Genomic DNA, 138,619 nt, shown 5'->3' on the forward strand with positions numbered 1-138,619 from the left:
AGGCTGACCGAGATAAAATGTCCAAAAGAGCCCCCAGCTGTCCCTTGGGGGTGCCCCTCACTCCCTGCACTCTGTGAGTTCCGAAGGCACCAGACTCTATACATCAAAAATATTCTTCCAAAAATTCCAGAAAGGTCTAATAGCAAAACTGGAGCCTGTCTCCTGCTGGCAACTATATAAATAGAGCATTTACACTGTACTTGAAACTGTTTACACAGCATCGACATTGTATTAGGAATTACAAGGAATGTGGAGATGATTGAAAGCCTGCGGGAGCATCCCCTTAAGTTACATGCAAAGACTACAGCATTTCATATAAGGGACTTGAGCAGCCATGGATTTTGGTATCTGCGGGTGCAGGGTTCCCGGGCCCAGTCTCCCGCGGGGTACCGAGGAGACAGGACGGGGCCGTCTCAGGACTTGTGCTGCTCCCCCTGCCTGGGGTGCTGTCTCAAGTACCGCCACCCAGCTCCTGACCTGCCTAGGTCCACAGTCTCTCTGCCAGGCTTCCCTGACCGTGATATCAGAAATCACAGCCTCCCCCAACTCACATGCCATATTCACCTCCAGAGCTATTGGGTTATTGTATTTTTGTTTCTAGAACAACATGTGGCATCCGTCCGTTTTATTTATCTGCTGCATAAATACACAGAAACTGTTAGTAACACCATCGTTTATCTGTGCCACAGCCTCGACCCACTTACTCCTGGCTCCCCAGATACTTACACTTGATCTTAGCCAGAAGGCTGAGAAGCGATTTCTCCAAGCACTTCATGAAATCCAGAACTTCGTGATTTAAAATTAGCATGCAAGGGAGAAAGTCAGCCAGCATGTAGCTGGATGCGGACACGGGCAGTGGTGGTCATTGAAATAAAAGGTTTGCAACACAGTTTCTCTCCATATAATACATTTGTTGATAGCTTCCATGACATTACCACGTTTCATTGCCATTAAGGGACATTCTGAAGTTTACATTTGACCATTTCTGAAGGCAGATCCATCACGTTTTTTGTGTGTTTTTTTTTTTTTAACTTTTATTTTATTTTTAAACTTTACAATATTGTATTAGTTTTGCCAAATATCGAAATGAATCCGCCACAGGTATACCCGCGTTCCCCATCGTGAACCCTCCTCCCTCCTCCCTCCCCTACCCTCCCTCTGGGTCGTCCCAGTGCACCAGCCCCAAGCATCCAGTACCGTGCATTGAACCTGGACTGGCGACTCGTTTCATACATGATATTATACACGTTTCAATGCTATTCTCCCAAATCTCCCCACCCTCTCCCTCTCCCACAGAGTCCATCAGACTGATCTATTCATGGGTGTCTCTCTTGCTGTCTCGTACACAGGGTTTTTCTTACCATCTTTCTAAATTAATCAGTGGCATATCATAGTTTGTTTGGCTTTGCGTAAATGGTGGCCCTAGAAGTAAAGGACCCTCCTGCCAAGGCAGAAGACATAAGAGATGCAGGTTCCATCTCTGGGTCAGGAAGACCCCTGGAGGAAGGCATGGCAACCCACTCCAGTATTCCTGCCTGAAGAATCCTATGGACGGAGGAGTCTGCTCGGCTACAGTCCGTAGGGTTGCAGAGAGTCAAACCTGACTGAAGCAACTGAGTGCACACCCATACATATGTCAGTAAATATATATTTTATATTGGCATGAGGAACAATGCTGTGGGGCTTCACTGATGATCCCATATTTAAGACTCCTCACTTCTATTCCAGGGGGCATTGGTTCAGTCCCTGGTCAGGGATTTATGATCCCACATGGAAAAGTGTGTGGTGAAAAAAAAAAAAAAGAATGCTGTTGTATTGTTGTATCTTACAGCTGATGTCATCTTAGATTTATGAAATTTTTTATTTTTTCATAAGCAGAATCCAGCCTACTAAATACATGTCACAAGTCACTAATGGGATGCTAGCTGCCTTGGGAGGAGCAGGTTATTTATTGGTAATTCAATTAGACAGAGATTGACAAACTGCCTTGCCTCCTGTTTTTTGGTTTCTTTTCCTCCCACCAACAAGCTAAGAATGAGTTTTATGTTTTAGGTTTGTTTTTTTTTTTTTAACTTTTAAAAATACGTTTCACATTTTTACATTTTTTGTAATTTGGGGGGGAAACCAAGGAATATTTTGTGAGGTGTGAGAATTAGAGGATATCTAAATTTCAGGGTCACAAATAAAGTTTTATTGGAACAGAGCCGTGAACCTTTGCCGCTGCCCGAGGCTGTTTCACACTGCTAATGGCAGTGACCCCGTGGCTCTTAATGCCTGGCTACGCTCTAGCCCACTACGCAGAAATTTTACAGGCTCATTGCTGCAGAGACCAAAATGAAGCATTCCAAACCCCATGGCTCATCAGTCCAGTTGACTGAGTGGGGGCAAACACTTCCCACTCTTGAGCCTCAGTGGAGGGTGAAACCGGAGTGTCTATGTCTCCACCTCACAGAGAGATTTCCCTGGAAATACCAGCACCATGTCCTGTGTCCTGTGTCCATGGAAGTCCTACCTGGCTCTCCAAAAGCCTTGTCTCAGTGAGGCTGTATCAGGAGATTCCAAGCCTTTTAAAGCCCATTCTAATCCAATGCATAGTATCCAAACCAGGCTCCACTCAGGTTTCTGAACCACTTTTTCCCCAGAGGATCTTTCAAGTAGAAACCTTTGGACCGAATTGCTAGAGAGAGGAATGAATGTGGGTGGGGTTTCAGGGCCCTGGCCAGGGGCTGTTTTCTCACCACATCAGTGTGGTGAGAGTCCCCACTTGCCTCTCGGGCATCCAGCGGCCCACCACCTCATCTCCAATTTCAATCTGCATCTTTATTTATTTGGGGTTCAGTAGCTTAAGGGCAGGGGAAGGTGGTCCACACAGCGATTCCCACAGACCTCGGGCTGATGTCAGAAACCTAAAAAGGCAGGGGTCCTCTTTCAATGCCAGAAAATTCTCCAGCGGCAAATAAGAAACCCTTGTTGTCTTCCAGGAGCAAGGGGCTGGGGTGGTGGGTGGGGTGGTGGGCAGGGTGAGGGGGACAGGAAGCTAGCCTACTCCCAAGTGATCTGCACTTGAAGACGCAGCACCCCCTGGATTGCCGCTGTCCTCACTGTGGATCTTCCTGCTGAACCCCGGGAGCTTTTCTTAGGCAGGGGCTCATGCTTTCTTAAACCACGTCAGGGCTGTCAGTTCACACCCTGGTCCGCATCCTTCTCTCCTCCTCCCTCGAGCCCCCTCTTCTCTCTCCTTCCCCTTTGCGCCACCTAGGTTATATCTCAAGCTTTCCCTTCCACTGCCTTTACAGCCCTCTGCACACAGATTCTTAGGGGGAGGGAAGGTTTCAGGGAAGAAATATGTGTATTTCCAGTCCTTATAAGGTAACAGAGCCACGGAATTAGAACCCAAATGAAGTTCGCTAATGAACGTGATCTCAAGTGCTTTAACCGGATATAACATCAAAAATACCTTTCTTATCAAATCAACATGTGTTCCTCTTAAATTCACACAATATATGCCCATGACATCTCAATGAAGCAAGAAAAAAGAATAAACACCTGAGCATTAGAAAGAGCTCGTTTTATACTCTTGTAAGATGGTTGGTTGGAGAAGGCAATGGCACCCCACTCCGGTACTCTTGCCTGGAAAATCCCATGGATGGCGGCCGATCCTGGTAGGCTGCAGTCCATGGGGTCGCTGCGAGTCGGACACGACTGAGTGACTTCACTTTCACTTTTCCCTTTCACACATTGAAGAAGGAAATGGCGGCCCCTTCCAGTGTTCTTGCCTGGAGAATCCCAGGGACGGGGGAGCCTGGTGGGCTTCCATCTATAGGGTCGCACAGAGTCGAACACAACTGAAGCGACTTAGCAGCAAGATGGTCGATGGTGAGTGCTGTGCCTAGCTGCTCAGTCCTGTCTGACTCTTTGTGACCCCATGGACTGTAGCCAGCCAGGCTCCTCTAACCATGGAATTCTCCAGGCAAAAGTGCCGGAGTGGGTTGCCATGTCCTTCTCCAAAGTTGGTGAGTATCAAAACCCAAGGCTGGGGACTTCCCTGGGGGTCCAGTGATTGAGAATCTGCCTTCCAACGCAGGCAACGCGGGTTTGATCCGTGGTTCTAAGGAACTAAGATCCCACATGCCAGAGGGCAGTAGAACGGACAAAGGATCCCGCATGCCACAACTAAGACCCGAGGCAGCCAAATAAGTCAATAAAAATTAATACATAAAACAACTCTATGCGGTTTACATCATTCTTCTGGATATATTTGAAAGCATGGCATTAACAGTTTTATTTATTTATGGACATCCCATGAGACTGGCTGCAGGATCTTAGTTTCCTGACCAGGGACTGAACCCAGGACGCCAGAGTGAAAGCATTGAGCACTACCCACGGGTTTGCCCGGGAATTCCTAGTTTTATGTACTTAAAGGGTTTATTTTTATTGTATGCCAAAAACTACATCTTTTGCAGTACCTAGGCTTATGACAAAAAAAAAAAAAAAAAGTCGATGTCAATTTTAAAAGGTTTGCACAAACTTAGGGGATAGGAAGGAAAATTGTGACTCCCTATTTATGCTGCTGGGCTTCCCTGATGGCTCAGACAGTAAAAAAAAAAAAAAAAAAAAATCTGCCTGCAGTACAGGAGACCGGGCTTTGATCCCTGGGTCGGGAAGATCTCCTGGAGAAGAGAAGGGCTGTCCACTCCAGTATTCTTGCCTGGAGAATTCCACGGACAGAGGAGCCTGGGGAGCCAGGATCCTTGGGTTTGCAAAGAGTCGAACACAACTGGATGACTAACACTTTCACTTTCGTGTGCTTCTAAAGATTGCTCAAATCTCAGAATCACCTGGGACCTTGTTAAACATTGAGATTCCAGGGCTGCATATCAGAACTAAGAAACTCAAACTGCCAGAGGAGAGGGGGGCCCGGGAATCTGAAAAGGCAATTTTTGCCCCCCTCCTTGATTCTGAAGTGAAGCGGGTCCCAGGGAGTAAAACCCTCCAATACTGTGGGAAAGTTTGATGTCTGGTGGCGCAGCAGCAAAGAATCCACCTGTTAATGCAGGAGACCCGGGTTCATTCTCTGGGTCGGAAAGATGCCCTGGAGGAAGAAAGGACAAACCACTCCAGTATTCTTGCCTGGGAAATCCCATGGACAGAGGAGCCTGGCAGGCTACAGTCTCCGGGCCCCCAAAAGAGTCAGACACAACTTAGCAACTAAACCACAAGGGTGACGCTGAAAGTCGCTCCACGGTGTCCGACCCTTGTGGACGGCGTGGACTATCCAGTCCGTGGAATCCTACAAGCTAGAGTACTGGAGTGGGTAGCCTTTCCCCTCTCCAGGGGATCTTCCCAACCCAGGGATCAAACTTAGGTCTCCCACATTGCAGGCAGATTCTTTACCAGCTGAGCCACAACGGGAGCCCAAACCACAATAAGCACATGTTTAAAATACCCAAGAATCTACGCCTTCAGGACACCCTGAGGGTCGAGGGAAAGCGATTCATCTTTTTCTCTATGGGACACACTGAGCACCTGCCTTGGGAGGAGCGGGTTATTGGTAATTCAATAAACCCATCAGATGCTGTAGCTCGAGCTGGCAGCCTCATCCTCCCCACCACCCTTCCGAGATTCTAGGACACGTGCAGCCTCTCTCGGGCCTTCGGGATGTTCTTGGTATTGAAGGAAGGTAGGGTATGAGCAAAGCCCAGAGATCGGGATCCAAACTTCTCGGTTTGGGCCACGCTCTCAAATCTCCCGGGCTGTGCTTCTTAAGCCTCAGGGAATCTAAGGAATTGCCTAAGTATCTTGTGCAAAAACACATTCTCGTCCAACGGTTGCACTTAGGGCCTGAGAGTCTGAGTTTCTCACAACTCCAGGTGCTGCCCGGGCTGCTTAAGGTGTCCACATTAAACAGCGAGCCCCAGAGAGCTTTTGCAAAGTACTGATGCTCTGGTTGCTTCTGCCGATCTTACTCCACACCCACAGAATCAGTATCTCCACAGTTGGGACCAGGGAGTCAACGTTATTAAAGGTCTCAGATTTTTCTCAGGAGCAGGTAGGGTGCAAATGTGTAGCCGGGCAAATCACCCTACCATCAACCCTGTTTGGGGCTTCATTGTGTCCTGCAAAATCCATATGTTGAGGGGACTTTCACAATGGTCCAGTGGCTAAGACCCTGCACTCCCAGTGCAGGGGCCTGGGCTGCGGTCCCTGGTCAGGGAACTAGATCCCACGTGCTGCCCGGAAGACCGAAGACCCCACCTGCCACAACTAACACCGGGTGCAGTCAAATAAAGCAATACATGTTTGAAAACTATCTGTAGAAGTCCTAACCCCCAACACTTTGGAATGTTACCGTATTTGGAGATGGTATCGTTAACGAGGTGATGAAGTTCAAACGAGGTCACCAGGGTGAGCCCTAGTCCAATCTGATGGTTGTCTATATAAGAAGAGAGAGGACGACCCCTGGCAAGCCAGGGGTTAGGGCTCAGAGCTTTCACTGCCAAGGACCCAAAGTCAATCCCTGGTCTGCAACTAAGACCCAGAAGCAAAGCACCTCGCCCAGGAAATCAAACAAACAAAGAAACAAAAAAAAAAAAAAAAGAGGAAATTAGGACACTCAAGAAGACGTCAAGCATGATTGGACATGAAGAGACAGGAGGACACGAGAATGCAGCTGTCTGCACATCAAAGAAAGAGACCTGCGGAGGCACCACACTGTCAACACCTTGATCCTACATTTCTGGCCTCCAGAACCGGGAGAAAAACGCTTCCTCTTGTTTAAGTCTGTGCTATTTCTGGTGGCCACCTTAGTACTTTTAACACATTCTTTACATCGGGGTCCCTAGAGAGGGCTCACTTCAAGGACAGGTAGGGGGTATGCAGGTGATGACTCAGCTCCCAGGTGACTCCCACCCATCAACAAATGCCCACCGGCCCAGATTTTCCAGGATGCAGCCTGCTCCTGTGGACCACGTCTTGCAGACCACTGCTGCTAAAGGTCCCCGCCCAACTCTTTCTGGCCCCGATTTCTCTTACTTCTCTCCTAGACTGTGAGGGACAGAACCCCGTGAGAACAGAGCGAGGCCTGTGCTCAAACCACCCTGCATGTGAAGGGGAGTATGTGTTTTATGTGGAAAAAAAAAAAAAAAAGAAGGAAGAGAAACCACTGTTGTCCAGCAGAACACACTGAAGCTTATCAACAGATGTACAGAAAAGCCTTCCCATGTTAGGTTACGAAGAAGCAGAGGACATGAGTTCAACCTCTTCTGCAGGGAAGGTTTCCAGGAAGGAGGACAGCAGCTTTGTGTCGATGGCTTGAGAGCAGATGAATGTACTGGAAGGCGTTTGGGTCTGCAGCCAGGAAAGGAAAATGAGTGGTGGGGGGCGGGAGACCCAAGTTCAATCCCTGGGTCGGGGAGATGTCCTGGAAAAGAGGACGGCTGGCTACCCACTGCAGTATTCTCGCCTGTAGAATGCATTGGGCAGAGAAGCCCGGCTGCCTACGGTCCACGGAGTCCCAAAGTGGCAGATACGGAGGAGCAGTGGGAAAGTGGGAACGGGCTGCTGGCTCCCAGAGGCTCCAGATGGTCTGAGGGTGAATATCCCCCAGGACCCCGGGCCTGACTTTGCACAGTGAACCTGTCTTGGCACCGCCCGGGGGCTGAGATGGAGGCTTGGCATCTGCTGGATCCACCGGGGAAAATGCCGGAGTCCAGGGCCTGGGTGGGGTTAGCAGCGAGGGTCCCGTGGAAGACGGTCCCCTCCAGCGGTGCTCGCTCCTGGACACTTAGTTCGTTGCAGGCCCTGAGGACGCACCTCGTATTATGACGACAGATCGAACAGCCTCCGAAACGAGTGAGGACGTGGATGCCCTGGAAATGAGAACCACACGGAGTGGGCAAACAGGGCCCTGAACTCCTGTAGCCGATCCTTGCCTATCGGAGCGCATCTAGGCCCCACTCACGCTCAGGCCCTTTTATTTAACCACCAACAGGAAGACTCACGAGTTTAAAGGGGAAAATCATGGACACAGATGACAGAGGACCCCAAATGATTCACACTGAACTTCCCTTTATTTCTCTGTTAACAATCCAACACGGGGGTAATGACGCCAACAACCTCCCAAGCCCAAAACCCCGCCTCCAGAGTTCAGATTCACATTTCCAACTTGGTCGGAGCACATCTCTCCAAAGAATACCACCAACCCCTCCCTCCCCGCCCACTCTATATCACCTTTCCTTTTCCCCCATGCACTGAACAACTGTCTGAAACTGTGGTTTGTCTTCCTTCTAGATGCACTGAGGTCTGGGTGGCAGTGTCCCGGTGCCAGGGACAAAGCCTGCAACTCGTGACCTGGGCTAGGCGGGCATGTAGCAGGGGCACAGGATGGGCCAGATGCCGTAGAAGATCTCGTCACCGCAGTGGGGACAGGTGTTGGAGCTGAACCAGACCGTGCTGGCCCGCCCAGACGTGCGCACCAGCTGCCTGAGCCGGGCGTGCAGCTGAGCCAGGAGGCCCGGGTGCAGGGTGCCGCGCACATCCTCATAGCTCTCCAGGGGTGCGGGGTACAGCACCAGACTCAGCTTGCTCAGCCCCACGGTGTGCTGCAGCAGGCTCTCCAGCACGGACATGGAGATGGGGTTGCCGCAGAAGCGGAAGGTGGTGAGCTGGGAGCAGCGGCTCAGGGAGGGCAGGAGGGCGCTGAACTGGGAGTCCACGATGCCGCACTCGTCCAGGTCCAGGTCCTGCAGGGTGGCCGAGGTCCTCTCGATCAGGACCTGCAGGGGCTCCAGGCTGAGGCTGGTCAGGTTGACCCCGCTGAGCCCCAGGTCCTTCAGGAGGCTGACGCTTGGGCACTGCGACAGGTACGTCAGGTCTGACTCCGAAATCAGGCAGTTGCTGATGCACAGGGTCTCCAGAGGGGTCTTCAGGCACCTGGGGGAGACACAGGGCAGTCAGTCCCAGGGGCAGAGGTGGCGGGCCGAAGGACGTGGGGAGGAGAGGCCTGTTTCACCGCAACGCAGGGCATCTCACTGGCTCGGGGCTGGCCTCTCCCCTTCTTGACGGGAAGGCAGGGGCTCTTCCGGGGGGAAGGTCATGCTCACCGGGGTATGACCTCCCCCTGCACAAAATGATGAACTATTTTCCGTGTGGGAAACAAACAGGAAACAAGTGTTATTTGCCTACGTCAGCTTATTAGTATTGGGGTAGCAGGAATTAGGGTGGTTTTACAAGACACGACTAGTTGAATGCAACAGCAGGCTGGATGCAGTGGACGTGGGCTGGGGTTCCACACCATCACTGGCCGAATATCCCCTGGACGGTTCCCAGACCGTCCATCTCCTTTTTTTTCTTCTTTCCTTTTTCTGGTTTCCCGGTGAACATATTTACCGCTAATGCTTGGACTCTGCAGCTGCCACAAAGAGAATCAATGCAACTCATTCATATGGCCACACTAGGCTGCATCCTCTCAGCTTTTATCACTGTGTTCAAGGCAGAGCGACAACCTGATACTGAGGATTTCCTACGTATTCAGAAGTCGGAAAGGAAAATAATGCTTGTCATTTGGACTGGAAGAGAATGGAGCCACTTCAACAATGATGCTCGTGGGACCTTTTCTCTTCTCTGGACTGCTTAGGAGCCACAATTTTCCCCGCCTGATCCCTCCTTGTCATCTCCAGAATCACCCACTTCCCAAAGCTCACCTGGAGCCTAAACCAGCTCAGGACAGAAGCGGCGGGTGCGAGGGAGAGACAGCGCTTCGGACTTCTAACCTCACGCCTGATGGACCGACGTCCTTCTCGCCGACTTCTCTGTCATCGTCTCCGCTAAGACAGCGCTCTCTCGGAAAGAACGCCCAAGGGCGTCACACCTGACCCCGACTATGTGCACGGCCAGCAAGAAGTCCCCTTTGACAACGTCTAACCCAGGCCACGCCTCTGACCCTGACCAGGGAGGTGACCTGACCAGACGCCCGCGGACAGAGCGGCGGCACCCTGAGGACTTCCCAGCGACCCGTGCACCCTGGCAATGTCCCCAGCGGCCACGAAACGAGACAGGCCGGTTCTGGTCTGCGGACCTGGCGCCACGCCTCACCTGAGCACCTGGTGCAGGCGGCCCTCGAGGAAGGAGATGGAGTCCAGGGAGAGCTCCTGCAGGTGGGGCAGGTTCAGGAACTGGGCGGTGAGCTGGCGGACGCAGTGCGCCTCCCGGGCGGGGGCGGTGTGCGGCAACAGGCGCACGCGCGACAGCAGCAGCCGGCGCAGGTTGCCCATCCGGCCCAGGTGCGGCAGGAACCTGCCCAGCGTGGCCAGCTTCCAGGTGCAGTTCACCTCCAGGTCCTGGATGGAGTCCAGCTGCACCAGCTTCAGGATCCTCCTGATGCTCTGCACGGGGACGGTGAAGATTCTCAGCTTCTGGCAGCGCAGGTGCAGCAGGCTCCTCCTCTGCTTGGCCTTCTTCAACAGGTAGCTGAGGGTCTCGTCCAGCGTGTCCTCCTTGAGGCACAGGTCGACCAGCACCTCCACAGGGGCCCGCGCCGGCTTCAGCCCCGCCTGCGCCTCCACCCTGCGCGCCTTCTGCATGGGCTGGGCCGGCTCGGGCTCCAGCAGCGAGCACACGCTGGCCTTGATGCCACACCACAGGGTCCAGAAGTCCTGGTGGGCGTTGCGGCGCAAGTCCAGCACCTGCAGCTTCCACCGCCTGCGGGGCCGAGGGGGACACACTGAGCTGCGCAGGGGCCGACGGGCACCAGGACCCCGCGAGGGCGCTGCACTCCACACGCCACAGATCCTCTGGCTGCCGGGCCCGCCTTGGTCCCCGCTTTAAGGCACACTGCGGGGGGGCGGGGGGGGGAACCACGTGCCTTTTGTCCCCTCAACCAGTCCTCTCCCCCCGAACGCCTGTTCCCAGGTCATCCTCCTGGCCTGGCTGCATCTTGCTCACACCCCCAGGCCCCACCAGTCTGCCAGGTCGACCTTACCTGGGGCGGACCTCCTCAGCAAGCAGGAGGTCCAGGCCGTCGAGTGCAGCCTGGAAGGTCTCCAGATGAGGCTCGTGGTCCTTCATCAGGGCGCCCAGAGGGAGGCAGGCAAAGGGCCAGGCCTGCACCATCGCCTTCACGGCATGGGTGTGCCTCCCGGCAAAGGCCGCCGTAAACAGCGGAGGGAAGAGCTCCACGGGCAGCTCCTCCAGGGCCGCGACGGCCAAGGCCTCGTTCTGCAGCAGGCTCTGGCCGGCCAGCTCCAGGAGTCGGCGGGGGGGCGCCCAGACGCCCATCCTGAAGCACCTACTCCGGAACCAGTCCTGGGGGGATGTCAGAGAGCGAGGGGTGGGGGCGGGTCCTTCTCCGGCCAAGGAACCGGGGAGACCCTGCTGTCCCTCCACCCTCACGGAACCCAAGGCAGGGTCAGACACATCTTCTGGCCACCAAGTCACAGCTCTGGCCCCCGCTGGCACCAGGACGAGCCTCTCTCCCGGCAGCAACAAAGGGACAAGGTGACCTCTTGCCCCATCCCGTATCTACTGGCTGCTGCATTTGATCCCAGCCCTGCTGGCCGGCAGATACCTAGGAGTCTGACAGCTGACCCCACTCTCTTCAGAGAAAGCTTCTGATTATTACCCAAGGGCTGAAAACAGCAATAAGGAGTTTAGCCCAACACGGCCTGTCTCTAAACTCCAGCCAGTAACTCACGCGATGGGTGCTGTCATGTCACTCGATAAAAAGACGTGCCTTTCACTCTGCGTCTCTTCTACAAATCTTACTACCGTTCGGTTCAGTGGAGCAAAGCGCTCACATTCTGAACAAAGCCTGCACTCTTTAAAATATTCTACAGATTTTGGTTTTGGTATTCCACGGACTTAGAGAAGAGTTTCGACCTTTTAAAACAAAAAGAAACCCCCAGAACCCTTTAAGCTAGTAAATTCACAAAACCGTAAATTGGTATGAACTATAATCACTGCTCACACACTCAAGTGTACAACGTCACTCAAAAACTCCTCCGAATGAGACGTCTTGCGTTAAAGCAATTCCAGGAACGTCCCTGGCTGTTCAGTGAGGAGGACTCGGTGCTTTCACGGCAGGGCCACGAGTTCTATCCTTACCAGGGAACTAGGACCCCAGATGCGGTCGGGTGCGGACCCATGCCCTCACGATCACCCCGTCCTACCCCATCCCTCCCGCCACCAAATTCTACTTGGTTAAGAAATGTTCTTGACCGTCTGTAAAAGTGGCGGAAATCAGAGAAGAAACCAGTCTGGGACAAACGTAAAACTGCACGCAGGAGCAAAAGCAAAGTGTGCAACTGCCAAGGTGAATGGAAAGGCAAAGAAAATTCTCTACAGGATCGTGGCCTGTGTCGCCTGTGCCATGAATACCCCGGCAGGTACAGCTGTCAGAACCTGAGGCTCCAGCGTGGAGCAGTGCGCTCAGCCCTGAGACCGTCTTCTCCTTCCAGGGCACGCTTTTGAGATTCTGGCCGAAACGTCCATTCCCGGCTCAAGTGCTATCTTACTACTAGATCTCCGTCCAGCTAAAGGCTGAGTGGGGCGTTTACTTTCTCACTACATACAACTGATGGGATCCTCTGTCTGTTCACAGAAGCAAAATATCAAAGAGGAAAACCAACCTGAAGGTACGTTCGTTGGGGGAGTTTGGGCCACATCAAAATCACCCAAATGTTCACGTTCAGACAGCTTTGTGCGGACGGTGGTGTCGCCCCAGAAGAAAAAGAGACAGAGTAAGACTCCCGAGTGTCACACCGTCGCTTACACATCATATTACGCCACACAGCGACACGTGACACGTGTGCTCGTTCACGGGGGAACAGAGGTGTAATGGAGGGATGGTGGGTCCTCCAGCTTTTGAGGGTCCAGGCTTCCCTGGAACCGGTCAGGTCAAAATGACACCTAGGAGCTGGCCAGGAGAACAGAGGGACCAGACATTTGGAGTGAAACCAAGGGAAGCAGCCAAGTCCCGTGTGTTGCGTTTCCAGGAATTCAGCGACTTCTCTTAGGCTGGGCTTGACAAATTGCCAGCAGAGGGAGTGGCTACAAAGGGACCAGGTGGATCCCTTAAACCCAAGACAAACCCAAGATCCACGCTGCCTCCCTCCCTGGAGGCAAAGACCATTTCCTCCCTGAAGCCAGGAGATTAAATTTAGGAATGTGACGCGTCCCTTTCGGCTGGCCAAACCCGGGACGCGCCTTCTTCTGCCTGAAAGCCACTGAGGGCTTAGGGTCGTGGGCTCTCCTGAAAGGAAATAAAACGTGGGCCAAGGACACAAATTCTGTGTCAGCAAACGGCGGCAAGACGAGGCTCAGGCGTCCCCATGCACATCCCAGCCTGGGCTCTGTCCAGCGACCTGTACCTTCACCACGAACTTCAAAGCCTCCCTCCCAAGAGCAGGGGGGTAACCTGACGTTCCCTCAGTGCCAGTGAACAAGGAATGCAAAGCGCCCTCGAAACCCCCACCCCTCACCCCTCTCCCTCCCTCCTCTAAGGCTCTCACCTACACAGATTCTGATGGGAGCTCAACTCGAAGCCCACAAATACAATTCCCTTTGTCCTCTGCTCTGCATTAAGCACAGGGAGCAACACGGACTTTCTGCCCAGGGGGGTGCAAAGCCTGCATCAGAGGGTCTGGGGTGCAGCCCCTGCTGGGCTCGCGGACGCGCTGGTTCTGCTGCGGTCTCAGAACACAGACGGACGGAACCTCTCCACCCTCGGCCTTGTGATGCCGCAACAGTTCTTCTGTTTGGAGGGCCAGAAGGTGGCCTTCCCTGAAGGACACGCTGCAGTTTGGTAACTTCCTAGAGATGGCACTCACCAAATTCCTACCATCCCCATCAGCAGCCAGAGATGTGTCTGCCCCTTAAATAGAGCTAAAACCCTAAAACAGGGTCAAGCTGCAATGTGCCTAGTGGGCATTTTGCCTTCCAGCAATCACCTGGACCAAGCAGCTGCAGGAGCTCAAGCCTCGCAACCAAGAGAATCATCAAGTCCCTGATTAAGGAGCAGCCGTGACGACCCTGGCACTCTCCCCCACTTCCTCAAATAACCTTCAGAGAGAAGCCGAAGCTCACCCCTGGTTTTCTTTCCAGCCTGGAAAGAGCCCGAGACAGCCAAGGCAGGACGCTGTCACGCTCCACGGAGGAGGAACCGGAAGACCCCCCTGGGCGAAGATGGATGGATGGACGCATCTGCCCCACTGTACATGAGGGAGAGCTGGCCGACTTCACGGGCACTTGGGCAGACAGCCAACAGCAGAGGACTAGGCTTGGGATGTTTCCACGGGAACTCAACATCCAGGAGATCTAAGGACGCAGGAGGGACCACTGTCTTCAAATGATCTAAAAACGGCAAGTATCAGCCAGAAAGTCTCTCCGGGCCAGGCAGGGGACAGGCCTCTGTCCACCTCCAGCTCCACAGAGTCCGTTTGGGCAGGGGACTCACTGGACACAGAAGCACCAGGGGCTCATCGGCATGAAGACGGGATCTCCCTGCCCAGCGTCAGGTCGGCCCAGGACGACTCCCAGGGACCGAGGCGTGAGTCAACCTGGCGGACAGTTCTACCTCACAGGCTGGTGCGGCCTCGGAGCTCGTTTCGGGGTTGGGAAGAGCTCATTCCCTCTCTAGCTGCACAATTCCTTCTGCGACGGCAAACCGTCGGCTCCCCAGGGCCTTCCTCGGGGGTCTTTGGAATGCCTCTGTGCCCAGGTCTCCCCGGTTCCTTGGCCAGAGAAGGACCCGCCCCCACCCCTTGCTCTCTGACATCCCCCCAGGACTGGTTCCGGAGTAGGTGCTTCAGGATGGGCGTCTGGGCGCCCCCCCGCCGACTCCTGGAGCTGGCCGGCCAGAGCCTGCTGCAGAACGAGGCCTTGGCCGTCGCGGCCCTGGAGGAGCTGCCCGTGGAGCTCTTCCCTCCGCTGTTTACGGCGGCCTTTGCCGGGAGGCACACCCATGCCGTGAAGGCGATGGTGCAGGCCTGGCCCTTTGCCTGCCTCCCTCTGGGCGCCCTGATGAAGGACCACGAGCCTCATCTGGAGACCTTCCAGGCTGCACTCGACGGCCTGGACCTCCTGCTTGCTGAGGAGGTCCGCCCCAGGTAAGGTCGACCTGGCAGACTGGTGGGGCCTGGGGGTGTGAGCAAGATGCAGCCAGGCCAGGAGGATGACCTGGGAACAGGCGTTCGGGGGGAGAGGACTGGTTGAGGGGACAAAAGGCACGTGGTTCCCCCCCCGCCCCCCCGCAGTGTGCCTTAAAGCGGGGACCAAGGCGGGCCCGGCAGCCAGAGGATCTGTGGCGTGTGGAGTGCAGCGCCCTCGCGGGGTCCTGGTGCCCGTCGGCCCCTGCGCAGCTCAGTGTGTCCCCCTCGGCCCCGCAGGCGGTGGAAGCTGCAGGTGCTGGACTTGCGCCGCAACGCCCACCAGGACTTCTGGACCCTGTGGTGTGGCTTCAAGGCCAGCGTGTGCTCGCTGCTGGAGCCCGAGCCGGCCCAGCCCATGCAGAAGGCGCGCAGGGTGGAGGCACAGGCGGGGCTGAAGCCGGCGCGGGCCCCTGTGGAGGTGCTGGTCGACCTGTGCCTCAAGGAGGACACGCTGGACGAGACCCTCAGTTACCTGTTGAAGAAGGCCAAGCAGAGGAGGAGCCTGCTGCACCTGCGCTGCCAGAAGCTGAGAATCTTCACCGTCCCCATGCAGAGCATCAGGAGGATCCTGAAGCTGGTGCAGCTGGACTCCATCCAGGACCTGGAGGTGAACTGCACCTGGAAGCTGGCCCACGAGCATCATTGTTGAAGTGGCTCCATTCTCTTCCAGTCCAAATGACAAGCATTATTTTCCTTTCCGACTTCTGAATACGTAGGAAATCCTCAGTATCAGGTTGTCGCTCTGCCTTGAACACAGTGATAAAAGCTGAGAGGATGCAGCCTAGTGTGGCCATATGAATGTGTTGCATTGATTCTCTTTGTGGCAGCTGCAGAGTCCAAGCATTAGCGGTAAATATGTTCACCGGGAAACCAGAAAAAGGAAAGAAGAAAAAAAAGGAGATGGACGGTCTGGGAACCGTCCAGGGGATATTCGGCCAGTGATGGTGTGGAACCCCAGCCCACGTCCACTGCATCCAGCCTGCTGTTGCATTCAACTAGTCGTGTCTTGTAAAACCACCCTAATTCCTGCTACCCCAATACTAATAAGCTGACGTAGGCAAATAACACTTGTTTCCTGTTTGTTTCCCACACGGAAAATAGTTCATCATTTTGTGCAGGGGGAGGTCATACCCCGGTGAGCATGACCTTCCCCCCGGAAGAGCCCCTGCCTTCCCGTCAAGAAGGGGAGAGGCCAGCCCCGAGCCAGTGAGATGCCCTGCGTTGCGGTGAAACAGGCCTCTCCTCCCCACGTCCTTCGGCCCGCCACCTCTGCCCCTGGGACTGACTGCCCTGTGTCTCCCCCAGGTGCCTGAAGACCCCTCTGGAGACCCTGTGCATCAGCAACTGCCTGATTTCGGAGTCAGACCTGACGTACCTGTCGCAGTGCCCAAGCGTCAGCCTCCTGAAGGACCTGGGGCTCAGCGGGGTCAACCTGACCAGCCTCAGCCTGGAGCCCCTGCAGGTCCTGATCGAGAGGACCTCGGCCACCCTGCAGGACCTGGACCTGGACGAGTGCGGCATCGTGGACTCCCAGTTCAGCGCCCTCCTGCCCTCCCTGAGCCGCTGCTCCCAGCTCACCACCTTCCGCTTCTGCGGCAACCCCATCTCCATGTCCGTGCTGGAGAGCCTGCTGCAGCACACCGTGGGGCTGAGCAAGCTGAGTCTGGTGCTGTACCCCGCACCCCTGGAGAGCTATGAGGATGTGCGCGGCACCCTGCACCCGGGCCTCCTGGCTCAGCTGCACGCCCGGCTCAGGCAGCTGGTGCGCACGTCTGGGCGGGCCAGCACGGTCTGGTTCAGCTCCAACACCTGTCCCCACTGCGGTGACGAGATCTTCTACGGCATCTGGCCCATCCTGTGCCCCTGCTACATGCCCGCCTAGCGCAGGTCACGAGTTGCAGGCTTTGTCCCTGGCACCGGGACACTGCCACCCAGACCTCAGTGCATCTAGAAGGAAGACAAACCACAGTTTCAGACAGTTGTTCAGTGCATGGGGGAAAAGGAAAGGTGATATAGAGTGGGCGGGGAGGGAGGGGTTGGTGGTATTCTTTGGAGAGATGTGCTCCGACCAAGTTGGAAATGTGAATCTGAACTCTGGAGGCGGGGTTTTGGGCTTGGGAGGTTGTTGGCGTCATTACCCCTGTGTTGGATTGTTAACAGAGAAATAAAGGGAAGTTCAGTGTGAATCATTTGGGGTCCTCTGTCATCTGTGTCCATGATTTTCCCCTTTAAACTCGTGAGTCTTCCTGTTGGTGGTTAAATAAAAGGGCCTGAGCGTGAGTGGGGCCTAGATGCGCTCCGATAGGCAAGGATCGGCTACAGGAGTTCAGGGCCCTGTTTGCCCACTCCGTGTGGTTCTCATTTCCAGGGCATCCACGTCCTCACTCGTTTCGGAGGCTGTTCGATCTGTCGTCATAATACGAGGTGCGTCCTCAGGGCCTGCAACGAACTAAGTGTCCAGGAGCGAGCACCGCTGGAGGGGACCGTCTTCCACGGGACCCTCGCTGCTAACCCCACCCAGGCCCTGGACTCCGGCATTTTCCCCGGTGGATCCAGCAGATGCCAAGCCTCCATCTCAGCCCCCGGGTGGTGCCAAGACAGGTTCACTGTGCAAAGTCAGGCCCGGGGTCCTGGGGGATATTCACCCTCAGACCATCTGGAGCCTCTGGGAGCCAGCAGCCCGTTCCCACTTTCCCACTGCTCCTCCGTATCTGCCACTTTGGGACTCCGTGGACCGTAGGCAGCCGGGCTTCTCTGCCCAATGCATTCTACAGGCGAGAATACTGCAGTGGGTAGCCAGCCGTCCTCTTTTCCAGGACATCTCCCCGACCCAGGGATTGAACTTGGGTCTCCCGCCCCCCACCACTCATATTCCTTTCCTGGCTGCAGACCCAAAGGCCTTCCAGTACATTCATCTGCTCTCAAGCCATCGACACAGAGCTGCTGTCCTCCTTCCTGGAAACCTTCCCTGCAGAAGAGGTTGAACTCATGTCCTCTGCTTCTTCGTAACCTAACATGGGAAGGCTTTTCTGTACATCTGTTGATAAGCTTCAGTGTGTTCTGCTGGACAACAGTGGTTTCTCTTCCTTCTTTTTTTTTTTTTTTCACATAAAACACATACTCCCCTTCACATGCAGGGTGGTTTGAGCACAGGCCTCGCTCTGTTCTCACGGGGTTCTGTCCCTCACAGTCTAGGAGAGAAGTAAGAGAAATCGGGGCCAGAAAGAGTTGGGCGGGGACCTTTAGCAGCAGTGGTCTGCAAGACGTGGTCCACAGGAGCAGGCTGCATCCTGGAAAATCTGGGCCGGTGGGCATTTGTTGATGGGTGGGAGTCACCTGGGAGCTGAGTCATCACCTGCATACCCCCTACCTGTCCTTAAAGTGAGCCCTCTCTAGGGACCCCGATGTAAAGAATGTGTTAAAAGTACTAAGGTGGCCACCAGAAATAGCACAGACTTAAACAAGAGGAAGCGTTTTTCTCCCGGTTCTGGAGGCCAGAAATGTAGGATCAAGGTGTTGACAGTGTGGTGCCTCCGCAGGTCTCTTTCTTTGATGTGCAGACAGCTGCATTCTCGTGTCCTCCTGTCTCTTCATGTCCAATCATGCTTGACGTCTTCTTGAGTGTCCTAATTTCCTCTTTTGTTTGTTTGTTTGTTTGTTTGTTTGTTTGATTTCCTGGGCGAGGTGCTTTGCTTCTGGGTCTTAGTTGCAGACCAGGGATTGACTTTGGGTCCTTGGCAGTGAAAGCTCTGAGCCCTAACCCCTGGCTTGCCAGGGGTCGTCCTCTCTCTTCTTATATAGACAACCATCAGATTGGACTAGGGCTCACCCTGGTGACCTCGTTTGAACTTCATCACCTCGTTAACGATACCATCTCCAAATACGGTAACATTCCAAAGTGTTGGGGGTTAGGACTTCTACAGATAGTTTTCAAACATGTATTGCTTTATTTGACTGCACCCGGTGTTAGTTGTGGCAGGTGGGGTCTTCGGTCTTCCGGGCAGCACGTGGGATCTAGTTCCCTGACCAGGGACCGCAGCCCAGGCCCCTGCACTGGGAGTGCAGGGTCTTAGCCACTGGACCATTGTGAAAGTCCCCTCAACATATGGATTTTGCAGGACACAATGAAGCCCCAAACAGGGTTGATGGTAGGGTGATTTGCCCGGCTACACATTTGCACCCTACCTGCTCCTGAGAAAAATCTGAGACCTTTAATAACGTTGACTCCCTGGTCCCAGTTGTGGAGATACTGATTCTGTGGGTGTGGAGTAAGATCGGCAGAAGCAACCAGAGCATCAGTACTTTGCAAAAGCTCTCTGGGGCTCGCTGTTTAATGTGGACACCTTAAGCAGCCCGGGCAGCACCTGGAGTTGTGAGAAACTCAGACTCTCAGGCCCTAAGTGCAACCGTTGGACGAGAATGTGTTTTTGCACAAGATACTTAGGCAATTCCTTAGATTCCCTGAGGCTTAAGAAGCACAGCCCGGGAGATTTGAGAGCGTGGCCCAAACCGAGAAGTTTGGATCCCGATCTCTGGGCTTTGCTCATACCCTACCTTCCTTCAATACCAAGAACATCCCGAAGGCCCGAGAGAGGCTGCACGTGTCCTAGAATCTCGGAAGGGTGGTGGGGAGGATGAGGCTCCCAGCTCGAGCTACAGCATCTGATGGGTTTATTGAATTACCAATAACCCGCTCCTCCCAAGGCAGGTGCTCAGTGTGTCCCATAGAGAAAAAAAGAATCGCTTTCCCTCGACCCTCAGGGTGTCCTGAAGGCGTAGATTCTTGGGTATTTTAAACATGTGCTTATTGTGGTTTGGGCTCCCGTTGTGGCTCAGCTGGTAAAGAATCTGCCTGCAATGTGGGAGACCTAAGTTTGATCCCTGGGTTGGGAAGATCCCCTGGAGAGGGGAAAGGCTACCCACTCCAGTACTCTAGCTTGTAGGATTCCACGGACTGGATAGTCCACGCCGTCCACAAGGGTCGGACACCGTGGAGCGACTTTCAGCGTCACCCTTGTGGTTTAGTTGCTAAGTTGTGTCTGACTCTTTTGGGGGCCCGGAGACTGTAGCCTGCCAGGCTCCTCTGTCCATGGGATTTCCCAGGCAAGAATACTGGAGTGGTTTGTCCTTTCTTCCTCCAGGGCATCTTTCCGACCCAGAGAATGAACCCGGGTCTCCTGCATTAACAGGTGGATTCTTTGCTGCTGCGCCACCAGACATCAAACTTTCCCACAGTATTGGAGGGTTTTACTCCCTGGGACCCGCTTCACTTCAGAATCAAGGAGGGGGGCAAACATTGCCTTTTCAGATTCCCGGGCCCCCCCTCCTCTGGCAGTTTGAGTTTCTTAGTTCTGATATGCAGCCCTGGAATCTCAATGTTTAACAAGGTCCCAGGTGATTCTGAGATTTGAGCAATCTTTAGAAGCACACGAAAGTGAAAGTGTTAGTCATCCAGTTGTGTTCGACTCTTTGCAAACCCAAGGATCCTGGCTCCCCAGGCTCCTCTGTCCGTGGAATTCTCCAGGCAAGAATACTGGAGTGGACAGCCCTTCTCTTCTCCAGGAGATCTTCCCGACCCAGGGATCAAAGCCCGGTCTCCTGTACTGCAGGCAGATTTTTTTTTTTTTTTTTTACTGTCTGAGCCATCAGGGAAGCCCAGCAGCATAAATAGGGAGTCACAATTTTCCTTCCTATCCCCTAAGTTTGTGCAAACCTTTTAAAATTGACATCGACTTTTTTTTTTTTTTTGTCATAAGCCTAGGTACTGCAAAGGATGTAGTTTTTGGCATACAATAAAAATAAACCCTTTAAGTACATAAAACTAGGAATTCCCGGGCAAACCCGTGGGTAGTGCTCAATGCTTTCACTCTGGCGTCCTGGGTTCAGTCCCTGGTCAGGAAACTAAGATCCTGCAGCCAGTCTCATGGGATGTCCATAAATAAATAAAACTGTTAATGCCATGCTTTCAAATATATCCAGAAGAATGATGTAAACCGCATAGAGTTGTTTTATGTATTAATTTTTATTGACTTATTTGGCTGCCTCGGGTCTTAGTTGTGGCATGCGGGATCCTTTGTCCGTTCTACTGCCCTCTGGCATGTGGGATCTTAGTTCCTTAGAACCACGGATCAAACCCGCGTTGCCTGCGTTGGAAGGCAGATTCTCAATCACTGGACCCCCAGGGAAGTCCCCAGCCTTGGGTTTTGATACTCACCAACTTTGGAGAAGGACATGGCAACCCACTCCGGCACTTTTGCCTGGAGAATTCCATGGTTAGAGGAGCCTGGCTGGCTACAGTCCATGGGGTCACAAAGAGTCAGACAGGACTGAGCAGCTAGGCACAGCACTCACCATCGACCATCTTGCCGCTAAGTCGCTTCAGTTGTGTTCGACTCTGTGCGACCCTATAGATGGAAGCCCACCAGGCTCCCCCGTCCCTGGGATTCTCCAGGCAAGAACACTGGAAGGGGCCGCCATTTCCTTCTTCAATGTGTGAAAGGGAAAAGTGAAAGTGAAGTCACTCAGTCGTGTCCGACTCGCAGCGACCCCATGGACTGCAGCCTACCAGGATCGGCCGCCATCCATGGGATTTTCCAGGCAAGAGTACCGGAGTGGGGTGCCATTGCCTTCTCCAACCAACCATCTTACAAGAGTATAAAACGAGCTCTTTCTAATGCTCAGGTGTTTATTCTTTTTTCTTGCTTCATTGAGATGTCATGGGCATATATTGTGTGAATTTAAGAGGAACACATGTTGATTTGATAAGAAAGGTATTTTTGATGTTATATCCGGTTAAAGCACTTGAGATCACGTTCATTAGCGAACTTCATTTGGGTTCTAATTCCGTGGCTCTGTTACCTTATAAGGACTGGAAATACACATATTTCTTCCCTGAAACCTTCCCTCCCCCTAAGAATCTGTGTGCAGAGGGCTGTAAAGGCAGTGGAAGGGAAAGCTTGAGATATAACCTAGGTGGCGCAAAGGGGAAGGAGAGAGAAGAGGGGGCTCGAGGGAGGAAGGGAGAAGGATGCGGACCAGGGTGTGAACTGACAGCCCTGACGTGGTTTAAGAAAGCATGAGCCCCTGCCTAAGAAAAGCTCCCGGGGTTCAGCAGGAAGATCCACAGTGAGGACAGCGGCAATCCAGGGGGTGCTGCGTCTTCAAGTGCAGATCACTTGGGAGTAGGCTTGCTTCCTGTCCCCCTCACCCTGCCCACCACCCCACCCACCACCCCAGCCCCTTGCTCCTGGAAGACAACAAGGGTTTCTTATTTGCCGCTGGAGAATTTTCTGGCATTGAAAGAGGACCCCTGCCTTTTTAGGTTCCTGACATCAGCCCGAGGTCTGTGGGAATCGCTGTGTGGACCACCTTCCCCTGCCCTTAAGCTACTGAACCCCAAATAAATAAAGATGCAGATTGAAATTGGAGATGAGGTGGTGGGCCGCTGGATGCCCGAGAGGCAAGTGGGGACTCTCACCACACTGATGTGGTGAGAAAACAGCCCCTGGCCGGGGCCCTGAAACCCCACCCACATTCATTCCTCTCTCTAGCAATTCGGTCCAAAGGTTTCTACTTGAAAGATCCTCTGGGGAAAAAGTGGTTCAGAAACCTGAGTGGAGCCTGGTTTGGATACTATGCATTGGATTAGAATGGGCTTTAAAAGGCTTGGAATCTCCTGATACAGCCTCACTGAGACAAGGCTTTTGGAGAGCCAGGTAGGACTTCCATGGACACAGGACACAGGACATGGTGCTGGTATTTCCAGGGAAATCTCTCTGTGAGGTGGAGACATAGACACTCCGGTTTCACCCTCCACTGAGGCTCAAGAGTGGGAAGTGTTTGCCCCCACTCAGTCAACTGGACTGATGAGCCATGGGGTTTGGAATGCTTCATTTTGGTCTCTGCAGCAATGAGCCTGTAAAATTTCTGCGTAGTGGGCTAGAGCGTAGCCAGGCATTAAGAGCCACGGGGTCACTGCCATTAGCAGTGTGAAACAGCCTCGGGCAGCGGCAAAGGTTCACGGCTCTGTTCCAATAAAACTTTATTTGTGACCCTGAAATTTAGATATCCTCTAATTCTCACACCTCACAAAATATTCCTTGGTTTCCCCCCCAAATTACAAAAAATGTAAAAATGTGAAACGTATTTTTAAAAGTTAAAAAAAAAAACAAACCTAAAACATAAAACTCATTCTTAGCTTGTTGGTGGGAGGAAAAGAAACCAAAAAACAGGAGGCAAGGCAGTTTGTCAATCTCTGTCTAATTGAATTACCAATAAATAACCTGCTCCTCCCAAGGCAGCTAGCATCCCATTAGTGACTTGTGACATGTATTTAGTAGGCTGGATTCTGCTTATGAAAAAATAAAAAATTTCATAAATCTAAGATGACATCAGCTGTAAGATACAACAGCATTCTTTTTTTTTTTTTTTTTTTTCACCACACACTTTTCCATGTGGGATCATAAATCCCTGACCAGGGACTGAACCAATGCCCCCTGGAATAGAAGTGAGGAGTCTTAAATATGGGATCATCAGTGAAGCCCCACAGCATTGTTCCTCATGCCAATATAAAATATATATTTACTGACATATGTATGGGTGTGCACTCAGTTGCTTCAGTCAGGTTGACTCTCTGCAACCCTACGGACTGTAGCGGAGCAGACTCCTCTGTCCATAGGATTCTTCAGGCAGGAATACTGGAGTGGGTTGCCATGCCTTCCTCCAGGGGTCTTCCTGACCCAGAGATGGAACCTGCATCTCTTATGTCTTCTGCCTTGGCAGGAGGGTCCTTTACCTCTAGGGCCACCATTTACGCAAAGCCAAACAAACTATGATATGCCACTGATTAATTTAGAAAGATGGTAACAAAAACCCTGTGTACAAGACAGCAAGAGAGACACCGATGTATAGATCAGTCTGATGGTCTCTGTGGGAGAGGGAGAGGGTGGGGAGATTTGGGAGAATAGCATTGAAACGTGTATAATATCATGTATGAAACGAGTCGCCAGTCCAGGTTCAATGCACGGTACTGGATGCTTGGGGCTGGTGCACTGGGACGACCCAGAGGGAGGGTAGGGGAGGGAGGAGGGAGGAGGGTTCAGGATGGGGAACGCGGGTATACCTCTTCTGCAGGGAAGGTTTCCAGGAAGGAGGACAGCAGCTTTGTGTCGATGGCTTGAGAGCAGATGAATGTACTGGAAGGCGTTTGGGTCTGCAGCCAGGAAAGGAATATGAGTGGTGGGGGGCGGGAGACCCAAGTTCAATCCCTGGGTCGGGGAGATGTCCTGGAAAAGAGGACGGCTGGCTACCCACTGCAGTATTCTCGCCTGTAGAATGCATTGGGCAGAGAAGCCCGGCTGCCTACGGTCCACGGAGTCCCAAAGTGGCAGATACGGAGGAGCAGTGGGAAAGTGGGAACGGGCTGCTGGCTCCCAGAGGCTCCAGATGGTCTGAGGGTGAATATCCCCCAGGACCCCGGGCCTGACTTTGCACAGTGAACCCGTCTTGGCACCGCCCGGGGGCTGAGATGGAGGCTTGGCATCTGCTGGATCCACCGGGGAAAATGCCGGAGTCCAGGGCCTGGGTGGGGTTAGCAGCGAGGGTCCCGTGGGAAGACGGTCCCCTCCAGCGGTGCTCGCTCCTGGACACTTAGTTCGTTGCAGGCCCTGAGGACGCACCTCGTATTATGACGACAGATCGAACAGCCTCCGAAACGAGTGAGGACGTGGATGCCCTGGAAATGAGAACCACACGGAGTGGGCAAACAGGGCCCTGAACTCCTGTAGCCGATCCTTGCCTATCGGAGCGCATCTAGGCCCCACTCACGCTCAGGCCCTTTTATTTAACCACCAACAGGAAGACTCACGAGTTTAAAGGGGAAAATCATGGACACAGATGACAGAGGACCCCAAATGATTCACACTGAACTTCCCTTTATTTCTCTGTTAACAATCCAACACGGGGGTAATGACGCCAACAACCTCCCAAGCCCAAAACCCCGCCTCCAGAGTTCAGATTCACATTTCCAACTTGGTCGGAGCACATCTCTCCAAAGAATACCACCAACCCCTCCCTCCCCGCCCACTCTATATCACCTTTCCTTTTCCCCCATGCACTGAACAACTGTCTGAAACTGTGGTTTGTCTTCCTTCTAGATGCACTGAGGTCTGGGTGGCAGTGTCCCGGTGCCAGGGACAAAGCCTGCAACTCGTGACCTGGGCTAGGCGGGCATGTAGCAGGGGCACAGGATGGGCCAGATGCCGTAGAAGATCTCGTCACCGCAGTGGGGACAGGTGTTGGAGCTGAACCAGACCGTGCTGGCCCGCCCAGACGTGCGCACCAGCTGCCTGAGCCGGGCGTGCAGCTGAGCCAGGAGGCCCGGGTGCAGGGTGCCGCGCACATCCTCATAGCTCTCCAGGGGTGCGGGGTACAGCACCAGACTCAGCTTGCTCAGCCCCACGGTGTGCTGCAGCAGGCTCTCCAGCACGGACATGGAGATGGGGTTGCCGCAGAAGCGGAAGGTGGTGAGCTGGGAGCAGCGGCTCAGGGAGGGCAGGAGGGCGCTGAACTGGGAGTCCACGATGCCGCACTCGTCCAGGTCCAGGTCCTGCAGGGTGGCCGAGGTCCTCTCGATCAGGACCTGCAGGGGCTCCAGGCTGAGGCTGGTCAGGTTGACCCCGCTGAGCCCCAGGTCCTTCAGGAGGCTGACGCTTGGGCACTGCGACAGGTACGTCAGGTCTGACTCCGAAATCAGGCAGTTGCTGATGCACAGGGTCTCCAGAGGGGTCTTCAGGCACCTGGGGGAGACACAGGGCAGTCAGTCCCAGGGGCAGAGGTGGCGGGCCGAAGGACGTGGGGAGGAGAGGCCTGTTTCACCGCAACGCAGGGCATCTCACTGGCTCGGGGCTGGCCTCTCCCCTTCTTGACGGGAAGGCAGGGGCTCTTCCGGGGGGAAGGTCATGCTCACCGGGGTATGACCTCCCCCTGCACAAAATGATGAACTATTTTCCGTGTGGGAAACAAACAGGAAACAAGTGTTATTTGCCTACGTCAGCTTATTAGTATTGGGGTAGCAGGAATTAGGGTGGTTTTACAAGACACGACTAGTTGAATGCAACAGCAGGCTGGATGCAGTGGACGTGGGCTGGGGTTCCACACCATCACTGGCCGAATATCCCCTGGACGGTTCCCAGACCGTCCATCTCCTTTTTTTTCTTCTTTCCTTTTTCTGGTTTCCCGGTGAACATATTTACCGCTAATGCTTGGACTCTGCAGCTGCCACAAAGAGAATCAATGCAACTCATTCATATGGCCACACTAGGCTGCATCCTCTCAGCTTTTATCACTGTGTTCAAGGCAGAGCGACAACCTGATACTGAGGATTTCCTACGTATTCAGAAGTCGGAAAGGAAAATAATGCTTGTCATTTGGACTGGAAGAGAATGGAGCCACTTCAACAATGATGCTCGTGGGACCTTTTCTCTTCTCTGGACTGCTTAGGAGCCACAATTTTCCCCGCCTGATCCCTCCTTGTCATCTCCAGAATCACCCACTTCCCAAAGCTCACCTGGAGCCTAAACCAGCTCAGGACAGAAGCGGCGGGTGCGAGGGAGAGACAGCGCTTCGGACTTCTAACCTCACGCCTGATGGACCGACGTCCTTCTCGCCGACTTCTCTGTCATCGTCTCCGCTAAGACAGCGCTCTCTCGGAAAGAACGCCCAAGGGCGTCACACCTGACCCCGACTATGTGCACGGCCAGCAAGAAGTCCCCTTTGACAACGTCTAACCCAGGCCACGCCTCTGACCCTGACCAGGGAGGTGACCTGACCAGACGCCCGCGGACAGAGCGGCGGCACCCTGAGGACTTCCCAGCGACCCGTGCACCCTGGCAATGTCCCCAGCGGCCACGAAACGAGACAGGCCGGTTCTGGTCTGCGGACCTGGCGCCACGCCTCACCTGAGCACCTGGTGCAGGCGGCCCTCGAGGAAGGAGATGGAGTCCAGGGAGAGCTCCTGCAGGTGGGGCAGGTTCAGGAACTGGGCGGTGAGCTGGCGGACGCAGTGCGCCTCCCGGGCGGGGGCGGTGTGCGGCAACAGGCGCACGCGCGACAGCAGCAGCCGGCGCAGGTTGCCCATCCGGCCCAGGTGCGGCAGGAACCTGCCCAGCGTGGCCAGCTTCCAGGTGCAGTTCACCTCCAGGTCCTGGATGGAGTCCAGCTGCACCAGCTTCAGGATCCCCCTGATGCTCTGCACGGGGACGGTGAAGATTCTCAGCTTCTGGCAGCGCAGGTGCAGCAGGCTCCTCCTCTGCTTGGCCTTCTTCAACAGGTAGCTGAGGGTCTCGTCCAGCGTGTCCTCCTTGAGGCACAGGTCGACCAGCACCTCCACAGGGGCCCGCGCCGGCTTCAGCCCCGCCTGCGCCTCCACCCTGCGCGCCTTCTGCATGGGCTGGGCCGGCTCGGGCTCCAGCAGCGAGCACACGCTGGCCTTGATGCCACACCACAGGGTCCAGAAGTCCTGGTGGGCGTTGCGGCGCAAGTCCAGCACCTGCAGCTTCCACCGCCTGCGGGGCCGAGGGGGACACACTGAGCTGCGCAGGGGCCGACGGGCACCAGGACCCCGCGAGGGCGCTGCACTCCACACGCCACAGATCCTCTGGCTGCCGGGCCCGCCTTGGTCCCCGCTTTAAGGCACACTGCGGGGGGAGGGGGGACCACGTGCCTTTTGTCCCCTCAACCAGTCCTCTCCCCCCGAACGCCTGTTCCCAGGTCATCCTCCTGGCCTGGCTGCATCTTGCTCACACCCCCAGGCCCCACCAGTCTGCCAGGTCGACCTTACCTGGGGCGGACCTCCTCAGCAAGCAGGAGGTCCAGGCCGTCGAGTGCAGCCTGGAAGGTCTCCAGATGAGGCTCGTGGTCCTTCATCAGGGCGCCCAGAGGGAGGCAGGCAAAGGGCCAGGCCTGCACCATCGCCTTCACGGCATGGGTGTGCCTCCCGGCAAAGGCCGCCGTAAACAGCGGAGGGAAGAGCTCCACGGGCAGCTCCTCCAGGGCCGCGACGGCCAAGGCCTCGTTCTGCAGCAGGCTCTGGCCGGCCAGCTCCAGGAATCGGCGGGGGGGCGCCCAGACGCCCATCCTGAAGCACCTACTCCGGAACCAGTCCTGGGGGGATGTCAGAGAGCGAGGGGTGGGGGCGGGTCCTTCTCCGGCCAAGGAACCGGGGAGACCCTGCTGTCCCTCCACCCTCACGGAACCCAAGGCAGGGTCAGACACATCTTCTGGCCACCAAGTCACAGCTCTGGCCCCCGCTGGCACCAGGACGAGCCTCTCTCCCGGCAGCAACAAAGGGACAAGGTGACCTCTTGCCCCATCCCGTATCTACTGGCTGCTGCATTTGATCCCAGCCCTGCTGGCCGGCAGATACCTAGGAGTCTGACAGCTGACCCCACTCTCTTCAGAGAAAGCTTCTGATTATTACCCAAGGGCTGAAAACAGCAATAAGGAGTTTAGCCCAACACGGCCTGTCTCTAAACTCCAGCCAGTAACTCACGCGATGGGTGCTGTCATGTCACTCGATAAAAAGACGTGCCTTTCACTCTGCGTCTCTTCTACAAATCTTACTACCGTTCGGTTCAGTGGAGCAAAGCGCTCACATTCTGAACAAAGCCTGCACTCTTTAAAATATTCTACAGATTTTGGTTTTGGTATTCCACGGACTTAGAGAAGAGTTTCGACCTTTTAAAACAAAAAGAAACCCCCAGAACCCTTTAAGCTAGTAAATTCACAAAACCGTAAATTGGTATGAACTATAATCACTGCTCACACACTCAAGTGTACAACGTCACTCAAAAACTCCTCCGAATGAGACGTCTTGCGTTAAAGCAATTCCAGGAACGTCCCTGGCTGTTCAGTGAGGAGGACTCGGTGCTTTCACGGCAGGGCCACGAGTTCTATCCTTACCAGGGAACTAGGACCCCAGATGCGGTCGGGTGCGGACCCATGCCCTCACGATCACCCCGTCCTACCCCATCCCTCCCGCCACCAAATTCTACTTGGTTAAGAAATGTTCTTGACCGTCTGTAAAAGTGGCGGAAATCAGAGAAGAAACCAGTCTGGGACAAACGTAAAACTGCACGCAGGAGCAAAAGCAAAGTGTGCAACTGCCAAGGTGAATGGAAAGGCAAAGAAAATTCTCTACAGGATCGTGGCCTGTGTCGCCTGTGCCATGAATACCCCGGCAGGTACAGCTGTCAGAACCTGAGGCTCCAGCGTGGAGCAGTGCGCTCAGCCCTGAGACCGTCTTCTCCTTCCAGGGCACGCTTTTGAGATTCTGGCCGAAACGTCCATTCCCGGCTCAAGTGCTATCTTACTACTAGATCTCCGTCCAGCTAAAGGCTGAGTGGGGCGTTTACTTTCTCACTACATACAACTGATGGGATCCTCTGTCTGTTCACAGAAGCAAAATATCAAAGAGGAAAACCAACCTGAAGGTACGTTCGTTGGGGGAGTTTGGGCCACATCAAAATCACCCAAATGTTCACGTTCAGACAGCTTTGTGCGGACGGTGGTGTCGCCCCAGAAGAAAAAGAGACAGAGTAAGACTCCCGAGTGTCACACCGTCGCTTACACATCATATTACGCCACACAGCGACACGTGACACGTGTGCTCGTTCACGGGGGAACAGAGGTGTAATGGAGGGATGGTGGGTCCTCCAGCTTTTGAGGGTCCAGGCTTCCCTGGAACCGGTCAGGTCAAAATGACACCTAGGAGCTGGCCAGGAGAACAGAGGGACCAGACATTTGGAGTGAAACCAAGGGAAGCAGCCAAGTCCCGTGTGTTGCGTTTCCAGGAATTCAGCGACTTCTCTTAGGCTGGGCTTGACAAATTGCCAGCAGAGGGAGTGGCTACAAAGGGACCAGGTGGATCCCTTAAACCCAAGACAAACCCAAGATCCACGCTGCCTCCCTCCCTGGAGGCAAAGACCATTTCCTCCCTGAAGCCAGGAGATTAAATTTAGGAATGTGACGCGTCCCTTTCGGCTGGCCAAACCCGGGACGCGCCTTCTTCTGCCTGAAAGCCACTGAGGGCTTAGGGTCGTGGGCTCTCCTGAAAGGAAATAAAACGTGGGCCAAGGACACAAATTCTGTGTCAGCAAACGGCGGCAAGACGAGGCTCAGGCGTCCCCATGCACATCCCAGCCTGGGCTCTGTCCAGCGACCTGTACCTTCACCACGAACTTCAAAGCCTCCCTCCCAAGAGCAGGGGGGTAACCTGACGTTCCCTCAGTGCCAGTGAACAAGGAATGCAAAGCGCCTTCGAAACCCCCACCCCTCACCCCTCTCCCTCCCTCCTCTAAGGCTCTCACCTACACAGATTCTGATGGGAGCTCAACTCGAAGCCCACAAATACAATTCCCTTTGTCCTCTGCTCTGCATTAAGCACAGGGAGCAACACGGACTTTCTGCCCAGGGGGGTGCAAAGCCTGCATCAGAGGGTCTGGGGTGCAGCCCCTGCTGGGCTCGCGGACGCGCTGGTTCTGCTGCGGTCTCAGAACACAGACGGACGGAACCTCTCCACCCTCGGCCTTGTGATGCCGCAACAGTTCTTCTGTTTGGAGGGCCAGAAGGTGGCCTTCCCTGAAGGACACGCTGCAGTTTGGTAACTTCCTAGAGATGGCACTCACCAAATTCCTACCATCCCCATCAGCAGCCAGAGATGTGTCTGCCCCTTAAATAGAGCTAAAACCCTAAAACAGGGTCAAGCTGCAATGTGCCTAGTGGGCATTTTGCCTTCCAGCAATCACCTGGACCAAGCAGCTGCAGGAGCTCAAGCCTCGCAACCAAGAGAATCATCAAGTCCCTGATTAAGGAGCAGCCGTGACGACCCTGGCACTCTCCCCCACTTCCTCAAATAACCTTCAGAGAGAAGCCGAAGCTCACCCCTGGTTTTCTTTCCAGCCTGGAAAGAGCCCGAGACAGCCAAGGCAGGACGCTGTCACGCTCCACGGAGGAGGAACCGGAAGACCCCCCTGGGCGAAGATGGATGGATGGACGCATCTGCCCCACTGTACATGAGGGAGAGCTGGCCGACTTCACGGGCACTTGGGCAGACAGCCAACAGCAGAGGACTAGGCTTGGGATGTTTCCACGGGAACTCAACATCCAGGAGATCTAAGGACGCAGGAGGGACCACTGTCTTCAAATGATCTAAAAACGGCAAGTATCAGCCAGAAAGTCTCTCCGGGCCAGGCAGGGGACAGGCCTCTGTCCACCTCCAGCTCCACAGAGTCCGTTTGGGCAGGGGACTCACTGGACACAGAAGCACCAGGGGCTCATCGGCATGAAGACGGGATCTCCCTGCCCAGCGTCAGGTCGGCCCAGGACGACTCCCAGGGACCGAGGCGTGAGTCAACCTGGCGGACAGTTCTACCTCACAGGCTGGTGCGGCCTCGGAGCTCGTTTCGGGGTTGGGAAGAGCTCATTCCCTCTCTAGCTGCACAATTCCTTCTGCGACGGCAAACCGTCGGCTCCCCAGGGCCTTCCTCGGGGGTCTTTGGAATGCCTCTGTGCCCAGGTCTCCCCGGTTCCTTGGCCAGAGAAGGACCCGCCCCCACCCCTTGCTCTCTGACATCCCCCCAGGACTGGTTCCGGAGTAGGTGCTTCAGGATGGGCGTCTGGGCGCCCCCCCGCCGACTCCTGGAGCTGGCCGGCCAGAGCCTGCTGCAGAACGAGGCCTTGGCCGTCGCGGCCCTGGAGGAGCTGCCCGTGGAGCTCTTCCCTCCGCTGTTTACGGCGGCCTTTGCCGGGAGGCACACCCATGCCGTGAAGGCGATGGTGCAGGCCTGGCCCTTTGCCTGCCTCCCTCTGGGCGCCCTGATGAAGGACCACGAGCCTCATCTGGAGACCTTCCAGGCTGCACTCGACGGCCTGGACCTCCTGCTTGCTGAGGAGGTCCGCCCCAGGTAAGGTCGACCTGGCAGACTGGTGGGGCCTGGGGGTGTGAGCAAGATGCAGCCAGGCCAGGAGGATGACCTGGGAACAGGCGTTCGGGGGGAGAGGACTGGTTGAGGGGACAAAAGGCACGTGGTTCCCCCCCCCCGCCCCCCCGCAGTGTGCCTTAAAGCGGGGACCAAGGCGGGCCCGGCAGCCAGAGGATCTGTGGCGTGTGGAGTGCAGCGCCCTCGCGGGGTCCTGGTGCCCGTCGGCCCCTGCGCAGCTCAGTGTGTCCCCCTCGGCCCCGCAGGCGGTGGAAGCTGCAGGTGCTGGACTTGCGCCGCAACGCCCACCAGGACTTCTGGACCCTGTGGTGTGGCTTCAAGGCCAGCGTGTGCTCGCTGCTGGAGCCCGAGCCGGCCCAGCCCATGCAGAAGGCGCGCAGGGTGGAGGCACAGGCGGGGCTGAAGCCGGCGCGGGCCCCTGTGGAGGTGCTGGTCGACCTGTGCCTCAAGGAGGACACGCTGGACGAGACCCTCAGTTACCTGTTGAAGAAGGCCAAGCAGAGGAGGAGCCTGCTGCACCTGCGCTGCCAGAAGCTGAGAATCTTCACCATCCCCATGCAGAGCATCAGGAGGATCCTGAAGCTGGTGCAGCTGGACTCCATCCAGGACCTGGAGGTGAACTGCACCTGGAAGCTGGCCCACGAGCATCATTGTTGAAGTGGCTCCATTCTCTTCCAGTCCAAATGACAAGCATTATTTTCCTTTCCGACTTCTGAATACGTAGGAAATCCTCAGTATCAGGTTGTCGCTCTGCCTTGAACACAGTGATAAAAGCTGAGAGGATGCAGCCTAGTGTGGCCATATGAATGTGTTGCATTGATTCTCTTTGTGGCAGCTGCAGAGTCCAAGCATTAGCGGTAAATATGTTCACCGGGAAACCAGAAAAAGGAAAGAAGAAAAAAAAGGAGATGGACGGTCTGGGAACCGTCCAGGGGATATTCGGCCAGTGATGGTGTGGAACCCCAGCCCACGTCCACTGCATCCAGCCTGCTGTTGCATTCAACTAGTCGTGTCTTGTAAAACCACCCTAATTCCTGCTACCCCAATACTAATAAGCTGACGTAGGCAAATAACACTTGTTTCCTGTTTGTTTCCCACACGGAAAATAGTTCATCATTTTGTGCAGGGGGAGGTCATACCCCGGTGAGCATGACCTTCCCCCCGGAAGAGCCCCTGCCTTCCCGTCAAGAAGGGGAGAGGCCAGCCCCGAGCCAGTGAGATGCCCTGCGTTGCGGTGAAACAGGCCTCTCCTCCCCACGTCCTTCGGCCCGCCACCTCTGCCCCTGGGACTGACTGCCCTGTGTCTCCCCCAGGTGCCTGAAGACCCCTCTGGAGACCCTGTGCATCAGCAACTGCCTGATTTCGGAGTCAGACCTGACGTACCTGTCGCAGTGCCCAAGCGTCAGCCTCCTGAAGGACCTGGGGCTCAGCGGGGTCAACCTGACCAGCCTCAGCCTGGAGCCCCTGCAGGTCCTGATCGAGAGGACCTCAGCCACCCTGCAGGACCTGGACCTGGACGAGTGCGGCATCATGGACTCCCAGTTCAGCGCCCTCCTGCCCTCCCTGAGCCGCTGCTCCCAGCTCACCACCTTCCGCTTCTGCGGCAACCCCATCTCCATGTCCGTGCTGGAGAGCCTGCTGCAGCACACCGTGGGGCTGAGCAAGCTGAGTCTGGTGCTGTACCCCGCACCCCTGGAGAGCTATGAGGATGTGCGCGGCACCCTGCACCCGGGCCTCCTGGCTCAGCTGCACGCCCGGCTCAGGCAGCTGGTGCGCACGTCTGGGCGGGCCAGCACGGTCTGGTTCAGCTCCAACACCTGTCCCCACTGCGGTGACGAGATCTTCTACGGCATCTGGCCCATCCTGTGCCCCTGCTACATGCCCGCCTAGCGCAGGTCACGAGTTGCAGGCTTTGTCCCTGGCACCGGGACACTGCCACCCAGACCTCAGTGCATCTAGAAGGAAGACAAACCACAGTTTCAGACAGTTGTTCAGTGCATGGGGGAAAAGGAAAGGTGATATAGAGTGGGCGGGGAGGGAGGGGTTGGTGGTATTCTTTGGAGAGATGTGCTCCGACCAAGTTGGAAATGTGAATCTGAACTCTGGAGGCGGGGTTTTGGGCTTGGGAGGTTGTTGGCGTCATTACCCCCGTGTTGGATTGTTAACAGAGAAATAAAGGGAAGTTCAGTGTGAATCATTTGGGGTCCTCTGTCATCTGTGTCCATGATTTTCCCCTTTAAACTCGTGAGTCTTCCTGTTGGTGGTTAAATAAAAGGGCCTGAGCGTGAGTGGGGCCTAGATGCGCTCCGATAGGCAAGGATCGGCTACAGGAGTTCAGGGCCCTGTTTGCCCACTCCGTGTGGTTCTCATTTCCAGGGCATCCACGTCCTCACTCGTTTCGGAGGCTGTTCGATCTGTCGTCATAATACGAGGTGCGTCCTCAGGGCCTGCAACGAACTAAGTGTCCAGGAGCGAGCACCGCTGGAGGGGACCGTCTTCCATGGGACCCTCGCTGCTAACCCCACCCAGGCCCTGGACTCCGGCATTTTCCCCGGTGGATCCAGCAGATGCCAAGCCTCCATCTCAGCCCCCGGGCGGTGCCAAGACAGGTTCACTGTGCAAAGTCAGGCCCGGGGTCCTGGGGGATATTCACCCTCAGACCATCTGGAGCCTCTGGGAGCCAGCAGCCCGTTCCCACTTTCCCACTGCTCCTCCGTATCTGCCACTTTGGGACTCCGTGGACCGTAGGCAGCCGGGCTTCTCTGCCCAATGCATTCTACAGGCGAGAATACTGCAGTGGGTAGCCAGCCGTCCTCTTTTCCAGGACATCTCCCCGACCCAGGGATTGAACTTGGGTCTCCCGCCCCCCACCACTCATATTCCTTTCCTGGCTGCAGACCCAAACGCCTTCCAGTACATTCATCTGCTCTCAAGCCATCGACACAGAGCTGCTGTCCTCCTTCCTGGAAACCTTCCCTGCAGAAGAGGTTGAACTCATGTCCTCTGCTTCTTCGTAACCTAACATGGGAAGGCTTTTCTGTACATCTGTTGATAAGCTTCAGTGTGTTCTGCTGGACAACAGTGGTTTCTCTTCCTTCTTTTTTTTTTTTTTTCACATAAAACACATACTCCCCTTCACATGCAGGGTGGTTTGAGCACAGGCCTCGCTCTGTTCTCACGGGGTTCTGTCCCTCACAGTCTAGGAGAGAAGTAAGAGAAATCGGGGCCAGAAAGAGTTGGGCGGGGACCTTTAGCAGCAGTGGTCTGCAAGACGTGGTCCACAGGAGCAGGCTGCATCCTGGAAAATCTGGGCCGGTGGGCATTTGTTGATGGGTGGGAGTCACCTGGGAGCTGAGTCATCACCTGCATACCCCCTACCTGTCCTTAAAGTGAGCCCTCTCTAGGGACCCCGATGTAAAGAATGTGTTAAAAGTACTAAGGTGGCCACCAGAAATAGCACAGACTTAAACAAGAGGAAGCGTTTTTCTCCCGGTTCTGGAGGCCAGAAATGTAGGATCAAGGTGTTGACAGTGTGGTGCCTCCGCAGGTCTCTTTCTTTGATGTGCAGACAGCTGCATTCTCGTGTCCTCCTGTCTCTTCATGTCCAATCATGCTTGACGTCTTCTTGAGTGTCCTAATTTCCTCTTTTGTTTGTTTGTTTGTTTGTTTGTTTGTTTGATTTCCTGGGCGAGGTGCTTTGCTTCTGGGTCTTAGTTGCAGACCAGGGATTGACTTTGGGTCCTTGGCAGTGAAAGCTCTGAGCCCTAACCCCTGGCTTGCCAGGGGTCGTCCTCTCTCTTCTTATATAGACAACCATCAGATTGGACTAGGGCTCACCCTGGTGACCTCGTTTGAACTTCATCACCTCGTTAACGATACCATCTCCAAATACGGTAACATTCCAAAGTGTTGGGGGTTAGGACTTCTACAGATAGTTTTCAAACATGTATTGCTTTATTTGACTGCACCCGGTGTTAGTTGTGGCAGGTGGGGTCTTCGGTCTTCCGGGCAGCACGTGGGATCTAGTTCCCTGACCAGGGACCGCAGCCCAGGCCCCTGCACTGGGAGTGCAGGGTCTTAGCCACTGGACCATTGTGAAAGTCCCCTCAACATATGGATTTTGCAGGACACAATGAAGCCCCAAACAGGGTTGATGGTAGGGTGATTTGCCCGGCTACACATTTGCACCCTACCTGCTCCTGAGAAAAATCTGAGACCTTTAATAACGTTGACTCCCTGGTCCCAGTTGTGGAGATACTGATTCTGTGGGTGTGGAGTAAGATCGGCAGAAGCAACCAGAGCATCAGTACTTTGCAAAAGCTCTCTGGGGCTCGCTGTTTAATGTGGACACCTTAAGCAGCCCGGGCAGCACCTGGAGTTGTGAGAAACTCAGACTCTCAGGCCCTAAGTGCAACCGTTGGACGAGAATGTGTTTTTGCACAAGATACTTAGGCAATTCCTTAGATTCCCTGAGGCTTAAGAAGCACAGCCCGGGAGATTTGAGAGCGTGGCCCAAACCGAGAAGTTTGGATCCCGATCTCTGGGCTTTGCTCATACCCTACCTTCCTTCAATACCAAGAACATCCCGAAGGCCCGAGAGAGGCTGCACGTGTCCTAGAATCTCGGAAGGGTGGTGGGGAGGATGAGGCTGCCAGCTCGAGCTACAGCATCTGATGGGTTTATTGAATTACCAATAACCCGCTCCTCCCAAGGCAGGTGCTCAGTGTGTCCCATAGAGAAAAAAATGAATCGCTTTCCCTCGACCCTCAGGGTGTCCTGAAGGCGTAGATTCTTGGGTATTTTAAACATGTGCTTATTGTGGTTTGGGCTCCCGTTGTGGCTCAGCTGGTAAAGAATCTGCCTGCAATGTGGGAGACCTAAGTTTGATCCCTGGGTTGGGAAGATCCCCTGGAGAGGGGAAAGGCTACCCACTCCAGTACTCTAGCTTGTAGGATTCCACAGACTGGATAGTCCACGCCGTCCACAAGGGTCGGACACCGTGGAGCGACTTTCAGCGTCACCCTTGTGGTTTAGTTGCTAAGTTGTGTCTGACTCTTTTGGGAGCCCGGAGACTGTAGCCTGCCAGGCTCCTCTGTCCATGGGATTTCCCAGGCAAGAATACTGGAGTGGTTTGTCCTTTCTTCCTCCAGGGCATCTTTCCGACCCAGAGAATGAACCCGGGTCTCCTGCATTAACAGGTGGATTCTTTGCTGCTGCGCCACCAGACATCAAACTTTCCCACAGTATTGGAGGGTTTTACTCCCTGGGACCCGCTTCACTTCAGAATCAAGGAGGGGGGCAAACATTGCCTTTTCAGATTCCCGGGCCCCCCCTCCTCTGGCAGTTTGAGTTTCTTAGTTCTGATATGCAGCCCTGGAATCTCAATGTTTAACAAGGTCCCAGGTGATTCTGAGATTTGAGCAATCTTTAGAAGCACACGAAAGTGAAAGTGTTAGTCATCCAGTTGTGTTCGACTCTTTGCAAACCCAAGGATCCTGGCTCCCCAGGCTCCTCTGTCCGTGGAATTCTCCAGGCAAGAATACTGGAGTGGACAGCCCTTCTCTTCTCCAGGAGATCTTCCCGACCCAGGGATCAAAGCCCGGTCTCCTGTACTGCAGGCAGATTTTTTTTTTTTTTTTTTTTACTGTCTGAGCCATCAGGGAAGCCCAGCAGCATAAATAGGGAGTCACAATTTTCCTTCCTATCCCCTAAGTTTGTGCAAACCTTTTAAAATTGACATCGACTTTTTTTTTTTTTTTGTCATAAGCCTAGGTACTGCAAAGGATGTAGTTTTTGGCATACAATAAAAATAAACCCTTTAAGTACATAAAACTAGGAATTCCCGGGCAAACCCGTGGGTAGTGCTCAATGCTTTCACTCTGGCGTCCTGGGTTCAGTCCCTGGTCAGGAAACTAAGATCCTGCAGCCAGTCTCATGGGATGTCCATAAATAAATAAAACTGTTAATGCCATGCTTTCAAATATATCCAGAAGAATGATGTAAACCGCATAGAGTTGTTTTATGTATTAATTTTTATTGACTTATTTGGCTGCCTCGGGTCTTAGTTGTGGCATGCGGGATCCTTTGTCCGTTCTACTGCCCTCTGGCATGTGGGATCTTAGTTCCTTAGAACCACGGATCAAACCCGCGTTGCCTGCGTTGGAAGGCAGATTCTCAATCACTGGACCCCCAGGGAAGTCCCCAGCCTTGGGTTTTGATACTCACCAACTTTGGAGAAGGACATGGCAACCCACTCCGGCACTTTTGCCTGGAGAATTCCATGGTTAGAGGAGCCTGGCTGGCTACAGTCCATGGGGTCACAAAGAGTCAGACAGGACTGAGCAGCTAGGCACAGCACTCACCATCGACCATCTTGCTGCTAAGTCGCTTCAGTTGTGTTCGACTCTGTGCGACCCTATAGATGGAAGCCCACCAGGCTCCCCCGTCCCTGGGATTCTCCAGGCAAGAACACTGGAAGGGGCCGCCATTTCCTTCTTCAATGTGTGAAAGGGAAAAGTGAAAGTGAAGTCACTCAGTCGTGTCCGACTCGCAGCGACCCCATGGACTGCAGCCTACCAGGATCGGCCGCCATCCATGGGATTTTCCAGGCAAGAGTACCGGAGTGGGGTGCCATTGCCTTCTCCAACCAACCATCTTACAAGAGTATAAAACGAGCTCTTTCTAATGCTCAGGTGTTTATTCTTTTTTCTTGCTTCATTGAGATGTCATGGGCATATATTGTGTGAATTTAAGAGGAACACATGTTGATTTGATAAGAAAGGTATTTTTGATGTTATATCCGGTTAAAGCACTTGAGATCACGTTCATTAGCGAACTTCATTTGGGTTCTAATTCCGTGGCTCTGTTACCTTATAAGGACTGGAAATACACATATTTCTTCCCTGAAACCTTCCCTCCCCCTAAGAATCTGTGTGCAGAGGGCTGTAAAGGCAGTGGAAGGGAAAGCTTGAGATATAACCTAGGTGGCGCAAAGGGGAAGGAGAGAGAAGAGGGGGCTCGAGGGAGGAAGGGAGAAGGATGCGGACCAGGGTGTGAACTGACAGCCCTGACGTGGTTTAAGAAAGCATGAGCCCCTGCCTAAGAAAAGCTCCCGGGGTTCAGCAGGAAGATCCACAGTGAGGACAGCGGCAATCCAGGGGGTGCTGCGTCTTCAAGTGCAGATCACTTGGGAGTAGGCTTGCTTCCTGTCCCCCTCACCCTGCCCACCACCCCACCCACCACCCCAGCCCCTTGCTCCTGGAAGACAACAAGGGTTTCTTATTTGCCGCTGGAGAATTTTCTGGCATTGAAAGAGGACCCCTGCCTTTTTAGGTTCCTGACATCAGCCCGAGGTCTGTGGGAATCGCTGTGTGGACCACCTTCCCCTGCCCTTAAGCTACTGAACCCCAAATAAATAAAGATGCAGATTGAAATTGGAGATGAGGTGGTGGGCCGCTGGATGCCCGAGAGGCAAGTGGGGACTCTCACCACACTGATGTGGTGAGAAAACAGCCCCTGGCCGGGGCCCTGAAACCCCACCCACATTCATTCCTCTCTCTAGCAATTCGGTCCAAAGGTTTCTACTTGAAAGATCCTCTGGGGAAAAAGTGGTTCAGAAACCTGAGTGGAGCCTGGTTTGGATACTATGCATTGGATTAGAATGGGCTTTAAAAGGCTTGGAATCTCCTGATACAGCCTCACTGAGACAAGGCTTTTGGAGAGCCAGGTAGGACTTCCATGGACACAGGACACAGGACATGGTGCTGGTATTTCCAGGGAAATCTCTCTGTGAGGTGGAGACATAGACACTCTGGTTTCACCCTCCACTGAGGCTCAAGAGTGGGAAGTGTTTGCCCCCACTCAGTCAACTGGACTGATGAGCCATGGGGTTTGGAATGCTTCATTTTGGTCTCTGCAGCAATGAGCCTGTAAAATTTCTGCGTAGTGGGCTAGAGCGTAGCCAGGCATTAAGAGCCACGGGGTCACTGCCATTAGCAGTGTGAAACAGCCTCGGGCAGCGGCAAAGGTTCACGGCTCTGTTCCAATAAAACTTTATTTGTGACCCTGAAATTTAGATATCCTCTAATTCTCACACCTCACAAAATATTCCTTGGTTTCCCCCCCAAATTACAAAAAATGTAAAAATGTGAAACGTATTTTTAAAAGTTAAAAAAAAAAAACAAACCTAAAACATAAAACTCATTCTTAGCTTGTTGGTGGGAGGAAAAGAAACCAAAAAACAGGAGGCAAGGCAGTTTGTCAATCTCTGTCTAATTGAATTACCAATAAATAACCTGCTCCTCCCAAGGCAGCTAGCATCCCATTAGTGACTTGTGACATGTATTTAGTAGGCTGGATTCTGCTTATGAAAAAATAAAAAATTTCATAAATCTAAGATGACATCAGCTGTAAGATACAACAGCATTCTTTTTTTTTTTTTTTTTCACCACACACTTTTCCATGTGGGATCATAAATCCCTGACCAGGGACTGAACCAATGCCCCCTGGAATAGAAGTGAGGAGTCTTAAATATGGGATCATCAGTGAAGCCCCACAGCATTGTTCCTCATGCCAATATAAAATATATATTTACTGACATATGTATGGGTGTGCACTCAGTTGCTTCAGTCAGGTTGACTCTCTGCAACCCTACGGACTGTAGCGGAGCAGACTCCTCTGTCCATAGGATTCTTCAGGCAGGAATACTGGAGTGGGTTGCCATGCCTTCCTCCAGGGGTCTTCCTGACCCAGAGATGGAACCTGCATCTCTTATGTCTTCTGCCTTGGCAGGAGGGTCCTTTACCTCTAGGGCCACCATTTACGCAAAGCCAAACAAACTATGATATGCCACTGATTAATTTAGAAAGATGGTAACAAAAACCCTGTGTACAAGACAGCAAGAGAGACACCGATGTATAGATCAGTCTGATGGTCTCTGTGGGAGAGGGAGAGGGTGGGGAGATTTGGGAGAATAGCATTGAAACGTGTATAATATCATGTATGAAACGAGTCGCCAGTCCAGGTTCAATGCACGGTACTGGATGCTTGGGGCTGGTGCACTGGGACGACCCAGAGGGAGGGTAGGGGAGGGAGGAGGGAGGAGGGTTCAGGATGGGGAACGCGGGTATACCTGTGGCGGATTCATTCCGATATTTGGCAAAACTAATACAATATTGTAAAGTTTAAAAATAAAATAAAAGTTAAAAAAAAAACACACAAAAAACGTGATGGATCTGCCTTCAGAAATGGTCAAATGTAAACTTCAGAATGTCCCTTAATGGCAATGAAACGTGGTAATGTCATGGAAGCTATCAACAAATGTATTATATGGAGAGAAACTGTGTTGCAAACCTTTTATTTCAATGACCACCACCGCCCATGTCCGCATCCAGCTACATGCTGGCTGACTTTCTCCCTTGCATGCTAATTTTAAATCACGAAGTTCTGGATTTCATGAAGTGCTTGGAGAAATCGCTTCTCAGCCTTCTGGCTAAGATCAAGTGTAAGTATCTGGGGAGCCAGGAGTAAGTGGGTCGAGGCTGTGGCACAGATAAACGATGGTGTTACTAACAGTTTCTGTGTATTTATGCAGCAGATAAATAAAACGGACGGATGCCACATGTTGTTCTAGAAACAAAAATACAATAACCCAATAGCTGTGGAGGTGAATATGGCATGTGAGTTGGGGGAGGCTGTGATTTCTGATATCACGGTCAGGGAAGCCTGGCAGAGAGACTGTGGACCTAGGCAGGTCAGGAGCTGGGTGGCGGTACTTGAGACAGCACCCCAGGCAGGGGGAGCAGCACAAGTCCTGAGACGGCCCCGTCCTCTCTCCTCGGTACCCCGCGGGAGACTGGGCCCGGGAACCCTGCACCCGCAGATACCAAAATCCATGGCTGCTCAAGTCCCTTATATGAAATGCTGTAGTCTTTGCATGTAACTTAAGGGGATGCTCCCGCAGGCTTTCAATCATCTCCACATTCCTTGTAATTCCTAATACAATGTCGATGCTGTGTAAACAGTTTCAAGTACAGTGTAAATGCTCTATTTATATAGTTGCCAGCAGGAGACAGGCTCCAGTTTTGCTATTAGACCTTTCTGGAATTTTTGGAAGAATATTTTTGATCCATGTATAGAGTCTGGTGCCTTCGGAACTCACAGAGTGCAGGGAGTGAGGGGCACCCCCAAGGGACAGCTGGGGGCTCTTTTGGACATTTTATCTCGGTCAGCATTTCCGAGTGAGATCGCAGGTCTACAAACAAAATGGTGCCTGCCAGTTCTCCTGCAGAGCTGAAGAGGAGCGTTGGGGCCACCACGGGGAGACTGGGCAAAAGTGGGAGCTGGAGAAGGAAGTTTAAAACTCTCATGTCACTGAACTGAGTTTGAGATGTTTTCTTCTGTATAAAATAAGGGTGAGAATACTTATCTCAATGTTTCAGTCCATGAGTAAATCAAGTACTAATTTTGTCTTTTGAAAGAAATGGAATCATCACACCACTTGTCTGCAGAGAACACATTCCAAGACACCCAGTGGACATCTGTAACCTCACATAGTATCAAACCCTATATACACAATGTTTTTTCTATACAGACACACCTGTGATGCAGTGTGTTTAATCAAAGCACGGTAAGAGACTGGCAACTGAGTCATAGTAACAGCAAAGTGAAAGTGAAGTCACTCGGTCCTGGCTGACTCTTTGCGACCCCACGGACTGCAGCTTACTAGGCTCCTCTGTCCATGGGATTTGCCAGGCAAGAATTCTCGAATGGGCTACCATTTCCTTCTCCACAGGATCTTCCCGGCCCAGGGATGGAACCCGCAGCCTCCAGAATTGCAGTCAGACACTTGAACATCTGAGCCACCAGGGAAAGCATCATTTACCCGGAGTCACGCACACCTATGCCATTCCGAACCCCCTCAACCCACACCCCCGCCATCCACACCCCCCAATCCCCCAACCCCTCACCCCCCCACCCCCCGCCCACCACTCCTAACCCCCCCCAATCCTAACCCCCGCCCCTCACCCCCCCACAGCCCACCCACCCCTCCTCTTCCCCCACCCCTCCCCGCCTTCCCCCCCCCCCACAACAACACTGAACCCACCCATCCTCGCACCTCCCCACGCCCAGCACGCCACCCTAATGCTCCTCCTCCAGCCATTCTGGTGGGCGTTGCCACAGGCACCACGCCTCCCCATCTCTTTGGCCCCTCCAGGCCTCTTCTGGAACTCCGGGAGACCCAAGTCGCTATACCAAGATCTCGCGAGATTTGCTCCGGGAGGAAACAGGAGCCGGGATTGGTTGGGCCACACTGCTGAGTCACCGCTTCTCTCTCCTCAACGTTCAGCAGGGATCACGTGGAGAGGCGCGGCTGCACAAACCGTAAGTTCCCGCCTCGGGTTCCCGGCTTTCCCTCAAGGTGAGCTTAAGCTAGTCCCTTGTTCGCCCCCACAGACCCGCAGTTCTCTTTGCTGCCCTAAAAGGAGTTATGGGACCGCGGGCTGGAGTGAAGGCTGAAGCGGGGGAGGAGCCAGCCGGGGCCACGTGCTCCAGAAAGAGGCCGCGGGACCCGCGCTGTGGACGCAATAATGCAGCGAACCACGGTCTGCCGCCGCTTGGACTGGACGTGGGGTCCCCTCTGGAGGTGCCAGGGCGTGGTGGGCCGAGCAAGCGGCCGAAATGGGGCTGCGGGATGGTGGTCAGTGTCCTTAGAGGAAGGGCCCTTTGACCCGAGCAGCAGCTCGGGGCTTCCATTGTCCGCTGGTCCGGCCCTGGAGAAATTGCTCAGATTTGGAGATGAGGAGACGCGCAGTCACATGGCGGGGTTGGCCCTCCGGTTTTCAGTGTCTCCTCAGGCTTCCTCAAGACGCATGTTGACGTACTGTCGTCTTACTTATGGAGCATTTTGGTTCTTGCTCTCAGGCTCCGGTGGACACGGGTGACTGAGAGGACAGGAGACCAGGGAAACCAGGTGTGTGAGGGCCTGAGGCCATTGTGAGCTGAACCAGTGCGGGGGGAAGTCATCTTGAGGTAAGCTGATCGATCCCCTTGGCCACCTCTGGTGCCCACTCCGTTCTGGTCATCTTGGAGCTGGGTAGCATCTGGGGCCTGAGGCCCTCAGGGCAGGAGGAGGATGAGCACCGTTTAGTTTCCCAAGGCATTTTCCTAAGAGAGCTTTGGTCCTGCTGTTGTGTTGGAAGAGGCAGCTTCGGCGAGTTGGGGCCCCATTCGCGAAGCCACGGTGAGGTTCCGAAACTGTGCTTGGGAGGCGGGTTTCAGACGCCAGACACTGGGCCCCTTTGTGGTATTGGGCAAAGGCTGGGTGGCGAGCCTTCTCTGTAAGTGTGGGTCCCCTGGGAGTGAGGTGCTCCTGGAAAGCAAGCACTCAGGCAGTAGAGTGAGTCCTCCAGCTGCAGCTGGAGGAGGCCAGTGGCCAGACGTGAAATGGAGAGAGACCCCGTAGGGCGAGGACGACATTATGCCCTGGGGGTGCTGGGTAGGCCTTGGGCGCCACTGACCCAAGGGCGACCCAGCACACCTGGCTGTAACCCCCAGTATCACTGCTGACTCCAGAGTAGTACACGTGGACCCTCGGTCCCAGAGCTGCAGACTCTTGAGTGTCTGGGTCAGGACCGACTGGGGCCAGGACCCTGAGAGGAGGAAGCTGTGGAAGGAGGAGAGGTCCAGGTCATGAATCCAGGGGAGTTCAGGGCAGGGGGAGAAAAGGGCCAGGCTGGGGCTGCCAGCCAGTCCCTTTCCTGTGCAGACAGAGTGTGATCAGAGCCCAGGCCACGGCAAAGAGTCCCAGAGCTCTGCTTCTGCAGTCCCGGCACCGGACCAGGGTTCCCACACCCTTCATATCTCCTGCCTCACCAGTGGGAGAGGTCTCTGTGCACAGCTGCTCCCCAGATCCTGCCGGTGACACCCCATCAGTGAATCTGCCTACTTGGCCCTGTGCAGGGCAGGCAGTACTGGGAGGTTTCCTGCTGGGAGATGGCCTGAGCCTGAGCCCTTGGGGGACAGCTGTTGAACTGAGGTAAGGTGTAAATCTAGGCCTCTCTGGATTTGTCCCCGAATATTGCACCATTGCCCCATCCTCCTGGATGCCCCGGCAGTACCCTCAGACCCGCTGAGTCCCTAGGCTGTGGTGGATCACGTCCCCTGAAGGGAGGCTCCTGTTCTCTGCTCTAGTAGTCCCTAAGCTTTTCACTGCCCACAAACAGAGTAGGGTATTCCAGTCCTCAGAGAGGTTCCTGGGCACACTGCCCCACCAGATAGGCCCAGGGATGGCTTAGAGAGACCTGGACCTGGCCAGAGGCATCATTCCCGTGTCCGTCTCCGTGGCCCCCTCTGTGACCCTCTCCTGAGCCCCAGCCCTTGCGTGTGAAAAGGAAAAAGGAAACAGCTGATGCTGTTTCAGCGTCACTGAGGTGAGGAAAGTGAAACACTTGGTGATTTAAATTCTGCCGGATAGGAGGTTTTGTCAGTTTGATTGAGAATCCAGCTTCAGGCTCTGAGTCCCCATCCCCTACACAAACTTAAATAAAGAGCCTGTTGGTGATAAAAGAAATGAAGATATCTCAGAGGCAAAGATGCCAGCAAATATTGCTTCACTTGGCAGTGATAAAGAAACTCGGAGATAGTATCAGGCCTGAAAGCACAAAGAATGAGCCGGTGAAGCAGATCCAGGCTTAGGAAGTAGGGTGACAGTTGGCCAGGTGGTGCATAGGAAAGATGCTCACCCCCAGTTGTAAGTTATGTGCTGAGAAGAAAGGAAGCAGAGTCGAGAGGACTCCTTGCTGACGTGTTTGCAAAGAAATGAAACACTTTAATTCTCAATGCTTAAGATGGCAGAGTAGTAAAAAAAAAAAAAAAAAAAAAAGCTTTACTATTGTTGATTCTCTAAACATTTACAACCAGTGAATCCTAAAGGAGATCAACCCTGAATATTCTTTGGAAGGGCTGATGTTGAAGCTGAAGCTCCAAAACGTTGGCCACCTGATGCGAATCTGTCTGTTTGGAAAGAACTCTGACGCTAGGAAGGATGGAAGACAAGAGGAGAAGGGGATGACAGAGGACGAAATGGATGGATGGCATCCCTGACTCAATAGACATGAGTTTGAGCAATGTCTGGGAGACAGTGAAGGACAGGGAATATTTGTGTGCTAAGGTTCACAGGGTCGCAAAGAGTCAGACAGGACTGAGTGACTGAACAACAACAAAGGTGTCACACAGTTCAGTTAGTGCAACAGGGTTCTTAACGTGAAAAAAAAAACAAAGAAAAACATGGAATGGCCATGGAAAAATATCATGATTGTGCTTAGATTATGAAGGTTGGCTTTGCAGTTTCAGCTAGAGTGGTCACCCCGGTGGGCCTGCTCCAGGGTACAGATCAGGTTTGCCAGTCATTACTTTTGAGGCTTGCTTGCCTTTCGTTTGTTCAGACACCCTGAGTGGAAGATCATGCCTTTGTTTCTCTTTTTTTTCCCAGTCTTACTGAGATATGAGTAGAATTGTCTCATAGCCCTGGGTAAGTTTAAGGGGTTCAGCATCATGAGTCCACTTACATCCATCCTGCAGTGATGAGTGCAGGGAGTCTAGTGAACGTTCAGCATTTCATTTGGATTCAAAATTAAATAGAGAAAAGTACTTTTTTGGATGAGAACTCTTAGGGCTCACTCTGTTCACTTTTATATCCAACAGAAAACAGCATTAGTTATACTTGTGTTGTATGTCACCTCCTCATACGTACTCCTAGCTAGAGGATGAACATGATCGTTTCACGAGCTGTCCTTCTCAGTCGCTGAGAATGATGTCCCTGCCCCCCGCCGCCAGCCACTTTGTGAATATTAGAAACAGCCCCTCCCAGGCTGCCCGCACCCACTTCTGTCTGAGCCTCTCTCATGTGTGTGTCCAGTCTCAGTGCTCCCTCCGAGTGCCCTTGGAAGTAGGAAGTGGGTACAGCCGCTGACATCTCCCCTAGGCAAAGAGAAACAGAGTCGGACCCTGTGAAACCATGAGGTTTGGTTTTCAGGGCTCCAGTGAGCTCTGGCACCACAGCCCTTCATGTCTCCGGATGGAACAAATATCCCCAGGTCATTCACCTTAACACTTAAGTAAATAAACAATCGTCGGAGCAGAGGTATAGAATTGATACAGGATATGAAGACAGGAGGCAGTTTTCTGAAACGGGTTAACGGGGGGTATCCTGTACTGCACATTAGTGAGGTCTCCTTTGTGTGCAGTTGGGAAGATCCCCTGGAGTGGCAAATGGCAGGCCACTCCCGTATTTTTGCCTAGAGAATCCCATGGACAGAGGAGCCTGGTGGGCCACAGTCCATGGGGTCCCAAGAAGTCCGACACGACTGAGCGGTTACTGCTTAATACTAGGAAGAAATTGGGCGAGAAGCGAAGTGTTAGAACGGAAGGGATTTATTGAGAGTAGGACACTTGGAAGGTTCCCAAGCGTTGTGTTGCCCTAAGTACTCAGTTACACTTACACCATCAGAGGAAGAGGGGAAGGGGGCGAAGATCTTCTTTTTCTTGAGTAGACAGCACGTTTCTATCATCAGTGCCTCCCCCAGGTAGGGCAGGGAAGTTTCCTTGTCCCTTTCTATGTGGTCAGGCTAGGACTATCATAGTTCAGTTCAGTTCAGTTGCTCAGTCGTATGCCACTCTTTGCGACCCCGTGGACCGCAGCACCCTAGACTTCCCTGTCACGTTACTTGGGCAAACTGTTTTCGGGTCTCAGGACAATGCAGGTCTTTGATTTGAAAAAGGCACCTTTCCGTAGGTGATTGTGTTTGGTTTGTCCAGGGCCTGTTTTGGGGAGTCATTACCTTGATGACCACTGGGCAGGTTGTAGGTCTTGTTTTCGGCTATCGTTGTATTGTTCGGGGACGCATTCTGGCCAGAACGTGTCTTGTCTTGGGGGCCCAAGAGCATGTTGTGGGGGTTATTGACTCACGGAGCTCACTCGGCAGGGTGCAAGTCTCAGGCCAGCACTGTTTTATGGTTTTGGGCCATGTCTCACGCTTGTGTTGCATGGTTTTGTTGCTAAGCAAGTTCGCTTGATTAAAGCAAGCCAAGGTGGCTTTGATGCCAGGCGACTTTGTTTTGCTCTAGGAATCGAGGAAGCCTACGTGTTTCAGAATTTTCCCGTTACTTCCTTGAGTGTCATTCGTCTTATTGTGGTCTCGCAAAACCCTGTAAAGTTTCTTCTCTTATGTACAGTTCCCTCGTGGAGTATCGAGCCAACTGTCTGATCATTCTGTTGTATTATTCCACTACTATCTACCAGCTGGGGATGCTCCCCCCGCCCCCAAGCGCAGGCCGCAGCGCCCTCAGTGATCCCGACACCGCTCGAGCAAATGAGATACAGCTCTGAGAGCCGGGAGACCAGGCCCCTAGTTCTGCTGCCTGGAGCGGACCCTCACCCTCCCATCCCCCGCCCACTCCACCCTACTGCTGCTTTGCCTGTAGAAGCACCAGGCTGAGGAGTAACTGGCTAGAGGTAGGGTGACCTGGACCTCTGGCAAGTCTTCACTGTGGAGGAAGAAGGAGGGAGCCTCTTTTGTTTAGGTCTAGATGTCATTGAATCCGTCTTGCCAAGCACAGGAAGAGGCAGAGGGGGCTCATAGAAAGGGTAGACCTTTCCAGGGTAAGAAGAGATCCAGCTGCAGAGCGGAGGGAGGGCAGACCTACTGGAACTGCAGGTGGGATGTCGTCTGCTGGAGGCTGGGTCCGCAGGGCTTCTGTCAGTCTGGGGCCTCTGAGGACCAACCAGGCTGTGGTCTTCATCCAGAAGCCAGGGAGGGTCATCTTCCAGCATTTCTAGTGCCTCTTTGGGCACAGAGGCATTCCAAAGACCCCCGAGGAAGGCCCTGGGGAGCCGACGGTTTGCCGTCGCAGAAGGAATTGTGCAGCTAGAGAGGGAATGAGCTCCTCCCAACCCCGAAACGAGCTCCGAGGCCGCACCAGCCTGTGAGGTAGAACTGTCCGCCAGGTTGACTCACGCCTCGGTCCCTGGGAGTCGTCCTGGGCCGACCTGACGCTGGGCAGGGAGATCCCGTCTTCATGCCGATGAGCCCCTGGTGCTTCTGTGTCCAGTGAGTCCCCTGCCCAAACGGACTCTGTGGAGCTGGAGGTGGACAGAGGCCTGTCCCCTGCCTGGCCCGGAGAGACTTTCTGGCTGATACTTGCCGTTTTTAGATCATTTGAAGACAGTGGTCCCTCCTGCGTCCTTAGATCTCCTGGATGTTGAGTTCCCGTGGAAACATCCCAAGCCTAGTCCTCTGCTGTTGGCTGTCTGCCCAAGTGCCCGTGAAGTCGGCCAGCTCTCCCTCATGTACAGTGGGGCAGATGCGTCCATCCATCCATCTTCGCCCAGGGGGGTCTTCCGGTTCCTCCTCCGTGGAGCGTGACAGCGTCCTGCCTTGGCTGTCTCGGGCTCTTTCCAGGCTGGAAAGAAAACCAGGGGTGAGCTTCGGCTTCTCTCTGAAGGTTATTTGAGGAAGTGGGGGAGAGTGCCAGGGTCGTCACGGCTGCTCCTTAATCAGGGACTTGATGATTCTCTTGGTTGCGAGGCTTGAGCTCCTGCAGCTGCTTGGTCCAGGTGATTGCTGGAAGGCAAAATGCCCACTAGGCACATTGCAGCTTGACCCTGTTTTAGGGTTTTAGCTCTATTTAAGGGGCAGACACATCTCTGGCTGCTGATGGGGATGGTAGGAATTTGGTGAGTGCCATCTCTAGGAAGTTACCAAACTGCAGCGTGTCCTTCAGGGAAGGCCACCTTCTGGCCCTCCAAACAGAAGAACTGTTGCGGCATCACAAGGCCGAGGGTGGAGAGGTTCCGTCCGTCTGTGTTCTGAGACCGCAGCAGAACCAGCGTGTCCGCGAGCCCAGCAGGGGCTGCACCCCAGACCCTCTGATGCAGGCTTTGCACCCCCCTGGGCAGAAAGTCCGTGTTGCTCCCTGTGCTTAATGCAGAGCAGAGGACAAAGGGAATTGTATTTGTGGGCTTCGAGTTGAGCTCCCATCAGAATCTGTGTAGGTGAGAGCCTTAGAGGAGGGAGGGAGAGGGGTGAGGGGTGGGGGTTTCGAAGGCGCTTTGCATTCCTTGTTCACTGGCACTGAGGGAACGTCAGGTTACCCCCCTGCTCTTGGGAGGGAGGCTTTGAAGTTCGTGGTGAAGGTACAGGTCGCTGGACAGAGCCCAGGCTGGGATGTGCATGGGGACGCCTGAGCCTCGTCTTGCCGCCGTTTGCTGACACAGAATTTGTGTCCTTGGCCCACGTTTTATTTCCTTTCAGGAGAGCCCACGACCCTAAGCCCTCAGTGGCTTTCAGGCAGAAGAAGGCGCGTCCCGGGTTTGGCCAGCCGAAAGGGACGCGTCACATTCCTAAATTTAATCTCCTGGCTTCAGGGAGGAAATGGTCTTTGCCTCCAGGGAGGGAGGCAGCGTGGATCTTGGGTTTGTCTTGGGTTTAAGGGATCCACCTGGTCCCTTTGTAGCCACTCCCTCTGCTGGCAATTTGTCAAGCCCAGCCTAAGAGAAGTCGCTGAATTCCTGGAAACGCAACACACGGGACTTGGCTGCTTCCCTTGGTTTCACTCCAAATGTCTGGTCCCTCTGTTCTCCTGGCCAGCTCCTAGGTGTCATTTTGACCTGACCGGTTCCAGGGAAGCCTGGACCCTCAAAAGCTGGAGGACCCACCATCCCTCCATTACACCTCTGTTCCCCCGTGAACGAGCACACGTGTCACGTGTCGCTGTGTGGCGTAATATGATGTGTAAGCGACGGTGTGACACTCGGGAGTCTTACTCTGTCTCTTTTTCTTCTGGGGCGACACCACCGTCCGCACAAAGCTGTCTGAACGTGAACATTTGGGTGATTTTGATGTGGCCCAAACTCCCCCAACGAACGTACCTTCAGGTTGGTTTTCCTCTTTGATATTTTGCTTCTGTGAACAGACAGAGGATCCCATCAGTTGTATGTAGTGAGAAAGTAAACGCCCCACTCAGCCTTTAGCTGGACGGAGATCTAGTAGTAAGATAGCACTTGAGCCGGGAATGGACGTTTCGGCCAGAATCTCAAAAGCGTGCCCTGGAAGGAGAAGACGGTCTCAGGGCTGAGCGCACTGCTCCACGCTGGAGCCTCAGGTTCTGACAGCTGTACCTGCCGGGGTATTCATGGCACAGGCGACACAGGCCACGATCCTGTAGAGAATTTTCTTTGCCTTTCCATTCACCTTGGCAGTTGCACACTTTGCTTTTGCTCCTGCGTGCAGTTTTACGTTTGTCCCAGACTGGTTTCTTCTCTGATTTCCGCCACTTTTACAGACGGTCAAGAACATTTCTTAACCAAGTAGAATTTGGTGGCGGGAGGGATGGGGTAGGACGGGGTGATCGTGAGGGCATGGGTCCGCACCCGACCGCATCTGGGGTCCTAGTTCCCTGGTAAGGATAGAACTCGTGGCCCTGCCGTGAAAGCACCGAGTCCTCCTCACTGAACAGCCAGGGACGTTCCTGGAATTGCTTTAACGCAAGACGTCTCATTCGGAGGAGTTTTTGAGTGACGTTGTACACTTGAGTGTGTGAGCAGTGATTATAGTTCATACCAATTTACGGTTTTGTGAATTTACTAGCTTAAAGGGTTCTGGGGGTTTCTTTTTGTTTTAAAAGGTCGAAACTCTTCTCTAAGTCCGTGGAATACCAAAACCAAAATCTGTAGAATATTTTAAAGAGTGCAGGCTTTGTTCAGAATGTGAGCGCTTTGCTCCACTGAACCGAACGGTAGTAAGATTTGTAGAAGAGACGCAGAGTGAAAGGCACGTCTTTTTATCGAGTGACATGACAGCACCCATCGCGTGAGTTACTGGCTGGAGTTTAGAGACAGGCCGTGTTGGGCTAAACTCCTTATTGCTGTTTTCAGCCCTTGGGTAATAATCAGAAGCTTTCTCTGAAGAGAGTGGGGTCAGCTGTCAGACTCCTAGGTATCTGCCGGCCAGCAGGGCTGGGATCAAATGCAGCAGCCAGTAGATACGGGATGGGGCAAGAGGTCACCTTGTCCCTTTGTTGCTGCCGGGAGAGAGGCTCGTCCTGGTGCCAGCGGGGGCCAGAGCTGTGACTTGGTGGCCAGAAGATGTGTCTGACCCTGCCTTGGGTTCCGTGAGGGTGGAGGGACAGCAGGGTCTCCCCGGTTCCTTGGCCGGAGAAGGACCCGCCCCCACCCCTCGCTCTCTGACATCCCCCCAGGACTGGTTCCGGAGTAGGTGCTTCAGGATGGGCGTCTGGGCGCCCCCCCGCCGACTCCTGGAGCTGGCCGGCCAGAGCCTGCTGCAGAACGAGGCCTTGGCCGTCGCGGCCCTGGAGGAGCTGCCCGTGGAGCTCTTCCCTCCGCTGTTTACGGCGGCCTTTGCCGGGAGGCACACCCATGCCGTGAAGGCGATGGTGCAGGCCTGGCCCTTTGCCTGCCTCCCTCTGGGCGCCCTGATGAAGGACCACGAGCCTCATCTGGAGACCTTCCAGGCTGCACTCGACGGCCTGGACCTCCTGCTTGCTGAGGAGGTCCGCCCCAGGTAAGGTCGACCTGGCAGACTGGTGGGGCCTGGGGGTGTGAGCAAGATGCAGCCAGGCCAGGAGGATGACCTGGGAACAGGCGTTCGGGGGGAGAGGACTGGTTGAGGGGACAAAAGGCACGTGGTTCCCCCCCCGCCCCCCCGCAGTGTGCCTTAAAGCGGGGACCAAGGCGGGCCCGGCAGCCAGAGGATCTGTGGCGTGTGGAGTGCAGCGCCCTCGCGGGGTCCTGGTGCCCGTCGGCCCCTGCGCAGCTCAGTGTGTCCCCCTCGGCCCCGCAGGCGGTGGAAGCTGCAGGTGCTGGACTTGCGCCGCAACGCCCACCAGGACTTCTGGACCCTGTGGTGTGGCATCAAGGCCAGCGTGTGCTCGCTGCTGGAGCCCGAGCCGGCCCAGCCCATGCAGAAGGCGCGCAGGGTGGAGGCGCAGGCGGGGCTGAAGCCGGCGCGGGCCCCTGTGGAGGTGCTGGTCGACCTGTGCCTCAAGGAGGACACGCTGGACGAGACCCTCAGCTACCTGTTGAAGAAGGCCAAGCAGAGGAGGAGCCTGCTGCACCTGCGCTGCCAGAAGCTGAGAATCTTCACCGTCCCCGTGCAGAACATCAGGAGGATCCTGAAGCTGGTGCAGCTGGACTCCATCCAGGACCTGGAGGTGAACTGCACCTGGAAGCTGGCCACGCTGGGCAGGTTCCTGCCGCACCTGGGCCGGATGGGCAACCTGCGCCGGCTGCTGCTGTCGCGCGTGCGCCTGTTGCCGCACACCGCCCCCGCCCGGGAGGCGCACTGCGTCCGCCAGCTCACCGCCCAGTTCCTGAACCTGCCCCACCTGCAGGAGCTCTCCCTGGACTCCATCTCCTTCCTCGAGGGCCGCCTGCACCAGGTGCTCAGGTGAGGCGTGGCGCCAGGTCCGCAGACCAGAACCGGCCTGTCTCGTTTCGTGGCCGCTGGGGACATTGCCAGGGTGCACGGGTCGCTGGGAAGTCCTCAGGGTGCCGCCGCTCTGTCCGCGGGCGTCTGGTCAGGTCACCTCCCTGGTCAGGGTCAGAGGCGTGGCCTGGGTTAGACGTTGTCAAAGGGGACTTCTTGCTGGCCGTGCACATAGTCGGGGTCAGGTGTGACGCCCTTGGGCGTTCTTTCCGAGAGAGCGCTGTCTTAGCGGAGACGATGACAGAGAAGTCGGCGAGAAGGACGTCGGTCCATCAGGCGTGAGGTTAGAAGTCCGAAGCGCTGTCTCTCCCTCGCACCCGCCGCTTCTGTCCTGAGCTGGTTTAGGCTCCAGGTGAGCTTTGGGAAGTGGGTGATTCTGGAGATGACAAGGAGGGATCAGGCGGGGAAAATTGTGGCTCCTAAGCAGTCCAGAGAAGAGAAAAGGTCCCACGAGCATCATTGTTGAAGTGGCTCCATTCTCTTCCAGTCCAAATGACAAGCATTATTTTCCTTTCCGACTTCTGAATACGTAGGAAATCCTCAGTATCAGGTTGTCGCTCTGCCTTGAACACAGTGATAAAAGCTGAGAGGATGCAGCCTAGTGTGGCCATATGAATGAGTTGCATTGATTCTCTTTGTGGCAGCTGCAGAGTCCAAGCATTAGCGGTAAATATGTTCACCGGGAAACCAGAAAAAGGAAAGAAGAAAAAAAAGGAGATGGACGGTCTGGGAACCGTCCAGGGGATATTCGGCCAGTGATGGTGTGGAACCCCAGCCTACGTCCACTGCATCCAGCCTGCTGTTGCATTCAACTAGTCGTGTCTTGTAAAACCACCCTAATTCCTGCTACCCCAATACTAATAAGCTGACGTAGGCAAATAACACTTGTTTCCTGTTTGTTTCCCACACGGAAAATAGTTCATCATTTTGTGCAGGGGGAGGTCATACCCCGGTGAGCATGACCTTCCCCCCGGAAGAGCCCCTGCCTTCCCGTCAAGAAGGGGAGAGGCCAGCCCCGAGCCAGTGAGATGCCCTGCGTTGCGGTGAAACAGGCCTCTCCTCCCCACGTCCTTCGGCCCGCCACCTCTGCCCCTGGGACTGACTGCCCTGTGTCTCCCCCAGGTGCCTGAAGACCCCTCTGGAGACCCTGTGCATCAGCAACTGCCTGATTTCGGAGTCAGACCTGACGTACCTGTCGCAGTGCCCAAGCGTCAGCCTCCTGAAGGACCTGGGGCTCAGCGGGGTCAACCTGACCAGCCTCAGCCTGGAGCCCCTGCAGGTCCTGATCGAGAGGACCTCGGCCACCCTGCAGGACCTGGACCTGGACGAGTGCGGCATCGTGGACTCCCAGTTCAGCGCCCTCCTGCCCTCCCTGAGCCGCTGCTCCCAGCTCACCACCTTCCGCTTCTGCGGCAACCCCATCTCCATGTCCGTGCTGGAGAGCCTGCTGCAGCACACCGTGGGGCTGAGCAAGCTGAGTCTGGTGCTGTACCCCGCACCCCTGGAGAGCTATGAGGATGTGCGCGGCACCCTGCACCCGGGCCTCCTGGCTCAGCTGCACGCCCGGCTCAGGCAGCTGGTGCGCACGTCTGGGCGGGCCAGCACGGTCTGGTTCAGCTCCAACACCTGTCCCCACTGCGGTGACGAGATCTTCTACGGCATCTGGCCCATCCTGTGCCCCTGCTACATGCCCGCCTAGCCCAGGTCACGAGTTGCAGGCTTTGTCCCTGGCACCGGGACACTGCCACCCAGACCTCAGTGCATCTAGAAGGAAGACAAACCACAGTTTCAGACAGTTGTTCAGTGCATGGGGGAAAAGGAAAGGTGATATAGAGTGGGCGGGGAGGGAGGGGTTGGTGGTATTCTTTGGAGAGATGTGCTCCGACCAAGTTGGAAATGTGAATCTGAACTCTGGAGGCGGGGTTTTGGGCTTGGGAGGTTGTTGGCGTCATTACCCCCGTGTTGGATTGTTAACAGAGAAATAAAGGGAAGTTCAGTGTGAATCATTTGGGGTCCTCTGTCATCTGTGTCCATGATTTTCCCCTTTAAACTCGTGAGTCTTCCTGTTGGTGGTTAAATAAAAGGGCCTGAGCGTGAGTGGGGCCTAGATGCGCTCCGATAGGCAAGGATCGGCTACAGGAGTTCAGGGCCCTGTTTGCCCACTCCGTGTGGTTCTCATTTCCAGGGCATCCACGTCCTCACTCGTTTCGGAGGCTGTTCGATCTGTCGTCATAATACGAGGTGCGTCCTCAGGGCCTGCAACGAACTAAGTGTCCAGGAGCGAGCACCGCTGGAGGGGACCGTCTTCCCACGGGACCCTCGCTGCTAACCCCACCCAGGCCCTGGACTCCGGCATTTTCCCCGGTGGATCCAGCAGATGCCAAGCCTCCATCTCAGCCCCCGGGCGGTGCCAAGACGGGTTCACTGTGCAAAGTCAGGCCCGGGGTCCTGGGGGATATTCACCCTCAGACCATCTGGAGCCTCTGGGAGCCAGCAGCCCGTTCCCACTTTCCCACTGCTCCTCCGTATCTGCCACTTTGGGACTCCGTGGACCGTAGGCAGCCGGGCTTCTCTGCCCAATGCATTCTACAGGCGAGAATACTGCAGTGGGTAGCCAGCCGTCCTCTTTTCCAGGACATCTCCCCGACCCAGGGATTGAACTTGGGTCTCCCGCCCCCCACCACTCATATTCCTTTCCTGGCTGCAGACCCAAACGCCTTCCAGTACATTCATCTGCTCTCAAGCCATCGACACAAAGCTGCTGTCCTCCTTCCTGGAAACCTTCCCTGCAGAAGAGGTTGAACTCATGTCCTCTGCTTCTTCGTAACCTAACATGGGAAGGCTTTTCTGTACATCTGTTGATAAGCTTCAGTGTGTTCTGCTGGACAACAGTGGTTTCTCTTCCTTCTTTTTTTTTTTTTTTCACATAAAACACATACTCCCCTTCACATGCAGGGTGGTTTGAGCACAGGCCTCGCTCTGTTCTCACGGGGTTCTGTCCCTCACAGTCTAGGAGAGAAGTAAGAGAAATCGGGGCCAGAAAGAGTTGGGCGGGGACCTTTAGCAGCAGTGGTCTGCAAGACGTGGTCCACAGGAGCAGGCTGCATCCTGGAAAATCTGGGCCGGTGGGCATTTGTTGATGGGTGGGAGTCACCTGGGAGCTGAGTCATCACCTGCATACCCCCTACCTGTCCTTGAAGTGAGCCCTCTCTAGGGACCCCGATGTAAAGAATGTGTTAAAAGTACTAAGGTGGCCACCAGAAATAGCACAGACTTAAACAAGAGGAAGCGTTTTTCTCCCGGTTCTGGAGGCCGGAAATGTAGGATCAAGGTGTTGACAGTGTGGTGCCTCCGCAGGTCTCTTTCTTTGATGTGCAGACAGCTGCATTCTCGTGTCCTCCTGTCTCTTCATGTCCAATCATGCTTGACGTCTTCTTGAGTGTCCTAATTTCCTCTTTTGTTTGTTTGTTTGTTTGTTTGTTTGTTTGATTTCCTGGGCGAGGTGCTTTGCTTCTGGGTCTTAGTTGCAGACCAGGGATTGACTTTGGGTCCTTGGCAGTGAAAGCTCTGAGCCCTAACCCCTGGCTTGCCAGGGGTCGTCCTCTCTCTTCTTATATAGACAACCATCAGATTGGACTAGGGCTCACCCTGGTGACCTCGTTTGAACTTCATCACCTCGTTAACGATACCATCTCCAAATACGGTAACATTCCAAAGTGTTGGGGGTTAGGACTTCTACAGATAGTTTTCAAACATGTATTGCTTTATTTGACTGCACCCGGTGTTAGTTGTGGCAGGTGGGGTCTTCGGTCTTCCGGGCAGCACGTGGGATCTAGTTCCCTGACCAGGGACCGCAGCCCAGGCCCCTGCACTGGGAGTGCAGGGTCTTAGCCACTGGACCATTGTGAAAGTCCCCTCAACATATGGATTTTGCAGGACACAATGAAGCCCCAAACAGGGTTGATGGTAGGGTGATTTGCCCGGCTACACATTTGCACCCTACCTGCTCCTGAGAAAAATCTGAGACCTTTAATAACGTTGACTCCCTGGTCCCAGTTGTGGAGATACTGATTCTGTGGGTGTGGAGTAAGATCGGCAGAAGCAACCAGAGCATCAGTACTTTGCAAAAGCTCTCTGGGGCTCGCTGTTTAATGTGGACACCTTAAGCAGCCCGGGCAGCACCTGGAGTTGTGAGAAACTCAGACTCTCAGGCCCTAAGTGCAACCGTTGGACGAGAATGTGTTTTTGCACAAGATACTTAGGCAATTCCTTAGATTCCCTGAGGCTTAAGAAGCACAGCCCGGGAGATTTGAGAGCGTGGCCCAAACCGAGAAGTTTGGATCCCGATCTCTGGGCTTTGCTCATACCCTACCTTCCTTCAATACCAAGAACATCCCGAAGGCCCGAGAGAGGCTGCACGTGTCCTAGAATCTCGGAAGGGTGGTGGGGAGGATGAGGCTGCCAGCTCGAGCTACAGCATCTGATGGGTTTATTGAATTACCAATAACCCGCTCCTCCCAAGGCAGGTGCTCAGTGTGTCCCATAGAGAAAAAAATGAATCGCTTTCCCTCGACCCTCAGGGTGTCCTGAAGGCGTAGATTCTTGGGTATTTTAAACATGTGCTTATTGTGGTTTGGGCTCCCGTTGTGGCTCAGCTGGTAAAGAATCTGCCTGCAATGTGGGAGACCTAAGTTTGATCCCTGGGTTGGGAAGATCCCCTGGAGAGGGGAAAGGCTACCCACTCCAGTACTCTAGCTTGTAGGATTCCACGGACTGGATAGTCCACGCCGTCCACAAGGGTCGGACACCGTGGAGCGACTTTCAGCGTCACCCTTGTGGTTTAGTTGCTAAGTTGTGTCTGACTCTTTTGGGAGCCCCGAGACTGTAGCCTGCCAGGCTCCTCTGTCCATGGGATTTCCCAGGCAAGAATACTGGAGTGGTTTGTCCTTTCTTCCTCCAGGGCATCTTTCCGACCCAGAGAATGAACCCGGGTCTCCTGCATTAACAGGTGGATTCTTTGCTGCTGCGCCACCAGACATCAAACTTTCCCACAGTATTGGAGGGTTTTACTCCCTGGGACCCGCTTCACTTCAGAATCAAGGAGGGGGGCAAACATTGCCTTTTCAGATTCCCAGGCCCCCCCTCCTCTGGCAGTTTGAGTTTCTTAGTTCTGATATGCAGCCCTGGAATCTCAATGTTTAACAAGGTCCCAGGTGATTCTGAGATTTGAGCAATCTTTAGAAGCACACGAAAGTGAAAGTGTTAGTCATCCAGTTGTGTTCGACTCTTTGCAAACCCAAGGATCCTGGCTCCCCAGGCTCCTCTGTCCGTGGAATTCTCCAGGCAAGAATACTGGAGTGGACAGCCCTTCTCTTCTCCAGGAGATCTTCCCGACCCAGGGATCAAAGCCCGGTCTCCTGTACTGCAGGCAGATTTTTTTTTTTTTTTTTTACTGTCTGAGCCATCAGGGAAGCCCAGCAGCATAAATAGGGAGTCACAATTTTCCTTCCTATCCCCTAAGTTTGTGCAAACCTTTTAAAATTGACATCGACTTTTTTTTTTTTTTTTTTTTGTCATAAGCCTAGGCACTGCAAAGGATGTAGTTTTTGGCATACAATAAAAATAAACCCTTTAAGTACATAAAACTAGGAATTCCCGGGCAAACCCGTGGGTAGTGCTCAATGCTTTCACTCTGGCGTCCTGGGTTCAGTCCCTGGTCAGGAAACTAAGATCCTGCAGCCAGTCTCATGGGATGTCCATAAATAAATAAAACTGTTAATGGCATGCTTTCAAATATATCCAGAAGAATGATGTAAACCGCATAGAGTTGTTTTATGTATTAATTTTTATTGACTTATTTGGCTGCCTCGGGTCTTAGTTGTGGCATGCGGGATCCTTTGTCCGTTCTACTGCCCTCTGGCATGTGGGATCTTAGTTCCTTAGAACCACGGATCAAACCCGCGTTGCCTGCGTTGGAAGGCAGATTCTCAATCACTGGACCCCCAGGGAAGTCCCCAGCCTTGGGTTTTGATACTCACCAACTTTGGAGAAGGACATGGCAACCCACTCCGGCACTTTTGCCTGGAGAATTCCATGGTTAGAGGAGCCTGGCTGGCTACAGTCCATGGGGTCACAAAGAGTCAGACAGGACTGAGCAGCTAGGCACAGCACTCACCATCGACCATCTTGCTGCTAAGTCGCTTCAGTTGTGTTCGACTCTGTGCGACCCTATAGATGGAAGCCCACCAGGCTCCCCCGTCCCTGGGATTCTCCAGGCAAGAACACTGGAAGGGGCCGCCATTTCCTTCTTCAATGTGTGAAAGGGAAAAGTGAAAGTGAAGTCACTCAGTCGTGTCCGACTCGCAGCGACCCCATGGACTGCAGCCTACCAGGATCGGCCGCCATCCATGGGATTTTCCAGGCAAGAGTACCGGAGTGGGGTGCCATTGCCTTCTCCAACCAACCATCTTACAAGAGTATAAAACGAGCTCTTTCTAATGCTCAGGTGTTTATTCTTTTTTCTTGCTTCATTGAGATGTCATGGGCATATATTGTGTGAATTTAAGAGGAACACATGTTGATTTGATAAGAAAGGTATTTTTGATGTTATATCCGGTTAAAGCACTTGAGATCACGTTCATTAGCGAACTTCATTTGGGTTCTAATTCCGTGGCTCTGTTACCTTATAAGGACTGGAAATACACATATTTCTTCCCTGAAACCTTCCCTCCCCCTAAGAATCTGTGTGCAGAGGGCTGTAAAGGCAGTGGAAGGGAAAGCTTGAGATATAACCTAGGTGGCGCAAAGGGGAAGGAGAGAGAAGAGGGGGCTCGAGGGAGGAAGGGAGAAGGATGCGGACCAGGGTGTGAACTGACAGCCCTGACGTGGTTTAAGAAAGCATGAGCCCCTGCCTAAGAAAAGCTCCCGGGGTTCAGCAGGAAGATCCACAGTGAGGACAGCGGCAATCCAGGGGGTGCTGCGTCTTCAAGTGCAGATCACTTGGGAGTAGGCTTGCTTCCTGTCCCCCTCACCCTGCCCACCACCCCACCCACCACCCCAGCCCCTTGCTCCTGGAAGACAACAAGGGTTTCTTATTTGCCGCTGGAGAATTTTCTGGCATTGAAAGAGGACCCCTGCCTTTTTAGGTTCCTGACATCAGCCCGAGGTCTGTGGGAATCGCTGTGTGGACCACCTTCCCCTGCCCTTAAGCTACTGAACCCCAAATAAATAAAGATGCAGATTGAAATTGGAGATGAGGTGGTGGGCCGCTGGATGCCCGAGAGGCAAGTGGGGACTCTCACCACACTGATGTGGTGAGAAAACAGCCCCTGGCCGGGGCCCTGAAACCCCACCCACATTCATTCCTCTCTCTAGCAATTCGGTCCAAAGGTTTCTACTTGAAAGATCCTCTGGGGAAAAAGTGGTTCAGAAACCTGAGTGGAGCCTGGTTTGGATACTATGCATTGGATTAGAATGGGCTTTAAAAGGCTTGGAATCTCCTGATACAGCCTCACTGAGACAAGGCTTTTGGAGAGCCAGGTAGGACTTCCATGGACACAGGACACAGGACATGGTGCTGGTATTTCCAGGGAAATCTCTCTGTGAGGTGGAGACATAGACACTCCGGTTTCACCCTCCACTGAGGCTCAAGAGTGGGAAGTGTTTGCCCCCACTCAGTCAACTGGACTGATGAGCCATGGGGTTTGGAATGCTTCATTTTGGTCTCTGCAGCAATGAGCCTGTAAAATTTCTGCGTAGTGGGCTAGAGCGTAGCCAGGCATTAAGAGCCACGGGGTCACTGCCATTAGCAGTGTGAAACAGCCTCGGGCAGCGGCAAAGGTTCACGGCTCTGTTCCAATAAAACTTTATTTGTGACCCTGAAATTTAGATATCCTCTAATTCTCACACCTCACAAAATATTCCTTGGTTTCCCCCCCAAATTACAAAAAATGTAAAAATGTGAAACGTATTTTTAAAAGTTAAAAAAAAAAACAAACCTAAAACATAAAACTCATTCTTAGCTTGTTGGTGGGAGGAAAAGAAACCAAAAAACAGGAGGCAAGCCAGTTTGTCAATCTCTGTCTAATTGAATTACCAATAAATAACCTGCTCCTCCCAAGGCAGCTAGCATCCCATTAGTGACTTGTGACATGTATTTAGTAGGCTGGATTCTGCTTATGAAAAAATAAAAAATTTCATAAATCTAAGATGACATCAGCTGTAAGATACAACAGCATTCTTTTTTTTTTTTTTTTTTTCACCACACACTTTTCCATGTGGGATCATAAATCCCTGACCAGGGACTGAACCAATGCCCCCTGGAATAGAAGTGAGGAGTCTTAAATATGGGATCATCAGTGAAGCCCCACAGCATTGTTCCTCATGCCAATATAAAATATATATTTACTGACATATGTATGGGTGTGCACTCAGTTGCTTCAGTCAGGTTTGACTCTCTGCAACCCTACGGACTGTAGCCGAGCAGACTCCTCCGTCCATAGGATTCTTCAGGCAGGAATACTGGAGTGGGTTGCCATGCCTTCCTCCAGGGGTCTTCCTGACCCAGAGATGGAACCTGCATCTCTTATGTCTTCTGCCTTGGCAGGAGGGTCCTTTACCTCTAGGGCCACCATTTACGCAAAGCCAAACAAACTATGATATGCCACTGATTAATTTAGAAAGATGGTAACAAAAACCCTGTGTACGAGACAGCAAGAGAGACACCCATGAATAGATCAGTCTGATGGACTCTGTGGGAGAGGGAGAGGGTGGGGAGATTTGGGAGAATAGCATTGAAACGTGTATAATATCATGTATGAAACGAGTCGCCAGTCCAGGTTCAATGCACGGTACTGGATGCTTGGGGCTGGTGCACTGGGACGACCCAGAGGGAGGGTAGGGGAGGGAGGAGGGAGGAGGGTTCAGGATGGGGAACGCGGGTATACCTGTGGCGGATTCATTTCGATATTTGGCAAAACTAATACAATATTGTAAAGTTTAAAAAGAAAATAAAAGTTAAAAAAAAAAAAAACACACAAAAAACGTGATGGATCTGCCTTCAGAAATGGTCAAATGTAAACTTCAGAATGTCCCTTAATGGCAATGAAACGTGGTAATGTCATGGAAGCTATCAACAAATGTATTATATGGAGAGAAACTGTGTTGCAAACCTTTTATTTCAATGACCACCACCGCCCATGTCCGCATCCAGCTACATGCTGGCTGACTTTCTCCCTTGCATGCTAATTTTAAATCACGAAGTTCTGGATTTCATGAAGTGCTTGGAGAAATCGCTTCTCAGCCTTCTGGCTAAGATCAAGTGTAAGTATCTGGGGAGCCAGGAGTAAGTGGGTCGAGGCTGTGGCACAGATAAACGATGGTGTTACTAACAGTTTCTGTGTATTTATGCAGCAGATAAATAAAACGGACGGATGCCACATGTTGTTCTAGAAACAAAAATACAATAACCCAATAGCTCTGGAGGTGAATATGGCATGTGAGTTGGGGGAGGCTGTGATTTCTGATATCACGGTCAGGGAAGCCTGGCAGAGAGACTGTGGACCTAGGCAGGTCAGGAGCTGGGTGGCGGTACTTGAGACAGCACCCCAGGCAGGGGGAGCAGCACAAGTCCTGAGACGGCCCCGTCCTGTCTCCTCGGTACCCCGCGGGAGACTGGGCCCGGGAACCCTGCACCCGCAGATACCAAAATCCATGGCTGCTCAAGTCCCTTATATGAAATGCTGTAGTCTTTGCATGTAACTTAAGGGGATGCTCCCGCAGGCTTTCAATCATCTCCACATTCCTTGTAATTCCTAATACAATGTCGATGCTGTGTAAACAGTTTCAAGTACAGTGTAAATGCTCTATTTATATAGTTGCCAGCAGGAGACAGGCTCCAGTTTTGCTATTAGACCTTTCTGGAATTTTTGGAAGAATATTTTTGATCCATGTATAGAGTCTGGTGCCTTCGGAACTCACAGAGTGCAGGGAGTGAGGGGCACCCCCAAGGGACAGCTGGGGGCTCTTTTGGACATTTTATCTCGGTCAGCATTTCCGAGTTAGATCGCAGGTCTACAAACAAAATGGTGCCTGCCAGTTCTCCTGCAGAGCTGAACAGGAGCGTTGGGGCCACCACGGGGAGACTGGGCAAAAGTGGGAGCTGGAGAAGGAAGTTTAAAACTCTCATGTCACTGAACTGAGTTTGAGATGTTTTCTTCTGTATAAAATAAGGGTGAGAATACTTATCTCAATGTTTCAGTCCATGAGTAAATCAAGTACTAATTTTGTCTTTTGAAAGAAATGGAATCATCACACCACTTGTCTGCAGAGAACACATTCCAAGACACCCAGTGGACATCTGTAACCTCACATAGTATCAAACCCTATATACACAATGTTTTTTCTATACAGACACACCTGTGATGCAGTGTGTTTAATCAAAGCACGGTAAGAGACTGGCAACTGAGTCATAGTAACAGCAAAGTGAAAGTGAAGTCACTCGGTCCTGGCTGACTCTTTGCGACCCCACGGACTGCAGCTTACTAGGCTCCTCTGTCCATGGGATTTGCCAGGCAAGAATTCTCGAATGGGCTACCATTTCCTTCTCCACAGGATCTTCCCGGCCCAGGGATGGAACCCGCAGCCTCCAGAATTGCAGTCAGACACTTGAACATCTGAGCCACCAGGGAAAGCATCATTTACCCGGAGTCACGCACACCTATGCCATTCCGAACCCCCTCAACCCACACCCCCGCCATCCACACCCCCCAATCCCCCAACCCCTCACCCCCCCACCCCCCGCCCACCACTCCTAACCCCCCCCAATCCTAACCCCCGCCCCTCACCCCCCCACAGCCCACCCACCCCTCCTCTTCCCCCACCCCTCCCCGCCTTCCCCCCCTCCACAACAACACTGAACCCACCCATCCTCGCACCTCCCCACGCCCAGCACGCCACCCTAATGCTCCTCCTCCAGCCATTCTGGTGGGCGTTGCCACAGGCACCACGCCTCCCCATCTCTTTGGCCCCTCCAGGCCTCTTCTGGAACTCCGGGAGACCCAAGTCGCTATACCAAGATCTCGCGAGATTTGCTCCGGGAGGAAACAGGAGCCGGGATTGGTTGGGCCACACTGCTGAGTCACCGCTTCTCTCTCCTCAACGTTCAGCAGGGATCACGTGGAGAGGCGCGGCTGCACAAACCGTAAGTTCCCGCCTCGGGTTCCCGGCTTTCCCTCAAGGTGAGCTTAAGCTAGTCCCTTGTTCGCCCCCACAGACCCGCAGTTCTCTTTGCTGCCCTAAAAGGAGTTATGGGACCGCGGGCTGGAGTGAAGGCTGAAGCGGGGGAGGAGCCAGCCGGGGCCACGTGCTCCAGAAAGAGGCCGCGGGACCCGCGCTGTGGACGCAATAATGCAGCGAACCACGGTCTGCCGCCGCTTGGCACTGGACGTGGGGTCCCCTCTGGAGGTGCCAGGGCGTGGTGGGCCGAGCAAGCGGCCGAAATGGGGCTGCGGGATGGTGGTCAGTGTCCTTAGAGGAAGGGCCCTTTGACCCGAGCAGCAGCTCGGGGCTTCCATTGTCCGCTGGTCCGGCCCTGGAGAAATTGCTCAGATTTGGAGATGAGGAGACGCGCAGTCACATGGCGGGGTTGGCCCTCCGGTTTTCAGTGTCTCCTCAGGCTTCCTCAAGACGCATGTTGACGTACCGTCGTCTTACTTATGGAGCATTTTGGTTCTTGCTCTCAGGCTCCGGTGGACACGGGTGACTGAGAGGACAGGAGACCAGGGAAACCAGGTGTGTGAGGGCCTGAGGCCATTGTGAGCTGAACCAGTGCGGGGGGAAGTCATCTTGAGGTAAGCTGATCGATCCCCTTGGCCACCTCTGGTGCCCACTCCGTTCTGGTCATCTTGGAGCTGGGTAGCATCTGGGGCCTGAGGCCCTCAGGGCAGGAGGAGGATGAGCACCGTTTAGTTTCCCAAGGCATTTTCCTAAGAGAGCTTTGGTCCTGCTGTTGTGTTGGAAGAGGCAGCTTCGGCGAGTTGGGGCCCCATTCGCGAAGCCACGGTGAGGTTCCGAAACTGTGCTTGGGAGGCGGGTTTCAGACGCCAGACACTGGGCCCCTTTGTGGTATTGGGCAAAGGCTGGGTGGCGAGCCTTCTCTGTAAGTGTGGGTCCCCTGGGAGTGAGGTGCTCCTGGAAAGCAAGCACTCAGGCAGTAGAGTGAGTCCTCCAGCTGCAGCTGGAGGAGGCCAGTGGCCAGACGTGAAATGGAGAGAGACCCCGTAGGGCGAGGACGACATTATGCCCTGGGGGTGCTGGGTAGGCCTTGGGCGCCACTGACCCAAGGGCGACCCAGCACACCTGGCTGTAACCCCCAGTATCACTGCTGACTCCAGAGTAGTACACGTGGACCCTCGGTCCCAGAGCTGCAGACTCTTGAGTGTCTGGGTCAGGACCGACTGGGGCCAGGACCCTGAGAGGAGGAAGCTGTGGAAGGAGGAGAGGTCCAGGTCATGAATCCAGGGGAGTTCAGGGCAGGGGGAGAAAAGGGCCAGGCTGGGGCTGCCAGCCAGTCCCTTTCCTGTGCAGACAGAGTGTGATCAGAGCCCAGGCCACGGCAAAGAGTCCCAGAGCTCTGCTTCTGCAGTCCCGGCACCGGACCAGGGTTCCCACACCCTTCATATCTCCTGCCTCACCAGTGGGAGAGGTCTCTGTGCACAGCTGCTCCCCAGATCCTGCCGGTGACACCCCATCAGTGAATCTGCCTACTTGGCCCTGTGCAGGGCAGGCAGTACTGGGAGGTTTCCTGCTGGGAGATGGCCTGAGCCTGAGCCCTTGGGGGACAGCTGTTGAACTGAGGTAAGGTGTAAATCTAGGCCTCTCTGGATTTGTCCCCGAATATTGCACCATTGCCCCATCCTCCTGGATGCCCCGGCAGTACCCTCAGACCCGCTGAGTCCCTAGGCTGTGGTGGATCACGTCCCCTGAAGGGAGGCTCCTGTTCTCTGCTCTAGTAGTCCCTAAGCTTTTCACTGCCCACAAACAGAGTAGGGTATTCCAGTCCTCAGAGAGGTTCCTGGGCACACTGCCCCACCAGATAGGCCCAGGGATGGCTTAGAGAGACCTGGACCTGGCCAGAGGCATCATTCCCGTGTCCGTCTCCGTGGCCCCCTCTGTGACCCTCTCCTGAGCCCCAGCCCTTGCGTGTGAAAAGGAAAAAGGAAACAGCTGATGCTGTTTCAGCGTCACTGAGGTGAGGAAAGTGAAACACTTGGTGATTTAAATTCTGCCGGATAGGAGGTTTTGTCAGTTTGATTGAGAATCCAGCTTCAGGCTCTGAGTCCCCATCCCCTACACAAACTTAAATAAAGAGCCTGTTGGTGATAAAAGAAATGAAGATATCTCAGAGGCAAAGATGCCAGCAAATATTGCTTCACTTGGCAGTGATAAAGAAACTCGGAGATAGTATCAGGCCTGAAAGCACAAAGAATGAGCCGGTGAAGCAGATCCAGGCTTAGGAAGTAGGGTGACAGTTGGCCAGGTGGTGCATAGGAAAGATGCTCACCCCCAGTTGTAAGTTATGTGCTGAGAAGAAAGGAAGCAGAGTCAAGAGGACTCCTTGCTGACGTGTTTGCAAAGAAATGAAACACTTTAATTCTCAATGCTTAAGATGGCAGAGTAGTAAAAAAAAAAAAAAAAAAAAAGCTTTACTATTGTTGATTCTCTAAACATTTACAACCAGTGAATCCTAAAGGAGATCAACCCTGAATATTCTTTGGAAGGGCTGATGTTGAAGCTGAAGCTCCAAAACGTTGGCCACCTGATGCGAATCTGTCTGTTTGGAAAGAACTCTGACGCTAGGAAGGATGGAAGACAAGAGGAGAAGGGGATGACAGAGGACGAAATGGATGGATGGCATCCCTGACTCAATAGACATGAGTTTGAGCAATGTCTGGGAGACAGTGAAGGACAGGGAATATTTGTGTGCTAAGGTTCACAGGGTCGCAAAGAGTCAGACAGGACTGAGTGACTGAACAACAACAAAGGTGTCACACAGTTCAGTTAGTGCAACAGGGTTCTTAACGTGAAAAAAAAAACAAAGAAAAACATGGAATGGCCATGGAAAAATATCATGATTGTGCTTAGATTATGAAGGTTGGCTTTGCAGTTTCAGCTAGAGTGGTCACCCCGGTGGGCCTGCTCCAGGGTACAGATCAGGTTTGCCAGTCATTACTTTTGAGGCTTGCTTGCCTTTCGTTTGTTCAGACACCCTGAGTGGAAGATCATGCCTTTGTTTCTCTTTTTTTTCCCAGTCTTACTGAGATATGAGTAGAATTGTCTCATAGCCCTGGGTAAGTTTAAGGGGTTCAGCATCATGAGTCCACTTACATCCATCCTGCAGTGATGAGTGCGGGGAGTCTAGTGAACGTTCAGCATTTCATTTGGATTCAAAATTAAATAGAGAAAAGTACTTTTTTGGATGAGAACTCTTAGGGCTCACTCTGTTCACTTTTATATCCAACAGAAAACAGCATTAGTTATACTTGTGTTGTATGTCACCTCCTCATACGTACTCCTAGCTAGAGGATGAACATGATCGTTTCACGAGCTGTCCTTCTCAGTCGCTGAGAATGATGTCCCTGCCCCCCGCCACCAGCCACTTTGTGAATATTAGAAACAGCCCCTCCCAGGCTGCCCGCACCCACTTCTGTCTGAGCCTCTCTCATGTGTGTGTCCAGTCTCAGTGCTCCCTCCGAGTGCCCTTGGAAGTAGGAAGTGGGTACAGCCGCTGACATCTCCCCTAGGCAAAGAGAAACAGAGTCGGACCCTGTGAAACCATGAGGTTTGGTTTTCAGGGCTCCAGTGAGCTCTGGCACCACAGCCCTTCATGTCTCCGGATGGAACAAATATCCCCAGGTCATTCACCTTAACACTTAAGTAAATAAACAATCGTCGGAGCAGAGGTATAGAATTGATACAGGATATGAAGACAGGAGGCAGTTTTCTGAAACGGGTTAACGGGGGGTATCCTGTACTGCACATTAGTGAGGTCTCCTTTGTGTGCAGTTGGGAAGATCCCCTGGAGTGGCAAATGGCAGGCCACTCCCGTATTTTTGCCTAGAGAATCCCATGGACAGAGGAGCCTGGTGGGCCACAGTCCGTGGGGTCCCAAGAAGTCCGACACGACTGAGCGGTTACTGCTTAATACTAGGAAGAAATTGGGCGAGAAGCGAAGTGTTAGAACGGAAGGGATTTATTGAGAGTAGGACACTTGGAAGGTTCCCAAGCGTTGTGTTGCCCTAAGTACTCAGTTACACTTACACCATCAGAGGAAGAGGGGAAGGGGGCGAAGATCTTCTTTTTCTTGAGTAGACAGCACGTTTCTATCATCAGTGCCTCCCCCAGGTAGGGCAGGGAAGTTTCCTTGTCCCTTTCTATGTGGTCAGGCTAGGACTATCATAGTTCAGTTCAGTTCAGTTGCTCAGTCGTATGCCACTCTTTGCGACCCCGTGGACCGCAGCACCCTAGACTTCCCTGTCACGTTACTTGGGAAAACTGTTTTCGGGTCTCAGGACAATGCAGGTCTTTGATTTGAAAAAGGCACCTTTCCGTAGGTGATTGTGTTTGGTTTGTCCAGGGCCTGTTTTGGGGAGTCATTACCTTGATGACCACTGGGCAGGTTGTAGGTCTTGTTTTCGGCTATCGTTGTATTGTTCGGGGACGCATTCTGGCCAGAACGTGTCTTGTCTTGGGGGCCCAAGAGCATGTTGTGGGGGTTATTGACTCACGGAGCTCACTCGGCAGGGTGCAAGTCTCAGGCCAGCACTGTTTTATGGTTTTGGGCCATGTCTCACGCTTGTGTTGCATGGTTTTGTTGCTAAGCAAGTTCGCTTGATTAAAGCAAGCCAAGGTGGCTTTGATGCCAGGCGACTTTGTTTTGCTCTAGGAATCGAGGAAGCCTACGTGTTTCAGAATTTTCCCGTTACTTCCTTGAGTGTCATTCGTCTTATTGTGGTCTCGCAAAACCCTGTAAAGTTTCTTCTCTTATGTACAGTTCCCTCGTGGAGTATCGAGCCAACTGTCTGATCATTCTGTTGTATTATTCCACTACTATCTACCAGCTGGGGATGCTCCCCCCGCCCCCAAGCGCAGGCCGCAGCGCCCTCAGTGATCCCGACACCGCTCGAGCAAATGAGATACAGCTCTGAGAGCCGGGAGACCAGGCCCCTAGTTCTGCTGCCTGGAGCGGACCCTCACCCTCCCATCCCCCGCCCACTCCACCCTACTGCTGCTTTGCCTGTAGAAGCACCAGGCTGAGGAGTAACTGGCTAGAGGTAGGGTGACCTGGACCTCTGGCAAGTCTTCACTGTGGAGGAAGAAGGAGGGAGCCTCTTTTGTTTAGGTCTAGATGTCATTGAATCCGTCTTGCCAAGCACAGGAAGAGGCAGAGGGGGCTCATAGAAAGGGTAGACCTTTCCAGGGTAAGAAGAGATCCAGCTGCAGAGCGGAGGGAGGGCAGACCTACTGGAACTGCAGGTGGGATGTCGTCTGCTGGAGGCTGGGTCCGCAGGGCTTCTGTCAGTCTGGGGCCTCTGAGGACCAACCAGGCTGTGGTCTTCATCCAGAAGCCAGGGAGGGTCATCTTCCAGCATTTCTAGTGCCTCTTTGGGCACAGAGGCATTCCAAAGACCCCCGAGGAAGGCCCTGGGGAGCCGACGGTTTGCCGTCGCAGAAGGAATTGTGCAGCTAGAGAGGGAATGAGCTCTTCCCAACCCCGAAACGAGCTCCGAGGCCGCACCAGCCTGTGAGGTAGAACTGTCCGCCAGGTTGACTCACGCCTCGGTCCCTGGGAGTCGTCCTGGGCCGACCTGACGCTGGGCAGGGAGATCCCGTCTTCATGCCGATGAGCCCCTGGTGCTTCTGTGTCCAGTGAGTCCCCTGCCCAAACGGACTCTGTGGAGCTGGAGGTGGACAGAGGCCTGTCCCCTGCCTGGCCCGGAGAGACTTTCTGGCTGATACTTGCCGTTTTTAGATCATTTGAAGACAGTGGTCCCTCCTGCGTCCTTAGATCTCCTGGATGTTGAGTTCCCGTGGAAACATCCCAAGCCTAGTCCTCTGCTGTTGGCTGTCTGCCCAAGTGCCCGTGAAGTCGGCCAGCTCTCCCTCATGTACAGTGGGGCAGATGCGTCCATCCATCCATCTTCGCCCAGGGGGGTCTTCCGGTTCCTCCTCCGTGGAGCGTGACAGCGTCCTGCCTTGGCTGTCTCGGGCTCTTTCCAGGCTGGAAAGAAAACCAGGGGTGAGCTTCGGCTTCTCTCTGAAGGTTATTTGAGGAAGTGGGGGAGAGTGCCAGGGTCGTCACGGCTGCTCCTTAATCAGGGACTTGATGATTCTCTTGGTTGCGAGGCTTGAGCTCCTGCAGCTGCTTGGTCCAGGTGATTGCTGGAAGGCAAAATGCCCACTAGGCACATTGCAGCTTGACCCTGTTTTAGGGTTTTAGCTCTATTTAAGGGGCAGACACATCTCTGGCTGCTGATGGGGATGGTAGGAATTTGGTGAGTGCCATCTCTAGGAAGTTACCAAACTGCAGCGTGTCCTTCAGGGAAGGCCACCTTCTGGCCCTCCAAACAGAAGAACTGTTGCGGCATCACAAGGCCGAGGGTGGAGAGGTTCCGTCCGTCTGTGTTCTGAGACCGCAGCAGAACCAGCGTGTCCGCGAGCCCAGCAGGGGCTGCACCCCAGACCCTCTGATGCAGGCTTTGCACCCCCCTGGGCAGAAAGTCCGTGTTGCTCCCTGTGCTTAATGCAGAGCAGAGGACAAAGGGAATTGTATTTGTGGGCTTCGAGTTGAGCTCCCATCAGAATCTGTGTAGGTGAGAGCCTTAGAGGAGGGAGGGAGAGGGGTGAGGGGTGGGGGTTTCGAAGGCGCTTTGCATTCCTTGTTCACTGGCACTGAGGGAACGTCAGGTTACCCCCCTGCTCTTGGGAGGGAGGCTTTGAAGTTCGTGGTGAAGGTACAGGTCGCTGGACAGAGCCCAGGCTGGGATGTGCATGGGGACGCCTGAGCCTCGTCTTGCCGCCGTTTGCTGACACAGAATGTGTCCTTGGCCCACGTTTTATTTCCTTTCAGGAGAGCCCACGACCCTAAGCCCTCAGTGGCTTTCAGGCAGAAGAAGGCGCGTCCCGGGTTTGGCCAGCCGAAAGGGACGCGTCACATTCCTAAATTTAATCTCCTGGCTTCAGGGAGGAAATGGTCTTTGCCTCCAGGGAGGGAGGCAGCGTGGATCTTGGGTTTGCCTTGGGTTTAAGGGATCCACCTGGTCCCTTTGTAGCCACTCCCTCTGCTGGCAATTTGTCAAGCCCAGCCTAAGAGAAGTCGCTGAATTCCTGGAAACGCAACACACGGGACTTGGCTGCTTCCCTTGGTTTCACTCCAAATGTCTGGTCCCTCTGTTCTCCTGGCCAGCTCCTAGGTGTCATTTTGACCTGACCGGTTCCAGGGAAGCCTGGACCCTCAAAAGCTGGAGGACCCACCATCCCTCCATTACACCTCTGTTCCCCCGTGAACGAGCACACGTGTCACGTGTCGCTGTGTGGCGTAATATGATGTGTAAGCGACGGTGTGACACTCGGGAGTCTTACTCTGTCTCTTTTTCTTCTGGGGCGACACCACCGTCCGCACAAAGCTGTCTGAACGTGAACATTTGGGTGATTTTGATGTGGCCCAAACTCCCCCAACGAACGTACCTTCAGGTTGGTTTTCCTCTTTGATATTTTGCTTCTGTGAACAGACAGAGGATCCCATCAGTTGTATGTAGTGAGAAAGTAAACGCCCCACTCAGCCTTTAGCTGGACGGAGATCTAGTAGTAAGATAGCACTTGAGCCGGGAATGGACGTTTCGGCCAGAATCTCAAAAGCGTGCCCTGGAAGGAGAAGACGGTCTCAGGGCTGAGCGCACTGCTCCACGCTGGAGCCTCAGGTTCTGACAGCTGTACCTGCCGGGGTATTCATGGCACAGGCGACACAGGCCACGATCCTGTAGAGAATTTTCTTTGCCTTTCCATTCACCTTGGCAGTTGCACACTTTGCTTTTGCTCCTGCGTGCAGTTTTACGTTTGTCCCAGACTGGTTTCTTCTCTGATTTCCGCCACTTTTACAGACGGTCAAGAACATTTCTTAACCAAGTAGAATTTGGTGGCGGGAGGGATGGGGTAGGACGGGGTGATCGTGAGGGCATGGGTCCGCACCCGACTGCATCTGGGGTCCTAGTTCCCTGGTAAGGATAGAACTCGTGGCCCTGCCGTGAAAGCACCGAGTCCTCCTCACTGAACAGCCAGGGACATTCCTGGAATTGCTTTAACGCAAGACGTCTCATTCGGAGGAGTTTTTGAGTGACGTTGTACACTTGAGTGTGTGAGCAGTGATTATAGTTCATACCAATTTACGGTTTTGTGAATTTACTAGCTTAAAGGGTTCTGGGAGTTTCTTTTTGTTTTAAAAGGTCGAAACTCTTCTCTAAGTCCGTGGAATACCAAAACCAAAATCTGTAGAATATTTTAAAGAGTGCAGGCTTTGTTCAGAATGTGAGCGCTTTGCTCCACTGAACCGAACGGTAGTAAGATTTGTAGAAGAGACGCAGAGTGAAAGGCACGTCTTTTTATCGAGTGACATGACAGCACCCATCGCGTGAGTTACTGGCTGGAGTTTAGAGACAGGCCGTGTTGGGCTAAACTCCTTATTGCTGTTTTCAGCCCTTGGGTAATAATCAGAAGCTTTCTCTGAAGAGAGTGGGGTCAGCTGTCAGACTCCTAGGTATCTGCCGGCCAGCAGGGCTGGGATCAAATGCAGCAGCCAGTAGATACGGGATGGGGCAAGAGGTCACCTTGTCCCTTTGTTGCTGCCGGGAGAGAGGCTCGTCCTGGTGCCAGCGGGGGCCAGAGCTGTGACTTGGTGGCCAGAAGATGTGTCTGACCCTGCCTTGGGTTCCGTGAGGGTGGAGGGACAGCAGGGTCTCCCCGGTTCCTTGGCCGGAGAAGGACCCGCCCCCACCCCTCGCTCTCTGACATCCCCCCAGGACTGGTTCCGGAGTAGGTGCTTCAGGATGGGCGTCTGGGCGCCCCCCCGCCGACTCCTGGAGCTGGCCGGCCAGAGCCTGCTGCAGAACGAGGCCTTGGCCGTCGCGGCCCTGGAGGAGCTGCCCGTGGAGCTCTTCCCTCCGCTGTTTACGGCGGCCTTTGCCGGGAGGCACACCCATGCCGTGAAGGCGATGGTGCAGGCCTGGCCCTTTGCCTGCCTCCCTCTGGGCGCCCTGATGAAGGACCACGAGCCTCATCTGGAGACCTTCCAGGCTGCACTCGACGGCCTGGACCTCCTGCTTGCTGAGGAGGTCCGCCCCAGGTAAGGTCGACCTGGCAGACTGGTGGGGCCTGGGGGTGTGAGCAAGATGCAGCCAGGCCAGGAGGATGACCTGGGAACAGGCGTTCGGGGGGAGAGGACTGGTTGAGGGGACAAAAGGCACGTGGTTCCCGCCCCGCCCCCCCGCAGTGTGCCTTAAAGCGGGGACCAAGGCGGGCCCGGCAGCCAGAGGATCTGTGGCGTGTGGAGTGCAGCGCCCTCGCGGGGTCCTGGTGCCCGTCGGCCCCTGCGCAGCTCAGTGTGTCCCCCTCGGCCCCGCAGGCGGTGGAAGCTGCAGGTGCTGGACTTGCGCCGCAACGCCCACCAGGACTTCTGGACCCTGTGGTGTGGCATCAAGGCCAGCGTGTGCTCGCTGCTGGAGCCCGAGCCGGCCCAGCCCATGCAGAAGGCGCGCAGGGTGGAGGCGCAGGCGGGGCTGAAGCCGGCGCGGGCCCCTGTGGAGGTGCTGGTCGACCTGTGCCTCAAGGAGGACACGCTGGTCGAGACCCTCAGCTACCTGTTGAAGAAGGCCAAGCAGAGGAGGAGCCTGCTGCACCTGCGCTGCCAGAAGCTGAGAATCTTCACCGTCCCCGTGCAGAGCATCAGGAGGATCCTGAAGCTGGTGCAGCTGGACTCCATCCAGGACCTGGAGGTGAACTGCACCTGGAAGCTGGCCACGCTGGGCAGGTTCCTGCCGCACCTGGGCCGGATGGGCAACCTGCGCCGGCTGCTGCTGTCGCGCGTGCGCCTGTTGCCGCACACCGCCCCCGCCCGGGAGGCGCACTGCGTCCGCCAGCTCACCGCCCAGTTCCTGAACCTGCCCCACCTGCAGGAGCTCTCCCTGGACTCCATCTCCTTCCTCGAGGGCCGCCTGCACCAGGTGCTCAGGTGAGGCGTGGCGCCAGGTCCGCAGACCAGAACCGGCCTGTCTCGTTTCGTGGCCGCTGGGGACATTGCCAGGGTGCACGGGTCGCTGGGAAGTCCTCAGGGTGCCGCCGCTCTGTCCGCGGGCGTCTGGTCAGGTCACCTCCCTGGTCAGGGTCAGAGGCGTGGCCTGGGTTAGACGTTGTCAAAGGGGACTTCTTGCTGGCCGTGCACATAGTCGGGGTCAGGTGTGACGCCCTTGGGCGTTCTTTCCGAGAGAGCGCTGTCTTAGCGGAGACGATGACAGAGAAGTCAGCGAGAAGGACGTCGGTCCATCAGGCGTGAGGTTAGAAGTCCGAAGCGCTGTCTCTCCCTCGCACCCGCCGCTTCTGTCCTGAGCTGGTTTAGGCTCCAGGTGAGCTTTGGGAAGTGGGTGATTCTGGAGATGACAAGGAGGGATCAGGCGGGGAAAATTGTGGCTCCTAAGCAGTCCAGAGAAGAGAAAAGGTCCCACGAGCATCATTGTTGAAGTGGCTCCATTCTCTTCCAGTCCAAATGACAAGCATTATTTTCCTTTCCGACTTCTGAATACGTAGGAAATCCTCAGTATCAGGTTGTCGCTCTGCCTTGAACACAGTGATAAAAGCTGAGAGGATGCAGCCTAGTGTGGCCATATGAATGAGTTGCATTGATTCTCTTTGTGGCAGCTGCAGAGTCCAAGCATTAGCGGTAAATATGTTCACTGGGAAACCAGAAAAAGGAAAGAAGAAAAAAAAGGAGATGGACTTTCTGGGAACCGTCCAGGGGATATTCGGCCAGTGATGGTGTGGAACCCCAGCCCACGTCCACTGCATCCAGCCTGCTGTCGCATTCAACTAGTCGTGTCTTGTAAAACCACCCTAATTCCTGCTACCCCAATACTAATAAGCTGACGTAGGCAAATAACATTTGTTTCCTGTTTGTTTCCCACACGGAAAATAGTTCATCATTTTGTGCAGGGGGAGGTCATACCCCAGTGAGCATGACCTTCCCCCCGGAAGAGCCCCTGCCTTCCCGTCAAGAAGGGGAGAGGCCAGCCCCGAGCCAGTGAGATGCCCTGCGTTGCGGTGAAACAGGCCTCTCCTCCCCACGTCCTTCGGCCCGCCACCTCTGCCCCTGGGACTGACTGCCCTGTGTCTCCCCCAGGTGCCTGAAGACCCCTCTGGAGACCCTGTGCATCAGCAACTGCCTGATTTCGGAGTCAGACCTGACGTACCTGTCGCAGTGCCCAAGCGTCAGCCTCCTGAAGGACCTGGGGCTCAGCGGGGTCAACCTGACCAGCCTCAGCCTGGAGCCCCTGCAGGTCCTGATCGAGAGGACCTCGGCCACCCTGCAGGACCTGGACCTGGACGAGTGCGGCATCATGGACTCCCAGTTCAGCGCCCTCCTGCCCTCCCTGAGCCGCTGCTCCCAGCTCACCACCTTCCGCTTCTGCGGCAACCCCGTCTCCATGTCCGTGCTGGAGAGCCTGCTGCAGCACACCGTGGGGCTGAGCAAGCTGAGTCTGGTGCTGTACCCCGCACCCCTGGAGAGCTATGAGGATGTGCGCGGCACCCTGCACCCGGGCCTCCTGGCTCAGCTGCACGCCCGGCTCAGGCAGCTGGTGCGCACGTCTGGGCGGGCCAGCACGGTCTGGTTCAGCTCCAACACCTGTCCCCACTGCGGTGACGAGATCTTCTACGGCATCTGGCCCATCCTGTGCCCCTGCTACATGCCCGCCTAGCGCAGGTCACGAGTTGCAGGCTTTGTCCCTGGCACCGGGACACTGCCACCCAGACCTCAGTGCATCTAGAAGGAAGACAAACCACAGTTTCAGACAGTTGTTCAGTGCATGGGGGAAAAGGAAAGGTGATATAGAGTGGGCGGGGAGGGAGGGGTTGGTGGTATTCTTTGGAGAGATGTGCTCTGACCAAGTTGGAAATGTGAATCTGAACTCTGGAGGCGGGGTTTTGGGCTTGGGAGGTTGTTGGCGTCATTACCCCCGTGTTGGATTGTTAACAGAGAAATAGAGGGAAGTTCAGTGTGAATCATTTGGGGTCCTCTGTCATCTGTGTCCATGATTTTCCCCTTTAAACTCGTGAGTCTTCCTGTTGGTGGTTAAATAAAAGGGCCTGAGCGTGAGTGGGGCCTAGATGCGCTCCGATAGGCAAGGATCGGCTACAGGAGTTCAGGGCCCTGTTTGCCCACTCCGTGTGGTTCTCATTTCCAGGGCATCCACGTCCTCACTCGTTTCGGAGGCTGTTCGATCTGTCGTCATAATACGAGGTGCGTCCTCAGGGCCTGCAACGAACTAAGTGTCCAGGAGCGAGCACCGCTGGAGGGGACCGTCTTCCCACGGGACCCTCGCTGCTAACCCCACCCAGGCCCTGGACTCCGGCATTTTCCCCGGTGGATCCAGCAGATGCCAAGCCTCCATCTCAGCCCCCGGGCGGTGCCAAGACGGGTTCACTGTGCAAAGTCAGGCCCGGGGTCCTGGGGGATATTCACCCTCAGACCATCTGGAGCCTCTGGGAGCCAGCAGCCCGTTCCCACTTTCCCACTGCTCCTCCGTATCTGCCACTTTGGGACTCCGTGGACCGTAGGCAGCCGGGCTTCTCTGCCCAATGCATTCTACAGGCGAGAATACTGCAGTGGGTAGCCAGCCGTCCTCTTTTCCAGGACATCTCCCCGACCCAGGGATTGAACTTGGGTCTCCCGCCCCCCACCACTCATATTCCTTTCCTGGCTGCAGACCCAAACGCCTTCCAGTACATTCATCTGCTCTCAAGCCATCGACACAAAGCTGCTGTCCTCCTTCCTGGAAACCTTCCCTGCAGAAGAGGTTGAACTCATGTCCTCTGCTTCTTCGTAACCTAACATGGGAAGGCTTTTCTGTACATCTGTTGATAAGCTTCAGTGTGTTCTGCTGGACAACAGTGGTTTCTCTTCCTTCTTTTTTTTTTTTTTCCACATAAAACACATACTCCCCTTCACATGCAGGGTGGTTTGAGCACAGGCCTCGCTCTGTTCTCACGGGGTTCTGTCCCTCACAGTCTAGGAGAGAAGTAAGAGAAATCGGGGCCAGAAAGAGTTGGGCGGGGACCTTTAGCAGCAGTGGTCTGCAAGACGTGGTCCACAGGAGCAGGCTGCATCCTGGAAAATCTGGGCCGGTGGGCATTTGTTGATGGGTGGGAGTCACCTGGGAGCTGAGTCATCACCTGCATACCCCCTACCTGTCCTTGAAGTGAGCCCTCTCTAGGGACCCCGATGTAAAGAATGTGTTAAAAGTACTAAGGTGGCCACCAGAAATAGCACAGACTTAAACAAGAGGAAGCGTTTTTCTCCCGGTTCTGGAGGCCGGAAATGTAGGATCAAGGTGTTGACAGTGTGGTGCCTCCGCAGGTCTCTTTCTTTGATGTGCAGACAGCTGCATTCTCGTGTCCTCCTGTCTCTTCATGTCCAATCATGCTTGACGTCTTCTTGAGTGTCCTAATTTCCTCTTTTGTTTGTTTGTTTGTTTGTTTGTTTGTTTGATTTCCTGGGCGAGGTGCTTTGCTTCTGGGTCTTAGTTGCAGACCAGGGATTGACTTTGGGTCCTTGGCAGTGAAAGCTCTGAGCCCTAACCCCTGGCTTGCCAGGGGTCGTCCTCTCTCTTCTTATATAGACAACCATCAGATTGGACTAGGGCTCACCCTGGTGACCTCGTTTGAACTTCATCACCTCGTTAACGATACCATCTCCAAATACGGTAACATTCCAAAGTGTTGGGGGTTAGGACTTCTACAGATAGTTTTCAAACATGTATTGCTTTATTTGACTGCACCCGGTGTTAGTTGTGGCAGGTGGGGTCTTCGGTCTTCCGGGCAGCACGTGGGATCTAGTTCCCTGACCAGGGACCGCAGCCCAGGCCCCTGCACTGGGAGTGCAGGGTCTTAGCCACTGGACCATTGTGAAAGTCCCCTCAACATATGGATTTTGCAGGACACAATGAAGCCCCAAACAGGGTTGATGGTAGGGTGATTTGCCCGGCTACACATTTGCACCCTACCTGCTCCTGAGAAAAATCTGAGACCTTTAATAACGTTGACTCCCTGGTCCCAATTGTGGAGATACTGATTCTGTGGGTGTGGAGTAAGATCGGCAGAAGCAACCAGAGCATCAGTACTTTGCAAAAGCTCTCTGGGGCTCGCTGTTTAATGTGGACACCTTAAGCAGCCCGGGCAGCACCTGGAGTTGTGAGAAACTCAGACTCTCAGGCCCTAAGTGCAACCGTTGGACGAGAATGTGTTTTTGCACAAGATACTTAGGCAATTCCTTAGATTCCCTGAGGCTTAAGAAGCACAGCCCGGGAGATTTGAGAGCGTGGCCCAAACCGAGAAGTTTGGATCCGGATCTCTGGGCTTTGCTCATACCCTACCTTCCTTCAATACCAAGAACATCCCGAAGGCCCGAGAGAGGCTGCACGTGTCCTAGAATCTCGGAAGGGTGGTGGGGAGGATGAGGCTCCCAGCTCGAGCTACAGCATCTGATGGGTTTATTGAATTACCAATAACCCGCTCCTCCCAAGGCAGGTGCTCAGTGTGTCCCATAGAGAAAAAAATGAATCGCTTTCCCTCCACCCTCAGGGTGTCCTGAAGGCGTAGATTCTTGGGTATTTTAAACATGTGCTTATTGTGGTTTGGGCTCCCGTTGTGGCTCAGCTGGTAAAGAATCTGCCTGCAATGTGGGAGACCTAAGTTTGATCCCTGGGTTGGGAAGATCCCCTGGAGAGGGGAAAGGCTACCCACTCCAGTACTCTAGCTTGTAGGATTCCACGGACTGGATAGTCCACGCCGTCCACAAGGGTCGGACACCGTGGAGCGACTTTCAGCGTCACCCTTGTGGTTTAGTTGCTAAGTTGTGTCTGACTCTTTTGGGAGCCCGGAGACTGTAGCCTGCCAGGCTCCTCTGTCCATGGGATTTCCCAGGCAAGAATACTGGAGTGGTTTGTCCTTTCTTCCTCCAGGGCATCTTTCCGACCCAGAGAATGAACCCGGGTCTCCTGCATTAACAGGTGGATTCTTTGCTGCTGCGCCACCAGACATCAAACTTTCCCACAGTATTGGAGGGTTTTACTCCCTGGGACCCGCTTCACTTCAGAATCAAGGAGGGGGGCAAACATTGCCTTTTCAGATTCCCAGGCCCCCCCTCCTCTGGCAGTTTGAGTTTCTTAGTTCTGATATGCAGCCCTGGAATCTCAATGTTTAACAAGGTCCCAGGTGATTCTGAGATTTGAGCAATCTTTAGAAGCACACGAAAGTGAAAGTGTTAGTCATCCAGTTGTGTTCGACTCTTTGCAAACCCAAGGATCCTGGCTCCCCAGGCTCCTCTGTCCGTGGAATTCTCCAGGCAAGAATACTGGAGTGGACAGCCCTTCTCTTCTCCAGGAGATCTTCCCGACCCAGGGATCAAAGCCCGGTCTCCTGTACTGCAGGCAGATTTTTTTTTTTTTTTTTTTTACTGTCTGAGCCATCAGGGAAGCCCAGCAGCATAAATAGGGAGTCACAATTTTCCTTCCTATCCCCTAAGTTTGTGCAAGCCTTTTAAAATTGACATCGACTTTTTTTTTTTTTTTTGTCATAAGCCTAGGCACTGCAAAGGATGTAGTTTTTAGCATACAATAAAAATAAACCCTTTAAGTACATAAAACTAGGAATTCCCGGGCAAACCCGTGGGTAGTGCTCAATGCTTTCACTCTGGCGTCCTGGGTTCAGTCCCTGGTCAGGAAACTAAGATCCTGCAGCCAGTCTCATGGGATGTCCATAAATAAATAAAACTGTTAATGGCATGCTTTCAAATATATCCAGAAGAATGATGTAAACCGCATAGAGTTGTTTTATGTATTAATTTTTATTGACTTATTTGGCTGCCTCGGGTCTTAGTTGTGGCATGCGGGATCCTTTGTCCGTTCTACTGCCCTCTGGCATGTGGGATCTTAGTTCCTTAGAACCACGGATCAAACCCGCGTTCCCTGCATTGGAAGGCAGATTCTCAATCACTGGACCCCCAGGGAAGTCCCCAGCCTTGGGTTTTGATACTCACCAACTTTGGAGAAGGACATGGCAACCCACTCCGGCACTTTTGCCTGGAGAATTCCATGGTTAGAGGAGCCTGGCTGGCTACAGTCCATGGGGTCACAAAGAGTCAGACAGGACTGAGCAGCTAGGCACAGCACTCACCATCGACCATCTTGCTGCTAAGTCGCTTCAGTTGTGTTCGACTCTGTGCGACCCTATAGATGGAAGCCCACCAGGCTCCCCCGTCCCTGGGATTCTCCAGGCAAGAACACTGGAAGGGGCCGCCATTTCCTTCTTCAATGTGTGAAAGGGAAAAGTGAAAGTGAAGTCACTCAGTCGTGTCCGACTCGCAGCGACCCCATGGACTGCAGCCTACCAGGATCGGCCGCCATCCATGGGATTTTCCAGGCAAGAGTACCGGAGTGGGGTGCCATTGCCTTCTCCAACCAACCATCTTACAAGAGTATAAAACGAGCTCTTTCTAATGCTCAGGTGTTTATTCTTTTTTCTTGCTTCATTGAGATGTCATGGGCATATATTGTGTGAATTTAAGAGGAACACATGTTGATTTGATAAGAAAGGTATTTTTGATGTTATATCTGGGTAAAGCACTTGAGATCACGTTCATTAGCGAACTTCATTTGGGTTCTAATTCCGTGGCTCTGTTACCTTATAAGGACTGGAAATACACATATTTCTTCCCTGAAACCTTCCCTCCCCCTAAGAATCTGTGTGCAGAGGGCTGTAAAGGCAGTGGAAGGGAAAGCTTGAGATATAACCTAGGTGGCGCAAAGGGGAAGGAGAGAGAAGAGGGGGCTCGAGGGAGGAAGGGAGAAGGATGCGGACCAGGGTGTGAACTGACAGCCCTGACGTGGTTTAAGAAAGCATGAGCCCCTGCCTAAGAAAAGCTCCCGGGGTTCAGCAGGAAGATCCACAGTGAGGACAGCGGCAATCCAGGGGGTGCTGCGTCTTCAAGTGCAGATCACCTGGGAGTAGGCATGCTTCCTGTCCCCCTCACCCTGCCCACCACCCCAGCCACCACCCCAGCCCCTTGCTCCTGGAAGACAACAAGGGTTTCTTATTTGCCGCTGGAGAATTTTCTGGCATTGAAAGAGGACCCCTGCCTTTTTAGGTTCCTGACATCAGCCCGAGGTCTGTGGGAATCGCTGTGTGGACCACCTTCCCCTGCCCTTAAGCTACTGAACCCCAAATAAATAAAGATGCAGATTGAAATTGGAGATGAGGTGGTGGGCCGCTGGATGCCCGAGAGGCAAGTGGGGACTCTCACCACACTGATGTGGTGAGAAAACAGCCCCTGGCCGGGGCCCTGAAACCCCACCCATATTCATTCCTCTCTCTAGCAATTCGGTCCAAAGGTTTCTACTTGAAAGATCCTCTGGGGAAAAAGTGGTTCAGAAACCTGAGTGGAGCCTGGTTTGGATACTATGCATTGGATTAGAATGGGCTTTAAAAGGCTTGGAATCTCCTGATACAGCCTCACTGAGACAAGGCTTTTGGAGAGCCAGGTAGGACTTCCATGGACACAGGACACAGGACATGGTGCTGGTATTTCCAGGGAAATCTCTCTGTGAGGTGGAGACATAGACACTCCGGTTTCACCCTCCACTGAGGCTCAAGAGTGGGAAGTGTTTGCCCCCACTCAGTCAACTGGACTGATGAGCCATGGGGTTTGGAATGCTTCATTTTGGTCTCTGCAGCAATGAGCCTGTAAAATTTCTGCATAGTGGGCTAGAGCGTAGCCAGGCATTAAGAGCCATGGGGTCACTGCCATTAGCAGTGTGAAACAGCCTCGGGCAGCGGCAAAGGTTCACGGCTCTGTTCCAATAAAACTTTATTTGTGACCCTGAAATTTAGATATCCTCTAATTCTCACACCTCACAAATTATTCCTTGGTTTCCCCCCCAAATTACAAAAAATGTAAAAATGTGAAATGTATTTTTAAAAGTTAAAAAAAAAAAAAAAAAAAAACCTAAAACATAAAACTCATTCTTAGCTTGTTGGTGGGAGGAAAAGAAACCAAAAAACAGGAGGCAAGCCAGTTTGTCAATCTCTGTCTAATTGAATTACCAATAAATAACCTGCTCCTCCCAAGGCAGCTAGCATCCCATTAGTGACTTGTGACATGTATTTAGTAGGCTGGATTCTGCTTATGAAAAAATAAAAAATTTCATAAATCTAAGATGACATCAGCTGTAAGATACAACAGCATTCTTTTTTTTTTTTTTCACCACACACTTTTCCATGTGGGATCATAAATCCCTGACCAGGGACTGAACCAATGCCCCCTGGAATAGAAGTGAGGAGTCTTAAATATGGGATCATCAGTGAAGCCCCACAGCATTGTTCCTCATGCCAATATAAAATATATATTTACTGACATATGTATGGGTGTGCACTCAGTTGCTTCAGTCAGGTTTGACTCTCTGCAACCCTACGGACTGTAGCCGAGCAGACTCCTCCGTCCATAGGATTCTTCAGGCAGGAATACTGGAGTGGGTTGCCATGCCTTCCTCCAGGGGTCTTCCTGACCCAGAGATGGAACCTGCATCTCTTATGTCTTCTGCCTTGGCAGGAGGGTCCTTTACCTCTAGGGCCACCATTTACGCAAAGCCAAACAAACTATGATATGCCACTGATTAATTTAGAAAGATGGTAACAAAAACCCTGTGTACGAGACAGCAAGAGAGACACCCATGAATAGATCAGTCTGATGGACTCTGTGGGAGAGGGAGAGGGTGGGGAGATTTGGGAGAATAGCATTGAAACGTGTATAATATCATGTATGAAACGAGTCGCCAGTCCAGGTTCAATGCACGGTACTGGATGCTTGGGGCTGGTGCACTGGGACGACCCAGAGGGAGGGTAGGGGAGGGAGGAGGGAGGAGGGTTCAGGATGGGGAACGCGGGTATACCTGTGGCGGATTCATTTCGATATTTGGCAAAACTAATACAATATTGTAAAGTTTAAAAATAAAATAAAAGTTAAAAAAAAAAAAAACACACACACAAAAAACGTGATGGATCTGCCTTCAGAAATGGTCAAATGTAAACTTCAGAATGTCCCTTAATGGCAATGAAATGTGGTAATGTCATGGAAGCTATCAACAAATGTATTATATGGAGAGAAACTGTGTTGCAAACCTTTTATTTCAATGACCACCACCGCCCGTGTCCGCATCCAGCTACATGCTGGCTGACTTTCTCCCTTGCATGCTAATTTTAAATCACGAAGTTCTGGATTTCATGAAGTGCTTGGAGAAATCGCTTCTCAGCCTTCTGGCTAAGATCAAGTGTAAGTATCTGGGGAGCCAGGAGTAAGTGGGTCGAGGCTGTGGCACAGATAAACGATGGTGTTACTAACAGTTTCTGTGTATTTATGCAGCAGATAAATAAAACGGACGGATGCCACATGTTGTTCTAGAAACAAAAATACAATAACCCAATAGCTCTGGAGGTGAATATGGCATGTGAGTTGGGGGAGGCTGTGATTTCTGATATCACGGTCAGGGAAGCCTGGCAGAGAGACTGTGGACCTAGGCAGGTCAGGAGCTGGGTGGCGGTACTTGAGACAGCACCCCAGGCAGGGGGAGCAGCACAAGTCCTGAGACGGCCCCGTCCTCTCTCCTCGGTACCCCGCGGGAGACTGGGCCCGGGAACCCTGCACCCGCAGATACCAAAATCCATGGCTGCTCAAGTCCCTTATATGAAATGCTGTAGTCTTTGCATGTAACTTAAGGGGATGCTCCCGCAGGCTTTCAATCATCTCCACATTCCTTGTAATTCCTAATACAATGTCGATGCTGTGTAAACAGTTTCAAGTACAGTGTAAATGCTCTATTTATATAGTTGCCAGCAGGAGACAGGCTCCAGTTTTGCTATTAGACCTTTCTGGAATTTTTGGAAGAATATTTTTGATCCATGTATAGAGTCTGGTGCCTTCGGAACTCACAGAGTGCAGGGAGTGAGGGGCACCCCCAAGGGACAGCTGGGGGCTCTTTTGGACATTTTATCTCGGTCAGCCTTTCCGAGTGAGATCGCAGGTCGACAGACAAAATGGTGCCTGCCAGTTCTCCTGCAGAGCTGAAGAGGAGCGTTGGGGCCACCACGGGGAGACTAGGCAAAAGTGGGAGCTGGAGAAGGAAGTTTAAAACTCTCATGTCACTGAACTGAGTTTGAGATGTTTTCTTCTGTATAAAATAAGGGTGTGAATACTTATCTCAATGTTTCAGTCCATGAGTAAATCAAGTACTAATTTTGTCTTTTGAAAGAAATGGAATCATCACACCACTTGTCTGCAGAGAACACATTCCAAGACACCCAGTGGACATCTGTAACCTCACATAGTATCAAACCCTATATACACAATGTTTTTTCTATACAGACACACCTGTGATGCAGTGTGTTTAATCAAAGCACGGTAAGAGACTGGCAACTGAGTCATAGTAACAGCAAAGTGAAAGTGAAGTCACTCGGTCCTGGCTGACTCTTTGCGACCCCACGGACTGCAGCTTACTAGGCTCCTCTGTCCATGGGATTTGCCAGGCAAGAATTCTCGAATGGGCTACCATTTCCTTCTCCACAGGATCTTCCCGGCCCAGGGATGGAACCCGCAGCCTCCAGAATTGCAGTCAGACACTTGAACATCTGAGCCACCAGGGAAAGCATCATTTACCCGGAGTCACGCACACCTATGCCATTCCGAACCCCCTCAACCCACACCCCCGCCATCCACACCCCCCAATCCCCCAACCCCTCACCCCCCCACCCCCCGCCCACCACTCCTCCCCCCCCAATCCTAACCCCCGCCCCTCACCCCCCCACAGCCCACCCACCCCTCCTCTTCCCCCACCCCTCCCCCCCTTCCCCCCGACAACAACACTGAACCCACCCATCCTCGCACCTCCCCACGCCCAGCACGCCACCCTAATGCTCCTCCTCCAGCCATTCTGGTGGGCGTTGCCACAGGCACCACGCCTCCCCATCTCTTTGGCCCCTCCAGGCCTCTTCTGGAACTCCGGGAGACCCAAGTCGCTATACCAAGATCTCGCGAGATTTGCTCCGGGAGGAAACAGGAGCTGGGATTGGTTGGGCCACACTGCTGAGTCACCGCTTCTCTCTCCTCAACGTTCAGCAGGGATCACGTGGAGAGGCGCGGCTGCACAAACCGTAAGTTCCCGCCTCGGGTTCCCGGCTTTCCCTCAAGGTGAGCTTAAGCTAGTCCCTTGTTCGCCCCCACAGACCCGCAGTTCTCTTTGCTGCCCTAAAAGGAGTTATGGGACCGCGGGCTGGAGTGAAGGCTGAAGCGGGGGAGGAGCCAGCCGGGGCCACGTGCTCCAGAAAGAGGCCGCGGGACCCGCGCTGTGGACGCAATAATGCAGCGAACCACGGTCTGCCGCCGCTTGGCACTGGACGTGGGGTCCCCTCTGGAGGTGCCAGGGCGTGGTGGGCCGAGCAAGCGGCCGAAATGGGGCTGCGGGATGGTGGTCAGTGTCCTTAGAGGAAGGGCCCTTTGACCCGAGCAGCAGCTCGGGGCTTCCATTGTCCGCTGGTCCGGCCCTGGAGAAATTGCTCAGATTTGGAGATGAGGAGACGCGCAGTCACATGGCGGGGTTGGCCCTCCGGTTTTCAGTGTCTCCTCAGGCTTCCTCAAGACGCATGTTGACGTACCGTCGTCTTACTTATGGAGCATTTTGGTTCTTGCTCTCAGGCTCCGGTGGACACGGGTGACTGAGAGGACAGGAGACCAGGGAAACCAGGTGTGTGAGGGCCTGAGGCCATTGTGAGCTGAACCAGTGCGGGGGGAAGTCATCTTGAGGTAAGCTGATCGATCCCCTTGGCCACCTCTGGTGCCCACTCCGTTCTGGTCATCTTGGAGCTGGGTAGCATCTGGGGCCTGAGGCCCTCAGGGCAGGAGGAGGATGAGCACCGTTTAGTTTCCCAAGGCATTTTCCTAAGAGAGCTTTGGTCCTGCTGTTGTGTTGGAAGAGGCAGCTTCGGCGAGTTGGGGCCCCATTCGCGAAGCCACGGTGAGGTTCCGAACTTGGGAACCTGTGCTTGGGAGGCGGGTTTCAGACGCCAGACACTGGGCCCCTTTGTGGTATTGGGTAAAGGCTGGGTGGCGAGCCTTCTCTGTAAGTGTGGGTCCCCTGGGAGTGAGGTGCTCCTGGAAAGCAAGCACTCAGGCAATAGAGTGAGTCCTCCAGCTGCAGCTGGAGGAGGCCAGTGGCCAGACGTGAAATGGAGAGAGACCCCGTAGGGCGAGGACGACATTATGCCCTGGGGGTGCTGGGTAGGCCTTGGGCGCCACTGACCCAAGGGCGACCCAGCACACCTGGCTGTAACCCCCAGTATCACTGCTGACTCCAGAGTAGTACACGTGGACCCTCGGTCCCAGAGCTGCAGACTCTTGAGTGTCTGGGTCAGGACCCTGAGAGGAGGAAGCTGTGGAAGGAGGAGAGGTCCAGGTCATGAATCCAGGGGAGTTCAGGGCAGGGGGAGAAAAGGGCCAGGCTGGGGCTGCCAGCCAGTCCCTTTCCTGTGCAGACAGAGTGTGATCAGAGCCCAGGCCACGGCAAAGAGTCCCAGAGGTCTGCTTCTGCAGTCCCGGCACCGGACCAGGGTTCCCACACCCTTCATATCTCCTGCCTCACCAGTGGGAGAGGTCTCTGTGCACAGCTGCTCCCCAGATCCTGCCGGTGACACCCCATCAGTGAATCTGCCTACTTGGCCCTGTGCAGGGCAGGCAGTACTGGGAGGTTTCCTGCTGGGAGATGGCCTGAGCCTGAGCCCTTGGGGGACAGCTGTTGAACTGAGGTAAGGTGTAAATCTAGGCCTCTCTGGATTTGTCCCCGAATATTGCACCATTGCCCCATCCTCCTGGATGCCCCGGCAGTACCCTCAGACCCGCTGAGTCCCTAGGCTGTGGTGGATCACGTCCCCTGAAGGGAGGCTCCTGTTCTCTGCTCTAGTAGTCCCTAAGCTTTTCACTGCCCACAAACAGAGTAGGGTATTCCAGTCCTCAGAGAGGTTCCTGGGCACACTGCCCCACCAGATAGGCCCAGGGATGGCTTAGAGAGACCTGGACCTGGCCAGAGGCATCATTCCCGTGTCCGTCTCCGTGGCCCCCTCTGTGACCCTCTCCTGAGCCCCAGCCCTTGCGTGTGAAAAGGAAAAAGGAAACAGCTGATGCTGTTTCAGCGTCACTGAGGTGAGGAAAGTGAAACACTTGGTGATTTAAATTCTGCCGGATAGGAGGTTTTGTCAGTTTGATTGAGAATCCAGCTTCAGGCTCTGAGTCCCCATCCCCTACACAAACTTAAATAAAGAGCCTGTTGGTGATAAAAGAAATGAAGATATCTCAGAGGCAAAGATGCCAGCAAATATTGCTTCACTTGGCAGTGATAAAGAAACTCGGAGATAGTATCAGGCCTGAAAGCACAAAGAATGAGCCGGTGAAGCAGATCCAGGCTTAGGAAGTAGGGTGACAGTTGGCCAGGTGGTGCATAGGAAAGATGCTCACCCCCAGTTGTAAGTTATGTGCTGAGAAGAAAGGAAGCAGAGTCGAGAGGACTCCTTGCTGACGTGTTTGCAAAGAAATGAAACACTTTAATTCTCAATGCTTAAGATGGCAGAGTAGTAAAAAAAAAAAAAAAAATAGCTTTACTATTGTTGATTCTCTAAACATTTACAACCAGTGAATGCTAAAGGAGATCAACCCTGAATATTCTTTGGAAAGGCTGATGTTGAAGCTGAAGCTCCAAAACGTTGGCCACCTGATGCGAATCTGTCTGTTTGGAAAGAACTCTGACGCTAGGAAGGATGGAAGACAAGAGGAGAAGGGGATGACAGAGGACGAAATGGATGGATGGCATCCCTGACTCAATAGACATGAGTTTGAGCAATGTCTGGGAGACAGTGAAGGACAGGGAATATTTGTGTGCTAAGGTTCACAGGGTCGCAAAGAGTCAGACAGGACTGAGTGACTGAACAACAACAAAGGTGTCACACAGTTCAGTTAGTGCAACAGGGTTCTTAACGTGAAAAAAAAAAAAAAAACAAAAAAAAACATGGAATGGCCATGGAAAAATATCATGATTGTGCTTAGATTATGAAGGTTGGCTTTGCAGTTTCAGCTGGAGTGGTCACCCCGGTGGGCCTGCTCCAGGGTACAGATCAGGTTTGCCAGTCATTACTTTTGAGGCTTGCTTGCCTTTCGTTTGTTCAGACACCCTGAGTGGAAGATCATGCCTTTGTTTCTCTTTTTTTTCCCAGTCTTACTGAGATATGAGTAGAATTGTCTCATAGCCCTGGGTAAGTTTAAGGGGTTCAGCATCATGAGTCCACTTACACCCATCCTGCAGTGATGAGTGCAGGGAGTCTAGTGAACGTTCAGCATTTCATTTGGATTCAAAATTAAATAGAGAAAAGTACTTTTTTGGATGAGAACTCTTAGGGCTCACTCTGTTCACTTTTATATCCAACAGAAAACAGCATTAGTTATACTTGTGTTGTATGTCACCTCCTCATACGTACTTCTAGCTAGAGGATGAACATGATCGTTTCTCGAGCTGTCCTTCTCAGTCGCTGAGAATGATGTTCCTGCCCCCCGCCACCAGCCACTTTGTCAATATTAGAAACAGCCCCTCCCAGGCTGCCCGCACCCACTTCTGTCTGAGCCTCTCTCATGTGTGTGTCCAGTCTCAGTGCTCCCTCCGAGTACCCTTGGAAGTAGGAAGTGGGTACAGCCGCTGACACCTCCCCTAGGCAAAGAGAAACAGAGTCGGACCCTGTGAAACCATGAGGTTTGGTTTTCAGGGCTCCAGTGAGCTCTGGCACCACAGCCCTTCATGTCTCCGGATGGAACAAATATCCCCAGGTCATTCACCTTAACACTTAAGTAAATAAACAATCGTCGGAGCAGAGGTATAGAATTGATACAGGATATGAAGACAGGAGGCAGTTTTCTGAAACGGGTTAACGGGGGGTATCCTGTACTGCACATTAGTGAGGTCTCCTTTATGTGCAGTTGGGAAGATCCCCTGGAGTGGCAAATGGCAGGCCACTCCCGTATTTTTGCCTAGAGAATCCCATGGACAGAGGAGCCTGGTGGGCCACAGTCCGTGGGGTCCCAAGAAGTCCGACACGACTGAGCGGTTACTGCTTAATACTAGGAAGAAATTGGGCGAGAAGCGAAGTGTTAGAACGGAAGGGATTTATTGAGAGTAGGACACTTGGAAGGTTCCCAAGCGTTGTGTTGCCCTAAGTACTCAGTTACACTTACACCATCAGAGGAAGAGGGGAAGGGGGCGAAGATCTTCTTTTTCTTGAGTAGACAGCACGTTTCTATCATCAGTGCCTCCCCCAGGTAGGGCAGGGAAGTTTCCTTGTCCCTTTCTATGTGGTCAGGCTAGGACTATCATAGTTCAGTTCAGTTCAGTTGCTCAGTCGTATGCCACTCTTTGCGACCCCGTGGACCGCAGCACCCTAGACTTCCCTGTCACGTTACTTGGGCAAACTGTTTTCGGGTCTCAGGACAATGCAGGTCTTTGATTTGAAAAAGGCACCTTTCCGTAGGTGATTGTGTTTGGTTTGTCCAGGGCCTGTTTTGGGGAGTCACTACCTTGATGACCACTGGGCAGGTTGTAGGTCTTGTTTTCGGCTATCGTTGTATTGTTCGGGGACGCATTCTGGCCAGAACGTGTCTTGTCTTGGGGGCCCAAGAGCATGTTGTGGGGGTTATTGACTCACGGAGCTCACTCGGCAGGGTGCAAGTCTCAGGCCAGCACTGTTTTATGGTTTTGGGCCATGTCTCACGCTTGTGTTGCATGGTTTTGTTGCTAAGCAAGTTCGCTTGATTAAAGCAAGCCAAGGTGGCTTTGATGCCAGGCGACTTTGTTTTGCTCTAGGAATCGAGGAAGCCTACGTGTTTCAGAATTTTCCCGTTACTTCCTTGAGTGTCATTCGTCTTATTGTGGTCTCGCAAAACCCTGTAAAGTTTCTTCTCTTACGTACAGTTCCCTCGTGGAGTATCGAGCCAACTGTCTGATCATTCTGTTGTATTATTCCACTACTATCTACCAGCTGGGGATGCTCCCCCCGCCCCCAAGCGCAGGCCGCAGCGCCCTCAGTGATCCCGACACCGCTCGAGCAAATGAGATACAGCTCTGAGAGCCGGGAGACCAGGCCCCTAGTTCTGCTGCCTGGAGCGGACCCTCACCCTCCCATCCCCCGCCCACTCCACCCTACTGCTGCTTTGCCTGTAGAAGCACCAGGCTGAGGAGTAACTGGCTAGAGGTAGGGTGACCTGGACCTCTGGCAAGTCTTCACTGTGGAGGAAGAAGGAGGGAGCCTCTTTTGTTTAGGTCTAGATGTCATTGAATCCGTCTTGCCAAGCACAGGAAGAGGCAGAGGGGGCTCATAGAAAGGGTAGACCTTTCCAGGGTAAGAAGAGATCCAGCTGCAGAGCGGAGGGAGGGCAGACCTACTGGAACTGCAGGTGGGATGTCGTCTGCTGGAGGCTGGGTCCGCAGGGCTTCTGTCAGTCTGGGGCCTCTGAGGACCAACCAGGCTGTGGTCTTCATCCAGAAGCCAGGGAGGGTCATCTTCCAGCATTTCTAGTGCCTCTTTGGGCACAGAGGCATTCCAAAGACCCCCGAGGAAGGCCCTGGGGAGCCGACGGTTTGCCGTCGCAGAAGGAATTGTGCAGCTAGAGAGGGAATGAGCTCTTCCCAACCCCGAAACGAGCTCCGAGGCCGCACCAGCCTGTGAGGTAGAACTGTCCGCCAGGTTGACTCACGCCTCGGTCCCTGGGAGTCGTCCTGGGCCGACCTGACGCTGGGCAGGGAGATCCCGTCTTCATGCCGATGAGCCCCTGGTGCTTCTGTGTCCAGTGAGTCCCCTGCCCAAACGGACTCTGTGGAGCTGGAGGTGGACAGAGGCCTGTCCCCTGCCTGGCCCGGAGAGACTTTCTGGCTGATGCTTGCCGTTTTTAGATCATTTGAAGACAGTGGTCCCTCCTGCGTCCTTAAATCTCCTGGATGTTGAGTTCCCGTGGAAACATCCCAAGCCTAGTCCTCTGCTGTTGGCTGTTTGCCCAAGTGCCCGTGAAGTCGGCCAGCTCTCCCTCATGTACAGTGGGGCAGATGCGTCCATCCATCCATCTTCGCCCAAGGGGGTCTTCCGGTTCCTCCTCCGTGGAGCGTGACAGCGTCCTGCCTTGGCTGTCTCGGGCTCTTTCCAGGCTGGAAAGAAAACCAGGGGTGAGCTTCGGCTTCTCTCTGAAGGTTATTTGAGGAAGTGGGGGAGAGTGCCAGGGTTGTCACGGCTGCTCCTTAATCAGGGACTTGATGATTCTCTTGGTTGCGAGGCTTGAGCTCCTGCAGCTGCTTGGTCCAGGTGATTGCTGGAAGGCAAAATGCCCACTAGGCACATTGCAGCTTGACCCTGTTTTAGGGTTTTAGCTCTATTTAAGGGGCAGACACATCTCTGGCTGCTGATGGGGATGGTAGGAATTTGGTGAGTGCCATCTCTAGGAAGTTACCAAACTGCAGCGTGTCCTTCAGGGAAGGCCACCTTCTGGCCCTCCAAACAGAAGAACTGTTGCGGCATCACAAGGCCGAGGGTGGAGAGGTTCCGTCTGTCTGTGTTCTGAGACCGCAGCAGAACCAGCGCGTCCACGAGCCCAGCAGGGGCTGCACCCCAGACCCTCTGATGCAGGCTTTGCACCCCCCTGGGCAGAAAGTCCGTGTTGCTCCCTGTGCTTAATGCAGAGCAGAGGACAAAGGGAATTGTATTTGTGGGCTTCGAGTTGAGCTCCCATCAGAATCTGTGTAGGTGAGAGCCTTAGAGGAGGGAGGGAGAGGGGTGAGGGGTGGGGGTTTCGAAGGCGCTTTGCATTCCTTGTTCACTGGCACTGAGGGAACGTCAGGTTACCCCCCTGCTCTTGGGAGGGAGGCTTTGAAGTTCGTGGTGAAGGTACAGGTCGCTGGACAGAGCCCAGGCTGGGATGTGCATGGGAACGCCTGAGCCTCGTCTTGCCGCCGTTTGCTGACACAGAATTTGTGTCCTTGGCCCACGTTTTATTTCCTTTCAGGAGAGCCCACGACCCTAAGCCCTCAGTGGCTTTCAGGCAGAAGAAGGCGCGTCCCGGGTTTGGCCAGCCGAAAGGGACGCGTCACATTCCTAAATTTAATCTCCTGGCTTCAGGGAGGAAATGGTCTTTGCCTCCAGGGAGGGAGGCAGCGTGGATCTTGGGTTTGCCTTGGGTTTAAGGGATCCACCTGGTCCCTTTGTAGCCACTCCCTCTGCTGGCAATTTGTCAAGCCCAGCCTAAGAGAAGTCTCTGAATTCCTGGAAACGCAACACACGGGACTTGGCTGCTTTCCTTGGTTTCACTCCAAATGTCTGGTCCCTCTGTTCTCCTGGCCAGCTCCTAGGTGTCATTTTGACCTGACCGGTTCCAGGGAAGCCTGGACCCTCAAAAGCTGGAGGACCCACCATCCCTCCATTACACCTCTGTTCCCCCGTGAACGAGCACACGTGTCACGTGTCGCTGTGTGGCGTAATATGATGTGTAAGCGACGGTGTGACACTCGGGAGTCTTACTCTGTCTCTTTTTCTTCTGGGGCGACACCACCGTCCGCACAAAGCTGTCTGAACGTGAACATTTGGGTGATTTTGATGTGGCCCAAACTCCCCCAACGAACGTACCTTCAGGTTGGTTTTCCTCTTTGATATTTTGCTTCTGTGAACAGACAGAGGATCCCATCAGTTGTATGTAGTGAGAAAGTAAACGCCCCACTCAGCCTTTAGCTGGATGGAGATCTAGTAGTAAGATAGCACTTGAGCCGGGAATGGACGTTTCGGCCAGAATCTCAAAAGCGTGCCCTGGAAGGAGAAGACGGTCTCAGGGCTGAGCGCACTGCTCCACGCTGGAGCCTCAGGTTCTGACAGCTGTACCTGCCGGGGTATTCATGGCACAGGCGACACAGGCCACGATCCTGTAGAGAATTTTCTTTGCCTTTCCATTCACCTTGGCAGTTGCACACTTTGCTTTTGCTCCTGCGTGCAGTTTTACGTTTGTCCCAGACTGGTTTCTTCTCTGATTTCCGCCACTTTTACAGACGGTCAAGAACATTTCTTAACCAAGTAGAATTTGGTGGCGGGAGGGATGGGGTAGGACGGGGTGATCGTGAGGGCATGGGTCCGCACCCGACCGCATCTGGGGTCCTAGTTCCCTGGTAAGGATAGAACTCGTGGCCCTGCCGTGAAAGCACCGAGTCCTCCTCACTGAACAGCCAGGGACATTCCTGGAATTGCTTTAACGCAAGACGTCTCATTCGGAGGAATTTTTGAGTGACGTTGTACACTTGAGTGTGTGAGCAGTGATTATAGTTCATACCAATTTACGGTTTTGTGAATTTACTAGCTTAAAGGGTTCTGGGAGTTTCTTTTTGTTTTAAAAGGTCGAAACTCTTCTCTAAGTCCGTGGAATACCAAAACCAAAATCTGTAGAATATTTTAAAGAGTGCAGGCTTTGTTCAGAATGTGAGCGCTTTGCTCCACTGAACCGAACGGTAGTAAGATTTGTAGAAGAGACGCAGAGTGAAAGGCACGTCTTTTTATCGAGTGACATGACAGCACCCATCGCGTGAGTTACTGGCTGGAGTTTAGAGACAGGCCGTGTTGGGCTAAACTCCTTATTGCTGTTTTCAGCCCTTGGGTAATAATCAGAAGCTTTCTCTGAAGAGAGTGGGGTCAGCTGTCAGACTCCTTGGTATCTGCCGGCCAGCAGGGCTGGGATCAAATGCAGCAGCCAGTAGATACGGGATGGGGCAAGAGGTCACCTTGTCCCTTTGTTGCTGCCGGGAGAGAGGCTCGTCCTGGTGCCAGCGGGGGCCAGAGCTGTGACTTGGTGGCCAGAAGATGTGTCTGACCCTGCCTTGGGTTCCGTGAGGGTGGAGGGACAGCAGGGTCTCCCCGGTTCCTTGGCCGGAGAAGGACCCGCCCCCACCCCTCGCTCTCTGACATCCCCCCAGGACTGGTTCCGGAGTAGGTGCTTCAGGATGGGCGTCTGGGCGCCCCCCCACCGACTCCTGGAGCTGGCCGGCCAGAGCCTGCTGCAGAACGAGGCCTTGGCCGTCGCGGCCCTGGAGGAGCTGCCCGTGGAGCTCTTCCCTCCGCTGTTTACGGCGGCCTTTGCCGGGAGGCACACCCATGCCGTGAAGGCGATGGTGCAGGCCTGGCCCTTTGCCTGCCTCCCTCTGGGCGCCCTGATGAAGGACCACGAGCCTCATCTGGAGACCTTCCAGGCTGCACTCGACGGCCTGGACCTCCTGCTTGCTGAGGAGGTCCGCCCCAGGTAAGGTCGACCTGGCAGACTGGTGGGGCCTGGGGGTGTGAGCAAGATGCAGCCAGGCCAGGAGGATGACCTGGGAACAGGCGTTCGGGGGGAGAGGACTGGTTGAGGGGACAAAAGGCACGTGGCCCCCCCCCCACTCCAGTGTGCCTTAAAGCGGGGACCAAGGCAGGCCCGGCAGCCAGAGGAGCTGTGGCGTGTGGAGTGCAGTGCCCTCGCGGGGTCCTGGTGCCCGTCGGCCCCTGCGCAGCTCAGTGTGTCCCCCTCGGCCCCGCAGGCGGTGGAAGCTGCAGGTGCTGGACTTGCGCCGCAACGCCCACCAGGACTTCTGGACCCTGTGGTGTGGCATCAAGGCCAGCGTGTGCTCGCTGCTGGAGCCCGAGCCGGCCCAGCCCATGCAGAAGGCGCGCAGGGTGGAGGCGCAGGTGGGGCTGAAGCCGGCGCGGGCCCCTGTGGAGGTGCTGGTCGACCTGTGCCTCAAGGAGGACACGCTGGACGAGACCCTCAGCTACCTGTTGAAGAAGGCCAAGCAGAGGAAGAGCCTGCTGCACCTGCGCTGCCAGAAGCTGAGAATCTTCACCGTCCCCGTGCAGAGCATCAGGAGGATCCTGAAGCTGGTGCAGCTGGACTCCATCCAGGACCTGGAGGTGAACTGCACCTGGAAGCTGGCCACGCTGGGCAGGTTCCTGCCGCACCTGGGCCGGATGGGCAACCTGCGCCGGCTGCTGCTGTCGCGCGTGCGCCTGTTGCCGCACACCGCCCCCGCCCGGGAGGCGCACTGCGTCCGCCAGCTCACCGCCCAGTTCCTGAACCTGCCCCACCTGCAGGAGCTCTCCCTGGACTCCATCTCCTTCCTCGAGGGCCGCCTGCACCAGGTGCTCAGGTGAGGCGTGGCGCCAGGTCCGCAGACCAGAACCGGCCTGTCTCGTTTCGTGGCCGCTGGGGACATTGCCAGGGTGCACGGGTCGCTGGGAAGTCCTCAGGGTGCCGCCGCTCTGTCCGCGGGCGTCTGGTCAGGTCACCTCCCTGGTCAGGGTCAGAGGCGTGGCCTGGGTTAGACGTTGTCAAAGGGGACTTCTTGCTGGCCGTGCACATAGTCGGGGTCAGGTGTGACGCCCTTGGGCGTTCTTTCCGAGAGAGCGCTGTCTTAGCGGAGACGATGACAGAGAAGTCGGCGAGAAGGACGTCGGTCCATCAGGCGTGAGGTTAGAAGTCCGAAGCGCTGTCTCTCCCTCGCACCCGCCGCTTCTGTCCTGAGCTGGTTTAGGCTCCAGGTGAGCTTTGGGAAGTGGGTGATTCTGGAGATGACAAGGAGGGATCAGGCGGGGAAAATTGTGGCTCCTAAGCAGTCCAGAGAAGAGAAAAGGTCCCACGAGCATCATTGTTGAAGTGGCTCCATTCTCTTCCAGTCCAAATGACAAGCATTATTTTCCTTTCCGACTTCTGAATACGTAGGAAATCCTCAGTATCAGGTTGTCGCTCTGCCTTGAACACAGTGATAAAAGCTGAGAGGATGCAGCCTAGTGTGGCCATATGAATGAGTTGCATTGATTCTCTTTGTGGCAGCTGCAGAGTCCAAGCATTAGCGGTAAATATGTTCACTGGGAAACCAGAAAAAGGAAAGAAGAAAAAAAAGGAGATGGACGGTCTGGGAACCGTCCAGGGGATATTCGGCCAGTGATGGTGTGGAACCCCAGCCCACGTCCACTGCATCCAGCCTGCTGTCGCATTCAACTAGTCGTGTCTTGTAAAACCACTCTAATTCCTGCTACCCCAATACTAATAAGCTGACGTAGGCAAATAACATTTGTTTCCTGTTTGTTTCCCACACGGAAAATAGTTCATCATTTTGTGCAGGGGGAGGTCATACCCCAGTGAGCATGACCTTCCCCCCGGAAGAGCCCCTGCCTTCCCGTCAAGAAGGGGAGAGGCCAGCCCCGAGCCAGTGAGATGCCCTGCGTTGCGGTGAAACAGGCCTCTCCTCCCCACGTCCTTCGGCCCGCCACCTCTGCCCCTGGGACTGACTGCCCTGTGTCTCCCCCAGGTGCCTGAAGACCCCTCTGGAGACCCTGTGCATCAGCAACTGCCTGATTTCGGAGTCAGACCTGACGTACCTGTCGCAGTGCCCAAGCGTCAGCCTCCTGAAGGACCTGGGGCTCAGCGGGGTCAACCTGACCAGCCTCAGCCTGGAGCCCCTGCAGGTCCTGATCGAGAGGACCTCGGCCACCCTGCAGGACCTGGACCTGGACGAGTGCGGCATCATGGACTCCCAGTTCAGCGCCCTCCTGCCCTCCCTGAGCCGCTGCTCCCAGCTGACCACCTTCCGCTTCTGCGGCAACCCCATCTCCATGTCCGTGCTGGAGAGCCTGCTGCAGCACACCGTGGGGCTGAGCAAGCTGAGTCTGGTGCTGTACCCCGCACCCCTGGAGAGCTATGAGGATGTGCGCGGCACCCTGCACCCGGGCCTCCTGGCTCAGCTGCACGCCCGGCTCAGGCAGCTGGTGCGCACGTCTGGGCGGGCCAGCACGGTCTGGTTCAGCTCCAACACCTGTCCCCACTGCGGTGACGAGATCTTCTACGGCATCTGGCCCATCCTGTGCCCCTGCTACATGCCCGCCTAGCCCAGGTCACGAGTTGCAGGCTTTGTCCCTGGCACCGGGACACTGCCACCCAGACCTCAGTGCATCTAGAAGGAAGACAAACCACAGTTTCAGACAGTTGTTCAGTGCATGGGGGAAAAGGAAAGGTGATATAGAGTGGGCGGGGAGGGAGGGGTTGGTGGTATTCTTTGGAGAGATGTGCTCTGACCAAGTTGGAAATGTGAATCTGAACTCTGGAGGCGGGGTTTTGGGCTTGGGAGGTTGTTGGCGTCATTACCCCCGTGTTGGATTGTTAACAGAGAAATAAAGGGAAGTTCAGTGTGAATCATTTGGGGTCCTCTGTCATCTGTGTCCATGATTTTCCCCTTTAAACTCGTGAGTCTTCCTGTTGGTGGTTAAATAAAAGGGCCTGAGCGTGAGTGGGGCCTAGATGCGCTCCGATAGGCAAGGATCGGCTACAGGAGTTCAGGGCCCTGTTTGCCCACTCCGTGTGGTTCTCATTTCCAGGGCATCCACGTCCTCACTCGTTTCGGAGGCTGTTCGATCTGTCGTCATAATACGAGGTGCGTCCTCAGGGCCTGCAACGAACTAAGTGTCCAGGAGCGAGCACCGCTGGAGGGGACCGTCTTCCCACGGGACCCTCGCTGCTAACCCCACCCAGGCCCTGGACTCCGGCATTTTCCCCGGTGGATCCAGCAGATGCCAAGCCTCCATCTCAGCCCCCGGGCGGTGCCAAGACGGGTTCACTGTGCAAAGTCAGGCCCGGGGTCCTGGGGGATATTCACCCTCAGACCATCTGGAGCCTCTGGGAGCCAGCAGCCCGTTCCCACTTTCCCACTGCTCCTCCGTATCTGCCACTTTGGGACTCCGTGGACCGTAGGCAGCCGGGCTTCTCTGCCCAATGCATTCTACAGGCGAGAATACTGCAGTGGGTAGCCAGCCGTCCTCTTTTCCAGGACATCTCCCCGACCCAGGGATTGAACTTGGGTCTCCCGCCCCCCACCACTCATATTCCTTTCCTGGCTGCAGACCCAAACGCCTTCCAGTACATTCATCTGCTCTCAAGCCATCGACACAAAGCTGCTGTCCTCCTTCCTGGAAACCTTCCCTGCAGAAGAGGTTGAACTCATGTCCTCTGCTTCTTCGTAACCTAACATGGGAAGGCTTTTCTGTACATCTGTTGATAAGCTTCAGTGTGTTCTGCTGGACAACAGTGGTTTCTCTTCCTTCTTTTTTTTTTTTTTTTCACATAAAACACATACTCCCCTTCACATGCAGGGTGGTTTGAGCACAGGCCTCGCTCTGTTCTCACGGGGTTCTGTCCCTCACAGTCTAGGAGAGAAGTAAGAGAAATCGGGGCCAGAAAGAGTTGGGCGGGGACCTTTAGCAGCAGTGGTCTGCAAGACGTGGTCCACAGGAGCAGGCTGCATCCTGGAAAATCTGGGCTGGTGGGCATTTGTTGATGGGTGGGAGTCACCTGGGAGCTGAGTCATCACCTGCATACCCCCTACCTGTCCTTGAAGTGAGCCCTCTCTAGGGACCCCGATGTAAAGAATGTGTTAAAGTACTAAGGTGGCCACCAGAAATAGCACAGACTTAAACAAGAGGAAGCGTTTTTCTCCCGGTTCTGGAGGCCAGAAATGTAGGATCAAGGTGTTGACAGTGTGGTGCCTCCGCAGGTCTCTTTCTTTGATGTGCAGACAGCTGCATTCTCGTGTCCTCCTGTCTCTTCATGTCCAATCATGCTTGACGTCTTCTTGAGTGTCCTAATTTCCTCTTTTTGTTTGTTTGTTTGTTTGTTTGTTTGTTTGATTTCCTGGGCGAGGTGCTTTGCTTCTGGGTCTTAGTTGCAGACCAGGGATTGACTTTGGGTCCTTGGCAGTGAAAGCTCTGAGCCCTAACCCCTGGCTTGCCAGGGGTCGTCCTCTCTCTTCTTATATAGACAACCATCAGATTGGACTAGGGCTCACCCTGGTGACCTCGTTTGAACTTCATCACCTCGTTAACGATACCATCTCCAAATACGGTAACATTCCAAAGTGTTGGGGGTTAGGACTTCTACAGATAGTTTTCAAACATGTATTGCTTTATTTGACTGCACCCGGTGTTAGTTGTGGCAGGTGGGGTCTTCGGTCTTCCGGGCAGCACGTGGGATCTAGTTCCCTGACCAGGGACCGCAGCCCAGGCCCCTGCACTGGGAGTGCAGGGTCTTAGCCACTGGACCATTGTGAAAGTCCCCTCAACATATGGATTTTGCAGGACACAATGAAGCCCCAAACAGGGTTGATGGTAGGGTGATTTGCCCGGCTACACATTTGCACCCTACCTGCTCCTGAGAAAAATCTGAGACCTTTAATAACGTTGACTCCCTGGTCCCAATTGTGGAGATACTGATTCTGTGGGTGTGGAGTAAGATCGGCAGAAGCAACCAGAGCATCAGTACTTTGCAAAAGCTCTCTGGGGCTCGCTGTTTAATGTGGACACCTTAAGCAGCCTGGGTAACACCTGGAGTTGTGAGAAACTCAGACTCTCAGGCCCTATGCCCAACCGCTGGACAAGAATGTGTTTTTGCACAGGACACATAGGCAATTCCTTAGATTCCCTGAGGCTTAAGACAGCACAGCCTGGGAGATTTCAGAATGTGGCCCAAACTGTGAGAAGTTTGGATCCAGGTCTCTGGGCTTTGATCATACCCTACCTTCCTTCAATACCAAGAACATCCCGAAGGCATGAGAGAGGCTGCACGTGTCCTATATTCTTGGAAGGGTGGTGGGGAGGATGAGGCTCCCAGCTCGAGCTACAGCATCTGATGGGTTTATTGAATTACCAATAACCTGCTCCTCCCAAGGCAAGTGCTCAGTGTGTCACATGAAGAAAAAAATGAATCTCTGACCCTTGACCGTCAGGGTGTCCTGAAGGCGTAGATTCTTGGGTATTTTAAACATGTTCTTATTGTGGTTTGGGCTCCCGCTGTGGCTCAGCTGGTAAAGAATCTGCCTGCGATGTGGGAGACCTGAGTTTGATACCTGGGTTGGGAAGATCCCCTGGAAAAGGGAAAGGCTACCCACTCCAGTACTCTAGCCTGTAGGATTCCACAGACTGGATAGTCCACGCCGTCCACAAGGGTCGGACACCATGGAGCGACTTTCAGGGTCACCCTTGTGGTTTAGTTGCTAAGTTGTGTCTGACCCTTTGAAGACCCCAGAGACTATAGCCTGCCAGGCTCCTCTGTCCATGGGATTTCCCAGGGAAGAATACTGGAGTGGGTTGTCATTTCTTCCTCCAGGGCATCTTTCCGACCCAGAGAATGAACCCGGGTCTCCTGCATTAACAGGTGGATTCTTTCCCGCCGGGCCACCAGAGGTCAAACTTTCCCACAGTATTGGAGGGTTTTACTCCCTGGGACCCGCTTCACTTCAGAATCAAAGGGGATGGCAAACATTGACCTTTCAGATTCCCAGGCCCCCTCCTCTGGCAGTTTGAGTTTCTTAGTTCTGATATGCCGCCCTGGAATCTCAATGTTTAACAAGGTCCCAGGTGATTCTGAGTTTTGAGCAATCTTTAGAAGCACACGAAAGTGAAAGTGTTAGTCATCCAGTTGTGTTCGACTCTTTGCAAACCCAAGGATCCTGGATCCCCAGGCTCCTCTGTCCATGGAATTCTCCAGGCAAGAATACTGGAGTGAACAGGCCTTCTCTTCTCCAGGAGATCTTCCCGACCCAGGGATCAAAGCCCGGTCTCCTGTACTGCAGGCAGATTTTTTTTTTTTTTTACTGTCTGAGCCATCAGGGAAGCCCAGCAGCATAAATAGGGAGTCACAATTTTCCTTCCTATCCCCTAAGTTTGTGCAAACCTTTTAAAATTGACATCGACTTTTTTTTTTTGTCATAAGCCTAGGCACTGCAAAGGATGTAGTTTTTGGCATACAATAAAAATAAACCCTTTAAGTACATAAAACTAGGAATCCCCGGGCAAACCCGTGGGTAGTGCTCAATGCTTTCACTCTGGCGTCCTGGGTTCAGTCCCTGGTCAGGAAACTAAGATCTTGCAGCCAGTCTCATGGGATGTCCATAAATAAATAAAACTGTTAATGCCATGCTTTCAAATATATCCAGAAGAATGATGTAAACCGCATAGAGTTGTTTTATGTATTAATTTTTATTGACTTATTTGGCTGCCTCGGGTCTTAGTTGTGGCATGCGGGATCCTTTGTCCGTTCTACTGCCCTCTGGCATGTGGGATCTTAGTTCCTTAGAACCACGGATCAAACCCGCGTTGCCTGCGTTGGAAGGCAGATTCTCAATCACTGGACCCCCAGGGAAGTCCCCAGCCTTGGGTTTTGATACTCACCAACTTTGGAGAAGGACATGGCAACCCACTCCGGCACTTTTGCCTGGAGAATTCCATGGTTAGAGGAGCCTGGCTGGCTACAGTCCATGGGGTCACAAAGAGTCAGACAGGACTGAGCAGCTAGGCACAGCACTCACCATCGACCATCTTGCTGCTAAGTCGCTTCAGTTGTGTTCGACTCTGTGCGACCCTATAGACGGAAGCCCACCAGGGTCCCCCGTCCCTGGGATTCTCTAGGCAAGAACACTGGAGGGGGCCGCCATTTCCTTCTCCAATATGTGAAAGGGAGAAATGAAAGTGAAGTCACTCAATCATGTCTGACTCTCAGCAACCCCATGGACTGATGCTAAAGGTGATACTCAAGTATTTTGGCCACCTCACGCGTAGAGTTTATTCATAAAAATCTCTGATGATGGGAGGGATTTGGATCAGGAGGAGAAGGGAACGACAGAGGTTGAGATGCCTGGGTGGCATCATCGTCTTGATGAACATATGTTTTACTGAACTCTGGGAATTGGTAATGGGCACGGAGGCCTGGTGTGGTGCAACCCATGGGGCCACAAAGATTTGGACACGGGTCTGTGACTGAAATGAAAAGAGTAAGTTCACTGTTTTGTTGTTGTTGTTGAGTATGTCATTGGGAATATATGAAAGGAACAAGTGTAATACATATGTGTGTGTATATATATATATATATATATATATATGTATACGTATATGTATTTTAGAACCCGTTCAAGTGATATTTCATGTGTTAAGTAACTACACTCCTGTTTGACACTCTGTATTACACAGACTGTCACCATCGTGTATTCTCAAGCCATGGGATTCTCAAGGTGAAAAAATAGGAATGGATTGCCATCCGTAGTTCTAGGAGATCTTCCCAAATCAGATTGAACATGCATGACTTATGACCTCTGTGTGAGAAGACAGGTTCCTTACTAGTACTACCTGGGCAACTATTAGTTTATATATAGCTACACATATACATGCATATGTATATGTCGAAAGTTTAGATATATAATTTTGCTGTCTACAGGTAGCAGTATATATTTTGCAGGAGGTATATAACTGCAGGTATGTCCTTTTGCAGGATCTGATGATTTGCTAAAAGTGCTTTCACTTACATTCATGTCAGTGAATTATATAATTTCCCTTATGACTTACCCTTTAAAATATTGGTTCTTTAGGAGTATCTTGTATAATTTTTCACAACTGACAAATTTGCAAACACATATCCCATTTTTAAATTTTATCTTCACATCTGGTTTTCAGAGAACATATCTGGTATTATGTAAAATACTAAGAACTTGTTTTATGCCTTAATGTAAAGCATATTTTTGAGAATATTCCAGAGAAAGTTCAGGTAGAATTGAAAATGTTTTATATATATATATATATATATTTAAAATTATGTAACTACATTGATATGTTCAAATAGGCATATAAACACATACTGTGTGTGTATATAAATACATACATATATATATATATATACATATATATATACATGTGTATATATATATATATATATATATATATATGTATATATATATGTTACCCTTCTTTGATCTTGAAGTGTTTCGGGTCATGTTCTTCAGATTTATAGTTTGCTTTCAGTCTCCTGTATCTTTTGGATTTGTACTAAACCTGTATTAGGTATTTCCACATTACTTTAGGTCCTCTGACTCTGATGCTGGGAGGGATTGGAGGCAGGAGGAGAAGGGGGCGGCAGAGGATGAGGTGGCTGGATGGCATCACTGACTTGATGAACGTGAGTTTGAGTGAACTCTGAGAGACGGTGATGGACAGGGAGGCCTGGTGTGCTGCGAGTCATGGGGTGGCAAAGAGTCGGACATGACTGAGCAACTGAACTGAACTGGACTGATGTCCTGTTCATGTAGAAGCCCACAGTCAACTTCTTTGAGAGTGTAAGGATCTTTATAGAGACTAATTTTTTCTGAGGTTGTAGAGAATAGAGCACACTGTGAACCAAGAAATTTGCCAGCCATATCAGTAAACAAATGATGCTGCAGACATCAAGTCATAAGCCCTTGAATCTATCCATAAACATGAAACCTGGGGGAACTCTTGATGAAATCAGGTTGCCCGCTATCAAGTCCTTAGTTACTGCACTTGCCACTAGTGTGGCCTGAAGAACTGACTTGAGACAGAATAGATCCTAGCCCTAGTTAGGGTGATTATCAAAGGAATTATTTCAAGAAGCCCAGATTTTTGCATCTTCCCATAGGTAAAAATATCTGAATCCATTCACTTGAGGTGTCCAGTTTTTCTTTCATTAACCATAATATTCGGACAGTCTCCATACCTGATCATTGTACCAAAACTTCTATAAAACTTGGATCCTCCTATCCTTTGTCAGAGCAGTCTTTTTGCAATACTTGAGAAGTCGCTCCTCATGATTAAATCCTTCTTAGAATGAAAGGCTTGATGAAGAAAACATAATTCTCCATTTTTGGACTATGCATTTTTTCCAGTCAGTAGCACACATTCTAGAATTGCAATATAAGGGATTCTTGTGCAGCACCTCACTGTTAACCTATGTTTACTAATTCCTACTTCACATAATTTTGAATGTCAAAGGTCAGCTATTACTTATTAAAACTTGAGGGGATTCATGGTTTCATAAACCGGTGACATCAGTTTATGAAAATATATAATGATATATGTTTACTTTACTTTTAGAAAGCCGTTCTTTATTTTAGAAACAATGGAAAATTAGTGAAGTGAAGGGACACAAGTATAGAGTCTGAATTTATTCTGGCTAACATAGCTCTGCATTTAAGTTTGTTTTTTTTTTTTTGCTTTTTCTCTGCCTATACATCGTAAAGCCATCCTGGATACACATTTTAATTGACATGCACTGTGATGCTTTACTTGTCACTAGCACAAATTAGACAAGGACTGATTTTCTTTCTTTACAATGTTGTGTTAGTGTCTGCTGCCCAGCAAAATAAATCAGTTATTAGTAAATACAGGTGAGCCTCCCTTTTGAGCAGTCCTCCCATCTCCCACTTTGGCCTTCTCTCCTACTCCAAAATCAACTCCACTAGAGCACTCCATAACAACAGCTATCTACTACATACTTGGTATGTCCTTCCTGCACTGTGTCCACAAGTCTGTTTTCCATGACTGCATCTCTTCCTACACTCCAAATGGATTATTCAGCATCTGTTTTCTGGATTCCACTTAAATGCATTAATATGCACACATATATATTACTTCTTTATTTGGTTGACACAAACCTCAATTACTCTGTGTGGAATCTAATTCCATGACAAGGGCAAACCTGGGACCCCTGCATAGGGATCATGGTGTCTTAGCCACTGGACCAACAGGACAGTCCCCTGATGTATTTTTTTTTTTTTTTAATGATGGCCATTCGGAATGGTGTGGGGTGATATGTTGTTGTACTTTTGATCTGTGTGATTTTGTTAAGTTGAGGTCGTTTGTGCTGTGTTTAGTTTTTGGAGAGCTTCTATCACAAACACTTGTTGAATTATTTCAAAACATTTCACCAACTCTTGAGGTGATCATATGGTTTTAATCTTTCACTATACATTGATATGCAGCTATTGAAGAATGTTTCCATATCTTGAATAAATCCCACATTTAATTATGGTGTCCAATCCTTTTATGGTGTTGGTGGAATTTTTTGCTCATATTTTGCTAAGGATGTTTGCCTCTGTTCATCTATGAGATATTAGTCTCTAACTTTCTTTTTCTGTGTTATCTCGGTGTTGGTATCAGGGTGATGGTGAACTTGTAGGACGAGTTTTGGGTTTTCCTTCCACTCTAGAATTTTGGAAGCGTTTCAGAAGTGCATGTTCTAGCAGTTCTCTGACTGGTTCGTAAAATTTCCATGTGAAGCCATCTGGAGTTTATGTTTGTCAACTGGAAATTTTTCATCACAGTTTCAATATTAGTGCTTGTAATGGCTCAGTTCATATTTTCTGTTTCTTCTTACTTGAATTTCTTAGCATTTGTCCATGGCTCAGATTCTAAATTTTATTGACTTATAGTTGTTTGCTATAGTCCCTTATGATTCTTTGTTATTTCTGTTATATCAGTTATAATATCATCCTTTATCATGTCAAATTTGATTGATTTGTTGTCTTTTTTTACTTGATAAGTCTGGACCATGATTTGTCTATTTTGTTTCTCCTCTCCAAGAGACCCCTTTTAGTGATACTGATTTTAGATTTTTTTTTTATCATTTCTTTTCTTTAATTTCTGCTCTGAGTTTTATCATTTTTTCCCCTTCTATTTACTTTGGGAAATTTTGCCTGATTTTTCTTCTTTCTCTAAATGCTTTATATTTAAGGTTATGTTGATTATTTGAGATGTGTAGAGTTTATCAACTTCACTCTTTTACTGCTTTAGCATGCTCCATAACTTTTGGATAATCGTGTTTTTTAATATTATTTTCTTCTAAGATTTTTCTTTCATTTTCTCTCAGATTTCTCTTGGCCATGTAGAGTTGTATTTATTCATCTACATGGATTCGTGTTTTTCACAGTCCTCACCTTCAAATTCTGCTATGTAAATTATAACATTGTGGTTAAAAAAAAATGACTCATACCATTACCACTATCTCAAATTTACCAAGGCTTGATTTGAGATCCCCTTTGTGATATATCTTAACGATATTTTATTTTCACTTTAGAAAAAATGTGCATTCTGCTCTGCTTCATTGAAATGTCCTATAGGTATCAATTAACTTTGTCAGGTCTCTTGTGCCTTTGAACACTTGTGTTTCATTTCCAACTTCATTTCTAAATTGGAGGATAATTTCTTTCCAATGTTGTGTTGGCTTCTGCTGTACAACAATGTGTATTAGCATATAGGAGACCAAAGTCATTTTTTGTGTGTGTTGTTAATTGTTTGTTACTTATTCATTTTTCTAGTCCCTCCAGAGATGTTTCTCGTCTTTTCTCCATTCCTATAATGTTTTATCACCTTTACTACCACAGCATCCAAGTTATTTTCAGGGAGCCTGCCCACTTTTTCTTTCACTATGTTTTGAGTTTTTACCACATTCCTTTGCCTACAACATATTTCTCTGACTTCACATTTCCCTACTTACTGTGTTGATCGTCATTTCTTCCCAAACTGCTGTGTAATAGTTATTGCTCCTCGTCTCCACTCCAAGTCGATAAAGTTGGTTGAGTGGCTAGTGTGAGCTTTGCAGTTGGAGAGACTGACAAGTATTTTCTTGAGTCTGCAGCTGAGTCTTCCATCTCTAATGGTGGGACCATATCTGTTCGTGTCATTTGTAGGTGTCTATGGGATTAGTCTGACATTAGGCAGTCTATTTGCTGATGATTGGTTGTGTTTTTCTGTCTTGCTTGTTGTGTGGTGTCAGGCATCAGCCCTGGGTTGTGTAGGCAGTTGGGTGCAGTGCATCTGAGATTAAGACGCCTTCAAGGAGACTGCCAGCAGTTATTATTCAGTGTAGACAGGAATTCTCTAGTGTCCCATGATCCTGGTCTCAGTGTGAAAAGTTGTAATGGAATGCAAAGATGCCGGGATTCTTGGCCTCCGGAGGAGATGAATTCAATCCGGGGCCAGAGATAAGGCTGGATCACTCAGAGCTTTGTATAATAAAATTTTATTAAAGTATCAATGAGATAGAGAAAACTTCTGACATAGACATCAGAAGGGGGCAGAAAGAGTACCCCCCCTGCTAGTCTTCAGCTGGATGTTATATAGTCACTAGCAGTCTCTTAATGGAAGAAAGGAATGTTTTAAAACTGAGTGGTACCAGGCCCCCTCACACATAAGATGCATTTTGGGATAATCTTGGCATCAGATGGTTCATCCCGAGCCATAAAATGATTAACTTGAATCTTGTAGAAGGACAGATTACCATACAAATAGATTCATTTACATAGATTAGGGAAATACTATCTGAGTATGACATACTGGTTTGTCAAGTAGGTTCTGAGCCATTAGGAGGAACTGACTTGAGAACAGAGTTTGGGGTAAAAGCATAGTACATTAGCATAGTTTAAGACAAACATTTCCATAAGAAAAATGCATTGGTTATCTCAAGGTTTAAGAATAGTTAACTTCAGATGAAACCAGGTGTCATTCTGGCAACACAACATTTTAAGAGAAACCTCCTTTTAAATTTGTGTGAAGAAGGAAAAAATATTGCTAGTTTGTTTCCTCCTGCTATTTAAGAGAGATAAAAATGTCTGATACTTTCAGGCCAATTCCTCTGTTTGGAGATCCCTGGCCTTCCTGCCTGTTACCCTCTCAGATGATGACAGCCAAAAATGTCAGGCTCAACTTACGCCCAGAAAACCACAATGGCATAGTGATAGATTGAGGAGATTAAAAAAGTAAGATAGATAAAAGTGAAATAAATAAATAAAAGGTGCCACAAGCAATAAACACTATAGAGAAGACAACAGATTCATAATGAGAGCCAATAAAGTAAATCTCAAGGCAAAAAACACCATCAGAGCAGAGTGCCCACTGAAGAATCAAGAAAGCAAATCTGACAAGAAGATCAGAACAGCCCCCACAGAATAACAGAAAACCACAGTTAAGATAGAGAGGCATACCCGTGTTAAAGAATGAAGTGACGCAACAGCAACAAAAGGCACAGAAAATAGGAAACCAAAGTAAAAGTAGAAATAGCTATACAAAAAATAAAAATATGGTTGAAATAATCTTCAAAGCCAAATCAATGTGTAGTAACAAAGAAGCCTACAACTGAGAAAAATAGTTCACAAACAACACAACAATTCAATTCATCAAAAGAATAATACATATTTCTTAGTGTCTCATCTGTCAGTGCCCTAGTGCTCAGCATGAGCCAGAGGACAATTACAGCTCTTTGGGAAGTTCTCCAAAAATGGAGAGAACTGGACTCTGCATCTCTCTAAGGACACCTCAGACTCAAAACTTCTATAATTCCTGTGCGTTCTTACAGCTGCCTGAGCCTGGGGATTTTTTTTTTTTTTTTCCATTTGACCTCTTCTCAGCTTTTGATGTATTCTATAGACACAGGGTCTGCGTCATTAATCCTGTGTATTTAATCTGCAGCATGCAAAACTTGTGGGAAGATTCCTAATCCTCTTCCTTAATGGTTCTGTCCCTGGGCCTCAGGTGTAAATTTCATCCTTCGTCACATGTGGTCACCAAATGAGTCTGCCCTGAGACACTTGTGGCACACTGGGGTCTGCCATGATGAGCACAAAAGGTGGTACAGCTGCTTGGAATGCTGGAACCATGGTGGTGCCAATTATGAATCGGAGCCAGCAGCCATATGCAGAATAGGTTTTGCCTTAATGGGATCCTTTTCTAGCCTGTGTTTGCAGGAGCATGAGTGGTACTTCTGCTAGTCTTTCTCTTGCCTTGTAGTAGGTGTTAACAGGTGGGAAGGTGAGGGGCTACCAAGGTATCTCTGCCTCCTGAGTGTGACACAGTACCTCCTCTTTGGCAGTTTGGGAATTCTCAAAAGGCATTCCCTGCTACACAACTCGTACCTGCTCCATCAGGCCATTTCCACATAGTCAACAGCAGTCCTCTCCCAGGATCCCTCTAAATCCCATGTTCCAGCTTCCAGACCCCATGCATACTGGCTGAGCTGCATTGCAGTTTGGACCATATAGGGCCACGGCACACATTGTCTGTGTGACTCTTGCTCTATCAAATTATATTTCATCAGCTGTTTTACCTTGTTCCCTTTCAGTCCAAAGTAATTTACCCTTTAGTGAAGGGGGTTGCCTCATTCTGGAAATCTCTTTCCTGCTTCTCCATCTCCCACCTGCGGCACAGTTTTTGTCTTGTTTCCTCTTATTCTCCTTCTCCCTTCTTCATTCCTTTCCACTCAGGTATGTCTGGAACCCACATGGGACACTCTGGTGATCAGAGTCTTCTGCTAGTATTTATCTGATGCTGTGGGAGAACTATTGTCCTTGCAGAAGTATTATTTGTGATTCATTCATTGAGAGAGTTGCATTTCACATCTGCCTACATTTCTGCCTTCTTGGAACTTCTCAGTTTTTCCTGGCAAACTCTATTATTCTTTTTTCCTTGACAGAAAAACATGAAACATTAGTTGCCATGAATTAATCTGTTTGATGGGATGTTGCTTATGTACACACGTAACTGGTACTACTTTGACTTCCAATATGCAATCAAGCATATTATGTTGTCATTTTTTTTCTTCCCCCCTTGGAAATTTCTCTTAATGAGGAATTGTCATCAGCATGAAGAAATGCAGAACTTCCCACATAAAATATAATAGCAAAATTGGGCTCAAAAAGGCAGCACTTGAAAATCTCTAGCTATTTTTTGAACATTCCTGACATTTTCCCAGAGTACAAATGTCTGACTTTGGATCTCAAAGCTCAACTCCATTCAGTAGGTATCAAAGGTGAGAGATTGCCATGGGAATAATTTAATTATTGTATAATAAGATGGCACGTTCATAGGAAATTACCAGTTGGTACTTGACTAATTGAAAAAAGAGAGAAAATGACAGCAGTGACCAAAAAATAAAATTAAACACACACACACACACACACACAGAAGAATGTGTAGTTAGTTATTTCATCATAAGAGGTATATATGAATTGATGTTTGTATCACAGAATAAGCAAGCAGATAGAATACAATCATCTATATCTGCTTAAATGTCTCTGCTAATGACTTGGACACTGTGAATCACACACAAACCAAAAAAGAAAGAAAGAAAGAAAGAAACATAATTTTGTACAATTCTTAGAGATAAGAATACAAGAATACCTTATATGTCTACTGGGAAGCGTGTATGCTAGTAAAGGCTCAGCAGTTAGAATTGGACACGGGACAATGAACTGATTCAAATCGGGAAACGAACAAGTCAAAGCTATATATTGTTGCCCTGCTTATTTAACTTCTGTGCAGAGAACACCATGAAAAAATAAAAATCTAGATGAAGGTCAAGTTAGAAACAAAATTTATGTGGGCGATATGAATAACCTTAGTTATCCCAATGACAACACCGAAATGAAAGAAGAAATACAGTAATTAAGGCACCTCTTGATGAAAGTATTATCTGTTTCAAGTATAGACATCTGAAATGAGATAGTCCTACATAAAAGATGAAATTCTCAGTTTCACATATGAAATCTAGATGAAGATTTCAGGGTGCGAAACATAAAATTCTCCATTATTCACATATACAAATCTGGAGAAAGTTTTTCCAACTTAAAGTATGAATTCTGTGTACATCATACATGAAAGTATGGACACGAAATATTCTGCAGAAAGTGTGGGATTTTTTTTACATTAGAGTTATGAAAATCTGGATGCAGATTCTTTGACAGGAAATACAAAAATGTCTATTTCACATATCCAAGCATGGTCACATGAAACATGGAGTTTTTTCATATTTGTCATTTGAAAATATTTTTGAGGTCTTTTCTTCATGAAATATTGAATACTGTCTATTTAACATTTGAAAAACCTGTTAATTTTCCTACAAGAAATACAGAATTTTCCCACAAATTTTCATGCTTGGGCTCTGAAATTCTCTATATTTTCATCAAGAATGTTTGGAAGTTCTTCTGATATGAGATTTGGAATTCTGTGTATTTCCAATTTGGCAATCTGGGGAGAAATGTTCTCATATGAAATATGAATTCTCAATTTTTCACATGTGAAACATTTTCCAGATTTGTACACATGAAAGAGAATTTCCCGTGATTCGGAAATTAAGATCTAAGCTAAGCTGCAAACATCAAACAGCTATATTTCATGTGTATCCTGAATACCATATAGAGTTTTCAGTATTTCTTAGATGAAAATCTGGATGAAGATTTCCCTACAAGATATAGGGAATTAATATATTTTGTACATGTAAAATCAAAATCCTTATGATTATACAATGGAAGTGATAAATAGATACAGGGGATTCTATCTGATAGATGAGTGCCTGAAGACCTGGATGGAGGTTAATGATACTGTACAGGAAACAGTGATCAAGACCATCTGCATGAAAAAGAAATGAAAAATGGTAAAGTTATGAGGCCTCACAAAGAGCTGTAAAGAGGAGCGAAGCTAAACAAAAAGGGGAAAAAGAAAACCACAATCCTGTATACGAGACAGCGAAAGAGACACTGATGTATAGAACTGTCTTTTGGACTCTGTGGGAGAGGGAGAGGGTGGGATGATTTGGGAGAATGGCATTGAAACATGTATAATATCATATATGAAATGAGTCGCCAGTCCAGGTTCGATGCACGATACTGGATGTTTGGGGCTGGTGCACTGGGACGACCCAGAGGGATGGTATGGGGAGGGAGGAAGGAAGAGGGTTCAGCATGGGGAACACATGTATACCTGTGGCGGGTTCATGTTAATGTATGGCAAAACCAATACAATATTGTAAAGTTAAAAAATAAAATAATAAAACTTTAGAGGGAAAAATGAACATTCACAGTGTTTTGTAACTATTGCCACTATTTCTGGAACGTTTTCATCATTCTTCCTGGCAGTGCCTGTTAAAGGAAAATTTTGCAACACCTATAAACGTTTTTATTTTATTTTAAAATGCAAAATATGTTGATTCATTGTTTTAATCAATTTGGAACGTGTTGAAATAGAAAGTGAATGTTAACTGCTTCCTCTCAATCTGTATTTATATAACAATCAATCTGGATAGCACATGAAAAAAAGAAAAAGAAAACTATACACATTTGGATGAAGAGCCCCAAAGAACTGCAAGGAGAGGTAAAACCTTCCTCAGTTACCAGTGCCAATAAATAAAGCAAATCAATAGAATTGGAAAGCCTACTGATCTCTTCAAGAAAGTCACAGATACCAAGGGAAAATTTTGTGCAAAAATGGCCACAACAGCACATGAATGGATAAGAAAGCTGTGGTACATATATACAATGGAGTATTACTCAGCCATTAAAAAGAATACATTTGAATCAGTTCTAATGAGGTGGATGAAACTGGAGCCTATTATACAGAGTGAAGTAAGCCAGAAAGAAAAACACCAATACAGTATACTAACGCATATATATGGAATTTAGAAAGATGGTAACAATAACCCTGTGAACAAGACAGCAAAAGAGACAGTGATGTATAGAACAGTCTTATGGACTCTGTGGGAGAGGGAGAAGGTGGGAAGATTTGGCAGAATGGCATTGAATCATGTAAAATATCATGTATGAAACGAGATGCCAGTCCAGGTTCGATGCACGATACTGGACGCTTGGGGCTAGTGCACTGGGACGACCCAGAGGGATGGTATGGGGAGGGAGGAGGGAGGAGGGAGGAGGGTTCAGGATGGGGAACATATGTATACCTGTGCTGGATTCATTTTGATATTTGGCAAAACTAATACAATTATGTAAAGTTTAAAAATTAAATAAAAATTAAAAAAAAACAACGCCCACAATAAAGGACAGAAATGGTACGGATGTAACCAAAGTAGAAACTATTAAGAAAAGGTGGGAAGAATACATGGATGAAATGTGCACAAAAGATCTTCATGACCCAGTTAAGCACGATGGTGTGATCATTCACCTGAGGACCCAATGTCCTGGAATGTGAAGTCTAGTGGGACTTAGGAAGCATAACTACAAACAAAGCTCGTGGAGGTGATGGAATTCAGTTGAGATATTTCAAACTGTAAAAGATGATGCTGTGAATGTGCTTCCCTCCATATGCCAGCAAATTTGGGAGTCTCAGCTGTGGCCAGAGGACTGGAAATGGTCAGTTTTCATTCCAACCACAAAGAAAGGCGATCCAAAGAATGTCCAAACTATCACTTATTTGCACACATCTGACACACTCACAAAGAACCGCTCAGAATTCCCCAAGCCAGGCTTCAACAGAATGTGAACCATGGGCTTCCAGATGTTCAAGCTGGATTTATAAAGGGCAGAGGAACCCGAGATTAAATTGTCAACACCCGTTGGGTCCTCCAAAAAGCAAGGGAACTCCAGCAAAGCAGCTACTCCTATTTGTCTATGCCAAAGACTTTGATTGACACAACAATACGACACAAGAAAACAATCACATCAAAACGTGGAATATTCTTCCAAATATGGGAATACATGCCTCCTGAGAATTCTTACATTCATGTAAATATAATAAATATTTATCAACTTGGAAAAATTTCTCAGTAAATAGGAAAGGTAAATTATGATAGTAGTGCAGGTTATAGAACGTTGTTGAGTAATGTGTAGAACATTCAATTGGTTATTACATTTCTTTATTGAGAATTCAGTAAGCACTTAAAATGTGTCATATGCAGGCTGTATGTTTCAGCTGATGTGAAAGATACATAAAGTAAAGAGGGTAGACCCAAAACACATTGAAGATATCTGTGCTCTCCTTCATAGGGGGCAAAGAGTATTTCCTTCCAACCCCAAGAAAGAGTTGAGACAAAGTTTTGAGACGGGGCTTAGCATGACTGAAAATAATTTGTGTGACTGTAGCTTCAGAAGAGAAAAATAATGAAATTACTAAGGAAAAGAGATATCATGTCTTGCAAGAACTTTTTAGCCATGCTGATGTGCTGCAGTAACCACCAGGAATTTATTCTGTCTCTGTGGGGAAAGATAAGCAACATCTAAACATGCATTTGGAATTATAGGGTGGAATCTTGGTGTCAGGAAATGAAGACGTACCTTAAGGACAGCAGAGCAAAAATGACCCTATAGAATACGACTTGTAAAGTACATACCTTGTGCTGACCATGGGCCAGTCACTGATTATGTCATGCTATCTTTGGTAACACAGTGATGGTATAATTGTGACCATGATTTTGGATGTGCTACAATATCTATATTTTCAAGGATGAAATGAATTTCTATAATGAAAACAATCTGCTGTCTCATCTCTTAAGACTCCACCAGTAACTAATAGAATATAATATGTGAATGCACTGAAGTTCATACTGTGTATTTTCATTTTTCTAATTTTATTTGCATCTCTTTCTTCACCCATACCATCCTAATTTAGACACTCCTTCATTTCAGCAGGGATGATTTCAGAAATGACTTTACATCCATTACCTCTTTTCCCTTGGTTCTCATTTTCTTGCGTACAAATATTATATCAGGTGTCATTTACCTAGGATGCATAACGAATGCTTTCTTGAACGGAAGAGTTTGGAACACCGTGCAGTAAAGTCGCCAACCATTGAACTAAAGCCTCATTTTACTCTTCTTTGTTTGAAAAGAGAAAATGAAACTATGAAGATGAACATGTAAATTTATTGTTCAAATACAGGAATTGTAGGTATTTGTTGACATCTCCCAACGTAATGTTCAATCTTCCTCAGGCTCCATAATCTGACACATATTTGATAGGTCAGTTTTAATTAGCATGGTTTTCATATACTGATGATTGTTGATGAGTTGACTCGAAAGAGAGGAGGCAGATGTGTAAGTGATTGTTGGCACTGAGAACCATAAGTTGCCTCTCTCTTGCCGGTTAAGAAAAGGACTGTCATGGCTTGACATATCGCTATGCCTGACTGGAAATTTAGAAGATCCCACCATCAGTCTGGAATAACTGCTCTGTAATGGGGATACAATGTGGTTCTGAGAAGTAGATGCAGTTGTAGTAGCAAAGTCCTCAACATGGCCATTTACTTGAGTATAGCTGCTATGTGAGTGCCAATTAAAAATGCCCAACTTTTTTAAAACAGCAGGTTGATCTACCACAATCTGTTCTGTTTGTCTAACTGATATTGGTGATGGGTTAGGTAAGTCACATGGAGATAGGGCATTTGTATTAGTGACAGTCTGGATGGTATGAGGCTTTTGTAATGAAAGGCACACTTAAACTTGTGGAGGCTGAAAACGCGCTCTCTCTACTAATTTCTGGAAGAAACTCAGAGTTACAATCATCTTTGTTGACACTTGCTTTAACATGCTTCTTGTTATCTTGCACTAATGAAGATATTGGAGACACATTGTTAATCCCAACTCTTCTTTTCATTCTTAATAAAAGTTGAGGATGACCTCTTTTGAAATTTGGATTATAGTAGGTCTGTAACTAAAATCAAAGGATTACATTATTTAGTTTCTTTATGCTGCTGCTGCTGCTAAGTCGCTTCAGTCGTGTCCGACTCTGTGCGACCCCATAGACAGAAGCCCACCAGGCTCCCCCATCCCTGGGATTCTCCAGGCAAGAACACTGGAGTACCAAGATAAAACTGACAAGCAAAGCTAAGTTATAAAAATGTGTTCCTTTAATGAAATCAACTAAATAGCATCAAATAAAACACCTCCATTAGTAGTTTAACGGGTAACATGTTAGAAAGAATATGATCCTCAACGAAAAATATGTTGTATATATACAGTAAATACTACTTTAAGTAGCTTCAGGACTTGTATCTGGTTTCACATTGCTAGGAAAGTTTTTTAAACATCCAATATTTTAACATATCCAGCTGTTCTCAACTTCAAAAAATAAAACTTTTCAATGATAGCTACATATATGAACATGCTTTCTAGGGTCACATGATTTAATCTTACATATTGCCAATAAGTGAAAATGTTGGAATACCTTACTCAAAAGAGAGATGTTGTTTTCTTCTTCCAGAAAGACAGGTCGTGAATCAGACCTTTGAAAAGTTTGTCGCTTTTTACTAAATCCATAAAGGTTAAGCTGTTGAATTAAACTTTTCATAGTCTTGGTTTCAAATATTCTGAAAGGTGCCTTTCTTTCCAAGACTTCTTTCTGAAAGAGTTCTTCATTGATCACTATGCATGTGCCTCTCTCATCCCACCAAATAGATTCAAACTGATCACTTCCAACTATATTCCAAAGTTTTTGTGGAAATGTGAGTGAAAGAAAATTATTCACCTCATCTGTTTCAGAGACAGAGTATTTGTAGCATGGCCTTTTTATCACAAGATCCTCAGACAAAGCCTGAAAAGCATATTCTTCAATCATAGATCTCAAAACCGAGTCCCTAGTAAGTGTATAATCATACAAAGAAGATCTAATGGAGGTTTCTGAATCAGTTGATTCATCCTTAGGAGGCCCATCTTGAATTTCTGAAGGAATATGTGCCATCTCAGAGAAATCTTTCTTCAGATACTTTTCTCATTTGTCTGACTACACATCGCAACTTCAAAAATTGCTTGGCTGGCCTACAGATAGAAACTCTCTAGGCCATCACAAAGGTCCTCAAAGTCAAAAAGCTGTGACATCACGAAATCAGTGGTCTCCTAGCAATCGAAGGATAGCTGTGACATCACAAAGTCACTGGTCTCCTAGCCATTGAAGGGTAATGTTCAGCTAGTGTTTACTTCAGCATCAACTTAAAAATACAGACTGCTTACAGAAACAGTAACCAAAACCATGAAGCATGCAAAATATTCCTAAACAATTTTTACACAGAAAAATCACATCAATAAATCTACTTGGTTCCTGAAATAAAAGTGATTTATCACCCTTCTATACACACATTTTTAATATTCAGTACTGTTACCCAAGGAAACGTGGTCTACTGGCTTCTGTGCAATCAAACCTATTAACTGTCTGGGTTCAACTATTCTGTGGTCTATGTACTTAACTTTCAGCCTGGCTGGGGCTTCAGCATCTCTAAAACTGTTCACAGGATATTGCTCAGAATGTTATCGATGGCCCTCGAGGAGGAACTAAAGACCCTTGAATTTGACTAACGGCTAAACCATTATTATTCTCTCTCGCTTGATTATTATCCTTAGATTCTGTCTTTTCTAGCTTCACTGATTAAAATTACTTTTTTTTTTAATGTTCTGTGTGTATTTTATTTTATTTTTTAACTTTACAATATTGTATTGGTTTTGCCATACATTAACATGAACCCGCCACAGGTATACATGTGTTCCCTATCCTGAACCCACCTCCCTCCTCCCTCCCCATACCATCCCTCTGGGTTGTCCCAGTGCACCAGCCCCAAACATCCAGTATCATGCATCGAACATGGACTGGTGACTTGGTTCATTTATGATATTATACATGTTTCAATGCCATTCTCCCAAATCATCCCACCCTCTCCCTCTCCCACAGAGTAGAAAAGACAGTTCTATACATCAGTGTCTCTTTTGCTGTCTCGTATACAGAGTTCTTGTTACTATCTTTTTAAATTCCATATATATGCGTTAGTATACTGTATTGGTGTTTTTCTTTCTGGCTTACTTCACTCTGTATAATAGGCTCCAGTTTCATCCACCTCATTAGAACTGATTCACATGTACTCTTTTTAATGGCTGAGTAATACTCCACTGTGTGTATGTACCACAGCTTTCTTGTCCATTCATCTCATGATGGACATCTAGGTTTCTTCCATGTCCTGGCTATTATAAACAGTACTGCAATGAACATTGGGCTACAGGTGTCTCTTTCAATTCTGGTTTCCTCAGTGTGTATGCCCAGCAGTGGGATTGCTGGACCATAAGGCAATTCTATTTTCAGTTTTTTAAGGAATCTCCACACTGTTCTCCATAGTGGCTGTACTAGTTTGCATTCCCACCAACAGTGTAAGAGGGTTCCCTTTTCTCCACACTCTGTCCAGCATTTATTGCTTGTAGACTTTTGGATCACAGCCATTCTGACTGGTGTGAAATTGAACATAAAGAGGTCTACAATCTCCTACCTCTTTCTCTCGGTTTTCACACTTTTTCGGTCTTAAGGAAGGACTGCTTAGAACATGAAAGAAAATAAAGTGTTGGACTTAGAGCTCAATCATAAATGTGACAGAAAATCTCAGTTGCAGCTTCAATTTCTTTTTCAGGTTTCCTAGCTCTTGGAATATTTGACCCCTCAACAACTTTGGCTCTTTCCTGTTGAGATGGAGCACGGAGTTGGAAATAATTCTGAAATCTAAGCTTGGTATCAATGTTTTCTGTTATGAAAATATATCTCTATATTTTATATATAATATTCATATATATGTATGTATATATATTTCTATATCTGTTTTTGTCAAAACTGGACAAACATTTGAAAATTGGTAGATCTTTAATAAAAGCAGGGAGGTGAGGATATAAAAGAGTCCTCATATTTTACATGCAGCCAAGAAAACATATTTTGAAGTATTTCAACTTGCATATATTCAACAACTGAGTCAACTTTTTTAATCATTCCTCATTTGGGTTTTAATTTTTTCCATTTCTATTATACCTAACAGGAATTAAAAGCCATTGCACTTTTTTTTATACACACACTCATGCACACACAGGTGTATATATGTCAAAATATAATTTTATACAACTTTATTTAGGTGGCCAAACTCATTGCTTTCTCCCAAGATCTTAAATGAACTACATTACATAATAACTTTCTGGCTGAACAATTCAGATCCTGTTGCTGAAAAGCTCTCCTTCAATCTAGCTCATCTTCCACTGTTCTGTCTGTAATAAGAGGTAGGGCTCATACTTATGAGGACACCTTGAACCCATAAAATCACAACTCTCATTTACTTAGAGGTATTGTTCAAAGAATGCTGTTGCTCTCCTCACATTGGACACAGTTTTATTTTTTTATTTTTAATATAAATATATTTATTTTAATTGGAGTCTAATTGCTTTACAATATTGTATTGGTTTTGCCATATATAAACATGAATCTGCCACAGGTGTACATGTGTGCCTGATCCTGAACCCTCTGCCACCTCCTTCCTCATACCATCCCTCCTGGTTATCCCAGTGCACCAGCCCCAAGCATCCTGTATCATGCATTGAACGTGGACTGGCAGTTCGTTGACATATGTTATTATACATGTTTCAGTGCCATTCTCCCAAATCATGCCACCCTCACCCTCTCCCAGAGTTCAAAAGACTGTTTTATACATCTGTATCTTTTTTGCATGCTCGCATACTTGGTTATCATGATCATCTTTCTAAATTCCACATATATGTGTTAGTTTATTCTATTGGTGTTTTTCTTTCTGGCTAACTTCATTCTGTATAATGGGCTTCAGTTTCATCCACTTCATTAGAACTGACTGAAATGTATTCTTTTTAATGGCTGAATAATACTCCATTGTGTATATGTCCCACAGATTTCTTATCCATTCATCTACTGATGGACATCTAGGTTGCTTCCATGTCCTGGCTATTAGAAACAGTGCTGTGATGAACATTGGGGTACACGTGTCTCTTTCAATTCTGGTTTCCTGTGTGTGTATGCCCAGCAGTGGTATTACTGGGTCGTATGGCAGTTCTATTTGAAGGTTTTTTTTTTTTTTTTTAAGGAATCTCCACAATGTTCTCCATAGTGGCTGTACTAACTTGCATTCCCACCTACAGTGTAAGAGGGTTCCCTTTTCTCCACACCCTATTCAGCATTTATTGTTTGTAGACTTTTGGAGCACAACCAATCTGACTGGCACGAAATGGTACCTCTTTGTAGTTTTGCTTTTCATTTCTCTGATAATGAGTAATGTTGAGCATCTTTTCATGTGTTTGTTAGCCATCTGTATGTCTTCTTTGGAGAAATGTCTGTTTAGTCCTTTGGCCCATTATTTCATTGGGGAATTATTTTCCTGGAATTGAGCTTCAGGAGTTGCTTGTATATTTTTGACATTAATTCTTTGTCAGTTGCTTCAGTTCAGTTCAGTTGCTCAGTCATGTCCAACTCTTTGCGACCCCATGAATCGCAGCATGCCAGGCCTCCCTGTCCACCTCCAACTCCTGTAGTTCAACAAACTCACCTCCATCAAGTCGGTGATGCCATCCACCATCTCATCCTCTCTAGTACCCTTCTCCTCCTGACCCCAATCCCTCCCATTATCAGAGTCTTTACCAGTGAGTCAACTCTTCGCACGAGGTGGCCAAAGTACTCGAGTTTCAGCTTTAGCATCATTCCTTCCAAGGAACACCCAGGACTAATCTCCTGTAGAATGGACTGGTGGGATCTCCTTGCATCAAGAGTCTTTTCCAATACTACAGTTCAAAAGCATCAATTCTTCCACGCTCAGCTTTCTTCACAGTCCTACTCTCACATTCATACATGACTACAGGAAAAACCATAGCCTTGACTAGATGGACCATTGTTGGCAAAGTAATGTCTTTGCTTTTGAATATGCTATCAAGGTGGGTCATAACTTTTCTTCAAAGGAGTAAGTGCCTTTTAATTTCTTGGCTGCAGTCACCATCTGTAGTGATTTTGAAACCCCCCAGAATAAAGTCTGACACTGTTTCCCCTTTTACTTCCCCTGAAGTGATGGGACCAGTTGCCATGATCTTCGTTTTCTGAATGTTGAGCTTTAAGCCAACTTTTTCACTCTCCTCTTTCACTTTCATCAACAGGCTTTTTAGTTCCTCTTCACTTTCTGCCAGAAGGGTGGTGTCATCTGCATATCTGACGTTATTGATATTTCTCCTGGCAATCTTGATTCCAGCTTGTGCTTCCTCCAGCCCAGCGTTTCTCATGATGTACTCTGCATATAAGCTAAACAAGCAGGGTGACAATATACAGCCTAGACGTACTCCTTTTCCTATTTGGAATCAGTATGTGTTCCAAGTACAGTTCTAACTGTTGCTTCCTGTCCTGCATATAGGTTTCTCAGGAGTCAGGCCAGGTGTTCTGGTATTCCTATCTCTTTCAGAATTTTCCACATTTTATTGTGATCCACACACTCAAAGGCTTTTACATAGACAATAAAGCAGAAATAGATGTTTTTCTGGAACTCTCTTGCTTTTTCAATGATCCAGCAGATGTTGGCAATTTGATCTCTGGTTCCTCTGCCTTTTGTAAAACCAGCTTGAACATTTGGAAGTTCACGATTCACATACTGCTGAAGCCTGGCTTGGAGAATTTTGAGCATTTCTTTACTAGCGTGTGAGATGAGTGCAATTTTGCGGTGATTTGAGCATTCTTTGGCATTGCCTTTCTTTGGGATTCGAATGAAAACTGACCTTTTTCAGTCTTTTGGCCACTGCTGAGTTTTCCAAATTCGCTGGCATATTGAGTGTAGCACTTTACCAGCATCATTGAAAGGGGCCAAAAGCCCTAAACAGACATTTCTTTAAAGAAGACATATGAAAAATAAATAAATAAATAAAGAAGACATATGGATGGCTAATAAACACATTAAATATGCTTAACATCATTCATTATTAGATAAATGAAAATTAAAATTGTAATGAGCAGTCATCTCACACTGTTCAGAGTGGCCATCACCAGAAGTTCTACAAGCAAGAAATCCTGGAAAGGCTGTGGAGGAAAGTTAACCCTAATACACTGTTGCTGGTAACACAAACTGGTACAACCTGTATGCAGAACAGTTTGGAGATTCCTTGAGAAACTTTCACTAGAACTGTCATATGACCGAGAAACCCCACTTCTTTGCATATACCCAGAGGGAATTAGGATTGAACGAAACACATGTACCCCAATGTTTATTGAAATTGTCTTTACATTAGCTATGGCATGGAAGTAATCTAGATGCACATCAGCAGATGAATATATAAGGAAGTTGTGGTATATATACAAACGGGATATTACTCAGCTACAGAAAGGCATATATTTGTGTCACTTTAACTGAGGCAGTTCAACCTGCAGCCTATTATTCAGAGTGAAAAAAAGTATAGAGAGGCAAATATTGCTTATTAATGCATATAAATGGGATTTAGGAAGACAGTAATAATGACCCTACATGGAGGCTAGTAAAGAAGATCCATATATAAAGAACACTTTATATATGGAGTTAAAGGACGGGATGACTTAAGAATATAGCATTGAAACAGGTACACTACCATAGATAAAAGAGATGACCAGTGCAAGTTCAATGCATTAATGATGCACCCAACTCTTGTGCTGTGGAAGAACGCAGAAGCATGGGGTAATAAGGGAGGTTTGAGTTGTGTTCAGGATAGGGAGACACTTGTTTTCATGTGGCTGGTTCATGTCGATGTATATGTCAAAAACCTAACAGTAATACATAGTAATTCTATTCCAATAAAATAAATCATTTTTAAAAGAAATATGAAGAAATAAAAGAAATGCGTTCAGAAATAGCAGGGACATGCTCCAGAATACAACCTCAACAGTTGTTTTATACCAACTCAAGAAAAGTGGGCCTAGGAGGGGCAGACCATGTGTGCTGGTATAGAAGTTGAAAGTCAAAGAAGATAAGCTTGTGATTGCAATATGTATTTGCAGCATGACCTCAGTATCATAGTCTAAGTAGTGGAAGATGCATGTGGCAGAATGAAAGCGTAGATCGGCATGCCTACTCTGGAGCATAGACTCAGTAGGAGTTAAATGCATGCACTTGAGCATTCTTTCAGGAGTGATAGTACACGTGTTTCAGAGTGAAGATTAATAGGTGCAGCAAAAGTGCTCTAAAATGTTGGAAAATACTTGTAAGAAGGAAGGTTCAGAGTGGAAGCTCAGTATTTGTGGGACTAATGTTATAGACTTAGACTTAAATTGAAGAAAGCAGAGAAGACCACTAGGTGATTCAGGTATGACTTAAATCAATCCCTTATGATTATACAGTGGACGTGACAAAATATTTAAGGGGTTAGATTTGATAGGGTGCCTGAAGAACTATAGATGGAGGTTCATGAAATTGTACAGGAGGCAGTGATCAAGAACATCTTCAAGAAAAGAAATGCCAAAAGGCAAAATGGTTGTCTGAGGAGGCCTGACAAGTAGTTAAGAAAAGAAGAGAAGCAAAAGGCAAAGGAGAAAAGGGAAGATATACCCATATGACTGCAGATTACCAAAGAATAGCAAGGAGGGATAAGAAAGCCTTCCTCAGTGATCAATGCAAAGAAATAGAGGAAAACAATAGATGGGAAAGACTAGCGATCTCTTCAAGGGAATTAGAGATACCAAGGAAACATTTCATGCCAAGATGGACACAATAAAGGACAGAAATTGTATGGACTTAACAGAAGCAGAAGATATTAAGAAGAGGAAGCAAGAATCTATCCAGAAAAGATTGAAGAACTATACAAAAAAGATCTTCATGATCCAGGTAATCATGATGATGTGATCACTCACCTAGAGCCAGACATCCTGAAACATGAAGTCAAGTGAGCCTTAGGAAGCATCAATACAAAGCTAGTGGAGATATGGAACCCCAGTTGAGCGATTTCAAATCCTAAAAGATAGTGCTGTGAAAGTGCTGAATTCTATGTGCCAGGAAATTTGGAAAATTCAGCAGTGGCAACAAGACTGGAAAAGGTCAGTTGTTCCAGTGTATGTATTTTAGAGCTTGTTCTCTGTAGCGGTGAAATGTGTCCCACAAAGAGTTAGACAGGACTGAAGCAATCTAGTGCAAACAGTTGCAAGATTTTTTTTTTTTTTAACTGTGGCAGCTTTTCTCCAGTGAGAGCTAACTGTGAAGGTGGAGCAGCTGCTTGGCTTCAGTGACCTTGGTGTTGCCAAGTGTGCAGGGTGCAAGGACACATACTTAATATGTGTCCAATCCGAGTCTTTTTTTGAGCTTCTTGTAGCTGGCGATCAGAAGACCTCTTTGGCCAGTCTTTCTCCTAGATCCACCCATTGAGGCACCTAGAAGTCTTCCTTGCCTGGGATCCTTCCCTGTTGTTCAATTTGTCAGCACATAGAGAGACCTCCCTGTCTGGGGTCCTACTCTGTAGATCAGTGCATCAGGCACTTAAAGGAGCATCGTGAGTGGGGTTCTACTCTAGTTTTGTGCATCAGGCACTTAAAGGAGCACCCTGGGTGGTGTCCTGCTCTGTATATCAATGTGTTCAGCATTTGATGGGTCAGCCTCACTATTGTAGTAACTGCTGATGCTAGTATGTGGGGAGAGAGAGGCTATGGTGGTTGCTCCACCCCCATACATGTGACTCAGTGATATCGCCTTGCTTCCGTGGCTGCCTGGCTTTCCTCCACATGAATATCCAACCACAGTCTCCTCCCTCACGCTCCCTCTCTCCATCTCTCTACTGTAAACAGCAGCCTTCGCCCAGGAATTGCACCAGAATCCCTAAACTCCAGCTCCCAGCCACTATGCCTTTCAGGGGACGCATGTCCTTGTCTGGGGTATGTACAGCTGTAGCAAGGACTCATTGATTCTCATTGCATCTAGGTTTCCACAGATCAGCTGTTTCACTCTCAGCTTTAAATGTTTATTCTATTATTCAAACAACTCCCCCAAGGTGGGATTAGACCCCTGCTTCATTTCCTTCACACACTCGGGGCAGATTCAGTCCTAATAAAACTCCTGTTTTTCCCCCAGTTGTTTCATCCTACTGAGTTTTGCGTGATTCTATATATTCTTTTCCACTGGTCAGGTACTCCTTTCTGCTTTCAGCTGATGTTCTGATTACTTGTCTGTGTCTGAAGGTGTATGCCTGATGTATCCACGGAGAGATGTAGTCCACATCTACCTACAGCTCCACCACCGTGTGTTCTCATCTCACGATAGTTTTAGAACAGAGAGAAAAGGAAAGATATAAATATCTGAAGGCAGAGTTCCAAAGAATAGCAAGAAGAGAAAAGAAAGCCTTCTTCAGCGATCAATGCAAAGAAATAGTGGAAAACAACAGAATGGGAAACACTAGGGATCTCTTCAAGAAAATCAGAGATTTGGATTTGGAAAGGAAGATTTCATGCAAAGATGAGCTCGATAAGGGACAGAAATGGTATGGACCTAACAGAAGCAGACAATATTAAGAATAGATGGCAAGAATACACGGAAGAAAAGACCTATATATAGAAAACTATAAAACACTGGTGAAAGAAATCAAAGAGGACACTAATAGATGGAGAAATATACCATGTTCATGGATTGGAAGAATCAACATAGTGAAAATGAGTATACTTCCCAAAGCAATTTATAGATTCAATGCAATCCCTATGAAGCTACCAACGGTATTCTTCACAGAGCTAGAACAAATAATTTCACAATTTGTATGGAAAATTAAAAAACCTCGAATAGCCAAAGCTATCTTGAGAAAGAAGAATGGAACTGGAGGAATCAACATACCTGACTTCAGGCTCTATTACAAAGCCACAGTTATCAAGACAGTATGGTACTGGCACAAATACAGAAATATTGATCAATGGAACAAAACAGAAAGCCCAGAGATAAATCCATGCACATATAGACACCTTATCTTTGACAAAGGAGGCAAGAATATACAATGGATTAAAGACAATCTCTTTAACAAGTGGTGCTGGGAAAACTGGTCAACCACTTGTAAAAGAACGAAACTAGAACACTTTTAACACCATACACAAAAATAAACTCAAAATGGATTAAAGATCTCAACGTAAGACCAGAAACTATAAAACTCCTAGAGGAGAACGTAGGCAAAACACTCTCTGACATACATCACAGCAGGATCCTCGATGACTCACCTCCCAGAATACTGGAAATAAAAGCAAAAATAAACAAATGGGACCTAATTAAACTTAAAAGCTTCTGCACATCAAAGGAAACTATTAGCAAGGTGAAAAGGCAGGCTTCAAAATGGGAGAAAATCATAACAGATGAAGCAACTGACAAACAACTAATCTCAAAAATATACAAGCAACTCCTACAGCTCAACTCCAGAAAAATAAATGACCCAATCAAAAAATGGGCCAAAGAACTAAATAGACATTTCTCCAAAGAAGACATACAGATGGCTAACAAACACATGAAAAGATGCTCAACATCACTCATTATCAGAGAAATGCAAATCAAAACCACTATGAGGTACCATTTCACACCAGTCAGAATGGCTGTGATCCAAAAGTCTACTAGCAAGAAATGCTGGAGAGGGTGTGGAGAAAAGGAAACTCTCTTACACTGTTGGTGGGAATGCAAACTAGTACAGCCACTATGGAGAACAGTGTGGAGATTCCTTAAAAAAACTGGAAATAGAACTGCCTTATGATCCAGCAATCCCACTGCTGGGCATACTCACTGAGGAAACCAGAAAGGAAAGAGACACGTGTACCTCAATGTCCATCGCAGCATTGTTTATAATAGCCAGGACATGGAAGCAACCTAGATGCCCATCAGCAGATGAATGGATAAGAAAGCTGTGGTACGTATACACAATGGAGTATTATTCAGCCATTAAAAAGAGTACATTTGAATCAGTTCTAATGAGGTGGATGAAACTGGAGCCTATTAAACAGAGTGAAGTAAGCCAGAAAGAAAAACACCAATACAGTATACTAATGCATATATATGGAATTTAGAAAGATGGTAACGATAACCCTGTGTACGAGACAGCAAAAGAGACACTGATGTATAGATCAGTCTTATGGACTCTGTCGGAGAGGGAGAGGGTGGGGAGATTTGGGAGAATGGCATTGAAACTTGTATAATATCATGTATGAAACGAGTCACCTATCCAGGTTTGATGCACGATACTGGATGCTTGGGGCTGGTGCACTGGGACGACCCAGAGGGATGGTATGGGGAGGGAGGAGGGAGGAGGGTTCAGGATGGGGAACACATGTATACCTGTGGCGGATTCATTTTGATATTTGGCAAAACTAATACAATATTGTAAAGTTTAAAAATAGAATTAAAAAAAAAGAATACACAGAAGAACTGTACAAAAAAGATCTTCACGACTCAAATAATCATGATGGTGTGATCACTGACGTAGAACCAGACATCCTGGAATGGGAAGTCAAGTGTGCCTTAGAAAGCATCACTATAAAAAAAGCTAGTGAAGGTGGTGGAATTCCAGTTGAGCTATTCCAAATCCTGAAAGATGATGCAGTGAAAGTGCTGCACTCAATATGCCAGCAAATCTGGAAAACTCAGCAGTGGCCACAGGACTGGAAAAGGTCAGTTTTCATTCCAATCCCAAAGAAAGGCAATGCCAAAGAATGCTCAAACTACAGCACAATTGTACTCATCTCACACGCTAGTAAAGTAATGCTCAAAATTCTCCAAGCCAGGCTTCAGCAATATGTGAACCATGAACTTCCTGATGTTCAAGCTGGTTTTAGAAAAGGCAGAGGAACCAGAGATTAAATTACCAACATCAGGTGGATCAAAGAAAATGCAAGAGAGTTCCAGAAAAACATCTATTTCTGCTTTATTGACTATGCCAAAGGCTTTGACTGTGTGGATCACAATAAACTGTGGAAACTTCTGAAAGAGATGGGAATACCAGACCACCTGATCTGCCTCTTGAGAAATTTGTAGGCAGGTCAGGAAGCAACAGTTAGAACTGGACATGGAACAACAGACTGATTCCAAATAGGAAAAGGAGTTCGTCAAGGCTTTATACTGTCACCCTGTTTATTTAACTTATATGCAGAGTACGTCATTAGAAACGCTGGACTGGAAGAAACACAAAGTGGGATCAAGATTGCCGGGAGAAATATCAATAACCTCAGATATGCAGATGACAGCACCCTTATGGCAGAACGTGAAGAGGAACTCGAAAGCTTCTTGATGAAAGTGAAAGTGGAGAGTGGAAAAGTTGGCTTCAAGCTCAACATTCAGAAAACGAAGATCATGGCATCCAGTCTCACCACTTCATGGGAAATAGATGGGGAAATAGTGGAAACAGTGTCAGACTTTATTTTTCTGGGCTTCAAAATCACTACAGATGGTGACTGCATCCATGAAATTAAAAGACGCTTACTCCTTGGAGGGAAAGTTATGACCAACCTAGAGAGCATATTCAAAAGCAGAGACATTACTTTGCCAACAAAGGTTCGTCTAGTCAAGGCTATGGTTTTTTTCCTGTGGTCATGTATGGATGTGAGAGTTGGACTGTGAAGAAGGCTAAGCGCTGAAGAATTGATGCTTTTGAACTGTGGTGTTGGAGAAGACTCTTGAGAGTCCCTTGGACTGCAAGGAGATCCAACCAGTCCATTCTGAAGGAGATCAGCCCTGGGATTTCTTTGGAAGGAATGATGCTAAAACTGAAACTCCAGTACTCTGGCCACCTCATGCCAAGAGTTGACTCATTGGAAAAGACTCTGATGCTGGGAGGGATTGGGGGCAGGAGGAGAAGGGGACGACAGAGGATAAGATGGCTGGATTGCATCACTGACTCGATGGACGTGGGTGTCAGAGAACTCCAGGAGTTGGTGATGGACAGGGAGGACTGACGTGCTGCGATTCATGGGGTCGCAAAGAGTCGGTCGCAAAGAGCGACTGATCTGATCTGATCTGATATATTCTTTTCCACTGGTCAGGTACTCCTGTCTGCTTTCAGCTGATGTTCTGATTACTCGTCTGTGTCTGAAGGTGTATGCCTGATGTATCCACGGAGAGATGTACTCCACATCTACCTACAGCTCCACCATCTTGTTCTCTCATCTCACAAAATTTTAGAGCACAGAATCCACAGTGGCAGTAGGTGTGCTATAAAATGTGAGTTTAGACATACACCTGAGGGCAAGCTCGGTGATTTCAGCACAGCTGATCTAAAGCATGGATTTAGTGTTGGCCAGACACATGGTTCAAATATTAAGAAAATTATTTATGGTGTGCCAGTTCTAGAGCACAAGATTAGTGGTTGTGTAACATTTGCTGTAGAATGCAAGTTCAGTTGTGGAAAGAGGTATGCTCCACAATGCAACTGAGACGTTTTAGTCATCTTGTGGTAGAGTACATGCTCAATAGTGGTAGGAACTGTGCTCTAGTGTGCATTCAGTAGTGGCTGGATGCATGTTGCCATTGCCAATGGGATAGCTTCAGACAGCCTGTTCTAAAGTGCAAGCACACTAGTGGCAGAACATGTGCTCCAGATTGCAAGCTAAGTAGTTTCAGTACTTCTATGCTACAGCTCAGGCACAGTAGTGATGTATGCAGGCTCCAAAGTGCCATCCTACTCTTTGTGTCATGTCTGCTCTAGAGCACAGTCTTAGTAGTGGTGGGGAGAATCCTCAAAAGCACAATCTCAGGAGATGAAGAAGGAGTTCTCTAAAGCAAAGATTCAGTATTTGAAGCATGCCTGCTCTAGATCATGGGTCTGTAATAACAGGGGTATCTAAAGTGTGCTTCACTGTTGAGATGCATGCTGAAGAGTTAAGTTCAGCAGATTAAGCATGCCTGCTCTACATGTGCTTCAGAGTGTTGTCTCAGGAGTTGCAGTACACTTGCTTAAGAGTGCAGATCAGTAATTGAGGGACATGTTCTCTTGCACACTGGGTTTTTATTTTTGGATGCATATCCAGAGATCAAACAGTGAAAATGTGAATCACCTGCTCTGCCACACAAGCTCAGTAGTGGGAAGACAAGTCCTCAACAGTGCAAGCACAAGGGTTGTGGCATATGTGTGTTGTGACGCATGATCAATCGAGGCAGGACATATGAAGTATACACCAGGTCTGTAGTTGTGGCAGGTCATCCATAGATGTACCTGTGGAACACAGGTACACTACTCACAACTTACACAGTCTAGAGTGCTGGATGACTAGCAGTTTAATGGCTGGTATAAAATGCCACTGGAGTAATTGTTGCATACACCTTCTGGAGCAATACCTCAAGGAAATGACTTGAATGCTTCAGAATTCAAAGTCACTAGTGGTCACACAGTTGATCTAGAATGATGGTTCACTCGTGGGTAGGATATGTGTTTTACAATGCAGCCTCCATTTTCCTGGAACAGGTCCTCCAGAGTGCAACCCCAGTAGTTGGGACACATGCTCTAGAGTACAGGAAGAAGAGTGGGGGAAAATATGCAACAGCGGGCAAGCCAAATCATTGGCAAATTTCCGCTGCAGAGTGTGGGATCACTACTTTAAGCTCACAGGCCATGGAGCGAGATTAGTAGTGGAACTCATGGTCTATAAGGCAGGCTCAGCAGTGATAAAACAGTGTACATGGGTGCAAAATCAGTAGCTGAACCATGAGTGTTTTGGGGCCTGGGCTTACAAGTGGCAGGACACATGCTTCAGAGTGCAAAATTAGTAATGGCCACACACATGCTCTAGGCCACATGCTCACTAGCTCTGCCATGCCTGCTTAGTGTAAGGACTCAGAAGTGACAGGTGTGCTATAGTAGTAGGATTGATACTGCTGGGATGCATGATTCAGTGTGCAGGTGCGTAGCTCAGGCATTCTTACTCTACAGCATAGTCTCAGTAGTGTCAGAACATTGGCTCTTGAAGACACACACAGTCATGATGAGAGATATGCTTCTGAGTAAACCTCAGTAGTGCAAAACCCATGATAAAATGTGTGCACTCTGTAGTCATGAGATCTGTACTTCCAATTGCAAGTTCAGTTACTGTGGCATGTGTGCAACTAGAGGATGTTCTCAGTAGAGCCCGGATGCTCATGCTCAGTAGAGGTGTACCATGTCCTCCAGTGTTCAAACTCACTATGTCTATAGGAGTGCTGGCTCAGTTGTCTCCAGAAGTAAATAAACTTCAGTGCAAGTCCAGTAGTTGTTTAGGCACACCTGAACTACGGCGCAGGTTGAGAAGTGGCCTGACTTACCTATAAAGCAACAAGCTAACCATTGTGATATTTATGCTTTAGAGTGAAAGTTCAGCAGGTGATGAACTCTTGTTCTGGAAGGCAATTTCAGTAGTGCAGGGATGCAGAATCCAGAGTGTAATATACCAAAAGTGTATGTGTACTTACAACAGGCATGTTTTGGGGACAGGCTCAGTAGTGGCAGGCCATATTCTCAAGAACCCAGGTTCGGGAGTGATAGGATGTATGCTCTACTGTGCAGTCTCAGTGACAGCAAGGCACTTGTTCTAAATCTTGTTAATAATCTCAATAGTGGCAGAAAGGATGATCCAGATTGGAAACTAAGTAGTTCCAGCGTATGTCCTCTAGATGGCGGTCTCAGTATTGACAAGCGCGTATTCCAGAGTGCAAGCTCGGTGTATGTAGCATGTGCGGTTTGAAATCGGAGAAGGAAATGGCAACCCACTCCAATATTCTGGCCTGGAGAATTCCGTGGACAAGGGGCCTGGTGGGCTGCTCTCCATAGGTTCGCACGGAGTCGGACAAGACTAAAGCGACTTAGCATGCATGCATGCATTGGAGAAGGAAGTGGCAACCCACTCCCGAATTTATAGCAGGGATAGGGGAGCCTGGTGGGCTGCTGTCTACGGGGCCACACAAAGTCAGACACCACTGAAGTGACTTAGCAGCAGCAGCAGTGGTTTGAAATCAGGGTTCAGTAGTTATGAAAAGCTTCTTGCATTTTCCGTGGTTATAGCATGCCAGGGCCAGAGAGCAGACACACTTGGTTGTGATACTTATGATCTAGAGTTGTAATGCATGTTCCAGAGTGCAAACTAATTAGTATACCTGTTCTAATTCAATTCTCAGTAAAGGCAAAATGCAAAGTCGTGATTTCAACCTCAGTAGTTGCTGCATGCATAATCAGAAGTAGTGGTTCATACACTCATGAGTGCCAGATGATGAGTTTCACCACAGAGTGGCGCACAGCACTGGTAAGGAGCATACTTCAGAATGTAAACTTAGTAGTTCCTGGATGCATACTACAGAGGGTGAGCTCAGTAGCTTCACTGCATGCATGTTTCACACTGTGAACTCCATAGTACTTGATGGTATTATATTGACAGTATGCCTACTTTAGAGTACTTGCTTAGGAGTGGAAGAATGCATACATTCAAATATAAACTCGGTAAACTGGTCCTAAGATGGCAGTGACATATGAGAGGGAGTTCAATTTTTCCCCAGTAAATACCTCAACAGATTGTCAGGATATGGAGTAACTTTCACTAAACCAGTTCTATATGCTGGCAGAGGACACCAGAAAGGCCAATCAGTTTGCTCAGAATGAGGTAGGAGAAGAGATAAACAAGAAAAGAGGAACAAAGGATCTAGGGATAGAGACTGATTCTAGAACCAGACATGCAACAATGGACTGGTTCTTGATTGTAACCTGGCTTATTTAAATTAGATGCAGAGCACATCATGTGAAATGCCAGACTGGATGAAGCACAATCTGGGATCAAAATCGCTGGGAGAAATAGCAATAACCTCAGATACACAGATGACAAAACCCATATAGCAGAAAGTGAAGAGGGACTAAAGAGCCTCTTGATGAAAGTGAAACAGGAGAGTGAAAAAGCTGGCTTAAAACTTGACATTCAAAAACGAAGATCATGGCTTCTGGCCCCATGAGTTCATAGCAAGTAGATGGGGAAACAATGGAAACGGTGAGAGACTTTATTTTCTTGGCTCCAAAATCACTGTAGATGGTGGCTGCAGCATAAAATTGAAAGACACTTGCTTCTTGGAAGAAAAGCTATGACCAACCTAGACAGGATATTTAAAAACAGAGACATTACTTTGCCAAAAAAGTCTTTCTAGTCCAAGCTATAATTTTTCCAATAGTCATGTATGGATGTGAGAGTTGGACTATACAGAAAGCTGAGCCCTAAAAAATTGATGCTTTTGAAGTGTGGTGTTGGAGAAGGCTCTTGAGAGTTCCTTGGACAGCAAGGGAATAAAATCAGTCAGTAAGAAATTCAGTCCTGAATATTTATTGGAAGGACTGATGTTAAAGCTGAAGCTACAATATTTTGGCCACCTGATGCAAAGAACTGACCCTTGCAAATGACCCCAGTGCTGGGAAAGATTGAAGGCAGGAGGAGAAGCAGATGACAGAGGATGAGATTGAGTCCATCACCGACTCAATGGAGATGAGTTTGAGCAAGCTATGGAAGTTGGTGATGGACAGAGGAACCTGGTGTGCCACAGTTCTTGGGGTTACAAATAGGTGGACACGACTGAGCAACTGAACTGAACTTGTGTTGGGGATAGAGAGTCGATTCCTAGGCAGAGTGATAGGAAGTCTGGCCTCCGCAAAGAGGAGAAAGGTGTCTGGATTTTTGAGAACGAGATAGGGTTCTGGAATTCTCAAGGAGGAGAAAAGGGCAAACATGTTTGCTTGCTTGCTTGTTTGTTTTTCTCTATATTCCTTAGTCTTAGTTATATAAAATGTTTTTTTTTTTTCTTTTTCCTTTACCCCTGGAACTGATGATTACACAGCAAACAACTCAGTTTAAACTCTGTAATTGGGATTTTATAGCCACAATGTGTCATGCTTGAGGACAGTTTCTCTTCCCAGAAAAACTTTTGATGAATCCTAATATTTTAGAAGCTATATAATGGGAGTGGGTCTGGTAGGATCTTTCTACTGTTAAATTCTAATCCTGTTATTCTAAAATATAAATTGTGGGAGTAGGTCTGGTAAAATTTTCACAAACTTGAGACATTCTTTTGATTTATTATAATCACTAAATTAAAATGTATGTAACTCCCTTGCTAAGACTAGTAAGGGTGGCATTCTCCGGCCCCCTTCTGATGTCCATGTCAGAAGCTTTCTCTGTTCCTTTTCTTACTTTAATAAAACTCTGCTATGCAAGCGCTCTTGAGTGATCAAGCCTGGTCCTCGGTCCTGAAGTTAAATCTTCTTCTTCAGAGATTTGAATCTGGCACTATCCATCTTAAGCTATTAGAGAAGGAGAAGTTTCCATACCACAGGAAACCCTCTCAGAGGTTGATTCAGTGGGCCACTTTGGAATCTCACAGGGTGGTATAACCACATCCCATCCACCCCCAAACAAAAATCATCTAGGAATTCAAGCCAAAAAGGCAACTATTAGTGGAGAATTGCCTCACAGTCTCGTGTCCACCCACAATGAGTGGGGGCTAGGTACAGAGGCACCCTCTGTATCTTCAGTCCTTAGAATAAAGATGGGGTTTGAATGCTCTGAGGACACTCTAAGAGAACTAATGTGATGTAGCAGGCTAAAGTACATAATGTCAGAGAGAGAAAAATATAAAAAGAACAGGAATGTTCCCATGAGAGGTCTCGAAGACAACACTACGACCCCTGGCCTGCGTAAAGAACAGATTGTGCCCTAGTATTTACTGAAGGAGAGCAAGCTAGCTTCCATTCTGGCCCTCCCAGAAAGCAAAGATTCAGAATGTTGATAACCAGAGGCAGAAAGCTATAACCTTTTAGGCCCACAAGACTTCATCTCCTGCCAAGCTGTGAGCAGACTCTATCCATGAGCAGCCTCTAACCATGGCTTCCTGGGATCTGAGACAGTTTATAGCTGCCAAGAGTGTCATAACCTGAGAGCAACTCCTCTGAGGAGATGCACAGCTCACCATGCATGGACTGTATCCTTGTGGAGTATCTGAGAAACTGACCAGAATGAACCTGAGCAGTGCACAAAAAACATGGCCCACCAGGGACTATGCCATCACAGCCATCCTGAGAGACATAGTGGCTCTCTGGAAGAGTGTACTCTGGAACATCCTGGAACCTGAGCAGCTTGGACCTGGAAAGTGCATTAGACAAAGGGCCCACCTGGGACTATGCTCTGGCAGAACACCAGGCCACTTTGGCCTGGGAAGAGCAGGAGATGCATGGCTCAACTGGGACTGGGCATTCATAGAACACCCAGAAATATGAGCAGCTTGGGCCTTGGAAGTGCAGGAGACAAAGAACCCACCTGGGACTGTGCCCCAAACAGAGAACTGGGGAGTCTGGACTGCTTGGGCCTGGGAAGAGCAAGAGATACATGGTTCAACTGGGGCTGGGCCTTCATACAGCACCTGGGAATCTGAGCAGCTTGGACCTGGGAAGTGCAGGAGACACATGGCCAACGTGGGACTTCACGCCTAGCACAGGACGGACCCTAGGTAGCTTGGGCCTGGGAAGTGCATGAGATACATGGCCCTCCTGTGACTGTGCCCTCACAGGGCACCCAGGAGCTTGAGTGGTTGGATCTGAGAAGTGCACATCACCTTGGACTTTGGCAGACCCTGTGCTGTCCATTCACTACACGGCCTCCCCACAAATCTCAGCGGTATTTGTTTGCAGTGCTCCTGCCTCTCCACAGCACAACAGAGCAAATGACCCTGAATAGGGTCTACTGTCACCTCTTCCTATCAGGGCTTAGATTAGACATTGAAGAGACTTGCAAGCAGAGGAGGCCAGCATAAGTAAAGATAAGACAGGAGAACCACTCCACAAGTGGCAGGTGCAACAGATTAAAATCAAGCAGTAAAATTGCATTTAAGGACAATTGCAGACTTTGAGAAAAAGTGCAAGCTAGAACAAGGGATAACCTGATACTGAACTGACCCCACAATATTTTTCCTAATTTTTGTGTTCGATTCTGTTTCAGTTTATTTTATATCGTACATTTGGGAGTCCAAATTCTAGTTTAGGGTTTTTAATTGTTGCTTTCTGATTAACTATTAAATTAGTTTAATAAATTAATAATAAATTAATTAACAAATTAATTTAATTTAATAATTAAAATTATTAATTTTGTAGCATTAAGAGTCTATTTTTAATATCCATTTTCCTTCAGGGATTTGATTACAGCCTTGATTGTTTTCTTTCCTTTTGACTTTCTTTTCTCTTCCTGATCAACTCTATCCAACTCTTTCCTCTTCTTTTCTATATCTAATGCTGTGAATCTCTTTGAGTGTTCAGGTTGCGGAGTTATTTCCCCTCTAACATGGGGTTTTGTCTTCTGTGCAATGTTGAAAGAGTAGTCTTGAGGTTACTGAAAGAGGGGGACCAAAAACCTTAGGCAGGTAGCTCAGCTCCAGAACTTTGGATCGTCACAGAACCTCTGGCCCCAGGGAATAGTGATAGACAAGATACCATCCAAAAGGATACATGCCTACACTGAAAGCAAGCTCCATCCAAAAGCAGCAAGCTCCAGTGCATGACAACCCATGCTAATCTTCCAGCAAAACAAGAACACACTCAAGAAAATTAAAAGGCAGTCTTCTAAGTTTAGTCACTCAGTTCCGTCTGACTCTTTGCAACCCCATGGACTGCAGCACACCAGGCCTCACTGTCAATCACCAACTCCCCAAGTTTACACAACTCATGTCCACTGAGTCAGTGATGCCATCCAACCATCTCATCCTCTGTCATACCTTTCTCCTTTGGACCTCAATCTCTCCCAGCATCAGGGTCTTTTCAAATGAGTCAGCTGTTCGCATCAGGTGGCCAAAGTATTGGAGTTTCAGCTTCAGCATCAGTTCTTCCAATGAATATTCAGGACTGATTTCCTTTAGCATGGACTTGTCGGATCTCCTTGCAGTACAAGGGACTCTCAAGAGACTTCTCCAACACTGCAGTTCAGAAGCATCAATTCTTTGATGCTCAATTTCTTTATAGTCCAACTCTCACATCCATACATGACTACTAGAAAAACCATAACTTTGACTAGACAGAGCTTGTTGGCAAAGTAATGTCTCTGCTTTTTAATGTGCTGTCTAGGTTGGTCATAACTTTCCTTCCAAGGAGTAAGCATCTTTGAATTTCATGGCTTTGATCACAATCTGCAGTGATTCTGGAGCCCTTCAAAAGAAAATCAAACACTGATTGCCCATCTTTTTGCCATAAAGTGACGGGATCAGATGCCATGATCTTACTTTTCAGAATGCTGAGCTTTAAGCCAACGGTTCACTCTCCTCTTTCGATTTCATTAAGTGGCTCTTTAGTTCTTCCCTTTCTGCCATAAGAGTGATGTCATCTGCATATCTGAGGTTATTTCTCCTGGAAAACTTGATTCCAGATTGTGCTTCACTCATCATAGTGTTTCTCATGAGGTACTCTGCATAGAATTTAAATAAGCATAGTGACAATATATAGCCTTGACATACTCCTTTTCCTATGTGGAACCAGTCGTTCCATGTCCCGTTCAAACTGCTGCTTCAGAACTGCATAGAGGCTTCTCAAGAGGCAGGTCAGCTGCTCTGGTATTCCCATCTCTTTCAGAATTTCCCAACGTTTATTGTAATCCACACAGTGAAAGTCTTTGGAATAGTCAATAAAGCAGAAGTAGATCTTTTCCTGGAACTCCCATGGTTTATTGATGATCCAGCGGATGTTGGTCATTTGATCTCTGCTTCCTCTGACCTTTCAAAAACCAGCTTGAACATCTGGAAGTTTATGGTTCATGTATTGTTGAAGCATGGCTTGGAAAATTTTTAGTATTACTTTACTAGCAAGTGAGATAAGTGCAATTGTGCAGTGGTTTGAGCATTCTTTAGCATTGCCTTTCTTTGGGGTTGGAATGAAAACTGATCTTTTCCAGTCCCGAGCCACTGCTGAGTTTTCCTAATTTGCTGACATATGGAGTGCGGCACTGCCATAGCATAATCTTTTAGGATTTGAAATAGCTCAACTGCAATTCTATCACTTCCACTAACTTTGTTCATAGTGATGCTTCTGAAGGCCTAATGACTTCACATTCCAAGATGTCTGGATCTAGGTGAGTGATCACGTCATCATGATTATTTGGGTTGTGAATTTCTTTTATGTACAGTTCTTCTGTGTATTCTTTGCCACCTCTTCTTAATATCTTCTGCTGCTTTTGGGTCCATACCATTTCTGTCCTTATTGTGCCTATC

The 138,619-nt window shown here is 50.1% G+C and overlaps 8 protein-coding genes across 23 annotated transcripts; 5 read left to right on the plus strand and 3 right to left on the minus strand.

The window, feature by feature from the left end:
- Positions 1–8,050: 8,050 nt before the first annotated feature.
- LOC132344522 (melanoma antigen preferentially expressed in tumors-like) lies at positions 8,051–14,700 on the minus strand. Of its 2 annotated transcripts, XM_059884191.1 has the most exons (5): positions 14,080–14,700; positions 12,624–12,690; positions 10,979–11,301; positions 10,093–10,698; positions 8,051–8,931 (listed from the first exon to the last, which is right to left on the minus strand). In XM_059884191.1, the coding sequence occupies exons 2-5, from the start codon at positions 12,657–12,659 to the stop codon at positions 8,355–8,357; spliced, it is 1,542 nt and encodes a 513-aa protein (XP_059740174.1). In that variant the 5' UTR covers positions 12,660–12,690; positions 14,080–14,700; the 3' UTR covers positions 8,051–8,354. The 2 variants fall into 2 exon arrangements, with proteins under 2 accessions (XP_059740174.1, XP_059740173.1); XM_059884190.1 differs by lacking the exon at positions 14,080–14,700 and having other exon boundaries at positions 12,624–13,445.
- Positions 14,701–14,769: 69 nt separating this feature from the next.
- Positions 14,770–17,278, plus strand: LOC132344538 (melanoma antigen preferentially expressed in tumors-like). The gene is made up of 3 exons (XM_059884226.1): positions 14,770–15,101; positions 15,381–15,750; positions 16,435–17,278. The coding sequence occupies exons 1-3, from the start codon at positions 14,806–14,808 to the stop codon at positions 17,023–17,025; spliced, it is 1,257 nt and encodes a 418-aa protein (XP_059740209.1). The 5' UTR covers positions 14,770–14,805; the 3' UTR covers positions 17,026–17,278.
- A 7,780-nt stretch (positions 17,279–25,058) lies between these two features.
- LOC789301 (melanoma antigen preferentially expressed in tumors-like) lies at positions 25,059–31,703 on the minus strand. Of its 2 annotated transcripts, XM_059884193.1 has the most exons (5): positions 31,083–31,703; positions 29,627–29,693; positions 27,982–28,304; positions 27,101–27,706; positions 25,059–25,939 (listed from the first exon to the last, which is right to left on the minus strand). In XM_059884193.1, the coding sequence occupies exons 2-5, from the start codon at positions 29,660–29,662 to the stop codon at positions 25,363–25,365; spliced, it is 1,542 nt and encodes a 513-aa protein (XP_059740176.1). In that variant the 5' UTR covers positions 29,663–29,693; positions 31,083–31,703; the 3' UTR covers positions 25,059–25,362. The 2 variants fall into 2 exon arrangements, with proteins under 2 accessions (XP_059740176.1, XP_059740175.1); XM_059884192.1 differs by having other exon boundaries at positions 29,627–31,703.
- A 69-nt stretch (positions 31,704–31,772) lies between these two features.
- Positions 31,773–34,334, plus strand: LOC132344539 (melanoma antigen preferentially expressed in tumors-like). Its single transcript, XM_059884227.1, has 3 exons — positions 31,773–32,104; positions 32,386–32,755; positions 33,440–34,334. The coding sequence occupies exons 1-3, from the start codon at positions 31,809–31,811 to the stop codon at positions 34,028–34,030; spliced, it is 1,257 nt and encodes a 418-aa protein (XP_059740210.1). The 5' UTR covers positions 31,773–31,808; the 3' UTR covers positions 34,031–34,334.
- Positions 34,335–43,409: 9,075 nt separating this feature from the next.
- Positions 43,410–55,646, plus strand: LOC132344523 (melanoma antigen preferentially expressed in tumors-like). Of its 5 annotated transcripts, XM_059884198.1 has the most exons (7): positions 43,410–43,522; positions 44,063–44,170; positions 49,388–49,618; positions 51,008–51,074; positions 52,397–52,719; positions 52,999–53,604; positions 54,766–55,646. In XM_059884198.1, the coding sequence occupies exons 4-7, from the start codon at positions 51,039–51,041 to the stop codon at positions 55,340–55,342; spliced, it is 1,542 nt and encodes a 513-aa protein (XP_059740181.1). In that variant the 5' UTR covers positions 43,410–43,522; positions 44,063–44,170; positions 49,388–49,618; positions 51,008–51,038; the 3' UTR covers positions 55,343–55,646. The 5 variants fall into 5 exon arrangements, with proteins under 5 accessions (XP_059740181.1, XP_059740178.1, XP_059740177.1 ...); XM_059884195.1 differs by lacking the exon at positions 49,388–49,618 and having other exon boundaries at positions 43,413–43,559; XM_059884194.1 differs by lacking the exon at positions 49,388–49,618 and having other exon boundaries at positions 43,413–43,522.
- An 8,976-nt stretch (positions 55,647–64,622) lies between these two features.
- LOC132344524 (melanoma antigen preferentially expressed in tumors-like) lies at positions 64,623–77,836 on the plus strand. 6 transcript variants are annotated; one of them, XM_059884203.1, is made up of 7 exons: positions 64,623–64,843; positions 65,385–65,492; positions 70,709–70,939; positions 72,327–72,393; positions 73,716–74,038; positions 74,318–74,923; positions 76,085–77,835. In XM_059884203.1, exons 4-7 carry the CDS (start codon positions 72,358–72,360, stop codon positions 76,659–76,661), a joined length of 1,542 nt encoding a protein of 513 aa, XP_059740186.1. In that variant the 5' UTR covers positions 64,623–64,843; positions 65,385–65,492; positions 70,709–70,939; positions 72,327–72,357; the 3' UTR covers positions 76,662–77,835. The 6 variants fall into 6 exon arrangements, with proteins under 6 accessions (XP_059740186.1, XP_059740188.1, XP_059740184.1 ...); XM_059884201.1 differs by lacking the exon at positions 70,709–70,939 and having other exon boundaries at positions 64,624–64,880; XM_059884200.1 differs by lacking the exon at positions 70,709–70,939 and having other exon boundaries at positions 64,624–64,843.
- An 8,110-nt stretch (positions 77,837–85,946) lies between these two features.
- LOC132344525 (melanoma antigen preferentially expressed in tumors-like) lies at positions 85,947–98,275 on the plus strand. Of its 5 annotated transcripts, none has more exons than XM_059884209.1 (6): positions 85,947–86,197; positions 86,702–86,809; positions 93,642–93,708; positions 95,031–95,353; positions 95,628–96,233; positions 97,395–98,275. In XM_059884209.1, the coding sequence occupies exons 3-6, from the start codon at positions 93,673–93,675 to the stop codon at positions 97,969–97,971; spliced, it is 1,542 nt and encodes a 513-aa protein (XP_059740192.1). In that variant the 5' UTR covers positions 85,947–86,197; positions 86,702–86,809; positions 93,642–93,672; the 3' UTR covers positions 97,972–98,275. The 5 variants fall into 5 exon arrangements, with proteins under 5 accessions (XP_059740192.1, XP_059740191.1, XP_059740194.1 ...); XM_059884208.1 differs by having other exon boundaries at positions 85,947–86,160; XM_059884210.1 differs by lacking the exon at positions 85,947–86,197 and adding an exon at positions 86,227–86,477.
- A 16,671-nt stretch (positions 98,276–114,946) lies between these two features.
- On the minus strand, positions 114,947–117,371 carry LOC132344540 (heat shock transcription factor, Y-linked-like). Its single transcript, XM_059884228.1, is given in 4 exon segments — positions 114,947–114,965; positions 115,681–116,108; positions 116,110–116,340; positions 116,854–117,371. Coding segments are annotated over 4 exon segments (1,191 nt in total). The 5' UTR covers positions 117,367–117,371.
- Positions 117,372–138,619: the final 21,248 nt, after the last annotated feature.

Source organism: Bos taurus, chromosome Y (genome assembly GCF_002263795.3).
Source record: "Bos taurus isolate L1 Dominette 01449 registration number 42190680 breed Hereford chromosome Y, ARS-UCD2.0, whole genome shotgun sequence".
In the NCBI taxonomy this organism is placed as follows: domain Eukaryota; kingdom Metazoa; phylum Chordata; class Mammalia; order Artiodactyla; family Bovidae; genus Bos; species Bos taurus.

Coding starts and splice junctions, on each gene's coding strand:
- LOC132344524 (XM_059884203.1), top strand. CDS start 72,358: ATGTGGCCCAAACTCCCCCAACGAACGTACCTTCAG. Junction 72,394..73,715: donor CCCAACGAACGTACCTTCAG/GTTGGTTTTCCT, acceptor ACATCCCCCCAG/GACTGGTTCCGGAGTAGGTG. Junction 74,924..76,084: donor CGCCTGCACCAGGTGCTCAG/GTGAGGCGTGGC, acceptor TGTCTCCCCCAG/GTGCCTGAAGACCCCTCTGG.
- LOC132344539 (XM_059884227.1), top strand. CDS start 31,809: ATGGGCGTCTGGGCGCCCCCCCGCCGACTCCTGGAGCTGGCCGGCCAG. Junction 32,105..32,385: donor GCTGAGGAGGTCCGCCCCAG/GTAAGGTCGACC, acceptor TCGGCCCCGCAG/GCGGTGGAAGCTGCAGGTGC. Junction 32,756..33,439: donor ACTCCATCCAGGACCTGGAG/GTGAACTGCACC, acceptor GACTGACTGCCC/TGTGTCTCCCCCAGGTGCCT.
- LOC132344525 (XM_059884206.1), top strand. CDS start 93,559: ATGATGTGTAAGCGACGGTGTGACACTCGGGAGTCTTACTCTGTCTCT. Junction 93,709..95,030: donor CCCAACGAACGTACCTTCAG/GTTGGTTTTCCT, acceptor ACATCCCCCCAG/GACTGGTTCCGGAGTAGGTG. Junction 96,234..97,394: donor CGCCTGCACCAGGTGCTCAG/GTGAGGCGTGGC, acceptor TGTCTCCCCCAG/GTGCCTGAAGACCCCTCTGG.
- LOC132344523 (XM_059884198.1), top strand. CDS start 51,039: ATGTGGCCCAAACTCCCCCAACGAACGTACCTTCAG. Junction 52,720..52,998: donor GCTGAGGAGGTCCGCCCCAG/GTAAGGTCGACC, acceptor TCGGCCCCGCAG/GCGGTGGAAGCTGCAGGTGC. Junction 53,605..54,765: donor CGCCTGCACCAGGTGCTCAG/GTGAGGCGTGGC, acceptor TGTCTCCCCCAG/GTGCCTGAAGACCCCTCTGG.
- LOC132344538 (XM_059884226.1), top strand. CDS start 14,806: ATGGGCGTCTGGGCGCCCCCCCGCCGACTCCTGGAGCTGGCCGGCCAG. Junction 15,102..15,380: donor GCTGAGGAGGTCCGCCCCAG/GTAAGGTCGACC, acceptor TCGGCCCCGCAG/GCGGTGGAAGCTGCAGGTGC. Junction 15,751..16,434: donor ACTCCATCCAGGACCTGGAG/GTGAACTGCACC, acceptor GACTGACTGCCC/TGTGTCTCCCCCAGGTGCCT.
- LOC789301 (XM_059884192.1), bottom strand. CDS start 29,776: ATGATGTGTAAGCGACGGTGTGACACTCGGGAGTCTTACTCTGTCTCT. Junction 27,707..27,981: donor GCTGAGGAGGTCCGCCCCAG/GTAAGGTCGACC, acceptor TCGGCCCCGCAG/GCGGTGGAAGCTGCAGGTGC. Junction 25,940..27,100: donor CGCCTGCACCAGGTGCTCAG/GTGAGGCGTGGC, acceptor TGTCTCCCCCAG/GTGCCTGAAGACCCCTCTGG.
- LOC132344522 (XM_059884190.1), bottom strand. CDS start 12,773: ATGATGTGTAAGCGACGGTGTGACACTCGGGAGTCTTACTCTGTCTCT. Junction 11,302..12,623: donor CCCAACGAACGTACCTTCAG/GTTGGTTTTCCT, acceptor ACATCCCCCCAG/GACTGGTTCCGGAGTAGGTG. Junction 10,699..10,978: donor GCTGAGGAGGTCCGCCCCAG/GTAAGGTCGACC, acceptor TCGGCCCCGCAG/GCGGTGGAAGCTGCAGGTGC.